Genomic DNA, 118,585 nt, shown 5'->3' with positions numbered 1-118,585 from the left:
ACGTCTACGTATCTTAGACTGGGTGTTTTCACCACAGAGTGGAAAGCAACTTTCGACTGAAAGGATTGTGCGTCACCAAATGGCTTGACGTAGAACTGCAGTTTTTTTCTTTCCGGTCCATGACATTCGGGCCAAGGAATTCGGCAAACAGCTTAATCGTGTGGTGATTTAAAGCAACCGCGAGATGGCAGCAGACATACAAAACCCCCTGTTAATTCATGATTTAGAGCAGGGGTTCCCAACCTGGGGTGCTCGCACCCCCTGGGGGTGCGAGACGATATTCCAGGGGGTGCGAGAAAAGTCCAGGTAAATAATAGGATATTGGCTATATGTTGGCATTTTTATTTATTATTTATTTCAGGGGGTGCGAGGTTCGAGTGAAATTTCTTTAGGGGTGCGGGTCGAAAAAAAGGTTGGGAACCACTGATTTAGAGAATAGAATAGAATAGAATAGAATAGAATAGAGCTGGAGGGGACCTTGGAGGTCTTCCAGTCCAGCCCCCATTTCATACAAATTATTGTCTAATCTCTTATTTAAAAACCTCCAGTGATGGAGAGCCCACAATTTCTGATGGAAAACTATTCCACTAGTTAATTGTCTTCCCTGTTAGGAAGTTTCTCCTTAATTCCAGGTTGATTCTCTCTTTGGTTAGTTTCCAATCATTGTTTCTTGTCTTGCCTTTCTGGTGCTTGACCTCCTCTTTTTTGTGGCAGACACTAATGATCCTCTGTGTGTTTGCTTGCTGTCCAGTTGTCATGTTGAGGCGATTTGCTACATCTCTCTATTTTGGATTGGGCTCTGACTAACTTTTAAACAAGTTCAGGGTCTTCCACTGTATAAAGTTAGCACCCACCCCTCTCCTAGAAGAATGAATTATTCTAGGAAATATTAAAAAGGCAGAATGTTATACTTCCCTGGATGAGAAAAGGAGAAACATGATCTTGGAAAGCAGCCCCCATCTTTGTTAATAGCCCCAGAAAGATCAAAGACATCTTATCTACAACACAAAAGACCTTCAGCTCCAGGGTAATGGGATTAGCCCTCATTCAGATCCAAACAAGGACAAAGCCATTAAGCCATAATAGGAATTGCCCAAAGCCCCTTCATTACATCACCCAGCAAGATTCAAGCAAGCTTGGGGCTCAAGACAACCTACAAAGTTATCCCTGCATGGCCCCATGGGAGTCTGACAACCAATCAGGATACATTTCTTGTCACAGGAACAGGAAGCAAGTTCAAAGCCCAACAGAGGTTATAAATCTCTCTCCCTCTCACCCATGTGCTTTTTTTGCCCAAGACCCATGTGGTCATGTCCACCATTAAACCATCTTTCCAACCAGTCACCGTGTTTCCAGTGTATTTCTTCCCACTTGGAACTGAACCCAGATGGACATTTCTTCCAACACCATCCCAACTGGCATTCCCCAATCTTCATTTTGAAGTTTGTAGCAGCCTGTTAGACAAAGAAGAGGACATGATCCACAATATCTCTTTGATTAGTTTCCAACCACAATTTCTTATCCTGCCCTCTGGACTCTTGTTTGGAGAATAATTTGGACACCTTTTCTTTGTGGCAGCCCCTCAAATATTGGAATACTGCTATCATGTCACCCCTAATTCTTATTTTCTTTAGACTAGCCAAATCCAAATCCTTTTCATATAGTTTGGTCTTCAGGTCTTTGATCATCTTAGTTGCTCTTCTCTGAACTTTTTCCAAAGTCTCAACATCTTTTTTGTAATATGGTGACCAAAATTGGTTGCAGTATTCCAGGTGTGGTCTTACTAGGGTTTTATAAAGCACTACTAATACTTCACGTGATCTTGATTCTTGGCCTCTGTTTATACAATGCAGGATTGTATTAGCTTTTTTGGCTGCTACTGCACACTGTTGTGCAATCTCCAATCAGCCTGTAACCTCAGTAGGGGGAAAGTATCATTACACTCTTACAGGCTTACAAGAACCACTCTGAACTAAAACAATACCAGTGCTGCTTTTTAGTTGTAACACTGGCCAAAAAGTACTGGCCAGGTATTTCTGAGAAAAGCAGATGTCCAGACTTTTGTGCAGCCAAGACAACATGACCCCGGAGGAAAGATGCCAGGAAGATGGAGGGGTTTGCCCAGCACAAGTTGAAATGGCCAAGAAGAGCCAGTCTGGTCCTAGCTTCTGATCACATCACCAGAGTTGATCTTGAAGGGTTGGTGTACTACAGATTCCTTTGGTTAAATCAACGTTGGCAACTCTTTTGGGCTCAGTGTGTCAAAAATTCAGAAAATGCCTCATCTGACTCCAACTCCAACTTGTGGGAAGTCGTCTCCCCCCACCCCCCGGCAAAGAATGAAATATTTTGAGAAATATTAAAAAGACAGAATATTATATTTCCCTAAATAAGAAATGGAGAAAGATGTTTCTTTTAGAGGCAGGAAGCAACCCTCAAGCAGAAACTGAGGAGGCAACTTTTAGAAAATCAGATTTGGTAATCCATCCAAGACATGATATTTTGAAACTCCCTGCAACAAAGTCTGAGTAAATGCAGAAGGATAGGATTAGAAAGCAGTGACTCACCCAAGATCCAAAACAGGAGAAAAGTCATTAAGATACAATAGGAATTGCCCAACTCCCTTTCAGAACACAAGTCCCTTCATTGCAGCTCCCCCACAGCAGTCCAAACTTCAATCAAAGTAGCTCAAACAAGCACCTAGGATTTGCATTTCTTCTTTTGCCTATAGAGCCAGCAATAACCCCTACATGACTGCATAGAAATTTCAGAACAGCCAATAGAATATTAAGAGGACATGTTCTTGCAAAAGAACAGAAAACTCAAATACAAAGCCCAAAGAAGGTATAAAAAAAAACTCCACTCTCAATTCCATTTTGTCAGCTGTCCCAAAATCACATGTGGTTGGTAGTTTTGCATCATCAATAAAGGGAACCTTTCTTTCCAATCAGCCTCCGTATTTCTAGTGTTTTTGTCCCAGCTTGAAAATGAATTAGATGGATATTTCTTCTTCCAACAAACACATACATATAGAAAGACCAAAAAAACCCAAACACCATTCTCTGGTCCTCCCCTTCCCTCCCACCCCCACAAATCTAGGCTACCCTGAAGAATAATGCTTAGTGGTAGCACCTTAGGCCCAGCCTTGGTGCTACCACCAAACATTATTCTTCAGTCTTTGGTCATAAGGTCAAAAATCACTTTTTTTGCCATGACATAAAAAAAGATACTGAGACTAGAGTGCAAAGAAGAGCAACAAATTGTGGGACTAGAGACTAAAACATATAAAGAATGGTTGCTGGAATGGAATATGCCTAGATTAATGCAAATTAATGAAAAGAAGCAGGGGTGGGATTCAACCGGTGTTACTACTGGTTCTACCGGCTCTATAGCACTGGGCAGAACCGGTAGCATCCCACCCCTGAAAAGAAGGACCAGGGATGACATGATAACAGTGTTCCAATATCTCGGGGGCTGCCACAAAGAAGAGGGAGTCAAGCTGTTCTCCAAAGCACCTGATGGACAGGACAAGAAGCCATGGGTGGAAACCAATCAAGGAGAGAAGCAACTTAGAACTAAGGAGAAATTTCCTGACAGTGAACAATTAATCAGTGGAACAACTTGCCTCCAGAAGTCGTGAATAGTCAAACACTGGAAGTTTTTAAGAAGAGGTTGGACAGCCATTTGTCTGAAATGGTGTAGGGTTTCCTGCCTAGGCAGGGGGTTGGACTAGAAGACCTCCAAGGTCCCTTCCAATCGTGTTATTGGGTTAAGCCTGGGCCTCAACTTCAACCTAGAGCCACCCTTGCCCTTAAAAAGGCCACTTCATTCCAGAATGAACACCAATGGACAATGAAAACAATACAAAGAATTTTTGGGAAAGGCAGATTTATTATAGCAATGGTTCAACACACAAGTGTTAAAAATTCAATTTCTTATGCATTTTTCTGGAGCTGCCTTTTGTTCAGCTACTCTGAGCCAATGTTTAACACTCTAGCTACTGTCATTACATTTCAGTAGCCTTTATACTCCAAACAGCCAAATGTTCAACTAATTATTTTCACCGTATAGTTTTAGTAATGAGTAAATGAACACTAATCTCAAGCAGGCTAATAAACCTACCTAAATTATAGTCTTTGACAGTGCATTTAAAGCTGACATATAACCTTATAAACACTCAAATTAATTCATGACCTTCAATTCATTATTAAAGCACTTCAAAGACAGAGGCATTCGTTGAGAAATCTTTGCACTTAAAAGAAGTTGAGTTAAGCATTGGAAGGATTGGTTTAATAATATAGATAACAAAAGGGAGTTTGATGCCCTGTAAATAGATAAATAGCATGTCACAGATCCACAAAGCAGTTTCCTGTTGAGATATAATAATTGTTTGCAAGAATTGTTTTCTTTTTTTCTTCAACAATCCCATTCTCTCATAATAAGTTTTCTGAAAGGAGGAAGTGGGAAAACATTTTAACAACAACAGATTTTTTTCCCCTTCACTTCTGTGAGAAAAGACCGTGGACTGGTATGTTACAGATATAGTATAGCTAATTGTATATATGTATTATTTTTTGTTTAAGGTTTTTAATATAAATAATAGCAACATTCTTCAGATGAGTAAAGGACTAAAAATTCTAGTTAAAGTAAAAAAATATGAGAACTGAAATGTATTTCTTTTCCAACCAAGTTACCAACTGTTATGATTCACTTAACAACTGTGGCAAGAAAAGTCATAAAAATGGGACAAAACTCACTTAATGTCTCACTTAACAACAGAATTTTTGGGCTCAGTTGTGGTCGTAAGTCAAGGATTACCTGCATTATCAGTAGACCACATCAACATTGCCAGAAATGATTTGAATTAAACCTTGGGTTCTTTTAGAGACTATTAATCCCCTACCATGCAAATTACATTCTTAGATTCATAAGATTTCAGCATCAGTGAAAAAGGAACTGACCATAATGGAACCATGATGATTGTATATCATGACAGTCTGACATTGGATCAGTCATGTGACCAACCCAATTTGACTAGCTTTTTGTGACAGACATTAAGCAAATGTACCAGTGATGGGATTCAATTTTTTTTACTACCGGTTCTGTGGGCATGGCTTGGTGGGCCTGGCAGGGGAAGGTTACTGTAAAATCTCCAGTCAAAGGTAGTATTTGCCAGTTCTATGAACTACTCAAAATTTCCACTACTGGTTCTCCAGAACTTGTCAGAACCTGCTGAATACCACTTCTGGAATTCACCAGTTGTAAAATGACCCCTGTGGCACGATTTTGCCAAAAGAGCAGAAGTTTACTTCCGGTTTTTGGCAAACCATCATAAAATGGCCATAAATATGGCTGGGTTGCCAACCCGCAGAGGTGCAGTCAAGCGACTATTGGGGGAGAGGGCAAAAGTCAGAACTCAGGAACCAGGTCATACAAATTGTCCTTGATTTACAGCAGTTCATTTAGTGGCTTTTTGAACTTACAACGAAAAAAGTCACTTATGACTGTTTTTTAAACACTTAAGACCGTTGATAGGATCTCCATGGTCATGTGCCCAAAATTCAAATGCTTGGCAACTGACTCATATTTATGCGGTGTCCCGGGGTCATCTGATCACCTTTTGCGACCTTCTGACAAGCAAATGTTAATGGAAAGCTAGATTCACCTAACAACCGTGTTCCTAATAATAACTGTAGCGATTCACTGAATAACTGTGGCAAGAAAGGTCAGAAAATGGAGCAAAACTCGCTTAACAACTTTGCAACAGAAACTTTGGGCTCCAGTATGGTTGTAAGTCAAGGACCACCTGTAATTCCCTTTTGACAGGAAGGTCGTAACTTTGACTGGTTGGTAAGCAAACAGGCCTAAGTTGAGGAGTGCCTGTATAGAAGCTATTGTAGTTCAACAGGGTGGGAAGAAAAGTATTTCTATTGTAATATAATAGTTGACTATGTTTAACAGAACGATGTATGGGTGCATGTATAAATGTGTGCTTTTATATAGTACATCACATGGATGTCTATATATAAGCACATATGTAAGTGCAGGGGCAATTAGCAATTTTTTTTTTGGAATATTTATTTATTTATTTTTGTCAATTGCTTACAAGATAATAGGTACAAGTAAAAACATAGTTATGAATACATGGATACATATAAGAAAAATAAAAAGAAACAATAGGACAGGGATGGTAGGCACGTTGGTGTGCTTATGTACGCCCCCTACAGACCTCTTAGGAAAGGGGTGAGGTCAATAGCAGACAGTCTAAGGTTAAAGTTTTTGGGGTTTGGGGAAGAAACCAGAGAATCAGGTAAAGTATTCCAGACACTGACCACTGTTGCTGAAGTAGTATTTCCTGCAATCAAGTTTGGTGCAATTAACCTTGAGTTTGTATCTATTGTTTGCTCTTGTGTTGTTATGATTGAAGCTGAAGTATTCATTGACAGGTAGGACATTGCAATGTATGATTTTATATACTATACTCAGATCAGACTGAAGGAGACGTAGTTCTAGATTTTCTAGGTCTAGAATTTCAAGTCTGGTGGTATTCTGCAACGAGTAGAGGAGTGGAGAACTCTTCTTGATAAATATTTCTGGACTTTATCAACTGTGTTAATATCAGATACATAATGTGGGTTCCAGACTGATGAGCTGTATTCGAGTATTGGTCTAGCAAATGTTTTGTATGCTGTAGTTATTAGTGTAATATTTCCAGAGAAAAAGCTACGTAAGATTAGGTTAACAACTCTTAACACCTTTTTGGCTATGTAGTTACAGTGGGCTCTAGCACTTAGGTCATTAGAGATGAGTACTCCAAGATCCTTGACAGAGTTTGGATCATCAACAAGGTCTTGACTGTTCAGCCTGTATTTTATTTTCTGGGTTTTTTTTGCCAATATGTAGGACAGAGCATTTATTTGTTGAGATTTGAAGTTGCCATTGGTTTGACCATTCTGATACATAGTCAAGGTCTTTTTGAGGGGTAGCAGTATTGTCTGTGGTGTTGAATAGCTTTAGAATTTAGAATAGACAGCTGGGAGGGCAGATGAGTGGTCTGTAATCCAGACTGAATAATTTGAAAGTTATTGTCAGAGTGTTTTAGTCTGGAAAGGATCTTAAACCACCTTAAGAGTTTAAGCCAGCCTGTACACAGGATATGAGCACAGGATAAATGACAAGCGCCCTAAAACTCATTTAATAATTGGGTAAGCAAGAAAGAATATAGGGTTATTATGCCTGAATCCTTTCCTTTATTGAACTCAGTCTCACCGATTGCCCTGGTTGCCAAAATGGTTAGTTTTGCAAACAGAATATGAAATCTCCAGCAGGAGTAAAAAAAAAAAAAATTAATCACTGGGGGTGAGCAGAAACCAATAAGCATAAATCACTTTTCTATTGTATCTTAGAAGCTCCTCTGAGAACTGTCGTGAGAAACTCTGGAGTTTTGAGAAAGGAGCACATAAGGCTGGGAAAACATTGATAAATATTTACATAACAACATTTCTCAAATTCGGAGAGCATCATTAGGTATGAATGATAAAAACACTAGGAAGCCACCTGCTAAAAACAACAAGCTAATCAGCCTGGGAAAGCCACCTGCTAAAAACAACAGGATTTTAAAAAGATACTTTCTCAGTCTTTCTGCTTGTAATCCATCATTTGTTTTCTTAATGCTTTAACGACTTCCTCCTCCTTTCAATGCAACAACCAGTCTACAGTTGGGAATTTTCATGAGAAATAATTCAGCTAAAAGTTAAATTAGGTTTGATTTGGTATGCTGGATTTCTACCAGCGGAAGTTTATGGACATCAAATTTAGCTAGTCTAGAGAAAAGAAGGTTTTGGGGGACATGATAGAAGTATTCAAATACTTGAGGGGCTGCCACAAAGAAAAAGAGGGTCAACTTATTTCCAACGCACCAGAAGGCCAAAGAAGAAACAATGGATGGAAACTAATCAAGGACAAAAGCAACCCTGGAATTGAACTTTCTAACAGTGGGAACTGTTCTCTAGTGGAAGTTGTGGGTGTTTTTAACACTGAAACTTTTCTAAGAAAAGACTACATAGCCACTTATGTAAAATGATATAGTATTTCCTGCATGACCAGGGGCCTGGACAAGAAGACCTCCAAGCCAAGTTCCCTTCCAGCTTTATTATATTCTAGCTGAGATATCCTGGAGGAATAGCTTTGTTATGTCTTTGGGACTGGTTGGAGTCCCCAACCAGGTCCGCTGTTTGAGCGGGAGCACCAGCCGCTCCCATTGGCTGGCACCGTTTGACAGCCGGCTATAAAAGGCGGCTGTCGAGCAGTGCCAGCTCCGTTGCCGCCAGCTAGCCTGCCTAGCGAGAAGGCAGACGCGGCAACCCTTTATTCATTGCAATAAAGCCTTTTACGTTTCACTCTGGTTCAGCCTCGTTCCTCTGCCGCTCTACAACACTGGCGACGAGGGCGGGATGCGATCAGAGGCTACCAGTAGTGCGATTTCGAAGAGCTGAAGCCACATAGAGCGAGCCACGGGCGCTGAAGCCGCCGATGCTCACAAAGAGCGTGAAATTCAAAAGCCTCCGGGTTTGAGCTGTAGTCACTAGAGCGAAGTCACAGGCGCTGAAGCCGCAGCCGCCGGCGCTCACAAAGGGCGCGAAATTCAAAAAAGCCTCCGTAGCCGGAGAGACAGACACCGCCTGATAAGCGCAGCCGCAAGCGCTCTTCTAAGAGCGCGAATTTTGAATCAAGACTGAAGGGACGAGCCCTGCCGTTTCCAAAATGAATGCCAATCCGACATTCCCGCCATTCAAGCCAGCCGAGGAAACGTGGGACTCATACAAAAAACGTTTCAGCTACTTCCTCGATGCCATCGGTTTAGCAGATGCTGCTGAGCACAGGAAAAATCCTATTTCCTCAGCTACTGTGGGGCTGCGGTTTTTGACACCGCTACAGCACTAGTTGCTCCTCGCGCTATCAGGAGCATTCCGTGGGATGAACTCCAAGAGATCCTCTCCAACCACTACTCACCTAAGCCATCCCAGATAGCCAGGAGATATGCTTTCCGAACCAGAAAACAGGCTGAGGGAGAGTCAATTAATGAGTATGTGGCAGCTCTGAGGACAGCTGCCTTACAGTGTGGTTTCAGAGACTACCTAGAAGACATGTTATTAGACCAGATCATCTGTGGGGTTAGAGACCTTAGGCTTCAAAGACGTTTGCTAGCAAAAAAGGACTTAAACCTAGCTTTAGCCGTGGAGGAAGCCCAAGCTGCTGAGCTCTTTGCCCAATCAGCAGCTGAAATTCAAGGAACTCCTGTAAAACCCAGCAGTTCCACCATCCATTCAGAGAAAGTTTTCCTTGAAGAAGACCCCATAGACTCAACAGACATTAACCGCCTTAAGCAACAAAAGCCTTCACAGGTAGGAGTAGGACAGAGAAACAACTTCACCCCCAAGCAACCTCCCATTTGCCTAACTTGCGGGGGCTCCCACTCTAGGGCATCCTGCAGGTTTAAGAACGCCATCTGCCTGAATTGTCAAAAGAAAGGCCACCTCACTAGAATCTGCCAAGCAGGGCGAACCTTTCCTCAAAGACCTCCACCACCTAATACTTTCCAAAGGCAAGTGGAGGACTGCTATACCTGCTACCACGCTAACCAAACTTCCCAGACTCCTAATAAAATCAGTATTTCTGTTTCTTTAGAAGGTAAGCCCTGCAGGATGGAAGTAGACACGGGATCTGCACTTTCAATCATCTCCTGGGAAACCCTAAAGAAGATTCATCCCAGATTTGCGAAGAAGAAGCTGCAGAGATGCCACCTGACACTGCGGGACTACCAGGGCAAGAACATTCCTGTCCTCGGAAAGGCAAGTTTTTAGTTCAATTCCAAGCCTTTAAAGGCCGTTTGCCTTTGGTGGTTGTTAATGGTGCCCTCCCCAGTCTGTTGGGGCTAGATTGGTTCCCCTCCCTCGGCCTTAGTGTAACTGGGATCCATGCTGTCTCAACTTCTGACGTAGACGCCCTATTCTCAGATTACTCTGATGTTTTCAGCAGCGAGCTGGGTTGTTATTCTGGCACCCTCATCTCCTTCTCTGTGGACCCCCAGGCAATTCCTCTTCACCTTAAGCCACGCAGAGTGCCTTTCGCCATCCGTCCCAAGTTAGATTTAGAATTAGATAAGTTACTAAAGCAAGGGGTGTTAGAACCAACTGACTTTGCCAAATGGGAGACCCCCATAGTCACCCCACTCAAGAAAGATGGCAGTTTAAGAATCGCGCAGACTATAAGACCACCCTCAATCGATTATCTACAGGTCAGCGCCTACCCTGTCCCTGTTATTCAACACCTGTTACACACCTTCGAACCCAGCACCATCTTTGCCAAATTAGATATGTCCCAGGCATACCAACAGTTCCCTGTGGATGATCAGACAGCTGAGTTACAAACCATAGTCACACATAGAGGGCATTCAAGTGCAAACGCCTCCAATTCGGCGTAAGTGTAGCCCGGGTATATTCCAATCCCTCATGGAAAGGATTCTCCAAGGTCTCCCAGGGGTTGTCCCTTACTTCGATGACATTTTAGTCTCAGCAATTGACCGACCTCAGCTCATACAGAGGGTCAGAGCAGTCCTAGAGAAGTTTAGGCAGCATGGCCTCAAACTTAAAAGGGAGAAGTGCGCCATCGCCACTAGGCAAGTGGACTTTCTGGGGTATAGGATAGATGCCTCTGGCATTCACCCAATCGAATCCAAAGTAAAGGCTATCCATGAGGCGCCTACACCAACTAATAAGACGGAGCTCCAAGCCTTTCTGGGGCTACTAAACTTTTACGCCTCATTTCTCCCGCACAAAGCATCTATTGCTGAACCCTTACACAGACTGTTAGACAAAGAATCCCCCTGGCATTGGGGACCCAAAGAAGCCCATGCCTTCAAGTCAGTCAAATCCTTACTCACATCTGATGCAGTCTTAATCCAATTTGATCAACGACTTCCCCTGGTCCTAGCTGCTGATGCATCCCCTTTGGGATTGGGGCTGTTCTGAGCCACAGGCTTCCCAACGGTTCCGAGGCACCAATCGCTTTCTTCTCTAGGACCTTCTCTACTGCAGAAAGGAACTACAGTCAAATTGATAAGGAGGCCTTGGCTGCAGTAGCTGCAGTAAAAAGTTTCATGAATTTTTGTTTGGGCACCATTTCGAACTTATAACCGACCATAAACCACTCCTGGGGCTGTTATCAGGGATAAGCAAACCCCACAGGTACTATCACCTAGAATGACCAGGTGGACTTTGTTCCTGGCCGCTTATTCATTCAAGTTGGTGCATCGCCCTGGAAAAACTTGAGTCACGCCGATGCCCTTAGTCGCTGCCCCTACCAGTCCCAGTCGAAGACCCAGCACCTGTTCATGCCATTTTTGAAGTTAACGAACTTAAATTGCCGGTTACAGCCGAGGACATTGCTGTGCACTCAAAAAAGACAGAATAATTGCCCAAGTTATGGACTGGGTGGGAAGGGGTGGCGGAAACACAATACACCGCTGACTTTGCTCCTTTCAAAACCCGTAAGCAGGAATTGTCGAAACTACAAGGATGTCTGTTGTGGGGGACAAGGTAGTCATCCCAGCCACTCTTCATGTACCCATCCTAAAGGTACTTCACGAGGGCCACCCGGGCATCGTAAGGATGAAGGCTCTGGCCCGCAGCTACGTTTGGTGGCCCGGCATGGATGCCCAAATCTCCAACTGGGTAAGCTCATGCCAACCTTGCCAAGAAACCAGGGCTGCCCCACCAGCAGCCACGCCTACCAAGTGGGAGAGTGCTGGTGGTCCTTGGTCTCGCCTGCACATCGACCTGGCTGGACCAGTACATGGCAGGACCTTCTTGGTTGTCGTAGACTCTTATTCCAAATGGATAGACTTGGCCCTACTACCTCGACAACCACTCAAGCAATTGTTAAGGCCCTGACCCGCTTCTTCGTTACCCATGGGCTCCCTGACACACTGGTGTCTGACAATGGCCCCCAGTTCACATCATGTGAGTTTAGCATGTACGTTGCCAACTTGGGCTTCAGACACATCCTTACAGCCCCCTTTCACCCCGCTAGTAACGGGATGGCTGAGAGGGCAGTCAGGTCAGCAAAAGAGGCACTTGCCAGGTTTGGCCAGGAAAACTGGCATTCCAAACTGTCATGTTACCTCCTGAGCCAACATACGACGCCATGCACCGCTACAAATAAATCCCCTGCCGAGCTCTTGATGGGGAGACGCCTTAGGACCACCCTGGACAGGTTGCACCCCCACTACTGCCCGGACACCCCTTTAGGATCTGACAGTTTGGTCAGGGACTTTGCCTTGCATGACCTGGTGTACGCCAGGAATTATGCAGGGGATCCTCTGTGGGTACCAGGTCAAGTTGTGTCAGTCACAGGTCCTAGATCCTACAGGGTCCTCCTGGAAGATGGACGCCTGTGGCGCAGGCACGTGGACCAGCTCAGAAGGCGATGGAGAAGCACAACTGATACCAACCCAGCCCAACCTCCTAGCACCGAGGACTCCCTGCCGGTACCAACCTACCCAGTCGGGAGCTCCCTGCAGGATCCGATCTACCCCATCGACCAGGAGAGTTTGCTGGAGGGCCCAAGCTGTCAACAAGGGACACCGAACCAACAGCCTAGCGAACCTGTCTGCCGGCCGGACCAAGCGACTCGCCAAGGTCAGCCCGAACATGGGGACTTACCTAATTCACAGAGCACCACACCTGACCGAACCCACTTCCCAACAACCTCCGAGACAATTCCCGGGGGCAAGGACTTGACGCCAGCCAGCAGCTTGCCCGGGTTGCGACGTTCTGGCCGCCAGCGCAGACAACCAACTTACCTGAAGGACTACGCATGCTCCCAGCTGGGGGAAAGGAGTGTTATGTCTTTGGGACTGGTTGGAGTCCCCAACCAGGTCCGCTGTTTGAGCGGGAGCACCAGCCGCTCCCATTGGCTGGCACCGTTTGACAGCCGGCTATAAAAGGCGGCTGTTGAGCAGTGCCAGCTCCGTTGCCGCCAGCTAGCCTGCCTAGCGAGAAGGCAGACGCGGCAACCCTTTATTCATTGCAATAAAGCCTTTTACGTTTCACTCTGGTTCAGCCTCGTTCCTCCGCCGCTCTACAACAAGCTTCAATGTCAAGAAGTTAATAAGTGATTGTACTGTTTAAAGAAAACCCCCACTTTTTTCAGTCTTAGACGTTGCTTCATTTCTAGGAATGGCACCAAAATCCTGTTATTAATAGACTCAGTCTATTACTTTACAGGCTGAAGCATCCTGAATTCAGGTCAATGAATTAAAAGCACAGTGAGTCCTCAACTTGCAACCACCAGAATTTCTGTTGCTAAGTAAGGCGTTGTTGGGTTGCATCCAATTTCATGACCTTTTTTGCCATGGGTGTTAAGTGAATCATGAATCACACAGTTGAGGGGTCCTTGGTGCTCTCTGAGCTTGGTTGTTTTCGTGCAAACGTTTCATTACCCAAGCTAGGTAACATCATCAGTGCTAGTGATGCTGTTAATAATGATGGTGTTGCCTAGTTTGGGTAATGAAACCTCTGTAAGAAAACAGCCAAGCTCAGAGAGCACCAAAGAGCCCTCTTATCAACCCTGAACTACAAACATTCTCCTTTATTGTTAAGCGAATCCAGCTTTTCCCTTTGATTTTGCTTGTTGGAAGCTGGTTAGGAAAGTCACAAATGGTGATCACATGGACCATTTGGGGTGGGGTGGTGTAACCATCATAAATACAAGCCAGTTGTCAAGCATCCTAATTTTGTTCATGTGACAATGGGGATGCTGCTACAGTTGTAAGCAAGAACTAGTGGTAAGTTATCTATCTGTGGAGATTCTCAGCCATCCAGGTTATGGTTGTCCCAAAGGTGCTTTTTCAAGATTTTCTGGTTTTTCTTTGAAGACGTTTTGCTTCTCATCCAAGAAGCTTCTTCAGCTCTGACTGGATGGTGAGGAATGGAAGGATTTATACTCCTTGCAGACAACTGGCCATTTGCATCTTTTAAGAGAGTCATTGAGGCCATATGCAGATCTGTACACTGGGGAAACAAAACAACTACTTCATAAATGAATGGCCAACATAGGAGAACAAACCCATCAGGATTAGATGCAGCAGTGCACCTGCATTTGAAAGACAAAGGCCACTCTTTTGAATCAGCAAAGTCCACATTTTGGACAGAGGACTGCTGATTTGAAAGCGGGGTCAAACAGACCGCCTATGTCAAAACTGAACGGCCCACTCTCCACAGAGGTGGGGATACGACATCATCGGTCTACAACACAGTCCCTTAAAGGACAGCTCCAAGAAAGCTCCACTCCCATTTGCATTACTCAGGTGATTCTGAGGACACAGATAAACCTCCAGGTAAGGGGTGAGATTCAACTGGTGTTACTACCAGTTCAGTTAGAATGCGTTTGGCTGTGCATGCGTGTACAGCATTTACAAAAAATGCTTAAGCTGTGCCACCCGGGCAGCTGACAAGTGCTGCGCACGGGTGTGCAGCGTTTGAAAATCCTTTTCTTTCCTGCTTTTTCAACCTCAGCTGTGCCGCACAAAGCAGCTGAGGTTGATAAAGCAAGAAATAAAGGACAGCCAAGAGCCCAGAAGGGCGGGCAGGTGGGTCAAACAGATGACCAAAAGGTCATTGCAGCAAACCGGTTTTGTGTCTGCTGCTTTTCAGAGCTACCGGTTCTATAGAACCGGGCCGAACCGGTAGCATCCCACCCTTGCTCCAGGTAGCCTCAATAACTCTCTGAAAGAAGGCAAAGGACCAGCTGCCCACAAGGATATAAATCCTTCCATTCCTCACCATCCAGTCAGAGCTGAAGAAGATTCTTGGATGAAGCGAAATGTCTTCAAAGAAAAAAACCCAGAAAGTCCAGTTGCCTTTTGGAAAAAAGCACCTTTGGATAGTTGTAAGTTACTTTTTCAAGTATTGTAATTTCAAACAGTCACTAAATGAATGGTTCTAAGTTGAGGACTGCCTGCAGTCCCAATTTACAACCTTTCATTTAGCAACAATTCAAAGTTGCAATAATGCTGAAAGACATGACTTTTGACCACTCTTCACACTTATGACAATTGCAGTCATGTGATTGTGATTAAAACACATGATCATCATTTGCAACCTTCCTAGCCAGCTTCCAATAAGCAAAGTCAGCAAAGAAAGCCACAAAGTACTATCTTGTGATGTCTTGCTTCAGAACTATGGCAAAAATTGTCATAAAGCTGGGTTCGTTCCCACGGTGGATCACATAACAACCACACTGTTTAATGACAAATTTTCCTCATAAGTCAAGGATCACATTACCCATATTTAGTTCTGTGGGGAACTATCTGCAGGAACTTCCAGGAAAGACTCTTTAGAATAACATTCTTCAACCTTGGTAATTTTAAGATGTGTGAACTTCAACTCTCAGAATTATAGTTAACCTCCATCCTATGACAGAAATACCTCAAATTCTTAGGCAACATTAACTTAGTTAAAACATGACACGTCTTGGTTACTATAGACAGCCCTCGACATATGACAGCAATTGAGCCCAAGCTTATGTTGGTAAGTGAGAATTTGTTATGTGAGTTTTGCCTCATTTTACGATATTTCTTGCCACAGTTATTAAGTGAATCACTGCATTTGTTAAGTTAGTAACCCAGATGTTAAATGAATCTTGCTTCCCCATTGATTTGGCTTGTCAAAAGATTGCAAAAGGGGCTCACATGACCCCAGTGCACTGGAAACGTCATAAATATGAGCCAGTTGCCAAGCATTTGAATTTTGATCATGTGAATACTGTAATGTGAATTGCCACGTGAAAAACAGTCATTTTTCAGTGCCCTCGTAACTTTGAACAGTCACTAAACAAATTATTGTAAGTTGAGGGTTTTCTGCAGTGGTGTGTTTCAAATATTTTTTTACCACCGGTTCAGTGGGCCCAGAAGGATAGCAGGGAAGCAGTCCCTGACGGGAGCAGCCGGGCCAACTCAACCAGCCAGGAAATTCCTGGTGGGAGCTGCATGGCCGACTCAACGTTCCAAGAAGACAGATGGGAGGAACAACAGATCCGTCCAAACAGTTCAGGAGCCAACCGGAGACTGAGTTGCGCAGGTCCAGTAGAACTCATAAAAGCCCCGCCTACCTACATGATTACATACGGTAGGCAATGTTCCGATTGGTTGAACCAGACCAGGTGGGGAGGGGTGTTATGTATTAGCATACTTACCTTTAATTGGTCAGTTTGTGATGGTGGGAAATTCAAAGAGGCATCACTGGCCACAGCCGCGAGCAGCCCGAGTATAAGAAGGGCTAACGCAGTTTCTTCAGTGCTCAGTCCTAGACAGAAGTAAAAACAAATTGGAATCATGCTGGTATCCTGAGTCTCATTCCCGTGACTTAACAGTTTTCAAACGTGGTTTGCCACTGCTTTATTCCTTAATGGGGGAGACAGGGAGTGGGGAGGGAGAGAGAGACAGAGAGAGAAAGAGAGAGACTCGCCCAAAGTCGCCCAGTTGACTTTTTATGTAAGGGAGAACTATATTTCACAGTCTCCTGGTTTCAGATACAGTGATTTTCACTGCCATTCCAAACTTGCACTCCTATCCTACTTTCTTCCAATCTATGACACTGAATATTACAACTTGGAAATTATTTCTGGATTCTCTGAAGGGATGTTTGTGGGTGGGTGGGTAGATGGGTGTGTGAGAGAGGGAGGGAGAAAGAAAGGAAGGAAGGAAGGAAAGAAAGAAAGAGAGAGAGAGAGAGAGAGAGAGAGAGAGAGAGAGAGAGAAAGAAAGAAAGAAAGAAAGAAAGAAAGAAAGAAAGAAAGAAAGAAAGAAAGAAAGAAAGAAAGAAAGAAAGAAAGAAAATAAATGAAGGCTATGTGAAGTCCTAAGTCTTGCGGTCTGTTATTTGGGATTATATTGAAGTCAAGGCCGTTCATGAGTCCTATATTGAGAAATAGACAGCATTTCAAATCCTTTATCTAGCCTTCAGGTCTAGATAATAACATGCATCATATCTTTATTTTTCTCACTCAATCCTATTTATTCTTCAACCATGACTTGTGTGCACATATGCCTCTGAAAAATGTTGTTTTAGACTTTCCTCTCTTAAGCTGATGGTAATACCTTAAAAACAACAAATTAAGGGAAATTTCTAGTGAGGCAGCCAATTCTGGGGGAGTTCAAAGAATGAAATCAATCTCCCATCTCCACTGTTGATATCAATTAATATTTGTCTTCAGTTTCAATTAGCACTGTTGAAAAAACAAAACTATCTTTAAGAGAGAAATAGAATTTGTCTGGATATTAAAAGGGCATTCATTCCAGAAAAATAATTGTCATAATTATCATAATGACAAAAAGAGATATAAAGACAAAAATGAGATTGAAATCTAAACTGGATTTGAATGCAAAATTGGAGAAAATATGAAATGTTATTTATGGAGATCAAATAAGAAATATGCAGACATCAATGATGTCTCTATAATAAACAAGTATTTTGATATCAGTCATTAACAGAGCCCCAAACTTCATGGAACAAATCCTATTATCCACTAACAAAGACTATAATTGAACATCATAGGGATTATATGATAATGGCAAATGGATATCTAAATGGAGTGCACTATGTATGCATGATTGCCTTTCCCAATCTGTTGCTTCCCAGATGTGCTGAAATTTATGGTGATTGAACACATCTGGAAGGAAAACAAGCTGTCCAAAGCTGTCCTGAAGATAGATACAGAAGGCATACCAGACAGAGATGATTAAGGAAATAAATCCCTGTTGGCTGTTGCCCAATTGAGCTGATCAGCAATTATTCATCTTACTCAGTGGTCACTTCCAAATTTTATCTATCAGGAATAGAAATAAAAAGGGAGTTAATGAAGGCAAAGGGAGTGATCTGTGTGACATGCCTCACTCCAGGTTACAGCACATGATCCAAATAAAACATATTATCTAAAATAGAAACGATGGCATCTACATCAAACAACATGGGAGTGCTTTTGATAGAATCAGGTTAATCAAATCCCTATGTTAGCTCATGATTATGAAATCATAGGATTAGCACTTATGGTGTGCAAAAATCAAGGAAGGATACCATTTATTGCCATCTTCATGGAAAGTATATGACTAATGGCTTACAATAAAAAATACTGGGAACAATATGAAAGTCTTCTACATTTCCCCATGTAGTCTAGAGAGCTATGATTGATCAATCTTTATTATGGTCACATATGGAATTAAAACAGACCACAAGTATGCCAATGGGACCCATGAACTATTTACTTTTTTAACTAGGAGTCAAAGTGAATAATATATATTTCAGGTGACCCTTATAAACTGATGCTCCTTATAAATTGATTTATTTCTGGAGAAAGGTTCTAGACCGCCATTTGACATAAATGCCAGGAATCTGAGGACACTATCACCACCTCCTGAATCAACTGGATTGACAGAATAAAGCAAAGGCCAAATCATGATGATATATGTTAATAAACAACGATTACAAGATAGTTCAAGTTGCAATAATGAGAAGATGGGGGGGAACCCCTCCATTGAACATTAAGAGGGCATCCCCACATCATCCAATACTCTTTTTCGGTAGCTGTAACCTGTCACTCCAGCTTTTTTTTTTTTTTTTTTTGCATAAGGCTTTAGCACATTTTCAAAAGAGCATTAGATCCACATTCAGATATTGCCTGATATGCCCTGGGGTAAGATGGTTGTAAGAAGCTGATTGTAAGTGGCTGCTTCCTTCTACTGTATCTTGTATCGCTCCTCTGCCCCTGTAGCCTATTTGTCAAGAAGATGTAAAGGAGACAGCAATGGTAATTAACTACCATCGATATTAATGCCATCAATAAGCACGCTCTAGCTTGTACTAGCGCTACAAGGGAGCAGCAGTGTTAGCTGCTGAAAGGCTATTGCAGATGTCCTTGGAAGTGTGATGGAATGCAATGCAGAGTATTCAGGAGGGGGGTACTTTCCCAAGGAGCAAAGAGGAAGCTCCTCATTAAATCTTCGGTATGCTGGGAAAAACCCAGACGGACCTTCCCTTAACAGTTATGCAGTTTTTTTATTTGGGTTTAGCAAAATTCCTATCTAAAGGGGAGCAACATTGAGGAAATTTTTAAAGCTGCTTCTCATGTTGTTTTGGGTTCCTCGCATCTGACAGGAAGCAATGTACCAAGCAGGCAGGATGGCAATTACTCCCATCCAAAGCAAAAAAAACAGGGCAGTTAATCCTCAACTTTTGGCCACAATGGAGCCCCAAAGTCCCTTTGCTGAGCAGGACGGTGGTTAAGGATGCTTCCCCCCCTCATTTTACAACCCTTCTTGCCACAGTTGTTGGGTGAATCACTTCAGTTGTTCACATTATGGTTGGTCAGTGGATCTGGCTTCACAATTGAGTTTGCTTGTCAGAAGGTTGCCAAAGGGGATCATACGACCTGGGAAACTGCAACTGTCATAAATACATGCCAGTTGCCTAGCATCCGAATTTTGATCTCATGATCATAGTTGCAAAGAATTATTTGTTTACTAACATTATATAGGTAGTTCTTGACTTATGATCAGTCACTTTAACAGATAATCAGAGTTGGAAGGGACCTAGTAGGTCATCTAGTCCAACCCCCCACCCAAACAGGAGACCCTACACCATTTCTGACAAATGGCAGTCCAATCTCTTCTTGAAAGTCTCAAGTGATGGCGCTCCCACAACTTCCAAGGGCAAGCTGTCCCATTGGTTGATTGTTCTCACTGTCAGAAAGTTTCTCCTGATTTCCAGGCTAAATCTCTCCTTGTTCAGTTTCCATCCATTATTCCTTGTCTGGTCTTTGGGTGCTTTAAAAAATAGCTTGACTCCTTCCTCTCTGTGGCAGTCCCTCAAATATTGGAAGACTGCAATCATGTCTCCCCTGGTCCTTCTCTTCACTAGACTAGCCAAGCCCAGTTCCTGTAACCATTCTTCATATGTTTTAGTCTCCAGTCACCTAATCACCCTGGTTGCTCTTCTTTGTGTTCTTCTAGAGTCTCAACATCTTTTTGTATAGTGTGGTGATCAAAACTGGATGCAGTACTCTAGGTGTGGTCTTACTAAGGCTCTATAGAGTAGTATTAGTACCTCACTTAGCAACCTATTGAAGTTTCTGTATACCCCACCCCAAAAGTACTTACAATCTAGATTCAAAATTGGCACACACACCCCATAGTCACATTGATAGCTTTTGGGCTGTTTGGCAATCTTCCCACATTTATTGCAATTTGCAGCAGTGCATGATCATATGACCACAATTTATGATTTTTTTTGCCAGAAACTAAATTTATGTTTCCAGCAAAAACTGCATATCGTTAACAATAGACCCAACTTAATGACTTCAACATTCAGTTAAAGATTGCAGTGTTCACTTCACAATCATGATCTTTGCTTTACAACCACAATTCAAAACATACAACAATAGATTATAGTCTACTATTGACCTCACCCCTTTCCTAAGAGGTCTGTAGGGGGCGTGCATAAGCGCACCAACGTGCCTACCGTCCCTGTCCTATTGTTTCTTTTATTTTTCTTTTATTTTTCTTATATGTACCCATTTCATGTATTCATAACTATGTATACACTTATACTTATTATCTTGTAAACAATTGACAAATAAATAAAATAAAATAAAAATAGTCCAACTCCCTGCTTAAGAAGGACACCTTATAGCAGATTCCAGACAGATGGCAGTCCAGCCTCTTCTTCTCTATCACCAAAAAAATGTCCAGCCTTTCTTCTTGAAATAATAGCCTTAAGGAGAAGGACCATACTTTCATGGTACAACACTGGCTGTGAAGGTTTATGTGAGATCCCCAAGGGTGGTAAAAACTGTGATGGAAATCGTGGAGGACACAGTAGGTACAAGAATATCTGAACAGCTGCAATTACCTCACATAATTACAATGGACAATGGTCCCGTTGAAGGTTTATTTTGCTACAGGGGCAGCAATAGGCAAGTCCCTCATGGTAGATGTGGATTGTCATACCTGGCTCATCTAGAGGGTGGCCCTGTTCATAGTACATTTGTTTAATCATCACCACAAAAACATGTCCTAAAATTGGATCGGTTAAATAGCAATCCATTTAATGATGAGCATATATTTCAACCATAATTCTGGATTTAATTATGGTCATAAATTGAGGCTGCCTGCATACTGCCTTCCAATGTACTAGGAATTCCCCAAGCAGTTTATAAATGTAATAGCTATAGGAGAAAGTATGATTTTCAGAACTGAATGATGAAACCAGATGAAGGATAAACTATATAGTATAGTCTTGGACTCACAACGGTTACGTTTAGTGATCATTCAACGTTACAATACCACTGAAAAAAATGACTTTATAACCTTTTCTTCACATTTGCAACCTTTGCTGCATCCCCAACACCATGTGATGAAAATTCAGAGGCTGGGCAACTGATTCATATTTATGACCAGCTGCTGTGTCCCAAAGTCACATTATCTCCTTTTGCAACCTTCAGAGAAGCAAAGTCAATAGGGAAGTCAGATTCACTTATCAACTGGGTTACTAACTTATCAATTTCAGTGATTCACTTAACAGTTGAGGCAAGAAAAACAGAGCCAAACTCACTTAACAAATGTCTCATTGAACAACAGAAATTTTGGGTTCAATTGTGGCTGTAAGTCGAGGACTATCTGTACAGGATAAATACATCTCCAACTTCAGAAAAAGGGAATTTGTTATATAGCGCCAAGAGCCTCGGTGGCACAGTGGTTAGAGTGCAGGACTGCAGGCTACTTCTGTTGACTACTGGCTGCCACCAATTTGGCAATTCAAACCCCACCAGGCTAAAGGTTGACTCAGCCTTCCATCCTTCCAAGGTGAGTAAAATGAGGACCCAGATTTTTTTTGGGGGGGGGGCAATATGCTGACTCTGTAAACCGCTTAGAGAGGGCTGTAAAGCAGTATATAAGTCTAAGTGCTATTGCTATGAGTTTACTGCCTTAAGGAAATCCTAACCATGCCCATCCTTTTGCTTGCCTGTCACTTCAATACCAATTCCATTGCTTCATCATGTACTCTGCTAATAAAAACAATGAGGCTCACTCCATGAATATTTTTGGTAGGAAAAGATGTCACAGGACAGCTACTATTTATGCAGATGAATGGCTTTCTATTGTGCTGTGCTTTTGCTCCAATGAAGCAGAACAAACCCTTCTTTTACTTTATTTATAGAAAATGGAGGAGGAAAGGAGGGGAGGAATATACTGGTACTGGCTTGGTAATAAAAACATAGTTAACGCAGGTCCTACTCACTTCAGGCCTGCTGGGACTTACAGAAAGAGGTCACAATTCTTCTAAATTGAAATAATTGCCCATGGAGTTCCAACTTGTTGTGGAATCATGACGACTTTAAACAAAATAAGGAAATCTGAGTTTAAGCAATAGTATAAAGCATTGGTGGTATTCAGCAGGCTCTGACCAGTTCTGAAGAACCAGTAGCGGAAATTTTGAGGAGTTCAGAGAACCAATAAATACCACCTCTGACTGGCCCCGCCCCCATCTATTCTCTGCCTCCTGAGTCCCAGCTGATTGGCTGGGTCTTCTTTAGTTGCCCTGCACAGGAGAACGGAGCTGGAAAGCAGGTTGGTGGGGTGGGGAGAGAATGGGGTTTTTGCAGTAACCTTCTCCCAGGAGTAGGAAGGGAATGGAGATTTTACAATATCCTTTGTGTTCCATAAATCAGATGTTCCTAACCCCTGGTCTGTCCCTAACTCAGACGTGGTATGCCAGAAACTGGGCCATGCAACAAGTGGAACCCCATCTGCAGGATGCAGGTAGCATGTGAAAGATTGACCCTTCTGGTCTGTGGAAACATGGTCCCTGATTCCCAGAGGGTTGGGGTCTGCTGTCATAAACCATATTTTGTAACTTAGCATTTTGTGCAAATCCAACTATACATTTTAAACCAAACTTATTTGTCAAATTTTGAAAGTCCGCATCCCCCTCACAGAGGGACAGTATGCAATACAATATTAAATATTAAAAACAATATATAAAATTTAAAACATTAAAAAAAAGAAGCCAGGATGATGAAAATTCTGTTTAAAACATAATTAAAAAGCTGAAGGGAAGGCCAGGTCCACGGTTGTGTATTACTTCAGGCTTCTCATGTAAGGCTATAGAGCAGGGCTGTCAAACTCAAGGCCTATGGGCCAAATCCAGCCCATAGGGTGCTTAGATCTGTCCAAGGGCTAGCAAAACAATCTAAACATAAAACAAAAGGAGAAACATTTCCTCTATTGCATTTGAGCATGCAAGAATGGACAGGAAAGGAGAAAAGGAAAGAGGAAAGACATAGAAAAAGAAAAAGAAGAAAAGATGGGAAGAGAGCAAGGAAGGAAAAAGAAGGAAAGAGGGGAAGAAAGAAGAAAGGAGAATGAAGAGGGAAGGAGGGAGGGAAGAAAGGAAGTGTTGCAAGTTAAAACCCACCCCCTCCTAGAAAAATGGAATGTTTTAGGACAGGGGTGGGCAAACTACGGCCCGGGGGCCACATCCGGCCCGTTGGTCTTTTTAAGCCGGCCCGTCGAAGATTGGTACAGAATTAAGGTTTGATGTGAATGATTGAATGATTGCATTCATTTCATTTTGACTTGTAATGACAGGCATTTCGACACCAGGTGGCGGCCCATCTGTCAAATTTTAAAAGTCAATGAGGCCCCTGAGCCAAAAAGTTTGCCCACCCCTGTTTTAGAATATATTAAAAAGGCAAAATATTTTCCCTAAAGGAGAACTGGGAACTGAGAGAGGCAGAAACTCAGCCTCCCCACCCCTTGGTTAATAGGCCAGTAAGGCCTGGGGCAGTCTATTCAACATAACAAAGATCTACCTCCTTCAGGCAGAACCATTTGATTGCCTTTATTGTACCACCCACCAAATTTCAACCAAACTTAGAACACAGACAACCTATAAATTTACCTCTGCATGGGAGTCTGACAACCAAGCAGGATACATTTCTTACCACAAGAACAAGAAGCAAGTTCAAAGCCCAACAGAGGGTATAAATATATCTCACTCTCTACTCCATGTGGTCAGCTACCCAGAATCACATGTGCTTGGTGGTTCTGCTTCACCATTCAATCCTCCATGTTCCCAGTGTCTTTCTTTCCACTTGGAACTGAACCCAGATGGACATTTCCTCCAACAGAAGGAAGGAAGGAAGGAAGGAAGGAAGGAAGGAAGGAAGGAAGGAAGGAAGGAAGGAAGGAAGGAAGGAAGAAAAAAAGGAAAGAAGGAAAGTTATAATGAGAGGGAGGGAGGGTCTGAAGAAAGTCCTGCCTTAACATTTGGCCACCACAGGTGCCCCCGACACGACTGATGTCAAGCTGGCCACCTCCTGGTCCCCCCAAGGTCAAACACAACCCTGATGCAGCCCTCAGTGAAATCAAGTTTGACACCTCTGTTGTAGAGCCATGTTTTCAAATCTTCCCCAAAGGTCAAGAGGGTGGATGCCTGCCTCACATCCTAGGGAGGGGGAGATTTTCCACAGGATGGGAACCACAGCAGAGAAGGCTCTTTTCTTAGATCCTGCCAGTCAGAATTATTTAACTGATTGGGTCTACAACATACCTTTCCTGCCTACCTGAGTGGGATGGGCTTATGTAATGCCATATTTATACTAAATTTTTAATTAAGTATAATGCAGGTAATTCTTGAATTATGACTGCAATGGAGCCTGCCCATCATGGTCATAACTCTTGACAATTGTAGAGTGGGTCAGTCACATGACTGACTCAATTTTATAAACCATTTTTTGACCATCATTAAGCGAATGCCATGGTTGTTGACCAAACCAATGGTCCACTATGGGCACAGTTTTGCCCCAAATCGAAAGTAAATCCCAGTTTTCAGGAAAGCCATCATAAAATGCAATCCCATGATAGTGGGATATGGCCAACAGTCATAAATGCAACCTGGTTGCTGAGCATTTGAAGTGTAGTTGTATGTCACCCAACTGTCAGAACTCTGAATATGGATCAAAAATACCCCCTTAAATAGGTCCATTGGACAACCATTTGAATGGTTGTAAAGATGCACAGCATGACACAGGCTGTATCTGCAAATGAATGTGGAGGTAATAGAAAGTCCGAAGACAATTAAGTTCACCAAAAAGGCATTTCATCAACTGATAAGATAGCTTCTCACATAACTTTTTGCAGTTGCTTAGCATGATGGTCATAAAACTTTACAAGCCAGCCCTTTGGCATGGATGTACTGTGGCAGAATGCAATATGTACTCATTGTCTGTCACAGGGAACACAGCATGTTTGTTCTTGTATGTACTGTTAATAAAGCTTATGATGATCACGCTAGCCTTCATCAATTCTTTTCTTGGAAATCTCTCATGGCTAGCGCCCCCTGGAGGACTTTACAACTTTTACCAGTAAAAGCTCACAGTTGCTCAGTTGCTCAGACTGGATGGATTTTGCTGGAAAGCCTTTAAAATGATAGTTGATTAAAAATGGAGCTTTGACAGCACAAAACAAGAAACTGCAGGTTGGAAGCACGAAAAGGAAATTCATTTGTTGTGAATTCAGATGAAGTAAACTTACATTGTGTGTCAAAACCTGGTTGATAACTGCACTTTGTTCTGGTTTTGTCCTTAACCATGAATTAGAAAACAGCATTCTAAATAAAGAAGTAAAAAAAGATGTTTTTGCTTTGTGAAATTTGAGATCTAATTCAGTGTGTGCATTTGGAACTCCTTGCAAAGGGAGTGACAGGTTGTCAAAATCCATGGAGATTCTAAGTCATCTGCATCACGGTTGTCCCCAAAGTGCTTTTTCAAGAGGCCACTGGACTTTCTTTGTTTTTCCTTGGTGATGTTTCACTTCTCATCCAAGAAGCTTCTTCAGCTCTGACTGGGCTTCTTCAAATCCTTCCATTCCCCACCATCCAGTCAGAGTTGAAGAAGCTTCTTGGATGAGAAGCGAAACATCTTCAAGGAAAAACAGAGAAGTCCAATGCCCTCTTGAAAAAGCATCTTTGGGGTTTTGTCAAAGGTATGAAATGAAAGGCTAACAATGTTTGTGGAGAGACAGTTTGATATCGTTATGAAGTACCAAGCTAGACATTGGGAAACTTAGTTTAGTCCTGCCTTTGTTATAAAGCAGACAACTGGGGACAATTGTGTACTTACTCTCTCTCAGTCCTAGGAATAAGGCACTGGCAAGTGGCTGACAATGCTAGGAATCACAACTAACTCAAAATAGAGGTTAGGGTCAGGGTTAAGATTACATTCCCACCTAATGTTTTCCAGAAAAATAAACCTTAATAATTAGTCGGTGGCACAGTAATTGGAGTGCAGTATTGCAAGCTACTTCTTCAGCCAGCTGCCTGCAATTTGGCAGTTCAAATCCCACCAGGCTCAAGGTTGACTCAGCCTTCCATCCTTCCAAGGTCAGTAAACTGAGGTTCCAGATGGTTGGGGGCAATATGCTGATTCTGTAAACCACTTAGAGAGGCATGTAAAGCACAAAGCAGTATATAAGTCTAAGTGCTACTACTATTGCTACATATCCGTGGGAAATTTAGTTCCCTGAAAACAGCAGGAAGAACAAGAACTATAAAGAAAAATTTTCAGTGTCTTAAATCTTGGAGCAGTAGGAAGAATCTGGCTTCCTTCTCTAATATAAAAGTCACTGTAATAAATGGGTTCATTACAATAATATCACAATTTTAACTGTTTCTTACACATTTCCTTTCCTACAGCTGCTACTGTTGGGAATAGGTAATTGCTCCTCTTGAGAAGAACTGGACAGTCTTAGAAAAACAGATATTTGGGTGGGGCAGGGCTTTGTGCATTTTAGCTTTTAAACTCTAACTAGGTTTTACGAAAGAAAAATATTCTGGAAGCAATGACAGTGACTGCATTTCTATGCCAATGCATACATTTCTACTTTCCAGCTTTGCAAGTTTTTATTTTGGAAAATTGGGAATTAAATGGTATTAATGTTCTTTGCAGCTAAAATGTACTTTGCTGTCTATGTAGGCATAAATGAAATGGACAATTTTAATCTTGTCTTTGGGTTGCTTGCATTCAGCATACTCTATCAGGATATGGGGACATGGTTGTTGTGATTGTTAATTTGATTATTTATCTTTACTGCAGAACGAAACATAATCTACAAATATACCTGTATACCTGACAATAGGTAAAATCAATTCTAATAAAATCCAAGGACCAGATTCTGATGTGCAATGTTTAGGAGTCTTGTGGTCACCCCCATAGTACAGCATTTTCCCCTTCTCTGAACAATGGAATTGTTGCAGTTCTTGGAAATGCTGGAATAATGGTGTTGTTTCTTCCCACAGGCACTTTGTCCCTATAAAGGTAGTCCTTGATTTATGATCACTATTGAGTCCAAAATTTCTGTTGCTAAGTCAGAAAGTTGTTATATTAGCTCTGTGACATTTACAACCTTTCTTGCCACAGTTGTTAAGTGAATATCTGCAGTTAATAACACGGTTGCTTGGTGAATCTGGCTTCCCCATTAAATGTGCTTCTCAGAAGGTTGCAAAGCAAGGCAATTAACTGAATTTTGCCCCATTTTATGACCTTCTTTGCCACAATTAAGTGGATCACTGCAGTTGATAAGTTGTTAAGTTAATCAGGGTTCCCCGTTTTCTTTGCTTGTGGGAAGTTTGCAAAAAGTGATCACATGACCCCGGGAGGCTGCAACTGTCATAAGTATGAATCAGCTACCAAGCATTTGTATTTTGATCACACAATCATGAGGATGGTCCAAAGGTAGTTAAACTGTGAAAAAAACCCAATCATAAGTCCCTTTTTTCTATGAAACTTTGGTTACTAAATGAACTGTTGTAAATCCAGGAGTACCTATTTGTGCTTATTCTATGTCCCCCCATGCTTCCATCCTGAGAAGAATTTTTAAAAATAAGGAACTGTAGGGAAATTTGTAGTGAAAAAAATCTGAAAGGGGACATTATTGTTATATGGCGTCAAACTCTTCCGAGAAATTAATGCTCCAAAGAAAGATTGGGATATTTTATTATTAGTATTATTATTGGGTTTTCAAATACACAACGACCCTGTGAGGTAAAGCGGAGTGATGGAGCGACAAGGCTTCCGTCGCTTCGCACGTTGCAGCGGCTTGGAGCGGAGTCACTCCCCCGCCCCCCCGCTTCTGGCCTCCGCTAACAACGCGTCACTAGCAACCACTCCTGGCAAACTTCTACATTACTCTTTCCCTACTACGGAAGCCGATAGGAGGACAATTTTCTTCAAAATAACAGACGCGTTGGAAAGAGGGGTAGCAGCGTGGTCCGAACTTCCCCGCCCCTTTTTCCCCCCCGCGTGCACAGAAGCGTGCAAGCAGGTCCCAAGAAAGAGCCGGTGACGTCACTCCCACTTCGATTCACGTGCTGTTCATCTTTTTAAAAAAATCATGCCGCGCCCCCTTCTTCCCTTTTCTCCTCTCTGCGCGCGCGCGCAAGAGATACGGCTTTCCTTTCCAGCCAATCACGAATCGGGCCGGTCTATATCTCCACCCCCTCGTCCACAGACTCGCGTTTTCTCCTCCGGGACGTGAGACTGAGAGGTGGGAGTAAGCAGAGAGCCGTACGCACGAATTAGAGCGAAGGAAGAGGCGAGTATCAAACTTTCAGGCATTAACCAATAATCTTCCCCGGACCGAGGCGGGACTTCCGCCGGGAGCCGGAAGAGAGGCTCGTGGGTCTCCCTGGCGTTCTCTCTCTCTCCCTTCTCTTCTATCCTCTCCCTCTCTCCCTCGTATGTGAGCGAATTGTCCCCGCTGCTTCTTGGCATCGAAACGTTCCGGGGCTCGGACCCGCTGCCGCCGCCCCTGCCCTCTCCTCCTGCCGCCACCGATCCGCGCCCGTCCCCTCCCGCTTGCCGCTTCTCCCTCTTCCTCCTCCTCCCTGCTGCTGCCGCCGCCACTTTTCCGCCTGGACGCCGCCGCCTCTGCCCCTCTCCCCGGTTTCTCTCGCTCTCTCTCTCGCTCTCTCACCCCTTCCTGGGACTCGGAGGCGGCGGCGGCGGGGGGCAGTGGCGGAGGCGGCGGCAGCGGCGGCAGCAGCAGAATTCCCGACCCGTCTTTCCAGCGAGATTCCTCCGGCCCTCCGGGGCCTCCTTAGCCTTGGGTTTGACAGGTGAGTGAGGCCCCGTTTCCCCTCCGGACGCCCGTTTCCCAGTTTCCCCCCCACACGCACCCGCCATTTTCTCACCCGAGGGCCCTCGCGGGGGCGGGGCTGGCCTGAAGCCGACGGGTCCGGATTTAAGGCCTGGTTCTGCCCGGCGGCAGCTCTGCACTGCGTCTGCCCGGGAGGCCTCCGCGAGAAGGAAACGCCGAGTTTGGGGTGGGTCGTCTTCCCAAGCTTCCCTTCCCTGGGCTTCCTTGGCCGGCTTCGTGTTTCCGCAAAGCCCTGGGGGGCAGGGAGGGAGGGAGGGAGGGGAGGAAGCTGTCTCCCCAAATTGTCATATGGCCTCCTTCCCTACTACCGCCCCCGCCCCAAGGAGGGAATCCCGGCGTTTCCACTCCTTTCTCTTTCTGTTCTGCTGCTGCTGCCGCCATTGAGAGCCTTGTGGCTTTCTAACAGCCTTTAAAGTTCACGGTGTAACCTCAAACTCCACAATAGTAAAGCTCTTGGACTGGCACACCTCTCTTGGCAATCTTGGTTCGTTGTCACTAAAGGAATAGCGAAAAAGTTACTCTCCCCCCCATGCTTAAAGTGATACCTTAAACTGAAAGGCTTGAATTCATGGGCCTCCCTAAACTCTGGTTAAATGGTGGCTTTGTTTTGTATTGCTTTAAAAGAGGAAAACGTGGGTTGCCTTGGACCTAACACCTTTTTCTTCTTGTGTCTCTTAAATTGGAAAAAGCTAATGTGGCAGGTTTATAGAGATTAATTGCTGATATAGGTATCTTGGACTCTGTTTTGGCTTTTTTAAAAAATAAAAAACGATTGCTCAAAGGAAATAAGGTTATGTGTTACAGCAGTAGTAGACTGAACACTGCCTACTAGGATTATATGTCCTCTTCAAAAGAGAAATGTATTTTACCTTGGTTGCATGTCACTCCCACAAAAACTGAATTACCATTTAGGAAACAACTTTTTCCTCCTTGTTGGGTTTGATTCTCTACTTATATCAATACCTATGTGAACATAAGCCATTTAGAGTTATAATTTGAACTGTGTCAATATTTATTTATTTTAGAAATAAAGAAGGTATGCTTACAGTGGAAATAATTCATCTCTAAGACAAGAGGAACTTTTTAAGGATATAAATGTTTAATCAATAGGTTATTCATTGAGAATGTTAGCAGCTATATCCTATATGGCAGGGGTCTCCAACCTTGGCAACTTTAAACCTAGAGGACTTCAACTCCCAGAATTCCTCAGCCAGCCTATAACTATTTTGCTGGCTGGGGAATTCTGGGAGTTGAAGACCTCCAGGCTTAAAGTTGCCAAGGTTGGACAGCCCTTCTATATGGTACTTAGTTAAATGTCATCATTGACAGTGGTGCAGTTATGGTCAGAGTTTGCAAGGTCAAATATCAATATATTTACTAACATGTCAAAGTGTTTTGGCATAAAGAGAATCTTTTTCCATCTGGAGTATTAACTGTGACTAGATAAAAATCTCTGCTCCATTTAATATGAAAATAAGTAGCTGACGTTTTCATTAATCTCAGTCAGGCATTTGTCAAGGACCAAAGTAGCACAGTTCTAGAAAAATCAAAATCAAAATTCAAGCACTGACCTCGAGATAGTCTGATCCTTGCCAGACAGTGACCTCGACAGTCTGGTCCTTAGTATATGCTCTTTACAGTCTGTAAGCAGCGGTTTTGTGTCAGTAGTGAGTTTGCAGGAGACACGTTAGGTCCTCCAGCAAGTGCTTCTAGACAACTTCTTTAAATTTTTGTTCTCCATAACCATAAGTTCCAATTGAGAGGATATATATAAGTATTTGTAGTATAAAGAGTTAAATGATACAATTATATAGCTAATTACTTTATGTTTGGAGAAAAATTTCTGACCACTCCATTTGGTTTCTATATTCTAATTCTGTTACAAATCTAGTGTAGTAAATCTTTTTAAAGAATAGAGATGAATGGCACAAGTTTTTATGAACTAATGTTTCCTTCATCAGGAGCATCCAATAGAATGGATTTTAATACCAAATTTATGCCTTAACAAATCTGTTATATTTAAGGTGCCCCAAGACACTGAGCTGGTTTTACTGCAACAAAAACTGCTACTTTTTTGTAAGTGATTATATCTGGCAAATTGCTAAATAGGTGCCATATTTGTCTTCTAATTATAATTTATATTTGAAATTGATGTCACGCATAGAAGTTGGCGTCACCATTGTAAGCATATTTATTTAGATGGGAGTTCTGATTTACTTCTATGGTATTTTCTAGTTTGTAGTTTTAAATTGATAAAATCTAACTTATTTTCCCAATTTTTTTTGTGTCCAACCACTACATTCTGATAGTATTTGTATAGTACTATAAACATTTGTGTATGTTTATATCTATAAACTTTTTTTTGGAGTAGTTTTTTAGAATTGCTAATATCACTGGGCTAAAAGTCAATCAACATATAGAGAATGTTAGTAAAAATCTTGATCATACAAGGCTTACTTGTATGGCATGATTTACTAAAGGATGCAATATTTTCTCAGTGTAAGACAGAAATAAGTTTTGTTTCAACAAGACATATTGAAGGTTATGAATTACATATTGTATTGAAAATCATAAATATTGAAAGTTTTATGTTTGTGTATCTTAATCTTGGCAACTTTTAAGCTGCATGGACTTTAATTCCCAGAATTCAAAGTTGCCAAGGTCAGAAACACTATTTTATGTAATATATAAATTGTGTGTGAAATAGTGAATTTAATTCCTTTTAAACATGAGACGCTTTTAGCAATTGTGGTTGTATCTTCAAATAATTTTTAAATGTTTTCTGAAAATCTAGCTACAAATAGCAGTGCAACTGTGTAAGGTAGGATTTAAAGTCTAGAATAGTTGACAACTAAGCTTATTCTTTTTAAATAACACTTTTAATATTTTTAATTGTAAAATATATGGTAGGTTGTAGAAACATATCGAATCATGTCTGATTTTAATAGTTCCAGGTCTTTTCCTGCTTGAAATTGGCATTCCTTATTGTCTTCTGTTGGAAGAGTTATTTCTTGCAAAATACATAAGGTACGCTTTCAGGAACAAGCACATCTTGCATTCTTCTCAATAGTTGATTCACATCTTTAAAAGGTAATATTTTTTCTCACATTTGTTACTAGTGGTTCTCCAGGGATTGGAGAGAAAATGAGGACTAATCATTTGTACTAGTGACTCAATGTTATGTAAAGTAAACTACTAGATTTAGTAGCAGTGGCAGGGAGTATAAGAAATATTTGGCACATATATAACATATATACGTGCATACATATAAAACACACACACACACATATTGTAGTAGGCCATAATAATAAAGAAGTATTGTGTACAGTATATAAGTAAGATACAATTTATTTTTAGCTTATTACAATTTTTTTGCCTCTGAGTAAGCTGCAGTTTATATTAAGTGTGGTAAATCAGCTGAAAAAGATAATTTTGTTTAACCACAAAGGTTGTCAGAAAGAAGAAATGACCAAACTGTGTATCAACATGTTAACAATTGTCAAGTTAACTAGAATCTTTTGCTACTGCCTGCAATGACTTGTATGTACATCTCTTTGACTCCCCAGACATAACAAACCAACATGAAATCACAATCTTGAACGTGAATACAATTTTTGTAGCTATAAGCTTTGTTTACTTTGATTAGCTGATACCCATAATAAAAACAGTTTATTAATATTCTAAACTTTTTGGAATATTTATGTAGTTGCTGGGAGCATTGGATCAGGGATAAACTTTTGAGAGCAGTGAATAGCAACATACATCTGTTTTGTGATATCCTTTTTAAAAACAAGCAACTTTTTAGTTTCCTATATCCCATCCTATCCCCATATTGGTAAGAGTGGTTCCAATTAGAAAAATATTCAAATTGAACTGAGAGATACAAGGTTCTTTATCCCTACCACATAACAGCTCAGTTCTTTAGTTCACTTTAGATCAGTCCTATATGAGATTTAAAATAAACTAAAGATCTGAGCTAAAGCTTTGATGATTTCTCAGCAAAGCCTTTATATCTACGTTATATTAGTACATTAAAATGAAATCCATAGTAAATAAGAAATTGTATCAGAGTAGGAATATTTTTGTTTATTTTTTTGTAATTTTGTCCTTGAACACAATGGCTATATATATTGGTTCTGCTGGACTAAAATGGCAGGCAAGTCAACATGTTTCTGAAAAGTATGCAGAAATTCTGCTTCACTTTCCAAAATGTTGATAGCCAAAAGCACAAATGTACGTGATACATGAATGGTTATTATAGTAGCAAGTTAATAGCTAGAAATACTTGATAGAGGAAACTGACTTCAAATAATAGGCTTCTAAGGTATGTATAATTAAAAAGGTCTATGTGTGTTGCCTAAACTATAGTTTAGTTTGTTTTTTTATAAATGTATGACACATGGTTATGTTATTTCCCAAAATTAAAAATACTTTTGAATTATGTTTCCTTGAAAACATCCAGTTTTAACATTATGAATTTACAAAGTTTTAGCATACTCATTTTTCATACTCAGTAATGTTACTTTACTGACTCTTCAGATTAATGTGAATTTTAAAGGAATACCCTAGAATTCCTTGTTTAAATAAAAATTGGAGTTTTTTCAAGAATTTAGGATAGATTTTTTATATCTACAGCACAACCTGCTTAAAGCTACTGTTTCTTCCTTGTGATTTTTTTTTATATTTTAAAAGTATGTTCTTTCCTTAGCTACCTCAATCTGAATTGATCAAGTACCAGAAATACATTTGAAACACTGAACCTTCCCTTGAAGTTTGCTTCAGAAACAAAAAATTGTCATGTTTCACTTGGTCCTTAGATCAATTGCATGAAAAAGTTTATACACCCTGGTCAAATTATATGTTTCAGTGAATCCCTAAGTGAACAGAAGCTGATGTAACATCTACATAGTAGAGTGTTAAACATTAAATCTTTCTGCATATTTGAATGCATTCTTACTAGGTATGTGTAGTTGTTTAAGAAAAGAAAACAATAAATATGGATAGGGTACAAGTCTGGATATCCTTTTTAGTTAGTATTTGTAACACTTCCTAAGGTGGATAATGCATCTTCCTGAAGCCATCTAAAGATGCCCTTGCAGCTCAGAAATATTCTCGGGCCTCCTTACATGCATTGTGTACTTGAAATCTCCTCTCAGATTTTCACTTCTATACCAGTCTGAGAGCCGTGAAGGATGCTCCAAAACAGGTGTCCTTTTTCCTATGCTTCATGGTTGATTTTGTAGGTATATTTTGGATGTCACCACATGCACACATCTCTTGATCTATTCACATAGTGTTATGCTGCAGCATATGCTGTTCAAGCATTTTGTACTATTTCTGATAGAATTTTGGTATGTATTAAAAAAAACCCAACATTTTGGGTTATTTTTCCCAAAATGTTTTAAAATCTTATTCCAGTTCCTGCATAATGAACTGTTAACTTTATGGGACATATACCTACATAAAGATCATTGGGCGAGTCATTTCTGTATCATTCCCCACACCATATGTCTCTTTAATTAGGATATTCCATGAATTTCCAGAGACTCTCCTAGGTACAAATAACTGGTTATTGTCTTTCAGTGTCATAGACATAGAAAGATACAGTATCTTTTTAGGAAACATTACACCAAGAATACAGTACTACTTACAACTTGGTTTTGCCATATAGTTTGTTTGAAATTATTTAAGTTTTGTGCATTTTCAGAGTTCTGTGGGAGCAGGATATGTACTTTGCCTGCTGTTAGTTCATATCTTCCAAGTTAAGATAGGACAAATACAGAAGGTATTTTTCCCTTTAAAATCTCTGTTAAAAACTAATGAACCAATTTAATTTTATGAAGTCTAGAGTGCTTTTCCCAGCTTCTAATTTTATATAATTATAAAATAATATACTATATGTACAACTATTAAATGTCTTGGTTGTTACTAGATCCCCCCCCCCATTGGTAATGAGTGCAGCAATGATTTGGTTTCATAATAAGCATAGATTTAATCTTGTTACATATATAGCAAGTGTACTGTATCATATTATTTGATAGATTTGTTTCATAGTAGGTTAAATAGAGGCTAATTGCAGTGGTGGTGGTAATTGTTATGACTCACACCTTTAACTTCTAGGACATTCTCCTGCTGACCTTGTCCTTGAGATATAGATAGGAAAATAGCACTTTGGAAATAATAATTTGCTACTCTCTCAATTTTTGCCAATTATTGAGCTTTCTTCTGGCGCCAGAATCATTTGTTTATGGTAAGGGTAAAAATTGTTGGTTGTAATTATTGTCTTTAGTGAGAAAGCCACCTCTCATCTTTTAATTTTTTTCTTGCCTTAAAACTGTCAAGAATGCTTTAAATTCCGGCAACTTTTTTTTAAAAAAAGAAGTAACCGTGGGAAAAGTATCTTTATTATTTAGTAGCTGTATTCAAACATTTGTTCAATTAGTGGCTGCATTTACACATTAATAACAATGGTTCACTTTACATATCACTCTAGATTGAAGCCAGACTAATTGCTTTATGGCTAAATATGATGTTTGAACCAGCCACTGAATTAAAATTCACTTTATTAATGCTGTGAGTAGCTGTTATTTTTACTGAGCTGCTCTATTGTAGTAAAAACAAGTTAAATGTGTTTAGCAGACATTTCAATAACATATAGATCAGCCATATTCTTGCTTGAATTGTTAATAAATGTCGATCAGATTGTTTACATATTACTTGAATATAATATATAGAAGAACCAGTATACTTAATCTAAGAATAGAAGGAGTCACAATTAGGTCTTTTTTAAAATTTATACTGGGCAATAAACATTTCTTCATGCCAGAAGCCTTGGCATAATTACCAAACTGGCAGAGCTTAATACGAATTTCTACTATCTCCTCATGCAGTCCATTTGAACAGAATGACTAAATCGGGATTTCATGACTTCAATGTTAGTTAAGTATTTACCTTGTCTTTTTTGGTTTTTGCTCCAGTCAGAGTTCGTAACCTTTCTGTTAGCCTAATAAAGTTTAACCTAAAATGAATTTTGAAATCCGAAAAAACACTGGTGATGAAAATCATGATTATAATTATTCTGTTATATTCCTTATTGTGGCACTGAAATTACATTAGAATCATTATTTTGGGTTATTCCTTTTATTCATATTTAGCATGTCCGGAATAGCTGATTATTTGAATTATTTCAACTGTGCACAGATGCCCAAGGAGTAGAACTGCTTGAGGAGATTGCAGACATTCACATTAAGCTCTGCCGGGTGCTAAGTTTGGTTGTTGTGCCAAAAAGTAGGTTTTGTGGACTTCTTGTACAGTTATTGTTTTGGCTTGTTCATTGCCTGAGTGGATTGTGCTCACTGGTTATTGGTTTTCACTTTATTTGTTCTTTTATACAGGTAGTCCTCGACTTATGATCACTCTAAATTACAACAGCCCTTCTCTACAGTACTTACAACATGGTGGCTGGGCATCCCTGCAGTCCTATGACCGCATTTTGGGCACTTGACAACCACCCCACATTTATGGCTGTTTACAGCGTGAGGTTTTGCCAGAACAGCAAAACTGGATCAGAGTTGAACAATTAATTTGTTTAACAACTGTGGTATTCACTTAATGACCACCACAAAAAAGTTATAAAACTGGGTCAGTCATATGGGTGGGTGGCCCCATTTTACAATCATGATGGTGTACAAATGTAATAAATACATGCCAGTTGCCAAGTGTCTGAATTTGGATCACATGACCATGTGGGGACGAATTGTAAGTCACTTTTTAACATTCTTAAGTCACTTGTTTCAGTTTGTAACTTCATATGGTCACTAAATGCATGGTTTTAAGTAGAGGACTGCCTGTAGTTTTTAAAGCAGCCCCGTGTAAAGTGCCTTGCTGTACTAGGTCAAGGGGTAATGAGGGCATTGTTTACTGTAGTCAGACCCTTTTGCACCGCATAAGACTATAATTGTTGCACCCGGAGGAATTGGACAAAGGTTCATCTAATCAAAACCTGCATTTACTTTTCAAGCGGAAACTGTAAATTCTGAAGTAACCCTAATCACAAGCCTGCTCCTTCACAAAGTAATACTTGATTGTCAGAAGACAACACTTGTATCAGTGGAGAACTCCACTGTACAAATAGCAATTATCCTGTTTGGGATCGCCATTTGTCAGAAATGGTGTAGGGTCTCCTGCTTGGGCAGAGAGTTGGACTAGATCAGCGGTCGCCAACCGTTGGGCCACAGCCCACTGGTGGGCCATGAGAAAATTTTGGTGGGCTGCAGAGAAATCTCATCTCCAGAGCACCCCCCAAACCAATTAATCCAGGCTGCGCAGAAACACAAGGCTGCGCCACCCACATGGCGCACAGGAACTCTCCCCGCCCACTCACTTCTTACCCGGCAAACTTGCCTGCTAAATTGCTATTTTTCCTTTTTCCGACCATCATCTGTTCTTCTGTGCCGGGAGATTTAGATTAGCTAGGAAGCAGGAAATGGTTGGATTTCTTGCTTTCTAGCTAGTCTTTAGTTCCTAGGCTCTACTTTTAAGCATAGCTGAACCTCCCTTAAGACTGAAGATTCTATTATTCAGTGCAGACTCAAGGCAAATAGTTATGTATACTATAGTTTTAAATTTAAAGTATTACAGGGAATTTGGTTATGAGTTAAGAAATACACATTAATGGAACCATAGGCATCTTAGTTGTGTTGATAATTTGTTTAGCTATGTTTCATACAATGAAGTAAAGAGAAAAAAAATAGATGACACATCCCTGACTCGCTTATTTCGTTTGTTCTGTCAAATGCATTTAAAGGAAAGGATGGCATGGTTTTAAAAAGGGTATTCTAATTTGGAACATTACAGTACACTTATTGGGACTGATTGTTACAGAAAGAGAGAAGAAAACCTTCTGAGGTCACTTCCTGTACTCTTAGCTACAGTAAAGGCAATTGGCTCCATGACAGGGTTCTGTAGCTATGTATCTAGAATGCTGAGTCGTCACTGGCAGACCTGCAAAAAAACTGTTGGATTGTTCCCCATAGCTAGCTGTCACGGTTCAGATCAGACAGTGCTCAAATAAATGCAACACTACACAAATGCAAGATGAATTACTTGAATTTGAACTACTAGATGAATTTAAATGACTAGAAGAATTATTTTCAGTTATCTGAAGCACACTCTCATCAGCTACTGTGCAGCAATCTAGCAATTTATTTTAATGCAAAGTTAGTATCCTGATAGAAAGTGTGCTTCAGAACCTACTATATTGATTACAATTAGTTGTTACGTTGCCTACTCAAGCAGTTATAGCAGCTTGCAATAATTAAGACCATCAAATCCAAAATACTTTCAAAATTACATATATTTGTATTGTAAGCCTTTATTCTTTAAATTCTCAGAATAGTTACTACATTAATTGGGTGCATTGTCTGTGTAGCTAGAATCCTTAAATGTGATGGCCCACCTTAGTTTCCAAAGTGCAACTGGCACCATCTTAATGCTAACATCATTTTCACTAGCATTGCTCTTCCTGAAAGATGCTTTAAGCAGTCAAACTAATTTGTTTTCCTATTTTCTCTCAATCAGAGAAAAGAATTTACAAGAAATGGTTACCCAGATAACTTTTCGGAACCATGTGCCTTTCAAGATTGATTGTATAGTAGGTAGTGATATAACTAATACAGAATTCCACCTTTGTGGTGGCAGTCAGCTTTTAAAACCTGTTTGCATGTTCATAGTTGAGTATTTGTCTGATTTATCATTGGAAGGATAATCACAATGCTTGCATTACAATGCTTTAAAAAATAAAACAGTAATTCCTTAATAATGAATCAAGGCAGATTAAAGTGCCACAAGAACTGTTTATAATATAACTTGTAAACTCATTCCCATCTATATAGGAAGTTGCCCAAACCATCTTAGGTTTGTGTCTTTCTGAGAAGTCTCCATTGTGGGTAGGCACAGCATGTTCAAAGTTTTTGTTGATTCACTCGGCTTATTGCAATGGGTATCCTCGTAGCAAAATTGCCTCTCTTTGAAGAGTTTGTAGAGGTTTGCAGCTATGTGAATGAAATACATAGAACATTTTTGATAGGGAAAAACTACTTTGTGAATTGAAAACTTGAAAAAATGAGTACTACATCAAATTATGATCTGGTGGCTGGATTCCTCTCACTACGCGTGACTGGTAAAAAGTCCCAGAGATATCCCTGATCATCGGTTGAGGCCTCTAATCCCAGAGGCATCAAGATGATGACGATGAAGACTCTGCAGAATGTTAGGTTTTCTTTTTCTGTTCAACTCTTAACCCAGGAAATTTAGCAAATTGTTTTTGCTATCCCTGTTTTAAACATCTGTTTGCCATTCAACCAAAAGAAAAAGAAAAAAACCCAAGATATGACTTAGCTGGATGTTCTACTGGTTAATTCTGATTAAAGTGGATTGAAAATTATTTAATGTATCTTCTTTTCTGGGTCTTTATACTGCCTTGGCATTTCTTTTCCATCCTTTTTCAGATGTTTAGTAAATCCTGGATTCATATACTGGATTTGAAAAGCTGATGCTGGGTGCCACCAGTTGTATGCTGTGGAAGATGGCTTCCCAGATGCCCTTGCAGCATGGCTGCAAACTCGCAGGGGGTTGAATTGTTTGTTGCTTTGCCCCTCCGGTGTTTGTTACATTCACTTTGTTGGGGCCAAGGAACCTGCAACAGTAGTGCAAGCTCCCCAATTGAGGTTGAGTCCTCTGATACAACAAGTAGTCCTCATTTAACAGCCACATTAGGACCAGCAGCATGGTCATCAAAGTGGCTGCTAAGTGACACTGCAACTGTGTTATATTGTCCTACTTCAGCTTCCCTTTGCTTTACAGACCTGTGAAAGTTATAGATGTGAGGATTGGTCGTAAAGTTGCTTGTTCATCATTTTTTAATTGCAAACAGTCATTGAATGAGGCAGTCACTAAACCACGACTACTTGCATTTGGAAAGGCAAATTAGTCCTATTTAAAATAAGGATAGCACTTACAATTCAGATTATTCTAATACATAGGTATTGTAATTCTCAGATTTCTTAATAATCAAGATCACTCTGGTATTTGTTTCTTTCATGCTGGTAAATAGCTAACTTCTTTAGCAGGCAGTTCACATTGGAACTGACTCCCAACTGTATTTTTATTTTCATATTACAGCATTTGCTAGGAAAGGTTTAGTTATCTGCTTGTCTAAAACTTTTGCAGATCAATAAAATAATTTATTTCACATAATAACAATAGAATCAACTCATCTGAAAAATTACCACCTCAGGCTTAGGCTTTATTATAGATATTCATACTCCTTCATCACCAATTTGCCAGTTTGAAGTTCAGATGCTTTCATATTCATAAGGCAGAAAAGCTACTATACTTGTAAAGCATTTCACCCAATTTGCACTGCTGTACATTCTGTGACCCCTGTGAACACAAAGGTTTTTATGGGTAACTAGTTGAACTGTCAAGAAGCTGGAACAAAACAACAAACAAGAAAGTACAATTATAGAATTGTAAAAAAATGAATAACAACTGATAGCAAATAAGCGGAGGGAACAGAATGCATAAACAGGGATAGAAAAAGTGAAATATTTTAAAATTATTCAGTTGTTCATTTTGGCACCGCATCTTGTTAAGCTTTTCAGTTTAGACTAATATTTAGAATTGTTTACCAATAAGAATGGCTGTGTAGGCCTTGAAAGGAACAATAATGTTGGTGGGAATTGTTTGCTTAAAGTGTTCTCAAGTGCAATCTAGAGTGATGATTCCTGGGATGCATCTGATATATAACTTATTAACCTAAAAGTAGTTTACCTTTGTATAGTGCTATGATTGTACACAACTTAGTGGAATGGAAAATGGAAGTGCCATCCATAACTAAAATGCCAGTGATACAAATGTGTATGTAATATGTAAGGTGTTGGTAGATGTGGTCAGCACCTTCAGTTTTAAGCTTTCAATGCTTGCTATTGTAATTTCTCCAGGTTTATTTAAATATATTTTGTCAGTTAAATGGTGCATCTGTAAGTGATGTGCAAAATTTTAAAAAATAATAAAATCACGGTTTATCACGATAGTATTGATAATTAGGATTACAATTTGTCAGGATTATCAAGATTTAAGATTAATAATCACATATCAAAAATCAAAAGGGTCTTTGTAATTTTATTTTGAAAGGAAGGGCATTCAGGGAATGGATGTTTCAAGCTTAAATGCTATATTCCTGGTTGATACCAAAGAAAGATTTAGAGGATTAATTGCACCTGATGTGGTTCTTAGTAGGCAAGCAGATTTATATAGGAAAAGGCATTCTGTCAGTGCTTTAATTATATAATACGAAAACTTTTAAATTGGTATAGTACCAAGTCAGCAGCTAATCTTTTAGTAAGAGTTTATGCTGCACTGACTAAGTAAATCACAGCAATCTTATTAGTGCATTTTGTGGACTACTTGTGATAGACCTACATATTACATTTAATAGAATAACACAGTTAGAAGGGACCTTGGAGGTCTTCTAATCCATCCCCCTGCTTAGGCAGGAAGCCTTACATCACTTCAGACAAATGGTTATCCAATCTTCCAAATGTAGCAAACACCCCTCCCCCCCCCCCAACATGTTATAAGAATCCCATTAGGAAGGGACTAATATATTCTAACGATTAAGCCAGGGATCTTCAAACTTGACAGCTTTAAGATTTGTGGACTTCAACTCCCAGAATTCTTCCTCCAGTCATGTTAGCTCAGGAATTCTGGGAGTTGAAGTCCACAAGTCTTAAACTTGCCAAGTTTGAAGACCCTTGGACTAAGCTATACACTTCAAGTCATTTCTACATTGCTTACTTTAAAATGGTTCTAGTTTTAAATGCCTCTAGTGATAACTGTATATTTTTGTCAGGATCTCTGCCTGCTCATTTAAAGAGGAGCACATCTGTCATCCTGAGGAGGTGAGGTGTGCAGCACTTGGATGTCAAGGGTAAAAATATGTTTGGGGGCACTTGTATAGCATCTCTGTAACTCTTAAAGTAGCTCTATCTTTAAAAAAAAATGAAGGCAGCCTCCTTAGCTGTTGCACGATCCAGGAAAAGACACTTTTTTCAGTTGCAGACGAATGCTCTTACAAGCTTCAAAATATTATTTTACTTTTAAATCCACAGCACTATGTATACCCTCTTGCTTTTTAGATTTTGGAGTCTTATTCCCATAGAACATTTCAGTATGATTTACCAATCTCATGAATCTTATACTTAAATAATCTTGTATTTCATTGAAGAGGGTTTTCCCACCCACTCATTTCTGTTCCTGTTTCTAGGTCTGTGACAGCTTTCCAAACTGAGGGATTTTCCAGAACTCAATAGATGCAGCACTGTGTTACTGCTACAGAAAAGAGCAACTGACTGACAGGTATCAGAGAAGGAGCCTACAGTTTGAATGTAAGAGGAAGAATGTATCCACTGTATTTGGGATTCCTTCCCCATCCACTACTAGATAGTGCTCTCCTTTTTAATTGTTTAGAAAGGCACAACTTTCAATTTATAGATTGCTGGATGCTGGGAATGTTGACTTTTACTCAGTGTACAGTGTAGACTCTATAATTTTTAATAGCATTGTTTTAAAGCATTTGGAATAGGGATGTCTAGAATATTCCTCAATTAATTGTACCATGCAAGGCCTATATTTTTCAAATGTCAGTATTTTAATACACGGGATTATTTAATTAATAATTAGATAGGAAGAACAGAATTCCTTAGGATAGTTTATTATATTTGAATAAGATGATCAGATGGCATGAGCCAAACAAACATCATTTTGGAGAGCTTGGATTCCCCTTTTTACTAAAATTTATTTTTTTAAGTACTTAGACAAGTTATCTGGGAGAAATACATTATTATAGTATAATAATATAATCGTTGTACTTGTCTTTCTGAATGGTAAATCAACAATAATTCATTTTTTGCCTTAGATGTAATAAGGACATTTTGTTATAATGGCTGGCTCCCAAAATTGCAAAATCTATCATATTTGCCAATTCATATTCACGCAATAGTCTATTCTTATTTTGTCAATTCATTTTCTCACAGTAATTGCTGAATTCATTTGTTTTAAGATTAAAATATTGCAAGTCTACTGATTTTTTTACACAGTAATTGGCATATTGTTAAAAAGTTAACTTGGGTGGGTGGGGGGAATAAACATTTACAAGGCAAGGATTATTTTAAAGTTTTAATGCCAGAGGGACTCAATGTGGTAATGAATTCCATGATTACTTCTATATATTGAAGTGGGTTTTTTAATATACCTGCTGCACCATATAAATAGAACATATAAAATGGCTTTAAGTATGTGCATGTGGTGCATCTGATTTACACACTAGTCTTTAGGATATATTAATGGAGCAAGTTCTACAGCACATGTGCCCACATGTTGTGTTCTACAATATAGGTAAGTACCAGTAGTATTTTCCCAGTTTGCATATATTCTAGGTCAGGGGTCTTCAAACTTGACAGCTTTAAGACTTGTGGACTTCAACTCCCAGAATTCCTCCTCCAGTCATGTTAACTCAGGAATTCTGGGAGTTGAAGTTCACAAGTCTTAAACTTGCCAAGTTTGAAGATCTTGCTCTAGATGACTACAGTGTGTTCATAAATGGATGTTTTCCCAATAGTTACACTGTCTTCTAGTGAGCATGTCATAGCAATATCTTAATATGCTGTTAGTTTCATGTCTGCATAGCTTAAGGTGCACATTAATTTGTTAAGGTCTGGTAAATGTTAAAGCAATTTATCTCTTAATGGAGGTAACTTTGCTAGAAATATTGGGGAAGATGCAGCACAACTTATTCTATTAGCAGTAGCTTACAAATTTAAACCATTATATTCTCAACTAAAATCGAATTTAGGATATTTATCCAAAACAATACTGTAGATACTCTGAATTTTAAAAATATTGCTAATTTTTCTAGCCCTTTTAATCAGGCTAGGCAGTCATCATAATTATCAAAAATTTGTGGTGAATTAATTCAATTTTAGAAATGGAAAAGTTACATTATGTAAGGAATACATTTATGGCTGAGCAGAAAGTCTGTCTCTGTCCTTAGTACAGTACAGTACTTTCAAATAAGCTGTTATTTAATGTCTGTATTATTGTCTGGCACAGGCAACAAGTTCCACACATGAGGTGTTCAAATTGAATATACCTACATTATTATATTCTATCTACGATAAGACTGCTTGCCTTCTTTAGGAAACTAACAAATAAGATTCCATGGGGAGGGTGTCAATCCCAGATGTTTTGTAGCCGTGCAGTGACGGAAGGCTAATTTCTCACTTGATTCCTCCTCCTTGTCTGGCTGATAGTTTACCAACATCATCCCTCTCCTACAAAAGCCCCCTTCCCTTTTCCATGTTGCCTTCAATGTCTGAGTTCTTATAGACAATTCGGACAGGTGGGAGCAATGCCACTTTAAAGGAATTGTTTGCCCCAAGTGTAGAATTTTCCCAGCCAAGTGGCAAGATGCTACATACTCCTTGATGTCTGCCACCATCCTGGGTCACCTAACATTTCACAATATCCTGTGTAGTGTCTTGAAGACACTTCCATGACCACTTGCCTCAATAGGATGGCAAAGCTACAGAAAGGTAATGATCCTTTATAGTGATCTTAATAATTATCTTTGTAATTGTGGACTGTGCACATCTGGATGCACTGGTTCTGAAAATTCTGTCTCTCTTTTGGAACAAAAGGGTAGGTGCTAAAGTTGGTGACTTTGAGGGTATGATATATCCTTTCAGCAAATTGGAATCCAAATAAAATCAACCATTCAATTGCTGATATGAGATATTGCTTCTTAGATGGAATTTTGGCCCAGCTTTCTATCAGTGCTGCTCTGTTCCAAACCACATCTGCCAATAACTTGAAATCGTCTATGCCTTCTTAGAGCTATTGAATATCACAGCTGGCTGTCATGATTCATACTCAGGAGTCTCTAAAATGCCCCTTGAATCTGTCCATCAAGTTCTGGTAATTGTCCATGATCTGGTTGTTTCCCTTTAGGACTGGCAGCATCCACGTAACTGCCAACCCCTTCAGCAAGTTTAGCACGAAGGATACCCCTTGTGCATTCTGTAGGGAATTCTTCAGTTCAACCTGAGTGATACAGATTCTTATCTTGTCTGCTTCTCCTCCTCCTCCCCCAAAAAAAAAATGTTTCTGGCAAACTTCTATGGCAACACAGCAAAATTAGCTGTGCAGCTGGGATGGCTGGGGATAGAGTAGCCAGATCCTCTGGTGACAATGGGATGTTCTGAACTTGCTGCTGGACTAGGTGAAGCACCATGGCTTCCAAGTTCCTCACTTCAGTCTCTGTCCCTTCCTGATGCCATAGCGAGACATCCACTATATTCTTAGCTGATTCCTTAGGTCTTGGCGGTAAACTTTCTCCTGTCCCCAGAAGTGAGAGATAGAAATCTAGAGAGAGATTAATGAGCAAGCAACCAGATCCACATGTAAAAGGTTCAAAAATACAAAAACTTCCAAGGATTCACCTTCCCAGTACCCCCTCTGTTTTTTTAATCAGTTTGAATCTGTTCTAACATGAAATCCTGTAAAATTGTCTGAAATATGTATGCATATATATTGCTTGGCATATGGTCAGCTTGTTTAGGAGGAAAAACATCTTAAGACATGGGCTGTCTCCCATGTCCCCCTAAAAGTTATAACTGCATGTAAATATTATTTAATGGTCAATATGTCTAATCACTTACAGGTAGTCCTCGATTTACAACTCATTGCTTAGTATCTATTCAAACTTACGATGGAGCTATTTTGGAACCATTTATAATCTAGTTCCTAATTTCCAATGATCTGTACTGCCAGTTTTTTTTTTTCAAAATTACCCCAATGGCAACCATGGGGTTTGCTTTATGTCTTTTGTTGTTTTTAAAAAATGAGTCAGTCCTGTGAACAATGTATTTTATAGTCCTAACAACTTTCAACTATCCATTACAATCAAATGTCAAGGACTATCTACCTCCATTTGTAAATGTCACGTTTCCATGGAGTTAGTTGGGCAGGCCATCAGTTTACAATGTCATGAAGCAACGGTGTGGGTGTTCTTTAAAATTTTGATTTTTCAGTTAACTCTTCTCTACCAATCTCTTGCCAAATCTGACAGCCAGAAATCTTGAGGCATGTCTGGAGAGTAACGTTGAAGTAATTCAACTAAATTCAGAACATAGAACAAAGCAATTGAGAGACATACTTTCTAGAAGCACAACTTTAGCTCTAGATTGAATTTGAAGTCAGTTGAATAGATCTGTGCACAGACAAGGTGAGCCCTCTACAGTCCTGCCCCAAGCTATATTTGACATGCTCTGAATTGATGCAGCATATGCTAAACGAAGTGACTTTTCAGCATGTTAAAAATTAATGTATTGGAGAAATAAGTGCTGCTACCAATGTAGTAGAAGAGGATTAAATGTTTTTTTAATAAGATATATAAATCAGATGCTTTTTTCATAAACTTTCTTTTGATATAATAACTATTAATTTACATTTACTACTTTCATCTATATAGAAAATAAATTATGGTGGGTTTTTTTGTTTTGCAGCTTAGGTGATCTATATAGTTCTCTTTGAGGAGTCAAAAAGCAGACAGCTCATGACTTCTGATCAGGACACTAAAATTGTGGCTGAACCGCAGGTGCAGCAAGTGCAAGAAGTTAAGGATAGTTCTCATCTGGTAAGTTTTGACATTATCTTGACTAGTGGGAATTTGCAAACATAATTAATTAGGCACTGTGCTGTGAGGTACATTTTTGCTTTTGGTAACTTGTCAAGTTATTTTACAAAATTTGTAGCAAATAGCAATCTTCCCATGCCACTATAACCTTTTTTCCCAGATTTTAGTTATGCCAACTAATACTAAGTTAAATGAAGATGTTACATAATTGATATTGCCAGTAACAGCAGCCAGCAGATCAGTCTTCTTATGGTTTCACCTTCATATCATATCAGTTCTGAAAGCATAGCTAGAGGCCAAGAATGGTAGGGGTTAGAGTTCAGAAAAATGTTTACTCCAGATCAATGCAATTAGTCTAGATTAAAAAATATGCAGTGATACATTATACTTACAGTTTACAGTGTGTTCACAGTTTCCTGTTGCTGCAAGCTTTTGTAGGTATGATTGTCTACTTTAAAGAAATGGCTCATTGGTTCTTCTGGGAAAGTTAGTCTCTCCAAAAAGACATATAAAAAAAGAAAATGGAAGATTTACAATAATGCAAGTATCTATTACTATCATTCGTGGGCTAGCAAGATTTCTTTTACATGTCTATATTAGCTAGTAACAGAGAAGTCAGGCACAGTTCATTTGCCAAATCCCAATGGGGAGGAGATGTTGAATGAGATATTATAAAGGCAGGATTTCAAAATTAATTTCCCTATATAGTGAGATTGTGAAAATGGCTTACACAGTATGATTCTTTTTATCAAATCCCAGTGAAAATAGAACATCTACATGAGCAAAATTACTGTGATAAAATTACTGTGATGAGCCTTTATATTTAAATCATATAATAAAGTGTGTATTTTGATCAAACAGAAGGAATAGGGTGTTAATTACATTTCTCTAAGGCATCTTTTTAATTTGAATCTTGCTTCCTTCATCCAGTTTGAAATTTTTTAGAATAAACTTGAATTATACCCTCAGGCTTCTAAATTGTTACTAAAGCCATACCAGAGATTATCTAAACCGCTGTTAACAACGGAAAGCATAATTTTCATATCAGTATACTGGTACAAGGATTGAAATTCACTGCCACAGAAATTAAAGAGGATTTAAGTTAGTCATGACTAGATTTTCATACTGATTTCAGTAGACTTAAATTTCATAAATACACCCTGAATCATTTTTATTGGTTTCTGAATTGGTGGACATTATTCATTATTTAAGGTAACTAATTGAATTGTACTATTAATTATATTTAACCAAATATGGACATGGTCCAGGTGTTAAGGGCATAGGCAAGTTTTAACATTTGGTTCAGAATTTAAAACAGATCAGTCCATTTAAAATATAGGAACATTTCATGTTTTATTTATTTGTTTATTAAATTTATGTGCTGCCCATCTTGCTGTCCAAAGCGATTCTGCTTGGAATCTACTTGCTCAAACAAACTTGAACATTTTAATGTTCCAGCATAGGAAAAAAAAAACGTTCAGAATACTTTTAGTTTATTTTAAAAAATTAAAATACCTTAGCCATTTTTTTTAAAGCTTGGGTGGTAGAAAGTTCATTTCTTAGAATATTTACCTTATTCATTCTTACGACCCCACAGAAAAACAGTGGAGTAAGAGCTCACTTTAAGTTCATATTGTTCCCTTTGGGAAACACATAGAATGGAACAATTTTTTCTCATAGATTTGTAGAAAAATTCCAGAACATTTCAGGTTCTTTCTTTAAGCTTTAAAAAATGTGTATGGCTTATCCATATCTGCTTGAAATGAAGGCCTTTAAAGTTCTCGGTTCCCTTCTTGAAGTGAGTCAAAAAAACCAGAATGTTTTCTGGCAATATACACTGTTCAAAAAAATAAAGGGAACACTTAAACAACACAATGTAACTCCAATCACACTTCTGTGAAATCAAATTGTCCACTTAGGTAGCAACACTGACTGACAATCAATTTTACACGCTGTTGTGCAAATGGAATAAACAGGTGGAAAGCCTAGGCAGTTAGCAAGACATCCCCAATAAAGGAGTGGTTCTGCAGGTGGTGACCACAGACAACTTCTCAGTTCCTATGCTTTCTGGCTGATGGTTTGGTCACTTCTGAATGCTGCCAGCTCTTTCACTCTCGTGGTAGCATGAGACGGAGTCTACAACCCACACAAGTGGCTCAGGTAGTGCAGCTCATCCAGGATGGCACATCAATGCGAGCTGTGGCAAGAAGGTTTGTTGTGTCTGTCAGCGTAGTGTCCAGAGCATGGAGGCGCTACCAGGAGACAGGCCAGTACATCAGGAGACGTGGAGGAGGGCAACAACCCAGCATCAGGACCGCTACCTCTGCCTTTGTGCAAGGAGGGACAGGAGGAGCACTGCCAGAGCCCTGCAAAATGACCTCCAGCAGGCCACAAATGTGCATGTGGCTGCTCAAATGGTCAGAAACAGATTCCGTGAGGGTGGTATGAGAGCCCGATGTCCACAGGTGTGGGTTGTGCTTACAGCCCAACACCGTGCAGGACATTTGGCGTTTGCCAGAGAACACCAAGATTGGCAAATTCGCCACTGGCGCCCTGTGCTCTTCACAAATGAAAGCAGGTTCACACTGAGCACATTGCAGCAGACATGACAGGGTCTGGAGACGCTGTGGAGAACATTCTGCTGCCTGCAACATCCTCCAGCATGACCGGTTTGGCAGTGGGTCAGTAATGCTGTGGGGTGTCATTTATTTAGGGGGGCGCATAGTGCTCCATGTGCTCACCAGAGGTAGCCTGACTGCCATTAGGTACCGAGATGAGATCCTCAGACCCCTTGTGAGACCATATGCTGGTGCGGTTGGCCCTGGGTTCCTCCTAATGCAAGACAATGCTAGACCTCATGTGGATGGAGTGTGTCAGCAGTTCCTGCAAGACGAAGGCATTGATGCCATGGACTGGCCCGCCCGTTCCCCAGACCAGAATCCAATTGAGCACATCTGGGACATCATGTCTCACTCCATCCACCAACGCCACTTTGCACCAGACTGTCCAGAAGTTGGGGCATGCTTTAGTCCAGGTGTAGGAGGAGATCCCTCAGGAGACCATCCACCACATCATCAGGAGCATGCCCAGGCATTGTAGGGAGGTCATATAGGCACGTGGAGGCCACACACACTACTGAGTCTCATTTTGACTTGTTTTAAGGACATTACATCAAAGTTGGATCAGCCTGAAGTATTTTTTTTCCACCTTAATTTTGAGTGTAAGTCCAAATCCAGACCTCCATGGGTTGCTAAATTTGATTTCCATTGATAATTTTTGTGTGATTTTGTTGTCAGCACATTCAACTATGTAATGAACAAAAGTATTTAATAAGAATATTTCATTCATTCAGATCTAGGATGTCTTATTTTTGTGTTCCCTTTATTTTTTTGAGCAGCGTATATTGGTGTTACTTTCCTGTTAGTTAATTCTGTATTGTGTTAAAATAACATGCTTATACAATGCATATATCAGTGGCTTCAGAATTCAGCAAGTATGTCTTTGGCTTTTTGACAACATTCTTGTAAGGAGAAACTATTGAAGTTCCTAACTTATTCCTTCCTGTCATAGAACACAGTGGAATCCCCCAAATAGTTAAGGGATAAAATTCTTGATGCAAAATGTCTTGCATGTATAATATACTAAGGCATTTCTCCGAAACTGAGCTTAATGTTGAGTGGCAATAGCACATGAGCCCCCTGCACTGTTTAAACAGTCCTATTTTTGGCATCTGGGTGTTGGCTTGTCTCCCCAGCACTTTTAAAGTGAAGTGGTTGTATGCAGAAAACAGCTTACAGCTCTGGGACTTGCAAAGGAGAACTTAAAATGGGCTGCTGTTTCGCTAAAGAACCAAAAAACAGCCATAATGAGAAAATGAGCCTGCTGCAGAAAAGTATAGAAGAGGAAACCTCTGAAAATAGGATAAGTAAAACTTTAACTTCAGTTTTAGAGGCTAAGGAAAAAATGGAATTGCACGTAATTCAAGAGGCAGGTTCTCTAGAACCTACCATTTATAATGACCATACAGAATCAATTAAGCATCCTTCAGCCCGTCGTGTGGGGTTTGCTGAGAATATTTCTAGGCAATTTAAGCCTCATTGGTTTAATACAGAAAGAGGTTTGAATAAGTATGATCCTTTACCAGAAACTGAATTAACAGATGGGATTAATGATAAAAAGCTAACAGAAAAAAGCAGTCATAATAATCAGTTTGTGAATAATATAGGCAACCATCATATTAATAGTGAAAGTGAATTGATTCTCTTTGAAAAGCAATGTCATTCATTTGAAAATACTTCTGCTTTGTGTGTGCCAATGGCTTTAAATCAAGAAGGTTTCTTCCTAGAAGCTCTAAATACTTATGGTATAAGGAGCAAGAGTTTCATGCCACAAGCTGAAATGGAGACTGTTGAAGATAATGATGCAGTTTCAAGTAGAATGGATAAGGAAATAGCAGCTTTGACAAACTCTGTATGTTTTGACATAGATAGACATCACAGGAATGCCAAAGATGAATTCTATAGTATTTGTATAATTGACGATGATATGAGAAATGAAGAAAGGCAAGCAATCACTAATGAAGAGTCCATTGCCATTGTACAACCAGCCACTATTAAGGAAGACTGCCATTTAGCATGCCCAGTAGAAGAGAGGGAAGAACTCTTAGTTCAGGAAGCAGGGCTTGTGCCAGTTAATATCAGCCTTCTGAAAGATGCTTATCTGATGAACAATAATGCAGTGCAAGAAAATGAAAAGAAAAAAGACCCTCCCCTTGGCTTGGTGAGTGAGGGCTATAGGTTGAATACTGAAAGCATAGCAACATGTGGTGTAGAGGCACAAGCACGTGTTGAAGGTCCTCAAAATAGAACTTGGAAAATGGATATGCTTAATAGTAGAATCATTTTGAATGAATCAGATTGTGAACACAATTCTTCAACGCCTATGCTTGTGGAGAAAGGCGTAGACATGAATTCTTTGCAATTCAGAAAGTTAGCATATGTATGCCATTCCAGCCCGGATGATGGCAAGAGTAGTAATGCAACTATTGATTCAGTTTTTGTAAGACAAACCAATATAGAAACTGTAAGGCAAGGAAATAGGCAAAAAATAGAAAACAAACAAAAGTGTTTTAGGAATGTGAATGAATTTCAGACAATTGCTGATTGCAGCGATAAGGAACTATCAGATATTTCTGAACAGAATACTTCAGAGAATCTCTTGAAATATGATACAGTTTCCCATCAAGAAGCTTCATGCAGTCCTGAAAACCCAACTAAAAATGCTATCACCATGCTTTCAGCATCAAATGCTTTAATTTTTGGAGCAGAACAAATTCATGTACCAGAGTTTAGCAATAATGAAGATTGCAACTCTATAAGAACTGCTCAGCAATTCCAATCTCAGATAAATAGTATACCTTCAGAAAATTCTGGTTTGAAAAAAAGTCTGCTGGAGAACAAGGAGACTACAGCTTTTTCAGATCTATTCAACATAAATGTTGAAGGTAAGAACATCGAAAAAGAAAATTGCTTGCAAGATCAAACCCAGCAAGATTTCTTAAAAAGCAGCAGTAAAACACATGAATATTCCAGTGCACTTAATGAAGGCAGACATTGCTCCATCTCTTTGGCATGTTCTGAATCAAATGAGTTGGATTTGGACAGGAAACAGTCAAAGGCATGGAGCAAATATACATTCTATAGGCCTGAAGATCAAATAAACGTAGTCCCTGCAGAAAACTTTATAAATGGAGCCCATGAGACACTGTTTAATGAAGTGGAATCTAAAGATTCCAATATTAGTTTTACTTGCATATTAAATACCAGTAATAATTCACCAGAGATGCATAGTGTACCTACAGAAATACAAGAAGAAATGCTTGCAAATCTGAAAGCTCCTAAAAATCTGCAGACTTGCCTATCTAGCAGCCAAAGTGAAACCATGAGGTTTCCTACATCGGATTTAATAGCAGAAATAAAATACAAAGAAACATCTAGCAGTTTAAATGAAAAATGTTCAGAAGTTTATAAAAATAGCTCTTCACTTGAACAAAGTAAAACGGCAATTATATGTCCACATGATCACTTGATTTCTAGATTTTCTGTTCATTATGAAAACTTACTAAAAGAAAACGCAGAGAATTCTACTTTTGAAGACAGCCATGATGAATTAAAAACCAAGATAGAAAATTCTTCTAAAGTACGACCTAAAGGCAATGTGAGCTGTGGTTTGGAAACTTATGAAGATGCAGGTATGAGTTTTATTGACCCCGGACAAAAAGATAAGTATGCTGCTATTCCTTCCTATGAAATACTTCTTTTCCCTGATAATGAGCAAGAATCTGAACAGGACAATTCAAACAACGTTTTAGATCTGATGGAAGATATATTGAAGGACTCTGGTCATATGCAAAAACTATATCTAAGAGATTCAGAAGATGATGATGGGTATCCGGTTTGTCAATCTGGCGAAATAAATAGATTGTTTTCAGCCACTGATTTTACATGTGGTCAGGAATGTATGAGCTATCTATGGATCGATTCTTTTAACAAAACTGAAAATGCATGTCTCTCAGCTGGCACAATGCAAAACCAAGGTGGAGATCTAAGAGTTTCTCCTTTTCATATGGGAAAATATCCTTATCATTTGTTAATGAAGGAAAAGAGTGCTATTTGGGGATGGCAAGACAGAGATGAAAAACGTGTAAGTAATTGTAATTTCATTCATGAACTATCTTAGAAAACCCAGTAGATAGTCCTCAATTTACAACAGTTCATTTAGTAACCATTTGAAGTTACAACGGCACTGAGAAAAAAAGTGTCTTTATGGCTTACAACCATTAGCAGCTTCCCCACAGTCACTGGATCAAAATTTAGATGCTTAATAACCGATTTGTATTTATGACGGTTGCAGTACCCTGGGGTCATGTGATCCACCTTTTGCAAAATTCTGACAAGCAAAGTCAATGGGGAAGCCAGATTCACTTAACAACCAAGTTACCAAGTTTCCCCATGACCTGCCCCATTCTATGAGAACATAGAGTCTGCAGTCAGCCCTATTGAAAGACTAAAGTTGTTCTCCTATTTTGTAGAATCAGTTCACTATTGTAAAGTTTTCTAACCTTCTCCCAAGGTTTAAGCCATGAACACCACTCCAACACCATTACCACCACCACAATAGAGAATTGGACAGGAAACGAGATTGTAACTGAGACACTCAGAGAAACACCATGTAATAATAATTAAATAAATAATTGATTATAATAGCATAATTTGACAGAATAGCACTATGTATTTTATAATTCTGCAAAATATACAATAAAGTATGGTGTATATAATGCCAAATACATGTACAGAAGTTAGTATAGTGTTAAGAAGTAGCACCTAGCCACCTTGTTGAAAAGTTCATTGGACAACCTGTTGCAAAACACATGGTTTTGCCTTTTTTAAAAAAGATATGAGTTTTTTTGTTAACAATATTAATGTACTCTCATTTTTCCTGACTGTCTTAAGATTTAGATGCAGGAATACCAAATCAAGAATGCATTAATATTGCCTAAACTGGATTTGTAACTAAACATGTTTTAATATGACATTTGAATATTGCCATTGTTTAAAAATGATCAGGCACTGATTTATTAATTCTGAGGGACTGAATTTTGTAGTATTAATTGTTGGCAGAGCTAACCAATTGTCTTTATAAAATATGCTGCATGTGTCTTATGCATCCCTTTGTCTTTATTTGGAAAGAAGTAGTACCTAATAATTTAAATGTAGTGTATTATTCTTTTTAAAAATGTTTCCAGGCATATCTCTTTTACAGCCAGTGCAATTAAAACTAATTCCTTAAGGGAAATATTTAATTAAAAGGCCAATTTTTATGATAAATGTTTAAATAGCTTTGTTATTTTGAATCACTATTGCTAAATTGTAAGATAATAGGTTAACATGGAAAACTATAAACGTAAAAGATTTCAACAGTTCTAGCGTAAAGTTTGCTTGAAGCTTTTAACCATGCATATTATAAATTGTTAATGAAATTGTCTTTGGCTCTTACAAACTACATAACTACTTAGGATTATATGATTCAAACATTTTCCTGAGTTGTTTAACCATAGTTATGCAACATAATGGTTGGGTTCACATATTAAATACATTAAAAACAGACATTAGTGTATTCATATTTAAACCATCTGTTTTCACTGGTTAGGTGGCTCTAAAATCATAATCATCTGTATCTCTATATAACAATGGTTTAACTTTAGAAGTTTACCATAAGAATACGGTGTTGCTTTTGATTTTTCTATTGATTATGCTTTTTGTATGGTTCCCTTGTTCTCTGCTGCCCTTATTATGAGTTGATGAAGGTATTGGCCCTAATCTTACAATATTTTCAAAGACTTAGATCTACTTTCAGATTAACAGATAATCAGAGTTGGAAGGGACCTTGTAGGTCATCTAGTTCAACCCTCCGCCCGGGTGGGAGACCCTATACCATTTCTGACAAATGGCAGTCCAATCTCTTCTTGAAAGTCTCAAGTGATGGCGCTCCCACAACTTCCGAGGGCAACTTCTGTTCCATTGGTTGATTGTTCTCACTGTCAGAAAGTTTCTCCTTATTTCCAGGCTAAATCTCTCCTTGTTCAGTTTCCATCCATTATTCCTTGTCTGGCCTAAAGGAGCTTTAGAAAATAGCTTGGCCCCTTCCTCCTCTCTGTGGCAGCCCCTCAAATATTGGAAGACTGCTATCATGTCTCCCCTGATCCTTCTCTTTCTTGTCATAAATAAGAATTATTATTGCTTTTTCTTGTTCCTCCAAGGTTTGTTCAAATGTGATGATACAAAGAATATTATGGGAATAAATAGTGCAAAGGGACAGTAGATAAGGGCAAAGTTGGTGGAAATTCATCCCTTTATGTGATATTGTAACAAATTTAAGTTAGTCAATAGAGATAAATAGCATTGTTCATAATAAAGAAATTTAAACATGAGATGCTTATGATTTAGACTTAAGAAACAAAGTGAATTCAGTTAAACACCATTCAGGATCTTTATAGGAAGTCTTTTTAAAAAGAGGGTATCTTTCATCTGGTGTAATACCTATATATGCAGCTCTTAACAGTAATGTATTTTTAATGAGATAAATGCTGCTGTGTGTATATCTGTATATGTGTATTTATGCAGTTAATGAACGTAGATGTTCTGAGTATGCGTTGTGTATTACAGGAGCCAGCCAAGGTTTCAGAATTAAACCCTAATGCAAAAGTGTGGGGAAACCACATGATACACGTGGAAGCAACTGGTACTGAAAGAGGTGTGAACAAACCTTTGGAAGAAGTAACAGATCATCCACCAGATTCCTGTAAAGAAGGTACAAGAAATGTATTTTCAAATACCACATTATTAGTAATAACTAAAGCTAACTATTTGCATTTACACAATGTTTTCCTTGTACAAATAGTTTTCCTTCAATTAACAAGATTCCTCATACTCCTCCCAGTCCACATTTTCTTCTCTGTTTTTATTATAATCTTAACGAAACCAGCATTTACTAAACAATATGCTCCTGGTAGCTAATCTCTTCCTTTCTCCCTCCCACCCTGCATCCTAACCCTGTTCTAGTTGTTCAGTTTAAAAAACAATTGCTTAAAAATTAATTAATCCACCCTTAAAACACATTATGGCTTAGCTTGAGGAAATAAGATTTTTTTTTTTTTGCCAACAGCAGTCATATGTACACAAGTAAGAAACCATTGCATATTTCTTGCAGGTTTCATTGAGAGAAACTTAACCACAAATAACAGCAAACCCTTCCAGGAGTTAGTCAGAGTATGAAACCTTTGGTGTCTAAGTCACAACAAATGAAGTATATTTTTGTGACTCTTATAGTTTTCTCCACAGCATTAGAGGCCGATGGTGATGGTGACAAAAACCACCAGAATGAATCGTTAAAAGGACATCAAGAACCATCACTATCTGTTCCATTATCAAATCAAACAGATATGAACCCTTTGGCTCTAGATCATGCAGAATACAAAACAGTACATGAAAACACTGAGTCAGGTATGGAAAAGGTCCTTGCTCATTCTTAAAGCTGTAAGAGTTTCTCTAAGAGTTTATAGAATAATCTTCAGGAAATTTTCACATTTTAGTTACTGAAGAAACATACGTGAGCAGGACTGAATAGTAAGCATCGTTATAGATGTGCCTATATGAACAATACCTGTGATTATTAAATCCATAACAGGAGGAAGTGCAGAGTAATAACTTTATCAGCACACCTGTGTATTGCGACTCATCTAATTAGAATTGCTGCTTGCCTTGTTAGGTTTGTCCTGCTTACACACATACTAAAATAATTTGCTTCCCATCATCTTCCATTTTAATATCAAGCTGAGTGCACAACTAGAATATTTTTTTAAATGTAATATTCCACACACTCTTTCAGCTTAACACAGCCTCACAGAGTCAAGAAAGGTTTTGCCTTATAGACAATGTTGGAAGGAGTTTGGATTTCTGATAGTAAATATGAATGGAGATTATGGATCTACATATTGTGTTATACTATTAATTTCAGTTCTACAGTGAATTAATACCTCCAACAGGCTTGTGCACTTCAAAAATCCAGTTCAAAGAAAAGTTGAACTCGGTGGTCTTTTCGTGGCCCAAAGACCAAGAAAGACCCCAGAGTAGACACTAAGCAGTTTTCTTTATTGTTTCTCATCCACAGATAAGAGATCTTGCCAAACTAAAGGAAACTCCTTGCATCCTTATAAGATATACTTTGAAGATTTTTAGGGAGAAGCTGTCTTCACCTTTTTCCTCCCAACCAAACTATCTAAAATTTGTTGTCCCTTATTCCTCTGGAAAGCATTCTCTGTCTCCTGGTAAACCAGATTACATTCACCACCGTTCTGTATAGCCATCCCAGAGTCAATTTGGAAAGGGAAATGGGTGGCATATAAATTTAATAAATATTATGCAGAGTTTCTTTAAATTTTAAATTTTGCATTTGATGGTCATAGGAAAAACATATTATGTAAGACATTGGTATATTCGCATTCCTCCACCAACACCTGCATATTTTCTGGCCTCTGTTTAGACACAGTGAAGATGAAGAAGAAAATAAACACAATCTTATTGTAACCCTTGAGCAAAGGTAGCTCATGCTGTCATCTTAACTCTTATACAATAGTTGGAAAATAGTTTTTGTATGCTGAAACCATTGCCTGAAGGAGAGGAGGTCCTGATTTTTTTTTGGGGGTGGATTGTTAAAAGTCATACCACCTAAGATTTCATTTGGGGAAGGAAACATTTGAGGTCAAAGCCTTAAGTCCATGTCTCCTATTTCCCAGGGGGAGGTAGACAATCTGGTGTGATGCTTGTAAACCAGTGATCAACAATAAAGAAACCTATTTGACCCATTCTCAGAGCTATTCAGCTTGCTTACACCTGGCATTTCTCAATGCTTATATAAATTTATTTTGAACTTATTTTGGAAGAGAGGTGTTCATACCAATATGCGTAATTTTTATTTGATGTGGTTAGTTTTGAACCTTCTGATTTGTTCACAAACCATGGAATGTGATTAATTGGAAGTGACTCTAGCTCTGACATTCTCTTGGTGCAGTTCTTCCTCATCACTGAGGCCTATTGAATTGGCAGAATTACTCCTTTAGCTTTGTTTTAACTATATTCTAGTTTTATTTTCTGCATGGAGGAGCTGGGAAAAGTGAATAAATAAACATGCCCAATGACTTTGCATAAACTGGAGGTCTGTATAAAAGGAATGTAAATATATGATCTTAACAGTGAGTAATAGCAACAAAATGCTTGTAGTTTGAGTTCTCATACCACAGGCATTTGCTCCACTGAAGGTTTTGGCATTCTATAAGTTGCAGCTATTCAAAGTAAGTGTTAATCATGTTTGTAAGTCATGTCAGTTGCAAAACAGACCACCCACGTGATCAATTCAAATATAGAACCTTTTTTTTTTTGCAGCCATCAAAACTTTGGAACTGGGTCATAAATACATCTCAGGAAGTCCACCATAACGTCAAACGGTCACTCAGTGATCAGTCATAAGCCAAGGACTGCCTGTAGTGTCAAATAATATGCACAATATTAGCTATGTTGCTTTAAAATTGTAATGTTTTCCTTAACCACTAGAAATAGTTAAATAGTTAAAACAAATACATTTTTCAATCATGTAAAATTTCTGCAAATTTCAGGTGCTGTTGCTACGATGTTATATATACTGTGTACTAAAAAATCCAAAACAGTGATAGCTGAGTATTGGAGGCCCTTGATTGTTTTCAGATACATAACACCAATCTTAATCCAAAAAGTTACTTATTTTTAATGTGGAAACCATTTCTTATAACTTGCTAATTTGGAAAGAAATAGTGAATAGATTGTGTATTCACTCTTAAATATATTTTTGTTCATTGACTGTTCAGTTTAGGTAATTCCTCTTTTATCAAATATTTCTAAAATTATGGAATAGTTTCATCCTTCTAAATGTAGCTTAACACCATTGAGATACTTATTTCATCTGTTTAGAATCAGATAGCTTATCTCAAAAACCTGAACCAGTTTAGATCTGGTTAATGCTTAGATAGGAATTTCCTGGCGAGTCTGTAGGAAGTTTAAAAAGAAGAAAAAAAAGAAACATATGGTAAACAATTTCTATACTGGTTATAAAAAAAACACCCTGTATGGAACCCTATGAATACCATATGCCATAGTGATAGACTATCTCAGTTAGTATTTTTCAACTATAGCACTTTAAGATGGGTAAACTTCATCTTCGAGAATTCCAGTCATTATGTACTGACTAGAGAATTCTAAGAGTTGAAGTCCCTCCAAGATAAAATTGCCAAGATTGAAAAATCCTGATCTAGCCACATCATTTGCTACTTTTATAAAGAATTATGTACCATTTTTCCCTTCATTTCTTGTTTTCAATTCTAGGAAATAAAGAAGACCTTCGGCCAGAAGGTCAAGAAGATTTAGGAGAAGTGCTTAAAAAAACACTGGAGTTCTGCTTATCAAGGTAAGCGTATAATGGATATAATATAGTCAAGCCTCATGCTATTGCTAATAAGAGGACAGATTAAATGTTAATTAGGGTGGCATAGCCAATATAATTATGAATGCCATAACAATATGTTAGTCTGTGGACTGCATAGAAATTGCAGGGATGTATTTATATGTTAATTTTATAGCTTGAATTTCAGAAAGGTTGGGAAGGAATGAAAATGTAATTGTTAAGATTTTATTTTCCTTAATTGACCATTTTCTTATCTTGATTTCTACAACTGAAACACAAAAGATAAAAGCCAATTTTACAAGTTGCCGGTCATTTGCTAGATGTCCCAGGGCTCTCCATTACAGGAAGGTTTGTTATAGCTATGCTGGCTGGAGAATTCTGGGAGTTGAAGTTCACAAGTCTTAAAGTTGCCAAGTTTGGGGATACCTGCTGTAGAGGAATTAATTATTGAGAATAGATGCAAGTCAATTGTATGCTGGCCTCTGCATTAAAAAGAAATGGTACCTTGTTTTGCTTTCTAAGACATTTAGAAATCTTGTATAGAGTGAATTATATAGTAGTAATTTTTCAAGACTCCCCACATAATCTGATTACTATTTAATCTTTAATATAAAGCTGTAGCTTTAAACAAAATTTAATGAAGCCACATGCTGCCTTCATGACTGGCTAGAAGTTTCATAACTGGCTAGAAGTATATCTTGTTTTTTTCTGTCTACCTGGATACTGTTTTTTAAAAGCATCTGAAAATGGGCTACTTTTGGCTTTCTGTGTCAAATGGTTCAAGAAAAGCAGGACATGACAATCTAAGAGGCAAGAACATCAAGTTTGGCTATAATTCTGTAATTTTGCAAGAAATGAGGCATTTTAAAGTTAAAAGGCATGATTGTATCTTAATATTTAGGAATAATATTAAAGGCCAATGCAACCATTGCAGCACTCTGGTAGAATTGCATGGAGAGTTAAATTTTATACTAATTTTTTTTCTTCTACAGAGAGAATCTTGCCAGTGACATGTATCTTACATCTCAGATGGACAGTGATCAGTATGTGCCAATAATAACAGTAGCTAATCTTGATCACGTCAAAAAGTTGAGCACCAATATGGATTTGATTGTTGAAGTGCTGCGATGTAAGTAACGGCAAATCATGTATTTTTGCACCATTCTTTAGAATAAAAGAGCTTAGTTGAGATGGGCAAAGTTGAAACTCATTTTTATTCCCTTAAGAAGCAATGTATCTTAAAATGAGAACACTTTTTTTGTAGTAAGAGAGCTTTATACGATACTAAGTTCTTTTATCTTAATCAGAATTACATCTCTTTTTGCTGGCAGTCCTTGACTTAGAGCCAAAATCAGGACTGGAAGATTTATTGTTAAACAGTATAGGCATTAAAGGGGGTATCATATGGCCACACCTGAGTTTATGATCCAGTCATTAAACAAATCACCATAGCCATTAAGTGAAACATAACATGATTGCAATTTGAGACCTTCCTTTCCATCTTCCTATTAACCTTGCTTTTTGGAAGCTGGCTAGGAAGAATTAGTGATTATGTGACCCCAGGATTCTGCAGTCATCACAAAGCCAAGCTCATGTCACATAAGTGTGAGGATCAATCATAAGTCATTTATTTCAGTGTCATAACTTCAAACAGTCACTAAATGAATGATCATAAGTCAAGAACTACCTGTATTTATTCACTAGCTCTGAGTCAGGCTTCAGGAATATACATGTGCCTGCTGGCTTCTTCTAGTGAACTACGAGTTTGCAAACAGCTATCCTGAATAATGGCAGTTTTCCTGAATACTGTGTGCATTGAGTGCCTTACTTTAAGCTTATTTGCACTCTCAAGAATATCTGTGTTGGAGTTAGAAAGCCTTTAAGGACTCAGAAACAGGATAAAATGACTTTCTTTCTAAAATGACTCTCCCAGCACCTCTTAACATCAAGCACATATTTTTCTGAGAATGCATAGTTGAAACCAAAGACGGCATAGCTTTAGAAGGTTTCCTCAGCTCGATCCCATCCCAGCTGTGTGTTGCTGTTTAAAGTTTAGACGTGGTAGATAGAACAGTAAAGATAATTTCTACTTTAAGTATTGGGTGTGTTTGATGGTATATTGTCAGGTGAGCCCGTAGCATGAAAAGTTAAATATATCTATCTTCCTTCCCCAGAAGCCCTCTAGCCTTCCTTGTTGTTAGATGATGGCAGAAGTAACAACAGTCTTCCAGAGAGATGTCTTTCTCCCATATTCTCTCACTTAACCCAAGTGTATCACAGAGCCTCCCAACCTATAGTCAACAAGTAAAACTTTCAGTGGCAAAAGAAATAAAAATATGTTTCTCAATTCACAACATCATCTTAAGGAATCTCCTATAAAATGTTTCAAAGGAGAATTTCAGTTTGAGGCAGATCTCAGGAGATAAGACATTTATGAACAACATAAGAGGCACTATTGGACAGAGATCTCAACATTCATTAAACATAGAATAGCTGAGCTTCCCTAGTATGAAATATATATCAGAACCAATAATGTTCTGCTTTGTCCACAGGAAATAAAGAATAACCTTAGCTCACCGCTAAATAGACATTTATGTTCGTTGCTCAAGTAACACGCCTTTTGAATTGTGTGGGGTTTTTAGCTGTGTTTGTTTTTTTTGGTTTTCTGGAAAGTCCAACTTTAATTTGGAGCTAAAGAAGGTTTTTCCTTCTATCCTGATTCTGATGTGCTTTTTTGCATTTATTAATGATCACTTTGTACTTTATAGGAGAATAAAGGACGTTATACTCCTCGGTCATGTTTCAGTTAGATTGAATACAGATTTAGGCTCTGACTTTATCTGGAAAGGGTTATAACAGGAGGAAATTATAAATTTTAATTGGTTCCCCTGTTAATTTTTTATTTTTAATAACAATTAAGCTAATGCAATTATAGTTTAATAATGAGTGGTCCTCAACCTGTGGTCTGCGAACTGCTGTGGGGGAGTTGATATCATCAGATGGGGTCTATGAAGGCTTGAAGAAATGTTATGATTTAAATCGGGGGTCTCCAACCTTAGCAACTTTAAGTCCTGGTGAACTTTAACTTCCAGAATTCTCCAGCCAGCAAAGGGAATTCTGGGAGTTGAAGTCTGCCAAGGCATAAAGTTGCCAAGGTTGGAGACCACTGATTTAAATCTTGATTTAAGTCTTGGAGGTCCATGGCCATAAAAGGTATTTAAAGGGGATCCATGATAAAGAAAAGTTTGAGAATCACTGTGATAGATATTAAAAGTAATAAATACAAAATAGAATTCTATCTGTTGACTCCAAAGCAATAACATTGGGTTTTTTTTTTCCAGCATTGCCTTTAGTCCAGGTAGATGAAAAAGGTGAAAAAGTCAGACCAAACCAAAATCGCTGTATTGTAATTTTGCGTGAAGTACCTGAATCCACTCCAATTGAAGTAAGTATATTATTTCATCAACTGAGTTTTTAGAGTCTTATTTTTTAAATTTATAAAGATAGTAAAACACTAATAAGAGAGAAGATACCTGGAGCATTAGCTTTACTATTTCATGACCTGTCTTGAAATTAAGCAGAACTATATTAGTTCCTGGGTACTCTTTATAGTAATATGGCTTCAGTTAGGGCTGAATCAGTCTTTGGCTATAGTTCTCAATGAACCCTTCTTCTCTGCAGCCCTGACAAACCAGCATTCCAGTCCATCCATCTCATTTATTTATTTATTGTAGGAGGTTCAAGCACTCTTCAAAGGCGAGAATCTGCCTAAATTCATCAACTGTGAGTTTGCGTATAATGACAACTGGTTTATTACATTTGAGTCTGAAGCGGATGCACAACAGGTAAGCTATCTTTTTTGTGTATGGGTATGTGTGCACTTCTGCATGCATTATATTGAATTGCCTATGTCAGAGACTGTATCATCTTCTTTTAATAATCCCTTGTGGAGTGGAGTCTGGGCAACTGAATGGAGCTGAGTGTTTACTGGCCGGATGCCCTTGCTGTTGCCAACGCAGTTATATTCAGCAGATATATTCTCAGCGTGCCCAGAGAGAAAATGTCTGCCTCTACCTGGGATCGAATTCACTGCCTCTTGAATGTGAGGCGAGAGCTCCACCTCTAGGCCATCGCACCACATGTCAGAGATTGCATGATTTAGATTAATCATGGCTCAAATACTATGATGAGAACACAATCAAAGAAGACCTCAGCTACTAAGTGACAATAAGAGATCATTGTCCCATGTTTAGAACAAAACACTGACTGTTATGCAAATAAGGATCCCATAATTAAATATACTTATTATTTCCCACAGTTAATTTGGCAATTGGCAAATAATTAAAGGTAGTCAGAGCAAATAGTTAAAGTAGCCACAGGCAGTGTTGTCATATTATTGCAAGTTCTCCAGTTAGGAAGGTATTCATAATGTTAATAGGTATGTTAACTCCATTGGATGCATAGCGTATAGTTTATTTTTTCCCTCATCTTATTAGCATGGTCTTGGTAGATTTTGGAAGTCTATGAAAAGGAGCCTGAAGTTAACAGTTCCTCAACTACTGTAAGATGTTAATAGTATCACTTGGATTCAAATCCCAATAAAATTAGTTATATAACTTGTTCCTGTTGGCTTTAATAAATCTAAAATGCATATTTTGTGATTATCAAATTTGCCTGGATTTCTCTCAAAACATTCTTCAACGCCATAACTGCAAAAATTTCTAGTGCTTTCTCTAGCTGGTTCTTTCCCACAATAAGGTTATTGCCAGATCAAAATAAACACACAAAAAATTATGTGTTCCCAAACATGGAGCCTATAATATGTTATTTGTTAATTTGAATTGCATATGTAAATTCTACATTAGGTAGAAAGGTATTCATGCTTTTGTTCCCATTAATTCAATTGCACCATTTCAAATAAGTGTAACTTTCTTTTAAAGGCTTACAGATACCTTAGAGAAGATGTGAAAACTTTCCAAGGAAAACCAATTAAGGTAAATGTATGATTTTGGAATTTGATTTTATAATTAGGATAATTCCAAACAACATCTTCTAAGAATATAATCTTCTATCATTTGCAGGCGCGAATAAAAGCAAAAGCTATAGCTATAAATTCATTTTTGCCAAAAAATGGATACAGACCAGCGGACATGAATATCTACACACAACAGCGTTATACAACATCATTTGCATACTTACCTCCAGTATACGGACCCCAACAGCAATTTCCACTATATAGTTTAATTACACCACAAGCCTGGTCTACAACACATAGCTATATTGATCCATCATTGGTAAGCAAATTGGGGAACCATTTTGTTTGTTTGTTTGTTCATGCTGATGAGAGGAATTAAGGAAACTGTCCAGGGAGAGAAAACTTACACAATTGTATTTTAAAACCATTGTATGTATTATTCCTCTGTACCTAAAGCTCTCTGTATCTATACCTAGAAGAGGGGGTTATGCTCAACTTTTCTTCAGTGGTATTCAGTAAGACACAAAGAACTTTTAATGAGGAAAATAAAAATCCTTTGAAACCTGACAGTATAGTCTTGAAGCCTTTAGTATGTTTGCACTGTTTGCAAAGTGTAATTTTGAAACCTTTGCTTCCCCTTTTTGAGTTGGACATCAAGGCATTTCCTGAAGTAGCTTGTTTTAGAGTTAAATCTACATTACTTGATTCATTACTACATTACTATGATTCAAACTCAGAACAGTCTTGTTTAATAAAATCTGGGATGGAAAAAAAATCAAACAGGTTAAAATTCCAGACAACTTTCTGTGATATAACATGCTTTTTTATATTTTAAAACTTTCAGCATGTCGGATTGATAATGTTGATGTGTATTGATTTTTATAAATTCATTATACTAAGCTTACTAAATCAAATCTCACAGGATATAAAATTGCATACGAAGATATTTTATCATATCTCTCCCTTTTATGCTTACTTTCTTCATGTACATTTTTGTCCAGAAGAACTAAGGTTTTAGAAATATAAATGTACAGATAGTCTTCAACTTACAACAGTTCATTTAGTGACCGTGCAAAGTTACAATAGCACTAGAAAAAGTGTCTTATAACCATTTCCACAGTTATGACCTTTGCAGCATCCCCATGGTCATGTGAGCAAAATTCAGATGCTTGGCAGTTGGTTCATATTTATGACCATTGCTATGTCGCAAGGTCATGTGATCAGTTTTTGTAACCTGACAAGCAAAGTCGATAGGGAAACCAGATTCACTTAACGATTAGCTTTGTTGTAGCATAAGTGATTCACTTTAACAACTATAGCAAGAAAGATCATAAAATGGGGCAAAATTAACTTAATAAATGTTTACTTATCAACAGAAATTTGGGCCCATATTGTATTTATATTGTACCTGTGTTTATATTGTGTTGTATTATGAGTGTATTTTATTCTAAAACCAAGGTTTGGTATGTAATGAGAATATTGTATTAATGAGAATAGTAATAAGCACACGTGTGATGCTTATGCAGAAAGGTAAAATGAACTAATGTGCTATTGTGCCATTGTGCTATTTTCAGAATTTTATGGATATATTGAAAGTTTCAAATCTATATCTGAAATTTTCTGTTCTATAGGTCACCCCATTTCCAAATACTGGATTTATCAATGGATTTACAGCTCCTACTTTCAAGCCAACTGTTACTCCACTTGCTACTCTTAGGCAGTATACACCAAGAACCAGGCAAGTTCTGTTAATACACTTTGTTTACCTGGACAATATTCCTGGTGCAAATAAACTCATAAATATCTCAGGGGTTTCGATTACAAAATGTCACAATTTCTCTCTCTTCCTTGATCTCTTAAAAAAGCATACACAACAAGTAAGGCAGGTAAAATGGAATAGGGAAATATTTGTATAGAAGACAATGAACCAAAGAAAATTGTGAATTAGTTGCAAATGTTTTATACCAAATTATGAATTCCATTACTAAATGACCATTGAGTCATAACTCTTGTCTTTGTGCAGAGAAATATGTTAAGCTTTGGACTGTAGACATCTATCTACCCTATTCTAAAGATGCCTGTAGGATTTGTGTTTGGCCCAGAGGCATTCTTGGAAATATGGACTGTGATTGAGAATAGTGCCAAACACTGTGATCAGTTGACCTTAGACTCCAGTAAAAGCTGTGCATGTTGGTGCAGTTCTAAACATCTCCTGAAGATGTTATATGACAGCTCTGAAAGGTTTTTATTTTTCCCTGTCCAGAAATCCCAGCAAATCATATCTACGGCATACAATTCCTACTGTAGACAGAGGGACTGGATTACTAGAGAGCCCTACAATATTCAATCTTTCTGCTGACCGATTAATCAACGGTGTCAGGAACCCACAAACCAGGCATCCAGGACAAAACAGGACACGGATGCAAAGTACTACAAGCTATATAAAGCGAGATGTAGGGAGCGGGCGAGTAGAATCCACGGCTTCAGATTCATCCCCCAGCTTAGGCAGAGGAAGGTGGGTATTGAAATTTAGGGTAAAGCACTAGCCCCTGAGGTTTGGGAATGTTGTATGTTTCCATGTTAGAGATTTCAAAAAGAATAATTCTATGGAAATGAGGCAAGAAAAAACTTCTCAGTTGAAAAGAGAAAGATTTAAACAGAAGCAGAACTATTTGAAGTGAATTATTTGATAGTATAATCGGTGACAAAACACTAAGGAGATTCTCAGGTCACATTAAGCCGTGATGATTCAGTTATGTGAGCCAACCGTTGTTTATAATTTCACTGTCCAGCTAAGAAGTTTGTCTGTCTGTCTGTCTATTGATAATCTGAGTAAAAACATAACAGTATATGGAAAGTACTGGTTCAGATGTCACATTTATGTGATGACCTGAGGGCAGGAGAAGAAACAATGGGTGGAAACTAATCAAGGAGAGAAGCAACTTAGAACTAAGACAAAATTTCCTGACAGCTAGAACAATTAATCAGTGGAATAACTTGCCTACAGAAGTTGTGAATGCTCCAACACTGGAAGTTTTTAAGAAGATGTTGGATAAACATTTGTCTGAAGTGATGTAAGGTTTTCTGCCTAGACAGGGGGTTGGACTAGAAGACCTCCAAGCTCCCTTCCAACTCTGTTATTCTATTCTGTATTATGTGCAATAATAATTTGTGCATAATTTACAACTGCTTACCAAAAAAGCTGATTGCTATTATATTGAATGGTTTATTAAAGTGGATCTAATTAGTGCAGCTTAGAAAATAAATGGCAAAGGAATTACTTCCAGAAACTTGAGGAAAAAGGTTTTTTTTAAGAAAAAGAAGTTATTTAATGAGCATCATACTTTGGATTTTTAATATTTAAAGTAAAACAATGTACACCTAGACTTACAAAGTTCTTGCATAAGTGATCTTCACTGAAAGTTATAACATTTCTAGATTCAGGATATTGGACATTTCTGATATTCCAGAAACGCTAGCTGATGTGGTACAAATAAATGGAAAGCATAGGTTTGACAATTGGTAGCAAGGCCATTCAGACATGTATAACTCTTCCTCTTGCGAATTCAGCATAGCATACCAAGTCCTCCATTTTCTACATCCTTTCAAAAAATTTCACATGACCCTGGGAGGTAGGTTACACTAGGTTGAATAATAGTGATTTGCCCAAGATCACAGTTCACATACCTGACAAAAATAATCTTGAGCCTGCTTCTTTGACCTAATTGAAAGTTCTGATAGCTACACCCCAAGGGTTTTCTCAGTGTAAGAGTATAATCACATTTAAAATGATATGTTAAGAATGAATAAATTCTAATAATGATGATGTCTGTCCTTCCAGAAAAAACTCTTACGGCTATCGAAAAAAGAGAGACGACAAATTTGTGGTGAGTATGCAATGTCTAGATATTCACTTGAGACTAGAAGATTCTTGACTAGAAGATTCTTGACTAAAGAGTAGCGCAGCCTCAGTGAGGAATGGTTTGACATAATGTTAAATGGTGACTTAAACTGTAAAAATATCTATTCTAATTATCTATTCTAAATTACCTCCAAATCGTCATGAGGTACATGGCAAAGTTGATGGTGACTCATATTTGTGTTAGATTTTTCAAGTTGTTGAAGCAATTTTACAAAGCATCCCCCTTCTTGTTCCAGTTCTGTTTGAATTCCTTTTCTAACTAATCTGTTCTACCAAACATAGGAAAAAATTCTTCCATAACAAAATAACTGATTCTTGTTTTAGTCACAATGGTTTCCTGCAAACTCCTTGATGTTTTAGTTGATGGTGTTCTTTTCTCCTTATCTATAATTTCCATATTTTTTCCCTATGCTTCTACGTGGATTTTGTCTTAAAATTTGAATCTCCCTTTCCATTTCCTCCACAAAACAGAGATACGTTCACATTACTTGTTTCATATTTTGGTCATATTACTAAGAACAAGAAACATTTAATTTTCCCAAATTACAATGGATATAGTTTCCAGCTTCCTGTAGAGAGCCAACTAGAATTGTAATTAAGGGAAGCTGTGTGTTGTGGTAGCTGTTCTTTTAATGACTTTAATTGAAACTTTAAAAAAAATAAGATTGAACCTATAGGATAATATAATGAAAGAAATCAATGAGAAAGAAAGTGAAAGAAAACAAAATTTGAAGAAAAATATATATAAAAAAGAAGTGGCTTCTGATATTCTTGCTGATATAAGTACAATTACATTTTAATCTCTCTCTAAAGTTATGTATCCTAATAAAGCCATAAATCTCAAGTTCATTTTTATCATTTTTACACAAAAAGTCCCCAAGAGCTTTCTCTACCAATAAATGTAAATAGAATCATTTATTTTTTTTGGTAATCAAAGAAATTAATTTATCCATGTTTGCAAGATGTGTCAATTTTACCAAACATTCCTCCATAATGGATAGTGTTGAATCTTACCTTCTGTCTGCGTGATTGTTTTTCATGCATAAAATTGTCAAGTTGCGCCCAGAAAATCTGCGTCAACTCCGTAAAGTAAGAGCTGATTTTTTGTTTTTATTCACCTGGGTTTCTTGAAATAAAGATGATGGTAAAAGGGCTTTCTTTGTTGCATTACCTTTCGTTTGGGACAGCATCCCTTGAAGAATCACTCCCCTCCTAGCATTCCTGCCTTCAAGATAACCTTAAAATATGGCTGTTTTCTCCATGGTTTCCTCAGGGTGGTGGTTCTTCTTTTATAGCATGTTAATTCCTCTGTTGTTAATTTTTGCTAAGAATCATTTTTTATGTTAGTCAGTCTAGAAATGGATGGATGGCAATATTAATCCACTACTCGTGGATAATGCTTAAATGCATTGTGTTTCATTCTAACTTCTGAATGATAAATTTAAAACTATAACACCTACTTAGACATAGCTTGTTGGCAGGAAAGAAAAGTATTTAATAAATAGAAAGTCAACTGATGTAACTACTTTATGACTGTTTAAGTGTGAGGTATGCATATTTTGATTGTTTCCTACACGTTTGTGCCCTTTTTCTTTAAGGTTGCTGTTGCCTTTCTTTCTTATTCTACACTTCTCTTGCAGAGAGGACAAACGCAGTCTCCACCGCCTATAAAACCGCCATCTCCAAGTTTTGAGCTGGGGTTGTCCAGTTTTCCTCCCTTGCCTGGAGCTGCTGGGAATCTAAAGACTGAAGACTTGTTTGAAAAACAGTTGTCAAATGTGAATGTGTCATCAAAAGAAAAAGTAAAAATCCACAGATGTTGGGCAAGGGTGCATTTAGGGACACATACTTGTTCACTCTGAGGATCATCATTCTTTAATGGGCCTTTGTGATGGTTTTGAGAAAAGAGGCTTAGAAACACCCATCTTACAAAGTATTGCTTTCTGCAGCAGGCTATTTTCTGTAGTGCTGTTGTACTTGATAGTAGCTTTGCCAATATCATTTGGCTAGAAGCCTGCTTGGCATGGCTCTTTATATCCTACTCCTTTATATCCTACTCAGATTTTTCTCAGAATGGTATATAATAGGGTAACCTTCAGCCTGGAAAAGGGTCACACTTCAAACACTAGGTGGAAATGCTTACTGTTACATGTGTTGTTAAGCTCCTCAGATACCAAACTATGTAACAGCAAATATTAACTCTACCGTTTATTTCTTGTGGTGGACAATTTCTGAAATAGTCTGTATTTGGATAAAATCAAAGCAATGTATCATATTCAGCACTGACTTTGATGCAGATTGAAATTATTTTAAAAAGTTATCTACAGCTATTGTACCATGTTTAATTTCTGAAGTAAACATGGCTTAATCTTTTAAGATTTTAGTAATTCTACACAGGGGTTGGGCAGGGCTGCTACAGGTAGTCTTTGACTTGCAAACACAGTTGAACTCCAGATTTCTGTTGCTAAGCATGGTTAAGGGAGTTTTGCCCAATGTTACTGCCTTTTCCCCCCCGCCAAATTTGTTAAGCAAATCACTGCAGTTGTTAAGCGAGTCATTCATTCATTAAATAAATCTGGCTTCTCCCATTGACTTTACTTGTTGGAAATCAGCAAAGAAGGTTTACAAATGGCAATTGCAAATGATGTTGAAATGCTGCAACTGTCATAAATATATGCAAGTTGCCAAGCATCCAGATTTTGATCATGGGAAACTGCAGTGGCCATAAGTATGAAAAATGATTATAAATCATTTTTTTCAGTGGCTATAACTTCAAACAATCACTAAATGAATCATTTTAAGTCAAGAACGACCTGCACTACCTTCTTTCTGCCTCCCTCTGATGACAACAATTTGGTTATAAATATATTCTGCATTTGAATGGAAATGTAGTTTAAATGACTTGAATTTTGTTTTTCTCAGGGCATCAGTGTAGGTACAAACACAGTACCATCTGGGATTCCTCGTGAGATTTATTTGCCGGTTTCTTCTGCTCTGCCAAGGACATCCGAAACACCTCCTTCCCCATCCCAGGCTCCTGAGTAAGGACCTCATAATACAGATCTTTGAACACATTGTTTTGAATCCACATTTTCCATTGTTCATCTTCAAAAGGCTGGATATTCTGTCAATAGATTTTGAACCATTTCATAAATAACATTTCTTAACAGCAGCAGCATAGAATTTTCATCTGAATTGTGCAAAAGCACATACTGACTTATGGCTTGATTGTCAGTGTTGAAAAAATTATCTGTGTGTCTGCAACATAAACAGGTTTCTTACAATAAAAATAGACAGTAGGGATTTGCTACTATGGACGTCACTATGCAGAAGGTAGAATTGAGGCATTTTCATTATTCTCAGCTGTTCTTTCTATTATTTTACAGTGATCCCAAAGCTATGGACAAGCAGAAAGAAACTCAAAATACTCAAAGACGTTGGTACATTGTTACTACTGCTTCTAAATCAGTACAGGTCAATGGGGACCTTCTAGCAGTAAGTGCATTTTGGTTTTTATAAGAAGTTGATGAGAATTTTTTGGCTTTTATATTTTTATTTATACTAGAGGAGAGATTTGTCACAAAAACACATCGTGCTAAGCAATAATGTGATACATTTTGTTTTGACTTAGTATATTATGCAAATCCAATTCCTCTGATGCTTTTTAAAGAAACCATGTTTTCAAAGTTCTCTCTAACCTCAGAATCCCAGTTGTCTTACAGATGGCAAGCGCGTAAGTCTTGCAATTATGACATGTTCAATCAAAAACTTACTATTAAACTCCAGCAACAAAGTAGTCAGAATGTGGTGTATGGGCAGTAAATCCACTCTGTCAAAACAGATATGTTCATATCTATCTTGCATGCTGAGAATCAAGAATTAAACCATAATGAACCATTGCTTGTTGTACAAATCCAGCCATTTTAATTTAAAAGCCCTAGATTGTGGTGCACTCTGTTGTTTGAACTAAGTCCGTTGAAGTTTTTTTTTTTACCAACCATGACATAATGCTGCAATTCATGCCTGTTCCTGACTGCTTCAGCCATCCTCCTGATAATTTGCTCATATAGGTAGTCCTTAACTTACAACCATTCATTTGAAGTTACAGTGACCAATCCCCAAAGTTACGGCTGTTTCAGTATCCCCATGGTCAGATGATCAGAATTCAGGGATTTAACAGCTCACTGAAAACTGCTGGGGCACTTCAATTACCTTCACCCACCTATCTCCCTCCCTCTGTGCCTTTTTGGGCACTGAGCACTGCACCTTCCCCGCTGTCCTAGTTGACCTTGCCATCTTTTTGCTCCCACTGCTAACCAAGCATGCCTACCTAGCCTGGCGCTCCATGAGGCAACTACTGCCTGCGCAAAACTTTTTTTTTCCTGGTTGTGCACAGTGGTTTTCCTCACATCTTCCTACAGCCCCAGAGCTGCGTCATGCCAAGAAAGCTCCTAAGATCCTGAACTGAAGCCTGGCAAGCAGCCCCAGAGTTACACAATTAGTAGGGTGCAGGGGGACTAAAAGCAAGGATTGGGGAGAGATAGGTAAACGGGGAGACATTGGAGGCAATCTGTTACATTACCAAGGGTCAGGGCTGGGAAGGACCAAACTCAGAATGGTTTAGGTCAGGTCCTCTTAGCTAAGAGCAAATATACCTCTTCATATTTATATATATTTATATTCCGCTTCATAGCACAGCACTCTGTGTTGACGAGGTCAGTGTATTGCCCCCAACAATTCTTATTTTACCAGCCTCAGAAGGATGGAAGAATGAACTTTCAGCTGGTCAGGATTGAACTCCTGGCAGTGAACAGGGAGTTGGCCTGCAATACTGCAGCCTAACTACTGTGCTATCGCAGCTCTTAATGACTGGTGAAAATTCTCTTAAGGAGTGCTAGGAGTGCCATCCCTAAGTGATGCAGTCATTAAGGAAAAGTCATTGACCACAGGATATCATGTTTTATGGCAGCACTGCTTAATGATGGGATTTCACTCCCAGTTGTTGTCCTAAGACAAAGATTACCTCTATTCCTTACATTATTTTCCCAAAAAATCTCCAGAGAGATTGGAACTGCAGCATGTTTTTTATCACTCTGATGTCCATCAGGGGTTCAAGATTCCAGTACACAATTGAATGTCTTAGCTCTATTTATGATTCAATTCTTCAGAACAATAAAAATTTCTAAGGAGTAACATTTTTTGTTGGAAGAATCGCAAAACTATGCAAGACCTTCATCTTATTTTGTGTAGAATTCATACTTCTGGTGGTGACGAGATTACTCAGTTTTATTCAATTTTATTTTTGTGTGTGTTTTTTTTAATAAAGCAGGAACGGCGAAAACCTAGTTATGCAGAAATCTGTCAGAGGATTAGTAAGGATGCAGCTCCATTGCAGTCTCAAAAAGAACAGAAGCCAAACACTGTTGCTTGTGGGAAAGAGGAAAGGAAATCCACAGAAACACTAGAAAGAAGCAAAGAATTGAAGTCTAAAGACCAGTGGAGACCATCAGGACACAGGCCTCCTCTTCCTCCATCCGTTGGAAAACGTCTGACTAAAGAACAGAGCACTCCTCCCAAATCTTCTCAGTGAAAGTAGCACTTAGGTTGAATTTCAAGAAGTTTTCACTATGAAGTTACCCTATGTTGACACTCAGAGTACAAAGAAGGAGTTGCTGGTTAAAAGCTTGCAGGGGTTATGAAGTATATGAAATGCCTGCTAGAGGTTTTTTTTTGTTGTTTGTTATTGTTTATTTCTTTGTAAAATAGTTTATTATTATTCTTTTCTTACATCCTTATCAAATTCCCCTTGAGCAACCAGTCAATTCCGTCGGTTTAATTAAATTTTATATTAGGTTGGTGCTGAACATAAGACAATGCCTAAAATCTTTTTTTTTTTTATATTATTAGAAGGAAGATGCATTAATCTGAAATCCATTTTTATGAAGCCTCCATGTATGGATGAATACAAGCTCATTCTAATGAGGTTTTTTTTCCTAATTTACTAGACAGAACTGTGCTGCTGTATATCTTTGAATAATTGGTTTGTAAGTAAGAATCTTCAAAAAAAAGTCCTGAATACTAATAATAGCTAATACATAAAGTATAAAGCAGAACAGATGATTTACAAATCAGTAAGACAAGTTAACTTTTTTTTTTGAAATTCCAGTTGCTGTAGCAAATCAGCAGAGTATTTTTTTTTTAAGTTTAAAAAAATAAAACTGGTTCTAATATTTTTGTTTTTGGCCAAAGGAGAACATCATAAAGATCAACTGAGTTCTCTAGATTATTTGCATTGATAGATTGTAAGCAAGTAACCAGTTTCTCAGTCCAAGATGAAATGATCTCATGACCTTCTGGAAAAGAAAAAAAAGCACATTATAAATTAATTAAATGTGCCCTTGTGTATGGTGGATGCAAGCTAATGGCAGTTTTTCACAAGATAGCACAATAGCACTCTTGTGATGAAGATTTCAGTTTTTTGTCCTTCTCTCAACTGGGAAGATAATTTTGAACCCTTTTCTGATTGAAACCCATGCTCTGTGTAAGTTTTCAAAACTGTGTTCCAAATGCTCTTTGAAAGAGTTTATATCTTAAATCAGCCTGAGTGCTGACACTTTCTATACCTACCAACATTGGCACATGGATTTAATTTCTTTCTTTTAGTCCATGAATTGATGGTGTTTTAGTATGTGTGTGCAAGTATGCACAAGAAAGACATTGCCCTGTACCCTGCCTGGATGACATTTACTTTAGAAGCAATATGCTTTCTGAAGGACAAAGCTGCACTTAATACATTTCTAATAAAGTTGCTGATATATTTTTTTTTAAATACCTAAAGCTTTTCTTTTTGGGTGTTTAAGCAGCAGATGGTTCGGATCAAAAGGTGTTCCTACTAAGTAGTTTATTCCACCTACACACACACACATGCATACACACCAAAAGATTTAAACAACTGATTTTTTTAAAAGAATTATTTCCATCCAATTTTTAAAGACTTGAATTTTATTTAAACTTGAAAATGACTTTGCCTTAACTTTTGTATAAGACAGCTTAGAATTATTGAAGTCTGACCCCATTAAGGGTTAGCACGGGGTGGCATATACAGAATTACTCAGTTACAGTATCTATGTACTGTCACTGGCCCTACTGGGTAAACATACTCTAGTACAGGTCATAGTGGCAGTTTTTGTAATATACCTTAAAAAGATCTTAAGCAGTTGATCTTTTTCAAAATGTTGAAAAAAAAATCTGTAAATGGAAATAGTCAATACTGTATTAAAATGTGCACTTGGAAGTGTGTGCTTTTGCTTGTACAGGTGTAAATAATCAGAACATATAAAAAGGTACCATTAAAAAACCTGATAAAAATTATTGATATATTATAAATGTTGCTGTTGAACTGGATGTAGATAACTAAGTGTTGTGGTTTGGATATTACTTTAATTTGTTTTTCCCTTGTTTCTTTTTCTTTACTCTGATAAGTTGAGCTAAGTCTGCCTCTTCACTGCTAAGGGGAATGGAAGAAAGCCTGTCTTTAAAAGTCCTGACATTGTAAATACTTTCTGGAAGTTTTGCATTTTGTTTATATGGAACACAGGTGTGCAGTATAAATTTCAATTCCTAGGACCTGAAATTAGTATTACTTTAATGAATTAGGAAGAAACAACATTGCCACCAGAAGCTCCCACCCCAAGTATATTCAACTACTTGTAGGCCAACACATTAGTAAAACTGGATTTAAAATTTCCACATAGCTATTTAAAAAGCAAACAAATAAAAATCCTAGAGCAGTTGATCTTCTAACATAAGTTGCTGCTATTTATAATTATCCTTACCAAAAGAAAAACAAACAGATCATCTTGCTCCTTGCACTGCAGACTTTAAAATGGCAAGTTGAGTCTTGTTTGTTATTTCCTGAGAAGATACACAAGAAGAGAGTCAAAATCATCTTATATAACCTTGGTTTATCATTGATCCTTTCCCCCCCACTCCCATGAGCAGTGAAAGGGGCAGTGAGACAGGAGGTATAATTTTGGCCAGCGATGAGTTGTCTTCATTTGCCTGCTGAGAGCATGAATACAACAGCTGCAAACAAAGAGAAGAGGCCACAAGTATAGAGCTAATCATTGGAGATAGCTTACAATAACTTTTGCAGGTCAGTAGATAGGCTGTATTATTTTTAATGCATTTGCTGCTGCTCTTTATACTAGGCTAATACACTGTAATTCTCACTCAAATAACAGTCTGTTTACTGTGATGACTTTTTTTTTCTTTAAAAGAAAGTGTCATGCCAAATAATTCCAGTAATTTTTAATATTCTTGTATTCAAACAGTTCAGGACTATTTAACAACACAGGCTATTTATGTTTAGCTATTCAGATCTGCCTTTTTTTTTAAAGTCTTCTTAAATTATTGAGTTGCAGGTTAAAACAACCCATTGGCAAGGGTGGACAGGAAGGGGTAAGACTACTTTGGTGCTCCTTGAAATAGAATTATATAGGTTCTTCTGAGTCTGTTTATTCAAAGGATGCATTCAAATATGAATTTTGTTTCTGCATATTTAATATGTACAGTATTTTTTTGCCTTCGGATGTCCTATCTACCATTACTACCCTTGCTCCAATTTTGAATCTAGTCAGAAAAATCAATAAATTGTCACACTCTTAATTTTGGTTCCTATTTTTTTTTCTGCCTCTCTTCTGGAATTAAAACTTGTTTTCAGAGAGGTGTCATTCCTTGGATGCAGTGTTTTGTCACAGCCACTGATTGACCAAGGTTTCCACTTGTTTCTATATCCCTTTCAACATGCTGTAGTTTTTAGGGGTTATGGGCCCAAATCAGACTGCTAGCAGCGGACAATCAAAGGTGATAGCTGCCAAGTCACTAAAGTGATAGCTGCCAAGTCACTAAAGCAAAGATGTCATAGGGAGGCCATATTTTTCCTGAAGGTGGGTTTTTAGTTCTTCTGTTTAAGACTGGAATCAAGCTTACATGTGAACTATTTGATAATTTAAGTTTCCTTTTATGTCATAAAATGTACAACTTTCTAAAAATGTAGAATATGAAAAATAAAAAGATTTAGCACTGCTGAGTTTCTCTCTTTTTTAAAAAAATAAGTCATTAAAAAACCTTTGTCTTTGCATTCACTTAGATCTAGGCTTGTTGCAAAGAGACCAATACCAGAAGTTCCTTTGCTCCTTTCTTGGGCCTGTCCTGGTGCTCTGAGACTGACCCAGTGTGCCCATTTATTAAGCAGTTTGCTCTTTGGTAATATTTGCCTCATGTTATCATTTTCCCTCCAACATACATCTATTTAACTTGTTCCTGGCCCACTGTCTGTATAGTTTGCTCACTTACTTGCTTTAAAACTACTTTGGGCATGAATTGAAGTAATATATGTTTTGAGTGTGCCATATGAGCCTCCGTGGCGCAGTAGTTAGAGTGCAGTACCGCAGGCTGTTTCTTCTGACTGCTGGCTGCCTGCAATTTGGCAGTTCAAATCTCACCAGGCTCAAGGTTGACTCAGCCTTCCATGCTTCCAAGGACCCAAATTGTTGGGGACAATACGCTGACTCTGTAAACCACTTAGGGCTGTAAAACACTGTAAAGTGATATACAAGTGTTATTGCTATCCTTTCCGCAACTGGTTCAGAGCATTTGTTATTTGAGTTAAAAGTGGTCTTAAAACTGAAGGATAATATCCCATCTATGAGGGCATGACACTAAAGTGTTGTATATATAGTATGAAAGGGATCAACAGTTAAAGCCACTGAGCTTGTCAGGTGGGAAGCTGACAGCCCGGGTTTGAGACCCGAGCACCACGCAATGGAATGAGTTTCAGTTACTTGCCATTCCTGCCAATCTAGCACTGCGAACGCATGTAAAATGTGACTAGATAAATAGGTATCACTTTGGTGGGAAGGTAACAGAGTTCCTTGTTTATCAGCCTATACAGCCTTGCTTGCTACATGACACAGAAGCTTCTGACAATGCTGACTCCCTCAGCTAAGAATCTTGAGATGAATCAGACAAAACTATACAGAGAAAGTCTTTATCTTTTTTATATACAGTACAGTTTTTGAAAGTCAAAGCTTTATCTTAAAATTATTGAAATCAATTACATTTAGATGTGACTACCTCCAATGATTTTGATTGGTCTATTTCTCATACATGAATAACAAAGTATGAGTTGCTACAGTAGATTTCATACAGTCACTTAATTACTGGTTTGTTTTTCGCAAATGCTTAATTTTGTTCCAATGGAGATATTCCAAAAACCAAATGAGAGAACAAAAAATATATCAAAATTGCAGCTTAACAATATGCATAGGATAAAGTTTTTAGAAAACTCAAGGAATTATTCTGCAAAGCTGGAAATCTTAAGTGAGAAGAAATCTTATTAAACAAATTGTGCATATTGACTATGTACTAAACATTTTGATAGATCCCTGCTGACAGCTCAGAAATAAGTCTGCTTTTGAATGTTGTGCCACATTAAGCTTCATCATGGAGGCATATTTCCATACATGCCTTGTCATCAAAACAAACTATTAAATCCTTTATCATTGTTCCTTTCAAATATCAGTGATGAAACTGGCTTGTTATGAAATGTGACTTCTCTAGACAAGTAGGCTTCATACTTGTCTTCCAGATGCAGTTTTCAGTAATGCTCCAAGAATGGAGCCTATTTGAATTCCTGCTCATTATTCTAGGTAGAAAGATGCAGAAATCTGTGAATAGAATAGAACAGAATAGAATGGAACAGGTTTATTGGCCAAGTGATTGGACACACACGGACTAAATAAGCAATGAACATAAATCATACTAGAAAATTAAATAAAACAATATAAATCATAAAGATACAAGCAACAAAACTGGTGGGCACACATGTCTTCACAAAAACTAACATGATGTTACAATATCTGTGATTTCATCAAGTCTACAGAGGTATCTTTGAAAATGTTCCAATCAGTGCAATCAAGGCAAGCCTGTAGATTTAGTTTTGTCTCCTCAGTCCAAGATTTCACTGATTTAATTGTTGGTTCAATGGTTTTAAGCCTTTGTCTATAAACAGATACACGTGAATCATGCAATGATCAGAGCGTCCCACAGCTGCTTGTGGAAAAGACCAACAACCATCTTTTAATGTTCTGTAGCAGTGGTCTAAAGTACTCCTGTCTCTAGTGAGACAGTGGATGTGCTGAAAATATTTTGGTAGCTCTTGGCTTAAGTTAGCATTGTTGAAATCTAACACAGTGAGCTGTGCTTTATAATAATTAGATGGGTGACTTAAAGTATTTGAATAAAGGCCTAACATCTGAGACCTCATTCGTGACAGCTGTGGACAAGTTCCTTGATGCCCATCAAGTTTCCCATTATTCTGGTTTTTTATTTTGTGGCTAGGCATAGCTATTGCTGATAGATGGGAGAGACTTACCCAGCAACTTGCAACCTTCCTTGCTTTCCCCATTGACTTTGCTTGTAGGAAGCTGACAAAGAATGATGATCACATGACCATGGGGCACTGCAATCATAAGTGCATGCCAGTTGCCAAATGCCCAGATCAGGCGTACCGAACTCCCAGGCTACAGCCCATTCAGAATCAGGCCTGTGGGCGAGTGCGCACATATGCTCAGCTCCACTTCCACACACACAAAACTTGAGTTGTGCAAGCAAGTGCTCGTGCACAGTGTTCACACAGAACCACTTACTATTATTACCTTTATTGTCCGAGTACAGCATGTGTACAATGAGATTGGCTGAGCCTCCTTTCGTGCACACACCCCCAACACAATTCACAATGAGGACAGAAATCCCTAACCTAGTCCCAATCTTATTACACTATATAGACATGACTTTGTTGCATAACGCGCCGGCCCCACAAGTCTTATTATATAGACATGAAGTTATTTTCCATTCAGAAGTCTGACTGCCCATGGGTAGAAACTCTTCTTCAGCCTGTTGGTGCGGTTAGCTATGCTTCTATATCTCCTACCCAATGGTAGGAGAGTGAAGAACCAACCCCTCTACCCACCCACTCGCACTGATCTGTAAACCCGGAAAGGTTGGGGAACACTCTTCTGGATTGATTGCAGGAGTGGTTCAATGGCTGTCATTTCAAGGCCAGCCATAAGTATCACACCTTCAGCATCTATAGTTTAATGACACAGCCAGGAACATCAATCTCTGTATCTATGTTTACTTGGAAAATATCTTGAGGTCACCGTTCTCAGAAATGAGCAGTTGGTGACAAGAGAAAGCAACTTAGAAAATGGGGAGCGGGGGGTTGCCTTTGATTTAATGATAGATGCTAGCTGGTTAGTTGGTTTTGTTTTGCACGGTCTTGTGTTCTGATGATAGGAATAGGCTGTCTTTCTGCATGGGAATGTGTGTATTTTACTAAGCATCACTGGTATTTCTTTTTAGAAATAAATGATTTTAATTTTCCTTTGTATTTAGTTTCATGGTCACATTCAATGCCTCCTAGGGAGCACAGAATTTTGAACTGAGCAAAATGATTTTGCATTGTGTCACCTCTTCCCATTTGGTCTTTTGTTTTAGCTTTATCTCCGTATTGGCCTGGAAACAGGTCCATTGATTAACCAAGGTAGCCATTTTGGGCCCAGAGTACTTTTCACCAATATGTCCCTAGCTTTTCAAGAAGATAGGAGATCCCTACGCTGAAAAATATCTCAGGTTAGGGCTACTCAAACATATTTCTTATAATAATGTTTCCATGTTAAATAGCCTGACAGCCCACAAACTATTACAATGCCTTCTGTGTATCTATAGAAGATGTGATACAGGTATCCTTGACTTATATCCAAATTTAGACTCAAATTTCTATTGCTGAGATAGTTGTTTACCTATTTTTGCCCCATTTTAGGACCTTTCTTGTCACAGTTGTTAAGTGAATCACTGCAAATGTTAAGTGAATTTGACTTCTCCATTGACTTGTCAGAAGGTCACAAAAGATAATCCCATGTCCCTGCCACTATCATAAATATGTCAGTTGCCAAGCATCTGAATTTTGATCAAATGATCATGGAGATGCTGTAATAATCATTAAGAGTGAAAAACAGTCATAGGTCACTTTTTTCAGTGCCATTGTAACTTTGGTCACTAAATGAGCTGTTGTAAATCAATGATTACCTGTAATGTAATTTTCTCATATAGCTTGCAGGTTTCTTAGGAAGGTTTCTGCCTTTTTCTAATGAAAGTAAATAGTCTAACTTCATAATTAGACCTGTGATGATGAAACATCAAATGCTCGCACATTGTCAACGAAATTTGTCGACCTAAAAAAAAAGTTCAAAAACTTTAATACAATGAATGAAAGAGGTAGGATCAAAGAGTAGGTTTGATTGACAAGAAAAAAGGCTCTTGATGTATGAGCCATCCTCACATTTTAGTCACAATTGCTCTTAGTATGAACAATTAGGATGACATAATCTCTGCTCTGTCAATCCAACAACTTCACAAAGTGAAATATTCTTGCAGCTGGCTTGGATAGGAAAACGGACTAGGCAGATACCTGAAGTACCATGTCTTCAGGTATCTGCCTAGGTATCATAAATATCAAAAACACCATGTCTAAGGAGGTTGGGAATTCAGCCTTGCTCTGAATGGATGGACTCAGCCTGAATGGAGGTGTCTGAGTGCTGTTTGAATGTGGGAAAGTTACACTTGGATTAATTAGCCTGATTAAGCAGGGTTTTGGCCATGGATTCTCTTTGCTCCAACTTATTGCAAACAAAAGTGAGACCACATCATTCAGACCCATTGTAAAGATAAAATATTTTCGCACCATAACCAACCCTTGTTGGTTAACTGTGCATAGGCCACTTGAGAAATTATGGGGCACCTCAGCACTTATCATTAAGATGTATAGAGTTATCTTCTGATTCCCATCTCCACTGAATGAGATACCAGATATATCAATATTGTAATGTTAACTTGTACAAATACAGATACGTTTTCTAAAGTGAATAGATGGCACTTTGAAATACAGGTAATACAACAGTTCATTTAATGACTGTTCAAAGTTACAACAGCACTTCAAAAAGTTATGACTGTTTTTCACAGTTATGACTTTGCATCCCTCTGGTCATGTGATAAAAATTCAGATGCTTGGCAATTGGTTCATATTCATGGCTGTTTCAATGTACCCTGGGGTCATGTGATCAAACTTTTGCGACTTTCTGACAAAGTCAATGAGAAAGCCAGATTCACTTAACAACCATGTTACTAACTTAACAGCTAGCAGTGAATCGCTTAACTGGCAAAAAGGTCATAAAATGGGACAAAGCTCACAGCAAATGTCTCATTTAACCACAGAAATTTAGAGCTCAGTTGTGGTCGTAAGTCGAGGACTACCTGTATAGTTAATCCTTGACCATTCATTTAGCTACTGAAGTTACAACACAGCTGTATTGAAAAAAGTGACTTATAGTCAGTCCTTGCATTTATGACCATTGCAACATTCCCCACATGATCACAGATCAGGCACTTGGCATGTATTTACAAGGGTTGAAGTTTCCTGGGGTCGTGTGATCAACATTTGCAACCTTCCCAGCTGCTTCTCAACAAGCAAAGTCAATGGGGAAGATGTATTGCTTAATTGCACGATTCACTTAACAATTGCAGTGGTTCACTTAACAACCATGGCAAAAAAATAAAAAGTTGGGTGCGACTCACTTAAAAACCACTTTGTTAAGCAATAGAAATTCTAATCCCAATTATGGTAATCCATCAAGGACTGCTTGTTTTGCCTTACAGATAAAGGCGGCTTGAGACATAACGGATGGCGAAGCTAATAGTAAAAATAATTTAACCTGCTAACATGGGCCCACAGCAACCTGCAAAGAGTTGGTCTCTGTAGGGAAAAAAATACTGTTCTCACCCTTGATATCTTGAACCTCCTTTTTTTGCATCCTTGACAAACACATGGTCACCAAGACAAACCAGCTATCTTGGGAAGTTCTCAAAGTCATGGTTAGGACACCAGTCAAGGCTTATTAAGGTAACTCATGAACTTTCATGGATTTTTAGCCCTATGAGCCAATACCTTCTCTAGGATATTACATATACTTGTGTCATTTTAGAGAAGGACAATTGGCATGAACATGCCATGTAGACGTTAGAAAAGGCTGCTTTGGATTCATTCATTTGATAATCCATTGAGTACTCAGAGTGAGAAAAGAGTTAATACCAGGGTATTAATTGTTTCTTAGATGTTCATTTTGCAGATCGGAGGTAGACTTTATACCCTAGGGAATAGTTGGTTAATTGTTTCATCTACATTACCCTCAGCTAAGTTCTTTCTAATGCCATTTCCAGATATTTTTATTGAACTGAATCTAGAAAATCAAATCTATTTGGTCAATTTCAGTTTAAAGTCCAATTGTCCTGCTTTAGTCAGCGGAAGGGGAAGACTCAAAGAACTTCTGGCCTTCATAAGAATGGTGAGATGGCATCTGGAATTATGACTTCTTGTGATTCAGACCTTGAATTGGAGTCTTGTTTGCCCAACCCATGAGAACATTACAAACTCTTTGAAGAGCCAGCAACAGGGAAGCAAATTAATTTTTGGTTGCATAACGAAGCATGCTAGCTTGGTGCTGGAAATCAGGTTTTTACAGTGCTGGCTTCACTCAGCTGGAACTTGAGAGCTTCCTATGTTTAAGTTCCCACTTGAGGGCCCTCTGGCATTACAACAACTCCCCATGACAATGAGATCTTGTATGTCTGATGCAATGCTCTAGCCTTGACTTGGACTACAAAACTCTCTTGCTCATTTTAGTTTATTTTTATTTATTTTTTATTTTATTTGGTTTGTCAATTGCTTACAAGATAATAGGTATAAGTAAAAACATAGTTATGAATACATATAAGAAAAATAAAAGAAACAATAGGACAGGGACAGTAGGCACATTGGTGTGCTTATGCATGCCCCCTACAGACCTCTTAGGAAAGGGGTGAGGTCAACAGTAGAAACTCTAAGGTTGAAGTTTTGGTGGTTTGGGGAAGAAACCACAGAGTCAGATTGAGTATTCCAGACATTGACCACTCTGTTGCTGAAGTCGTATTTCCTGCAATCAAGTTTGGTGCGATTAACCTTGAGTTTGTATCTATTGTATCTATTGTTGTTATGGTTGAAGCTGAAGTATTCATTGACAGGTAGGACATTGCAATGTATGATTTTATATACTATACTCAGATCAGATTGAAGGTGACGTAGTTCTAGATTTTCTAGGTCTAGAATTTCAAGTCTGGCGGCATAAGGTATTCTGCAATGAGTAGAGGAGTGTGAAATATTTCTGGACTTTCTCAACTGTGTTAATATCTTACTCAATGTGGGTTCCAGACTGATGAGCTGTATTTGGGTGTTGGTCTAGCAAATGTTTTGTATGCTCTAGTTATTAGTGTAATATTACCAGAGAAAAAGCTACATAAGATTAGGTTAACATCTCTTAATGCCTTTTCAGCTATGTAGTTATAGTGGGCTCTAGCACTTAGATCATTAGAGATGAGTACTCAAGGTCCTTGACAGAGTTTGCATCATCAACAAGGTCTTGACTATTCAGCCTGTATTTTATTTTCTGATTTTTTTTGCCAATATGTAAGACAGAGCATTTGTTTGTTGCGATTTGAAGTTGCCATTTGTTTGACCATTCTGATACATAGTCGAGGTCTTTTTGAAGGTAGCAGTATTGCCTGTGGTGTTGAAAAGCTTTACATCGTCAGCGAAGAGGACGCAGTTGCTCTTAATACGATCACAGAGGTCATTTATGTAGAGTATGAAGAGAGTTGGTCCTAGAACACTGCCTTGGGGGACACCACTGTTGATAGGTAGAGAATCTGATAGGACACTCCCAATTTTGACCATTGGTTGTCTGTTTGACAGGAATGCTTCTATCCAGTTATATAGGTGTCCAGGAGTAGTTTGTCGTGTACCACTGAATCAAAGACTTTACAGAAGTTGCCAGTAGCAAGCTTCTATTGATCTCAGTTTGTTAGATTAATGACTTTTCAATTGCTAATGAACTGGCTCTACCTAGAGCAGCGGTATGCATGTAGCAGGGGGACTTTTTTGCTCGACTCCTTACATTTTTAAACATCATAAAGGCTTTCTTTCGCTTGACTGAACGTTAAAAGGCCCAACACATGATATCAAATCTAGCCAAACATCTAATAGCCAATGTACAGTACCTGGTTTATAGTTTATTCCAAATTTACAATGGATAAACGTGTCAAAGAAATACAGCCATATAATCACTAATTAATTGCTTAAAAACGTCCAATATTTGATGGTATGTAACCAGTTCTGTTCCAGTTAACTAAGACAGAAAGCATGGTGCCTCTCTTATTTCTTTGGTTTGCCAGCCTGGTTAAACAAAAACAGGAAGATCCTGAGGTAAAAATTTCTAGAATTTCTAGACAACTTCAAACTCTTGATGCTCTTTGAAGTGAGATATGAAGGAGCTGATTGTCTACTCTTTTCTTCTGCTGCCTTTCTTTCCCTTCCCATCTTTGGGGTATTGCAAGTACCTTTGGCATCATTTTTCCCTATTAACTACAATTCCCTGTCATAGCCAATGTGGAACATTGCAACTAGCAGATTTAGAACAATCCAAGATTTCAAGCCCTTGTGAAATAATTGTTCCAAACTTGGTAGTACAATTTTCCAGCTTAGTATCCCATCCTATTTTACTAACAACTTGGCAAAGATGTGGAAAGAGAAAATATGTATATAACATACAATATAATAAAACCAACATATACCCTACAAACTAGACTATTAAGTTGCATTCAACTGAGTCACAACATTTCTTCATATAGACCAATGTTTCTGGGGTCCTTGGTGCTTGCTGAGCTTGGTGGTTTCCTTGCAGATGTTTCATTCCAAACTAGGTAATGACGATGTTACCTATTTTGAAATAAAATGTCAGTAGAAAAACCTCATCAAGCTCAGAGAGAACCTCACAGTTCAATCCTGACCAACACATGTTCTCTTCTGTTGAGACCAGTGTTTTTCAATTTGGCAGCTTTAAGATGGATGGGCTTTAAATGCCAGAATTCCCCAACTACCATGCTAAAAAGCTCAATGTTAAGTGAAAAAATTAAGTGACTAAATGCTAGGATGTTCTATTTGCACAACACTTTCTTCCAAGTTCTACATCCAAACCCCTGTCAATGTTTTAGCATAGTGGTTCCATTTCTCTAGCAGTTGGCTGTATGTACCCTGCTGTATTCCCACCGCCTTCAATTTATATCAGAGGAAAGATACATAGAGTTATAGAGGTGACATTACTTTTTTTACAAAAATAAATTTAAGACAATGGAAATGGGAGTTCCAACAATGACATGGATTAACTTTCTCATTTTCAGATTAACTTTCAGTTCTTGATTATCCTTTAAAATCCACTTCTTAATTACATTGCTAATTGCAGCATAATTAAGTTCTTAAGGTTCTTATTAATGCTGCTTCTGAAAAACCTAGTAAAAGAGAGGTTGAATGTAAAACAATATTCCAATGGGTAGAATTTCTATGAAGTTAGTTATATCTACAAGACAAATGTCTAGAAAAAAAAATCAATAAAACAATCATGGAATATAGCCACACTAACAAGCATTTACACATAATTATTTTAAAATTTTATTTGCTTGACAGTTGGGGAAAATGCATGTTGTATGTCACATTTTCAGTGACAATACAATTTCAAACATTACAGTAAAATCATTGTTTGTCTCAATGCTTCAGAATTAAGTGATATTCTGATATTCATTTTCTTGGCCAAATCCCTTTCCTTGAAATTCCATTTCAATAGCCTGTGACATGGATGATGGCATGAAAAAAGCTAGACCTTACAGTTAAGACTTATGGGAAATTTATTGCTCATTTTAGCTCCATCACCAGTCTGCTTTTGAGGGAAATAGTTTTGTGACTGGACTTTCTTACCACAACAATGATTTAATGAGCAGAAAAGATTCCCCCTTTATAGAGCCAACATGAGACGTTCGCTTTGTGTCCCATAAAAGTGAAAACTCTCTTCTCCTTGTTCTTTCTGTCCATCCAAAACAATTTGCATGAATATCCGTAGAAGGGCTGGAAGCTGAAGAGTTCGGAGGCTCATTTAAAATTTCTTTTCAGTTGTCATCCTTGAAAAGCTATTGTTAATTTCAATGCTGGCACTCATCCTCAATTAGATCACGTTTTCTATTACCTGCCTACAGGGAACAATAGCTATGCAAAAGAGCAAATATATCACATTACAGCATCTGGAAATTTATCTTCTTTGAAGTGATGAGGACAATAAACAAAGAACTAATTTGTTATTGCTTATGGGAGACTGATCACAAAGGAACACTGGGCAGTAGGGTATTTCAATAAGATCTTGAGCCCCATCATACAATCTATCATATTTTTAAAAATAACATGCTGTCTCTTCTGCTTTATACCACCTAAAGCAAGGGTGAAAAACTCAAGGCCGGATCCGGCCCACTTAGATCTGGCCTGTGGAGCCACCTTAGAAACAGTGAAGGACCGGCCTGTGGTGCCTCTGCCAGAGAAAACAATGGCCTCCTTCAGCCCTCTTCCAACAAAATGGAGCCTGGGGGAGGCCATATGCAGGACCCCTGGGCTCCATTTTCAGCTGTAATGGCTTCCTGCAGCAAAAACAGAGCGCAGGGAGGTTGCATGTGTCCCACCTGGGCTCTATTTTCAGCTGCAATGGCCTCTTGCAGCCTTCTGCCAGAGAAAACGGAGCCCCCTGAGTGTGGCCCTGTTGAGCTCTGATTTTGCTGGCAGAGGGCTGCAGGAGGCCTTCATGGAGCCTCGATGAGTGATGTTGAGCTGTCCATGTTCCCCTCTCCCCCAAGATCAAACACAATCTGATGCGGCCCTCAATGAAATTGCATTTGATAACCCTGACAATGTAAACTATGCTGTTATTTTATGGCTGAGTAGAATATCCTAAAAGATCAGACCTTTCATATTTGGACATTATGCTCCTAAAGATGAAGTTAAGGACCTTTAAATTCAGCTCAGCTTCATCCATGAAGATTGTTATGTACCAGCGTGTATGTATTCTTATGTATCTTCTTTCCAGTCTGAGGTTCAGGCAGGAGTTTGAAGCCACTGTTTATTGGCTAGCCGGTCTGACAGCTGCAATATAAAAGAGGCTGTCAGAACGCGTCAGCTGTTGCCCACCACCACACGTGAACTCGTTAACTAGTGGCAGCTGCGGGTAACCAGTAATAAACATTTGTTAACTGTTAAAAGGTTGGCTTCAATTTACTGTCACTGCCAATTTAACACTGGCGATGAAGGTGGGATCGCTCTAAGTGTGGTCCAATCAACAGAGACGTGGTTGCTCAAAGAAAAAAATTTCTCTTCACAAACGCCTCAGGATGACGTCCACGCCATTTTTTCCATGTTTTCATCCGACTTCTGAAACTTGGGAGTCTTATATTAACCGATTTGACTGTTTTCTCGATGCTGCTGACTTATCAGAAATACCCAGCCCCCCCCAAAAAAAGCTTATTTTTTGAGCTTTTGCGGCGCAATAGTTTTTGACACTGCAACCGCTCTACTAGCCCCTCAAACTGTAAAGGCTTTATCTTGGGAAAACCTACAAGACATTTTGAGCAACCATTTCTCCCCAAAACCATTGCGCATAGCAATATGTCTGGCTTTCAGAAGGAGAGCCCAAGCTGAAGGAGAGACCATTAGTTCTTACATGGCTGCTCTTCGAACCACCGCTTTACATTGTGGGTTCAGAAACCTTGATGACATGTTACTTGATCAATTAGTTTATGGCATACACGATCTATGATTGCAGCATCGTCTCCTAGATAGATCAGATCTCACATTAAAACTAGCCATTGAAGAATCACTAACTGCTGAGCAATCCACACTCTCAGCTGCTAAGATTCAAAACTTTAATCCTCATACCATAAATCCTGCTGCTGCTAAAGCATCCACCCATTCTGAGGACATTGTATCCCAGAGTATCATAAACGAAGAAGATATTCATAGACTCAAGGGTCAGCAGACTCAACAAAAAAAGGATTGGGTTCCAACCAACAAACCAACACAGTCACAGCTATCCTGTTTAAGTTGTGGCGGTAATCATTTGAGGGCAAATTGCTGATTTAGGAACATTATTTGTTTGAAATGTCAACGTAAGGGATATTTGGCTAGGTTTGCAAAGCTGGAAGAAATCAAACTCAAACTCCTCCTTATCAATCACAGCAGTGAATACATACTCAATCAGAAGAACGTTTTACCATCACCAGGGCTTATCATGCCTCTAAATCATTTCTCTGTTATTCTTGCCAACTTTGTTCTAACAAAATTTATGTTACTGTTTTTGTAGAAGGAAAACCATGTTCCATGGAGGTAGACACTGGATCGTCCCTCTCCATTGTATCCTGGAGCACCGTAAAATGCCTGGTTCCTGCTATCGCTAAAAAACAATTGAAACCCTGCCAAATATCATTCAAGGACTATCAAGGTAATTCCATTCCTGTCATAGGGTCTGGCAGGTTTTCTGCTAAGTTGAAGGACTTTAGGGGCCTCGTTTCCCTTATAGCCATGGAAGGCAACCCTGCCCAGCCTTCTGGGTTTAGATTGGTTCTCTGCCCTGGGCCTGCAAGTAACTGGTATTCATTCCATACAAAGCCAAGACATAGGACATAGGAAATGTGTTAAATGAGTTTGCTGACGTATTTAGCGAACAATTGGGCAAATACAATGGCACCCCAATTTCTTCAGTTTGGACCCGCCAGTGGCACCTATTTATCTCAAGCCTCGAAGGGCTTCTTTCGCCTTGCGAGCAAAAGTGGATGCAGAGTTAGATAAATTAATTTTGCAAGGGATTTTATAGCCTACATGAAGGGCATCCCAGGGTGGCCAAGATGAAAGCTATAGCAAGATGCTATGTATGGTGGCCTGGTTTAGACATGGAAATAACAGAAGCAGTTGGGGCTTGCCAGGCTTGTCAATTATCAAGACCTGCACCACCCATAGCCACTCCTTTTGAATGGGAATTGGCTAGAGCCTCTGGTTGAGAGTGCATATCAATTTGGCTGGCCCCTTTAAGAGGCATACATATTTAATAATTGTGGATTTGTATTCTAAATGGTGGAACTCACACTTATGCACTCTGTAACATCAGAGGCTGTAATAAAATCATTGACCAGGTTATTCACAACACATGGGCTACTCGATATGTCGGTGTCTGATAATGGGCCCTAATTTACGTCCAATACATTTGAAATATTCTTAGCAAAAATGGGCATCCAACATGCCTTGGTTGCACCATATCACCTGGTGTCGAATGGCCAGGCTGAGAGAGAAATTAGGTCTGCCAAAGAGACCCTAGGGAGGATGGAGGGGGACAATTGGCATGCAAAACTAGTCAAGTACCTTTTAATTCAGCAATCAACACCAAGCGCAGCCACTAACCGTTCCCCGGCAGAACTTCTGATGGGTCAGCATTTGCAGACAAGCCTTGACAGGCTGCACCCGAGTTTCACCCCGACCTGTTCATTAGATTCCTCCAGCAAGTTTAGAGTTTTCAAATTGTACAACGCAGTTTATGCAAGGAATTTTGCAGGGGACCCTTTATGGGTACCAGGGGAAATAATTGCTGTCACGGGCCCAAAGTCCTATAGGTAGGCTATCGGATGGCCGAATATGGTGGCGTCACATCAATCAATTACGAGGTCGATGGAGTTCATCCACAGATCACCGACCCAATGATAACCGACAAGATGGCAACCAACCATTGAACTTGGAAACTGACAATTCTGAACCCAAACCGATGACTGCTGATCCTCAGCACAAGGAGAACCTACCTTCTGATGCTTCTCCAATACAGCAAGAGTATCCTGCGTCCACATGTCCCGAGACACCCCTGCAGGAGACAGCCGGTTTTACAACTGATCCTCTTCCATTGACTTTACCAACCGAACCGTGTAGGTCAGGGTGACTCAGGCGATGCCCCGCCTACTTATGTTTTTAGCTGGGAGGAAGGGGCGTTATGTACCAGCTTGGTCCTCTTTCCAGTCTGAGGTTCAGGAGGGAGTTTGAAGCCACTGTTCATTGGCTGGCCAGTCTGACAGCTGCAATATAAAAGGGGCTGTCAGAATGCGTCAGCTGTTGCCCACCACCATGCGCAAACTTGTTAATTAGTGGCAGCCACGGGTAACCAGTTATACTCAACAAATGTTTGTTAACTGTTAAAAGGTTGCCTTCAATTTACTGATGCTACCAATTTAACAAAGATGGTCATGTAGATGTGATCTTCATTGTTTCCTTCTAGACAGTTTTGTGCAATGGGTTTTTAGAAAGTCTCCATCCACCATGAGTAAATCTTGATGGCCATGATGTTACAATGAAGGATCCTCCCACTTTTCATGTATATCACATCTTTGGAGTATTCATGTGCTAAGTATAATTCTTATACTTAGATCCTAATGTTGTTACATTTTCCAAGTTTATGTTAGTAATCCCTTGCTTGAGGCTACTTCAGGAACTGTCTCACCTGACTGGGACTGACCTGGCCCCAACTGCACAAACAGAAGAAGCATGCTCGAGTACCATTGGTCAAAGGATACTGGCTGGCATGGTGCACTGGAAGGGGTCTATATATCATATCTCCTACCCCATGGAACATCTTACTGCCTGAAGGAGATTGGCTCCCACCCTTCTGTGCTTCCTCAGGAGCCTGAAGTCCTGACTCTGCCAGATGGCCTAATGTGGGAGCATCTCATTGGAGATGGTTGATGAATTAAAAGGGAATAGCATTAGCACTTAGACTTATGTAGCACCTCATAATGCTTTACAGCCCTCTCTAAGGGGATTACACAGGGGTGGGCTTCAAAAATATTAGCAAAGGGTTCTCTGCCCAGTTGCTGGGTGGTCGTGGCTGTGGGGGCTTGACCTAGTTGGCCTCCTGAACCATGGTACAGGGGGACATTTTTGCCCTCCCTGGGCTCCAGAAGTTTCCTCAAGCCTCTGCGTAAAACAGCCTCCCTGGGCTCCAGAAGCTCTCTGGAAGCTGGAAATGGGCCCATTTCTGGCCTTCTCAAACTTCTAGGAGGCCTGTTTTTTGCCCTCCCCAAGCCTCCGTGCATGCCCTGCACTTACCTGCATCCAAAATGGGCCACGTGGGGCTCCTGGGAGGGGTGGAGTGGGGTGGGTGGGGCCAGCCAGGAGTGGGATGTGGGGGTTCTCCAAACTACACAGAATCTTAGCTAGGGGCTCTCCCAAATCCCTGTGAACCCCCTGCAGTCCATCCCTGAATTACAGAGTCAGCCTATTGCCCTCAACAATTTGAGTCCTCCTTGAGTCCTCCTCCTTTTTCAGAAGGATGCAGGACTGAATCAATCTTGAGCTAGTCAGAATCGAACTGCTGGTAGTGAGCAGAGTCAGCCTGCGATAATGCATTGTAACCACCATGACAATCCTATCTCCCCGCTCCCATATTTTGATTGAGATTTCTATTTTTATTCTTTTAAAGATATTTATTTGTTAAGTTTTTTTGAATGTTTTAATGTTGGAACACAGAATTTTTGCAATGAGATGGGTAGCAAATAAATTAAGAAAACAAACAAATAAAATTATTGGTGGGTTAGTCTATACCTTAAATTCTTTTTCCTGGAATGGTTATAATTATATTTTTTTTTTAACTGGTCTATATTCAAAATAAAATTTGATTGACTGACTGTGTGATCGTTGGATGGAATTAGAGCGGAATATTGAAGAAACGATTGCTGGCTATAAAGCAAGGAAGGAGGTGCTTTGTACCAAGACAGTTTGCCCCCTTCTTTTGGCTTATTCATAGTTTAGCTGAAGAAGCCTGATGGATGCCTGAGGATAGGCATTATGAACGTGAATAGCGATTGGTGAAGCAGGGGACCAGTAAGTACTTTCCTCTCCTTTCTTGTTCATGGTACCTTTGAAGCAGTTGCAAATACTCATTTACTCCTCTGACATAGAAATCTCAGAAAAGAGATATGAAAACTTGCTTTGCTTCTGCTTGCTAAGTTTGTATTTCGATGGATCCAAAATTCTTCCAGCTGAAACATGCTACCCACCCAACTCCTGGATAGATATTTCAATACTTCTCCAGATTTGACATCACAATAAATCTGAGGACAACGATGTTACATTGCCTCCAACAGAAGTCTGAAGAGTGAGCTGGCAATATCTTGGGTATAAGAGGAAGTTGGACATATTTGGAAGTTCTTCTTAATTTGTTTATTATATAATGTGTTAAAAATAATAATGTAATGTTCAGGGGTGGGATTCAATTTTTTTTAACAACCAGTTCTGTGGGCGTGGCTTAGTTGGTGGCCGTGGCTTGGTGGTCATGCGACTGGGTGGATGCGGCTTGGTGGTCATGTTATTGGCTGGGCGTGGCCAACTCACATTGAGGCATGTATCTCCTCGCCTGGCCCCTCATGACTGTGGGGATGCTGCAACAGTTGTAAGTGTGAAAAATGATATAAGTCACTTTTTTCAGTGCCATTGTAACTTTGAATGGTCACTCCACACAAGCAAAGTACCAGCAAAAGAGGGGGGAAAAACTCCAGAGACGTTCCTGAGACAGGAAGTCTAGTCCTGCCAAGAATGTAATAAGAGTTAACGGAGAGGAAGTTTCTGTAAGCCACACCAGAATGTTTCCTTCCTGCCTTCCTTACAGGATTAGGCCAGTAATTTCTTCTAGCAACCGGTTCTCCAAACTGCTTAGAATGTTAACAACCGGTTCTAGCGAATAGGTGTGAACTGGTAGAATCCCACCCGGTGTTACAGTTAACCAACGGATTTGATGCTACAGTTAACCTCTTGATTTTAGAAGCAGTAGCCCTTGACCTATCCCTGTAACCGTGGTCATAATTTCAGTTGTAAAGTGTACCATTACTGGTTTTATCACCCTTTTTTTTAGTGGCCATTAAGTAGGCCCTTTGTTGACTGAGATATTTTTTGTTGGAAACTGGAAGTAGCCCTTATTTCCCCACAAAACATAAATTCGAACCACATGAACACATGATGTTGTAAACAGCTGTAAATGTGAGCCAGTTGCCAAGTGTCCAACATGGGTACACATGGTTATGTTTGGGGGGAGGGGTAGACATTAGAAGTTTAAATCCAGGTTTTAAGTCACTTTTTTGATGTCTGACTTCAAATTGATGCTAAGAGACTGGTCGTAAATCAAGGACTACCTATATTATTAAGTCTGTTTCCAATGAAAATGGAAGGACCTGTGGCCTTCCAGACATTGCTGAATGAGGGTTCTCACCTTCCCTTATCCTTGGCCACATATCTTGGGTTTTCTAAGAATGGTCACCCAGCAATATCTGGAGGACTACAAGCTGTCCCATCTGTGCCATAACACACCTTCCCAAAGTCTGATCTTTTGAGATCTGCATAGGAGGAGGAGATCTTAATAAAGGAGGAGGAATCTTTAATAAATCAATCCATAGGAGGAGGAGATCTTAATAAAGGAGGAGGAATCTTAATAAATCAATCCATTTGTTAAAGACACCAAATGCCTTTCCAGGCCAAGCATCTATGGGGATTCTCAATCATCTGGATCATGGTTGTCCCAAGGGTCTTTTTCAAGCAGCAACTGGACATTCAGGGTTTTCTTTGAAGATGTTTCACTTCTCATCCAAGAAGCTTCTTCAGCTCTGACTGGATGGTGGGGAATGGAAGGATTTATACTCCTTGCAGACAGCTGGTCATTTGCATCCTTTTAGAGAATCGTTAAGGTCACTTGGAAGTTTATTTGTGTCTTCAGAATCATCTGTGTGGTGCAAATGAGTATGGGGCCTTCTTGGAACTGTTGAAATAAGTGTTGTAGACTGGAGATAGATGATGTTGTTTCCCTCCCTTCATATTGAGAGGGGGCTGTTCAATTTTGACATAAATGGCCTCTTTAACCCGTTTTTCAAATCAGCAATCCTCTCTGTCCTAAATGTGGACTTTGCTTCTTCAAAAGGTGACCTTTGTCTTTTAAATGCAGGTGGACTGCTGAATCTCATCCTGATGGGTGTGTTCTCCTATGTTGAGCCATGTGCTTATGAAATGGTGGTTTTGTTTAGCCAATATACAGATCTTTCTAGGCAAAGACAACATAATAATGGATCAACCCCAAAATAAATGCATTTGAATGCTTTGGTTCAATTCTAAACAAAGGCCTCAGTATTCCTGCCTCTGTTTTATTTTTACAGACTTGAAGAAAAAAGAGTTAGTCAATTAATCCTAATACCTAGTTGTAAATTGCATTTCAGATCCAATCAAAGTCTACAGAGAAGAAATTAGCACCATTTCCTCACCAAATTCAGCTGGACAATTTAGTCGATGTCACTTTCTTCCAATCTCCAAAAACTCTGTGGCTTTCTCTCCAGTTAATTGAATGCTGATTAGATTGGGTTTTTTCGATCCCTGTTTGTTTAGCCCTGGTTGGAAATTAAGAGCAGAAATGCATACAGAGGGAGTGACCTGGCCTCCTCAATTGGTTTGTCTTTGTGGAGGGAAAAAGCAACTTCTCTTATTGCTTAGTTTCATTAAAAAGGATGCTCATCTACTGACAATTCATCTCAAGAATTGCTCAAAGGCATTCTAGTAATATTCTAGCATTTGGGGCCCAAGGCATCTGCAGAATTCAATGCTTTTGTCAAAATGACAAAAGTGGCATTCCCAAAATATTTTGACCCTTGAAACAACCAACAAATGGCTTTCTCCATCCCTTCTCACCCCACACCCCATGAACCATTCATTTCTGCATTAGCTGTTTGTATACACAAAGGTTATATGGTGATGCTTTCATTTTAGATTGTTGTGGTTGTGTTACATGTGTATAATGGAGAACTCTCACAAGCATCTTCTTCCTTTTCTGGTGGTGAAAAAGAGCAATAAGAAAAAATCATTTTCCACTTTTCTCACAATATTCGAAACCAGCCCTCTCTGCAATAATAGTAGAGGTGTACATAAGATATGGCCACAAAGGACTTCATAGTCAGTCCAACTGTAATTTTTCTGAAGATTGGGTGCTGTTGTAGTGGATTTTGACAATTGTTGAAGGCAAGCTGCAATTATAATCAATCTGCATATTGGTAAATCAAAGCAAGTCTTCTGAAACCCTAAGCCATGAATTCATTTCCTAGCCAATTCAACATTTTAAAAATGTATTTATTTATGGTCATCAACCAAAATAATATTTATTTTATTTTATTTATTTATTTAATTTGTCAATCGCTTACAAGATAATAGGTATAAGTATAAACAGGAGTAAGAATACAGAAAATAGGTATGAATAATTGGGGACAATAGGACAGGGACGGTAATGATGCACTTATGCAAGCCCTTACAGACCTCTTAGGAATGGGGTGAGGTTAATAGTGGATAGTTTGAGGTTAAAGGAATGGGGGGTTAAAGGATGTAACAACAGAGTCACAAAGTGCATTCCAGGCATTGACCATTCTGTTGCTGAAGTCATACTTTCTGCAATCAAGTTTGAAGCAGTTTACATTGAGTTTGTATCTGTTGTGTGCTCTAGTATTGTTGTGGTTGAAGCTGAAGTAGTCATTGACTGGTAGGACATTGTAGCAGGTAATTTTGTGTGCTTAAGTCTAACTGTAGGTGGCATAGCTCAAGGTGGTTCAAGCCCAAAGTCTCAAGCCTGGTGATATAGGGTATTCTGTTGCGAGCAGAGGAGTGTAGTATTCTTCTCGTGAAATACTTCTGGACTTGCTCAATTATATTAATGTCGGATATGCAGTGCGGATTCCAGACTGATGGAATTCGAGTATTGGTCTGGCAAAAGTTTTGTGTGCTCTAGTTAGCAATTCGATATTTCTGGAGGAGAAGCTTCGTAAGATTAGATTTACAACTCTTAATGCCTTTTTGACAATGCTGTGAGCTCTGGTGCTTACAGTGAGCTCTGGCGCTTAGGTCATTTGATATGAGAACTCCAAGGTCCTTGACAGAGTGAGGATCATCAATGAGGTCATATCCTCCTAGTTTGTATTTGGTGTATTTATTTTTTTTAACAATGTGTAGGACAGAGCTTTTGTTGGTCGAGATTTGGAGTTGCCAATTGTTTGACCATTTAGACACATAATCAAGGTCGCTTTGAAGGATAGTATCATTGTCGGTGGTATTGAATAGTTTTTTGTCATCCTCAAAGAGGACGCAATTGCTTATAAGGTGATCACAAAGGTCATTTATACAGAGTATAAAGTGTGTCGGTTCTAGAACGCTGCCTTAACTGGAGCAGGGTTTGATATAATGCTCTTTATTTTTACTATTTGTTGCCTGTTTGACAGGAACGCAGTAATCCATTTATGAAGGGATCTGGAAATGCCATAAGAGTTTAGTTTTAACAGTAGTTTGTCATGTACCATTGAATCAAAGGCTTTGCAGAAGTCTATGTAAATTGTGTCTATAGCTTTACCCTGGTCAAGTAGAGTAGTCCATATGTTTTTGCAGTGCAGGAGTTGAAGATTGCAGGACATTTTTTTTCCTGAAACCAAATTGTTTTTTGGAGAGTAGGTTGTTTGACTCTAAGTGGAGGATGATGGATTGGTTAATGATTGATTCTTCCATGACTTTGCATGTGACACAATACAGTGAGATTGGTCTGTAGTTTTCAACCAGGCTGGGGTCACCTTTTTTGAAGAGAGGGATGACCGTAGCTAAGGACCATAGGTTTGGTAAGGAGCTGGTTCTGAATGACATCTCATACATAATGCTTAGGGGTTCTGCTATGGCACAGGAGAGTTTTTTAAGAAGTATGCACATAATCCATCGCGGCCAATAGATAGGGATGGTTTTAGGTTATGTAGTGCCTTTTCTACGTTATCTTCTGTAAAGTCAATATGTAGTAGGTTATTACAGTTAGTTGTGGTACGACTAGGAAATGTGGGGCATGAACCATTGATGTTTACAAAGACTGAACTGAAGAATGTGTTGAAGAGATTGGCCCTAATGGCTTCATTGTTGCAGTCTCTCCCATTTGGTCCTTTTAGTGGTGGGATGGTTCTTGAGTCTTTAAGTTTGGTGTTTACAATGCTGTAAAAGGCATGGTTGGATTTTGTATGTAAGAGGTTTTCCTCTTGCTTGTGGTGGTAATTTGTGCATTCTGCCTTTATCTGTCGGCATAGGGTATTGTATTGGTTTTTAAAGTTTGTTACGTAGCTAGTTTTGTTTTTATGCCATAGTGATCTTTTTTTATTGAAGTTTCCTTATTGTTAAGGGTAATTTGCTTTTTTGGGGGGAGTTACTAAGCGTACATATAGTTTAATGACTCTTTCAAGTTCAAACAAGAATGCATTATAATGATCTTCTGTAGTATTACAGCTAGAGAACTGCCCTTGTGTTTAGTTGTTCTGGTGTGCAGTGTTCTATAGCGTCATTTTGAGGGTAGGAGTTGAAACCAGTGAGTCTAGCTGACCAATGTCTCCCACCTTGCACCAACTTATTACATCCTGGTGGTGGTGGACACCAAGCCACCCCCCATCCCGAGGTGGCCCTGCTAGGTTGCTTAATGACCCATGTGGTCACCAGTTACATAATGATCACAGCAACGCAGTTACATAATGATCACAATGACTTACATCCAAAATTCCAGGCTCAATTGTTGTCGTAAGTCAAGGACTACCCATAATTTATTTGATCACTGATAAAATTTATACCATATGGAAAAGGATACTGGCTCTGTTTTATGGATGAAGAAGGTTTGGATAGTACAACTAGGCTGACTATATCAATTACTGTGAAGTTTTGTCTATTTGACTGCCATTGAAAACTATGTGGAAATTTTACTTATCATTTCCATATTCTTGTAATTTTCCTCTCAAAAGCCCACTTGTACCGCATGATGTAGACAGAAAATGGACATATGGACTACACAACTTAATCAGGGCAAAGCAATAAATGCAATCTACATAGACTTCTGTAAAGCCTTTGATTCAGTGGTACATGACAAACTACTCCTAAAACAAAAATCTTATAGTATCTCTGGACACCTGCATAACTGGATAGAAGCATTCCTGTCAAACAGACAACAAATAGTCAAAATTGGCAGCGTCCTATCAAATTCTGTACTTGTCAATAGTGGTGTCCCCCAAAGCAGTGTTCTAGGACCAACTCTTTTCATACTCTACATAAATGACCTCTGTGATCATATCAAGAGCAACTGCGTTCTCTTCGCTGATGATATAAAGCTATTCAACACCACGGACAATACTGCTATCTTCAAAAAGACCTTGACTATGTATCAGAATGGTCAAACCAATGGCAACTTCAAATCTCAAAAAATAAATGCTCTGTCTTACATATTGGTAAAAAAAAAAATCAGAAAATAAAATACAGGCTGAATAGTCAAGACCTTGTTGATGATCCAAACTCTCTCAAATGACTTAAGGGCTAGAGCCCACTACATAGCCAAAAAGGCATTAAGAGTTGTTAACCTAATCTTACGTAGCTTTTTCTCTGGTAATATTACACTAATAACTAGAGCATACAAAACATTTGCTAGATTAATACTCTAATACAGCTCATCAGTCTGGAACCCACATTGAGTATCTGATATTAACACAGTTGAAAAAGTCCAGAAATATTTATCAAGAAGAGTTCTCCACTCCCTTACTTGTTGCAGAATACCTTATGCCACCAGACTCGAAATTCTAGACCTAGAAAATTTAGAACTACGCCGCCTTCGGTCCAATCTAAGTATAGTATATAAAATCATACACTGCAATGTCCTACCTGTCAATGAATACTTCAGCTTCAACCATAACAACAATAGATACAATAGATACAAACTCAAGGTTAATCGCACCAAACTTGATTGCAGGAAATACGACTTCAGCAACAGAGTGGTCAATGTCTGGAATACTCAACCTGGCTCTGTGGTTTCTTCCCCAAACTCCAAAAACTTTAACCTTAGACTGTCTACTATTGACCTCACCCCTTTCCTAAGAGGCCTGTAAGGGGCATGCATAAGTGCACCAATGTGCCTACCATCCCTGTCCTATTGTTTCTTTTATATATTTTTTATTTTTCTTATATGTATCCATGTATTCATAACTATGTTTTTACTTATAGCTACTATTTTGTAAGCAATTGACAAATAAAAATAGAATTGGAAGATGAAAAGTTCTACATTTCTGCAACAATCAAACATTTAGCAGCCCCTGTCACTTAACAGTATCATCCATTAATCTCATGCCTTGGGATGTTTTGAGAAGGTAATCTCAAAATTCCTATCTGGAGATTTTGGGACCTGTCAAGCAAGCTTAAAACTAGGGAAATGCAAATAACTTGCTTCTTTTGCTGCACCAGTTGGTTAAGAACAGGATAGTTGGATTACAAAAATTGCCATTCCTTCGAACCTTCACTACGGTTCAAAAATTGTCCATAACCTCCAGTCAGTTTTTTAAAGTGCTGTTATCAGCCTAATATACTACACTTTGTAGGCCTTCATGTCTGATATTTGTAGGACAAACCAGCATTGTTCCAGGCTAGCATACTGTTTGTTCTCTACATGAAAGTAGTTAGGAATAAGGTACTATGTAATTCAACACATCTGTAAGACAACAAGCATTTTACATGGAGAATCCCTCCTCCTTTCCAGTCCCAAGGACCACTTTAATGAAGCATATACACGTGATGTGTATTTGTATAATAGAATAACAGAGTTGGAAAGGACCTTGGAGGTCTTCTAATTCAATCCCTCGCTCAGGCAGGAAACTTTATACCAAGGTTGTCCACAGGAGAGGGATCTGATAGATGCAACTACCAATTCGGTGATTTACGATTTGTGTGCGCGTGTGAATCATCATCCGCTTGCTGCCTGGACAGCTCAGCAGCATGTTTGGAAAAGCACTTTTTTCCTGTTTTTTCAACTGCAGCTGTGCCTCGCAAAGCAGCTGAGGTTGCAAAACCAGGAAACAAGGGTCAGGTAAGAGCCTGGGCAGGCGGGTGGCCCAAAACAGCAGCAGACCAGTTCTATGTCTGCTGCTCTTCAGAGCTACCAGTTCTACAGAGCTGGACAGAACCAGTAGAATCCCACCCCTGTTGTCCAATCTCTTCATAAAAACCTCCAGCAGCACCTATAACTTCTGAAAGTAAACCATTCCACTGATTAATTGTTCTAGCTGTCAGGAGATTTCTTCTTAGTTCTGGGTTGCTTCTCTCCTTGATTAATTTCCATCCATTGCTTTTTGTCCTGCCCTCAGGTGCTTCTGAAAATAGGTTGAACCAGGGGTGGGATTCAAAAAAAAAATACTGCCGGTTCTGTGGGTGTGGCTTGATGGGCGTGGAGTGGCTTGGTAGGCGTGGCTTGGTGGGCATGGCAAGGGAAGGATACTGTAAAATCCCCATTCCTTCCCCACTCCTGGGAGAAGTTTATTGCAAAATCCCATTTCCTCCCCATCCTACTAACCTGCTTTCCAGCTCCGTTCTCCTGTGCAGGGAAACAAAAGAAGGCCCAGCCAATCAGCTGGAACTCAGGAGGCAGAGAATAGATGGTGGCGGGGCCAGTCAGAGGTGGTATTTATTGGTTCTCTGAACTATTCAAAATTTCCACTATCAGTTCTCCAGAACTGGTCAGAACCTGCTGAATACCACCTCTGGGTCAAACCCTTCTTCTCTATGGCAGCCCCTCAAATATTGAAACACTACTACATGTTACTCCAGTCCGTCTTTTCATTAAAGTGGGCATACACAATTTCTGCAAATGTTCTTTGTTGTAATGACGAGGCAGCCGAGGTGTTCGATCATGATCAACTGAATCATGATGCCTTTATTGGAGCCTAGTCTTGCATTTATACACATTTTTAGTAATCCTCCAACATTGGTTAACTTCGGTTTCTGCTTAACTTTCGTTACTGTTTAGCATAGTGATTAACACAATTAATTATCTCTAGTTAAAGTCTAACATATGTTTACTTCCTCTCTCTAATCCTCCTTTACATTAGTGACTTGGTTTGCCTGAGTTGTATTTGCTTTGTAAACATTCATTACCTGAGGTTTGCCATCCAAGATAAGAATATTCCTGCAATTACAACTCTACAGTTCTTCATATGCTTAGCTTCCAGTCCCCTAATCATTTGCACCCTTTCATATATATACCTATATACATATGGTGTAAGGACTGTAACAACCACTTGTAAGACAGAAAGGCAGAAGACTAGCTGATTTCCGGTTTGAGCTTCTTCAGTGACAAATCAAAACCTCATCTCTGCGAGGCTTTGATCCATGCTCGCTGCTGGAGCTCCCCGAACTGGCTGGTTTCAGGGCTAAGCCACCCCGTAGAGGCGGTGAAGAAGAGGAAGACTGCCAGCAGGGTTGAGGAGAGCCACATCTCTCCTCCCCAGCTGGCCATTACTCCCTTTCCCGAAGGTGGTTGCAGCGGTGGTCAGAAATGGCCACCACAAAGAACTCAACCAGAAAAGAATGTGCAGGAGGAAGATAAGAAGAGAAAGTTTTGGTTGACCGGGTCAAACAGCAAAAGCAACAAATAAGGTACCCTGGAATTGAAACTGTAAAAAAACAATAACATTGTTCGCTAAGAAGATTTTTAAGCTGCGAAGGAGAGAGAAAAGGGAAAAGATTTGGTTTTCTCTTTTTCCTATACTCACAGCTAAGAGACTTAAGCAAGAAATTGGAAAAAAAATCCACTTTGACATCAATAGGTATTTAATCCTGAAAATAAAAAGTCAAAGGGATAATAAAGATTCCTGGATAATTAAAAGCTTTTGAAAACAGGAAAGGAGAGAAAAAGAATAAAAGGGTAGGATCTGGAAGGGAGGAGACTGCCTGGAATTAAAAAAGAACTTACAGCAAAATCTCAACAAGACTTCCAAAAGATACATTCTATCTGAAATATCGCAACAAAAACCCCAGGAAGAGAAAGTTGAGAAAGAAATAAGAAGATATAACTCAGGACTTGATGATTTCTGGATTCTTGGTTATTGTTTTGAATGACTAAAATCAATCGGGTGGTTGTTTAAAACTGTTTGAAATGGCTCCACTTTTAGAAGAACTGAAAATGGAACTTAAAAAGTACAAAGAAGATGCACAAGAAGGGAGAGGTTCTTTTGGCTTCGTATTTCAATTTTTAGAAATGGAGATTTGGAATTATGAGAAACAACAAGAAATGCCTGCAGAACAAGAAGATTGCGACAAAGAAGAAGCTATCTTTAACGAACAAGTAATCTTAGATGGGGGTGGGAAGGAAAGGGGGGAAAGAGAATGGAAAGTTTAAGATTGGGAAAAACAACTCCCAACAAAAATAGAGTGAAAAATAAGGATAAAATCAGAAAGCAACAGAAGAAGGAAATGCAGGAGAGAATTAGAACTAGAGAGACAAGGGGGTAAAAGGGGGAGAGAGAAGATGAGAGGGAAGAAAAGTTATAAAGGACAGAAGCAAAATATAGAGAAACAGGGCCTATTTAAAGATAATGGGTGAAAACTTAATGGAAAAGGGGATTCTGCAAAGGTACATAAGATACTATGGTTATATTAGAAGCAGAAATAATTTTAGAAAATATGAAACAATGTATGATTAAAATGTCTGATAAAATAGCTATCATAATTCAGTGGAATGCTTGTCAATAAATAAATATAACAAAATGAATATTTAATGATTTATAAAACATATGTGAAAAGAAATAAGGGAAAAATAATTATGGAGATTATATGTGTTTTTAAGGAAGTATGGTATTTAATTGAAAAGAAGTGTTAAAGATGTTAAGATTTTAATGATTATCAATTGTAGAACTGAACTGGAATGGAATGAGGGTTTATAATTACATATATTTACAATCTTTCTTTTCTTTTTTTAAAGAATATAGTGTGTATTATAAGAATGTACCAAGCAGAATTTGATTGGAAGTTATGTATTATGTATTATATTGAAGGTCATAAATTTAAGGTATATATTGAAGTTTAAATAAGAGTTGAATGGATGTAATTAAAAGATATAAAGGTGTCATACTCCAATTAGTAACTACAGGAGAAAATTTCTTTAATGGGAAAAGATAATATGAAATTGAAACAGAACAGACAAAAGTATAAATATAATGATTTGAATTGAGATGAGATAATCAAAATAAAATTGAGAAAATTAAAAGAGGAGAAAAATTATATAGAAAATGTAAAATAGTATAAGATATGGAATAGAATACAAAAAGGGGCATGAAATTGAGTTTTGTGTCTGTATAAAGAAGTTCAACCCGGGACCATGCTATTTTCAAAAAAGATGTTTTACTTGTATTTTGTATGTGTGAAAACCCAAATAAAACTTTATTTTTTAAAAAAAGAAAGGCAGAAGACTAGCAGAGCCTATCCACAAACACCAACTAGTAGTCAAGGAGACACAATGAAATCTCCTTAATCTCACAACATGTGGACAGACTCAACCACAGTTTCATTGTGAATAAGCCAGAAATTCCTGGGAACTTGGCATTTAGCCAAATCAGCCAACAAAGACCAGAACATGTTATCCCCAGCAGCTAACACCCAGATAAGCAGGGATTAACAGTAGATAAAATAATCAAGTAGAAAATATATATATATATATACATACATATATATATGGTATAAGGACTAGTCAAAAAACTATCCACACAATGGCAGGGAAGCTATTCTATATAAACATGGAGTAAAATCCATCCTATTTACAACTGATGACATTACTTAGTTGGATAATAAAACATCTGAAAGCCAGCAATCAAGCTCAGAAAGCACCCAGCTCTGTACACATACAAACACACATCCGTTCCTAGATCAACATGCCTAACCCAGGGCACAAGGAAAGAATGATTGGTCATAGTGGTTATTTCTCTCCCCCTCCCCACAAGTATATAATCTTGTTGCTTTCTTGCTAAGAAAAAAAAGATACTCATTTGTCATGTAAAAGATTTGTAAACGGTGCCCTGTCATTCAGTGGTGGGATTCAAAAAATTTTACTACCAGTTCTGTGGGCACGGCTTGGTGGGCGTGGCTTGGTGGGCATGGCAGGGGAAGGATACTGCAAAATCCCCATTCCCTCCCCACCCCACTAACCTGCTTTCCACCTCCATTCTCCTGTTCAGGGCAGCAAAAGAAGACCCAAGCGGGACTCGGGAGTCAGAGAATATGTTATGTCCCTGGAACTTGCCAAAGTTCCCAACCAGGTCCGCTCATACTGCGCGGGCATTTGCTACTCCTCATTGGCTGGCTCCCCTCGACAGCCGGCTATAAAAGCCAGCCGCAGGGGCAGGTCAGTCGCTGTTCGTTGGAAGCCTGCTCCCAGCAGAGCTGACACGTTCAGTCCTTTATTCCTTGAATAAAGTCTTGTTGCATTTATGCCCTGGTCTAGCCTCTCATTGCTCAATCCAAAACACTGGCGACGAGGATGGGATGGCTACCAGAGGCAATCTGCAGCAACTGAAGTCACTCTATTGCTGAGCCGCAGCCGCGCCGCCGGAGAGCTCGGTCAGCAAAAGCGAAAGTAAGAGCGTCTGTAGCCGCTCAGTTAGCAAGCTACATGGGAAAGTGAAACGCTGCGAGCCGCAGCCGCTCAGCACAAAAGAGCGCGAAATTCAAACGGCTGTCGTTTGAATTCAAGTCAGAATACAGCGTGGTGCTGTCATTCCATGAGTCACTGACGCCTATGCAGGGCGCGAGATTTGAATCACTGTCAGAGGCGGCCAGCCATTACCGCCTACGCTCTCCAGGAGCGCGTAATTCAAAATGCTGCCAACAGCCGTTGCAGCCTGAGCCACAAACGTTAACCCAGAGAGAGAGCAGGGAGGTTCTGTGGAGCCTCCCCAGAGCTGAAATCACTAGCCTGGCAAAACGCTGTAGCAGCAGCTGCCACAATCACCTAGAGCACACAGGGTCGTTTTTTCCCAGAGAGATTTTACAGTCTTGTAACCATCTGAAGTTCACAACATGAACTCCAACCCAGCCTTCCCACCGTTCAAGCCTGATGAAGAGAAGTGGAACTCGTACAAAAATTGTTTTAACCACTACATCGATGCCATTGGTCTGGCTGATGCAGGAGAGCACAGGAAGAAGTCATACTTCCTCAGTTATTGTGGGGCCACCGTTTTTGATACCGCCACAGCACTCGTCGCACCATGTGAGTTAAAGAATGTTCCCTGGACAGAATTTCTGGAGATCCTCACCAATCATTACTCCCCCAAGCCTTCGCAGATCGCGAGACGTTTCGCCTTCCGGATGAGGAAGCAAGCTGAAGGGGAAACCATCAACCAGTACATGGCCGCCTTGAGGACTGCAGCTCTCCAATGCGAGTTCAAAAACTACTTAGATGACATGCTTCTCGACCAACTCGTCCTGCGGGGTCAAGGACCTTCATCTCCAAAGGCGTCTGCTAGCCAGGAAGGATCTCAACCTCTCCCAGGCCGTCGAGGAAGCCTTGGCTGCAGAACTAGCAACCCAGTTAGCCACCGAGATTCAAGGCTCCGTTTCAAAGCCAAGCTGTGCCACCATCCACTCGGAAGTGGTGATCAACGAAGATGATCCCAACGATCAAACAGACATCCACCGTCTCGCCCATGCCAAGCAACCACAGGTAGGAACCAGGCAAGAAAGCAGCAGTGCACCCAAACACATCATCCTGTGCCTATCCTGTGGCGGACCTCACTCGAGGGCTTCGTGCAGATTCAAGGGTGCCACCTGCAACAATTGCCACAAGAAAGGCCACATCGCCAGAGTCTGCCAGGCTGCACACAACTCAGCACAAAGGGTTCCTTCCTTTTCCCATTCTGGCTCCCAAAGGCAAGTACTAAATTGTCACACTTGCTACCATGCTAACCACACCTGTCATTCTATTAGTAAAATCACACTTTCCATTTTATTAGAAGGTAAACCTTGTCGTATGGAGGTTGACACAGGGTCAGCGCTCTCAATCATCTCTTGGAGCACACTCAAGAAGATCCAGCCCAGACTACCCAGAAACCAACTCCAGAAGTGCCAGCTCACCTTGAGGGACTATCAAGGGAAGGACATTCCAGTACTCGGCAAAGGCAAGTTCCTTGTTAATTTTAAAGCTTTCAAAGGCCATCTGCCTCTAGTGGTAGCTAACGGCAACCTCCCTAGTCTCCTGGGGCTTGATTGGTTCCCCTATCTCGGCCTTGGGGTAACAGGAGTCCATGCTGTCTCAGCTTCTGACACTGACTCCCTATTCGCTGACTACTCTGACGTATTCAGCAATGAGTTGGGGTGTTATAACGGTACCCCCATCTCATTTGCAGTTGACCCCCAAGCAGTTCCCATCCGGCTGAAACCACATAGGGTACCATTCGCCATTCGGCCTAAACTGGACGCGGAACTTGACAAACTATTAAAGCAAGGGGTCATTGAACCCACAGACTTTGCCAAATGGGAGACACCAATTGTCACACCCCTTAAGAAGGACGGCAGTCTGAGAATTTGTTCTGATTACAAGACAACAATTAACCGCTTTCTACAAGTTAGCGCTTACCCAGTCCCGGTCATTCAACATTTACTGCATACTTTTGAGCCTGGCACCATTTTTGCCAAATTGGACATGTCACAAGCTTATCAACAGTTCCCTGTTGACAACCAAACAGCCGATTTACAAACTATTGTGACTCACAGGGGTGCCTTCAGGTGCAAGCGTCTCCAATTTGGCGTAAGTGTTGCCCCTGGCATTTTTCAGTCCCTAATGGAACGTATACTACAGGGCCTCCCTGGAGTAGTACCCTACTTCGATGATATATTGGTCTCGGCCAGGGACAGACCCCAACTCTTCCAGAGAGTCAGAGCAGTGTTAGACAGGTTCAGACAGCATGGCCTCAAATTAAAAAGGGAGAAATGTGCCATTGCCACTAGAGAGGTGGACTTTCTAGGCTATAGAATTGACGCATCAGGCATCCACCCCCTAGAATCCAAAGTCAAGGCAATCCATGAGGCACCCACTCCAACCACTAAAGCCGAGCTACAAGCCTTTTTGGGATTATTAAACTTCTATGCATCATTCCTACCTCACAAAGCGTCAGTAGCTGAGCCTTTACACAGACTCTTAGATAAAAAATCACCTTGGCACTGGGGACACGAGGAAGACACCGCCTTTCACGCAGTCAAATCACTGCTCACATCAGACGCTGTCCTCATACAATTTGACCCACGTCTTCCATTAGTACTAGCAGCAGATGCATCCCCTTTTGGGATTGGAGCTGTGTTAAGCCACAGACTACCCAACGGCTCCGAGGCACCAATCGCTTTCTTTTCCAGAACACTCTCAGCCACAGAGCGTAATTACAGCCAAATTGATAAGGAGGCTTTAGCCGCAGTTGCAGCAGTAAAGAAATTTCATGAATTCCTTTTTGGCCACAACTTCGAACTTATCACAGACCATAAACCTCTCCTGGGTCTTCTATCCGGAGACAAGCAGACCCCCCAAGTGTTGTCTCCCAGGATGACGAGATGGACCTTGTTCCTGGAGGCATACTCGTACAAACTCATCCACCGCCCTGGGAAAACTTTAAGCCACGCAGATGCCCTCAGCCGCTGCCCCCTGCCAGCTCCAGCTGAGGATCCGGCCCCTGTCCATGCCATCTTCGATGTCACCGAGCTCAACCTTCCTGTCACCGCTCTCGACATCGCCACCAAATCTAAGACCGACAGAACAATCGCCCAGGTACTGGACTGGGTGAGGAGGGGGTGGCCGGGCACTAACCTTGCAACCGAATTCACACCTTTTAAGACCCGTCAACAGGAACTATCTAGCTTGCAGGGTTGTTTGTTGTGGGGCACCAGAGTCGTTATCCCGGCCTCACTTCGCACGCCAGTCTTAGAGGCACTGAACGAGGGCCACCCGGGCATCGTCCGGATGAAGGCGTTAGCTCGAAGTTACGTCTGGTGGCCTGGCATGGACGACGACATCATCAAGTGGGTAAGCTCTTGCCAACCCTGTCAAGAATCCAGACCATCCCCTCCAGTCACCACCCCCACAAAGTGGGAGAGCGCCAACGCACCTTGGTCAAGACTTCACATTGACTTAGCCGGCCCAATGCACGGCAAAACCTTCTTGGTGGTCGTGGATTCATACTCCAAATGGATCGATGTGGCCCAACTATCCACAACCACCACGCTAGCGATTACCAAGGCCTTGACCCGTCTATTCGTGACACACGGTCTACCTGATACTATAGTCTCGGACAATGGCCCCCAGTTTGCCTCGACAGAATTCAGCCGCTTTGCCACCAATCTTGGCATTCGGCACATCTTCACGGCTCCTTTTCATCCTGCCAGCAACGGATTGGCAGAGAGAGCCGTCAGGTCCACAAAAGAAGCGTTAGCCAGATTCAGCAAAGAGGACTGGCATCACAGACTCTCCCGTTTCTTACTAAGCCAACACTCAACCCCATGCACAGTCACCAACAAATCACCGGCTGAACTCCTGATGGGTAGACGCCTAAGAACTGTGTTGGATAGGCTCCACCCTCACTATTGCCCTGACACCCCTCTTGGTTCAATGACGGGGGTCAGAGATTTTGTCTTGCAGGAACATGTCTTTGCAAGGAACTACGCCGGAGACCCACTGTGGATTCCAGGGGAGATTGTAGCCATCACCGGTCCCAGGTCGTACCGAGTCCAGCTGGAAGACGGCCGCATCTGGAGAAGGCACCTGGACCAGCTAAGGAAGCGCCAGGGTACCCTCGCCAGTGCTGGAATGTGGGCACAGGTCAGCCCCCAGGTGCCACACCAAACTCTCATCGGAGACCATCCCAGAGGCTCTTCGCCACCATCACCTGAGCCGAGAGAGCAGGCAGTAGACCGAGACTGCCCGATGGGTCCTCCACCTGAACCATCTGATGGAGCCACGGCATCGCCGGCCAGAAGCACTTCACCGGTACCAGCTCAGACCTCCGAGCAAGACCGCACTCCATCACCAACCCTACCTGCTTCTTCGAACTCTGAGTCACTTGGTAACTCGCCTGAGTTACGACGCTCTGGGTGCCAGCACAGACCGCCCGCTTATTTAAATGACTATACGTGTTCGCATCTGGGGGGAAGGGGTGTTAAGTCCCTGGAACTTGCAAAAGTTCCCAACCAGGTCCGCTCATACTACGGGGGCGTTTGCTACTCCTCATTGGCTGGCTCCCCTCGACAGCCGGCTATAAAAGCCAGCCGCAGGGGCAGGTCAGTCGCTGTTCGTTGGAAGCCTGCTCCCAGCAGAGCTGACACGCTCAGTCCTTTATTCCTTGAATAAAGTCTTGTTGCATTTATGCCCTGGTCTAGCCTCTCATTGCTCAATCCACAACAGAATAGATGGGGGTGGGGCCAGTCAGAAGTGGTATTTGCCAGTTCTCCAAACTACTCAAAATTTCAACTACTGGTTCTCCAGAACTGGTCAGAACTTGCTGAATACCACCTCTGCTGTCATTGTTTATAAAACTTATCCAGTCCTATCCAGGAACATACTGAGCTGTTCCATTTCTGCACTTTCAAACCTCCAGAGATTTCTCTTCTTCAGATTCCAGCACTGATATTTTTGGTTGGGCAATGGGGTTTTACAAGTATGTCAGTAAATGGGCTTTCTGGATCCTCTCTGCATTTCTTTGGCCTCAATTTTGAAGCCTTGTTTGCCCAAGAAAATAGAAGTGCCTGAAGGCTTGCTCATTACTATGGACACTGTCTAGGCAGGGAGAGGCCTTTTTCAGTCCTATCTAGACTTGAATTTAAGACCTTCTGCCAGAAATGGATCCCCTCTGCCCTGGGAGCTACAGCAATTCCTGAATCTCCTCTCCCACAACTTCCTCAGGATCTGCTGTGTTGCATTTGTGCTAAGAAGAAAATTTGGGCCGGCTTTTGTGGCTCTCAGTTTTGAGAAGTTTCGATTCTACCTTTTGTGTCATGAACAGCATCTTCTTATCCTAAATCTCAGCGCTTCTGTCTGAAGGTGCACATCTTCGTTACTACAAGCTGATTTCAAAGCAGAAATTCCAGTTCGGAAGGTTATTGTAGCAAAATCACCCTAAATTTCCTTCGTGTAGTACAATGATGATGATGGGAGGAACTGAGTGTTTCTCATGTGCAAACCTCATGTGAAGAAATTCTTTCAAACCATTTTTGTTTAGTGACATATCAGCCAGGGGATCAAAGTCATGCTGAAAATATCTGAGGCTCAAAGAGACGTTCTTGAATGCTGCTTCCTCAGTTTTCTCCAGATGGTTTTCAAGGCCATTTGCACAGGTCAACTAAAAAGCAAACTAAATGGTGACAAAATGAGATGAATATTATAAAGTGAGTACAAATCAGGGGCAGGGAGACATATCACTTGCAGTGCGTGGCCATTCTTTTTGATGCTCATGGGCCTTTATTTTAACTCTATTCAAATGAGGATTTGAAGATCCCAGCACCTTATGAATCCTTCCTTAATGAAGGTTTGTCACAGAGCTGAGAAAATTCTGGGCAACTGTTATCTTTGCTATTAAGGAATCATCTTTTTTTTTCCTTTAAGTTTTTTTTTAATTTTAATTTTATTCTAGAAAAAAAATTTTTTTCACATACATTTAAAATATATATATTGATTTGTCTTACATACATATATATATATATATATTGATTTGTCATACATACATATATGTATGACAAATATATGTACATGTATGTATGTATGTATGTATACGTATACATATACGTATACGTATATGTATGGTATTCAGCTTTGTTTGGATATTTTCCCACATCATTATAGTTGTGCTTTTAAAATTGTAGCAACGTTTCGGCAGAATCACATCTGCCATCATCAGGCTTCTATATAGTGTTCGTCTGTGAGTCACAGAACAAAGCTGAATACCATACATATAAATACCCGCAAAAACCTAAGAAAACATATCTGTCTGTCTGTCTATCTATCTATCTATCTATCTATCTATCTATCTATCTATCTATCTATCTCTATCTATCTATCTATCTATCTATCTATCTATCTATCTATCTATCTATCTATGGATCTATCTGTATATAGATATAGATGTATAGTATAGGTATAGATATAGATATAGATATAGATATAGATATAGATGTATTGTGTTCATCTGTGAATCAGATTTTCACAGCTGTTTCTGTTTTAAATTTGGTGCTAGTCATCTACTGTGCCAGAATGGTTTTTTCTTCATCCTGATTGGTTGGGAGTCTTGGTCTATGTTTATTGGTCTTGGAGTTTGCTGTGTTCTGCTTGGTTGGTGTTTCTAATATGAACAGACCTATGGAACAGCTGTCCTGCCCTACATAAGAGGTACTACAGACAAAATCAGTAAGATACTACACAGGCACCACATCAAGACTGCCTTCAAAACAGACAGAAAAATAGCAGCCATCCTAAGAAACCCCAAAGATAAAATTGACCTGGAAAACCAAGGCATATATGAAATCGTGCCCTCCCACATACATTGGACAGACCAATAGAAGAATAAGTACCCGCCTAGATGAAAACAAAAATGCAGTAAAAAGGCTGGAACACATTTCCTCACTAGTCCAACACATGAAAGCCACAGGTCATAACATCAACTTCAATGGCACCAAAACCCTAGCCACTATAGAAAACCCCAGCTACAGAATTATCAGAGAAGGCACAGAGATTGAAAAAAGACCTGAAAGCATGAATAGAAGAGATGACTCCACCAGACTGTCAATTATCTGGAAGCCTGCACTCTCAAACAAAAGAATCTCCACACCACAAGCCAAGCACACACCTGGGCACAAACAGACCCTCCCTGAAACCTCCAGCCCAAACACACACCAACCAGCACCCAGATGAAACCTAGCTTCCTAATAAATGATAGCCGTCCATTTACTCGGAGCCAAGCCGCACTAAAAGCCTCCAATACAGGAAATACAATGTTGCCAGCCAATCAAGACCAAAAAAAGCCACAAAACAGACAGAAGATATTAGAAACACCAATCAAGCAGAACACAGCAAACTCCAAGACCAAAAAACACAGACCAACTCCCAACCAATCAGGATGAAGAAAAAAACATTCTGGCACAGCAGATGGCTAGCACCAAATTTAAAACAGAAATGGCTGTGAAAGTCTGACTCACAGACGAACACTATACAGAAGCCTGATGATGGCAGATGAGATTCTGCCGAAACGTTGCTACAACTTTAAAAGCACAACTACAATGGCGTGGGAAAATACCCGAACAAAGCTGAATGCCATTTATATATATATATATATATATATATATATATATATATATATATATATATATATATATATATATATATATATTTGTTTTCTGAGGTTCTCACGGGTATTTGTATGTATGTGGATCTTTGGTTATTCGGGTTTTCTCCCACGTAAGATTGGCAGTATCTAAGCAACGTTTCGATGAAGTCTCATTCATCATCTTCAGGCTTGTGTCTTTGGCTCTGTGCTTCTCAGAGTGAAGAAGCACTCTAAGAAGCACTCTGAGAAGAAGCACTCTGAGAAGCACAGAGCCGAAGACATAAGCCTGAAGATGATGAATGAGACTTCATCGAAACGTTGCCTAGATACTGCCAATCTTATGTGGGAGAAAACCCGAATAACCAAAGATAGATAGATAGATAGATAGATAGATAGATAGATAGATAGATAGATACATACACACACACACAATTTCTAATATTTCTCCAAAATTTCTGAGCACGTGGGCAAGTCCACCACATGTGAAAAGGGGCGTTGGTCCTACCTGAACGCTTCTTCTCGGGGAGCCGAAGGGAGAATCCAGGATGGGTAGTCTCTTGTCTCCTAGCTCTACAGACCGAGTTGAAAAACTGATAAACTGGTAACAGTCCCCAGTTCTGAATGACGTTGAAGCAAATTCAGCTGCTCCTTGACTTCAAACAGATAGTTCAGCAAACAGATAGTTTTTTTGCTGTATCATTGATACAGCAAAAAAAAAAGGGGGGGACATTTCCTCCCTATTCCGACCAGACAGAATACAGGGTGGGACTGAATTCTCCCTTCGGCTCCCTGAGAAGAAGCGTTTAGGTAGGACCAATGCCCCTTCTCCACTGAGCCAAAGGGAGAATCCAGGATGGGACATAGCAAAGCTGGCTGATGGCTGTCCTAGGGGTGGGAGCTGGATTGATCAGAGGTCCCTATCTCTACATGCACACCCTGCAGGACTCGTCTTCCAAAGGACGCCTCCACTGAGGCAAAGGAGTCAATTTTGTAATGTCTTATGAATGGGGTCACTGATGACCAGGTCGCAGCTCTACAAAAGTCCAGAATCGATGCCTGCGTTGCCCAGACTGTGGTGGTCGCTGCAATTCTGATTGAGTGCGCTGTGATCCTCCTGGGCACAGGAAGGCTCTGTAACTCATAGGCCTTTGCAATGCAGGCTCTGAGCCAGCAACCTACTGTGGAAGGTATCACCCTGCGACCTAAAGTTGATGGCTGAAAGGAAACAAACAAGGCTTCTGTCCTCCTAAAAGAAGAAGTTCTTTTAATGTAAATATGGAGGACCCTCCTAATGTCCAAGGTGTGCTATTTTTTCTCTAGTGCATGGGTAGGTTCAGGGCAGAAATTAGGCAAAATCAACTCCTGTGAACAATGGAATAAGGAGTTCACCTTGGGCAGGAAGGTAGGGTCCAACCGCAGAACCACCCTGTCTGCATGGAATACGCACAGATCCTTCATGATGGATAAGGCCACCAACTCCGAAATACACCTGGCCGGGGTAATGGCCACCAAGAATGACACCTTGCACGTGAGAAGGCGAAGGCAGACATCACATAAGGGTTCAAATGGGGAGAAGTTGGGTGCCTGCAGGACCTTAAGCAAATCCCAGGTGGGGTAGCGGTGGACCACCAGTGGCCTCAGATTCGTGGCTCCCCTAAGGAGGCTTTCACCCTAGGGTGTTGGGCCAGAGTAGTAGAGCCCTTGACTGAAATCACCGATGCCAAGGCAGCCACCTGTCTCTTCAAGGATTGGGGGCAAGACCTTTATCCAACCCATCCTGCAGGAACTCTAATACCTTTGCAACAGAAACCCCAGTGGGTTCCAATTGGTGACAAGTGCACCAACTGCAGAAAATCTTCCACGTTGTGTTATATATCCTGGTCATGGAAAGTCTTCTGGCCGCCTAGATGGTCTGAATGACCTTTGTGGAAAACTTCTCCCATTTCAGAGTCCCCAGCACCAGATGGTCAACCAAAACCAGGCTGGATCTGGGTGCTCGATCGGGCCCTGGCTGAGGGAGATCTTGTGCAGGGGAATTCTCCAGGGTCTGGCAACTGACAGGCCCATCAGTCAGTGAACCAAGGACGCCTGGGCCAGTAAGGGGCTACCAACAGATCTTCCGCCCTTTCTATCAGTACTTTCCTGATTGCCCCCAGAATCAAGGGAAGGGGGGAAGGCATACAATAGTCCCTGGGGCCACCTGCATTGGAGCACGTTGACCCCTTCTGCTCGTCAGGAAGGGAATCGAGCAAAGACCCTCGGGAGGTGCATGTTCTCTGGTGATGCAAAGAGATCCAGAATCGGGCAGCCGAAGCATTCCGTCATCTCCTGGAATAGACAGGAGATACAATCACCCTTCTGACTGGTCAACTGTGGCCCTGCTCAACCAGTCTGCTTGCATGTTGGATACTCCCAAGATATGTTCTGCTTGTAAGGACAACAGGTTTCTCTCCGCCACCTGCACAGTTGCTTCCTGCATTAGAGATCTGGAGCGTGTACCCCCCTGCCGGTTTATGTGGGCCTTGGTAGCCAGATTGTCCGTGAGGAGAAGCACATGTCTCCCCACCACCTCTTGCCTTAGATCCTTGAGCGCTAAGCAGGCAGCCCTGAGCTCTAGCCAATTTATGTTGTGGGCGAGCTCCTCTCATGACCATCTCCTCTGGGTGACCTGGGCTCCCAAGTGACCCCCCCAACCATAGAGACTGACATCGGTGGTGATAGTAATCCTCTGGGGTTCCCTGTACAAGCATCCCTGATCCATGGCTCGGGACTGCCACCAATGGAGGGAATGAAGAACGGGCAAGGGGACGTGAACCCTCCTTGGAGAGTCGCTCCTGCTTGCCCTCTGGTAAGGGAGCAGGAACCACTGAAGGGTTTGGGCGTGGAAGTGGGGCCAAGGGACAATCCTGATGCACAATATTATTTTGCCGAGAAGTTGAGACGGCAAGATGATAGGCGCCTCTCTGGAAGACAGGATCAGTGATGTGACTTCCTGGATACTGTCTCGATGCTCCTGTGAGAGAAAAACCTGTCCAGCCAAGGTGTCTAAAATGGCCCCCAAATGCAAGATCTGAGTCAATGGTACTAGGTGGCATTTGTCCAGGTTTATCGAGAACCCATGCTCTCAAAGAATCCTGATAGTCGACATCAGATCCTCCTCCGCCTGGGGTCTGTTAGAGGATGCTATCAGGATGTCGCCCAAATAGCATTGGATCCTTTTGAGTTAGGTTCTGAGATGTGCCGCTACCACTGCCAAGAGCTTGGTAAAAGTCCAAGGGGCTGATGACAGGCCAAATGGGAGAGCCCTGTATTGAAAATGGCAGCCACCATAGCAAAACCTCATGAACTGATGGTGGTTGGAGTGTATGGGCACATGGAGGTAGGCCTCCGTCAAATCTACCGAGGCCAAAAAAATCTCGCAGTCCCTCTAGAATGGAGTGGAGGGAGTGCATCTTTAACCTTCAGTAGATTAGATGTCTGTTGAGCCCTTTCAGGTTGAGGATTGCTCACCCCGCCCCGCCCGAGGCCTTTGGAATCACAAACAACATTGAATAGAAACTCTGTCTCTCCTGGTCCACGGGGACCGGCTGGATGGCCCGAATGTCCAGCAGATGGTGGATTGCTCTTTGAGAGGTCCCTGGAGATGGGGCAGCACACAAAGGCTCTTGAGGGGAGAGAGAAACTCTAGGGAGAGACCTGACTGTAAGGTTGACAGGATCCAAACATCCGTTGTGGTCTGTTCCCGCCTCTGCCAGAACAGTCCCAGATGGCCCCCTATGGGGGATGAGGCTTGGCGTCACTTGTTGCTCCTGAAGGGTCTTATGGAACCCCCAAAGGACTTTCTGCCCTCTTTTGCCTCTGTCGCCCTCTGGTGGCAAAGGACTGTCTATCAGCCTGAGAGGAGGATCTCTGGAAAAAGGGCCTACTTTGATGAGGAAAGCCTGCCCCAGCTTCCCCCTGTTTAAAGGAGGGCTTCCTGTAGTAGGGATGAGATCTGTAATCAAAGCGCCTCCCCTGGGAGGGCAGGATCTTTCGCTTGTCCCTGGTTTCCGTCAAAAAGGGATCCAGGGCTTCCCCCAAAAGCTTCTCTCCCTTAAAGGGAGCCGATGCCAGCTTCCATTTGGTTCTGATGTCAATTTCTTAGCCCGAGAAGCCTGCGTGCTGTTATGGAAGAGGCCATGGCTCTGGAAGAAAATTTGGCTGACGTAAGGGTGGCATCAGCAGTCAATTGAGCCTCAGCTATAATCTTATTCGGGTCCTGATGCACCCTGAGATCTTCAGGTAGGATTCTGTCCTGTAGCTGCCTCAGCCACTGCAAAGAGGCCCGAGTAAAAAAATATGTGGTTGTTGATTCTCTGATGGCCCAGGAGTCTGCTTGAT

At 39.8% G+C, this 118,585-nt stretch overlaps 1 protein-coding gene across 20 annotated transcripts; it reads left to right on the top strand.

Moving 5' to 3' along the window:
• Window positions 1–28,559: 28,559 nt before the first annotated feature.
• On the top strand, window positions 28,560–78,060 carry LARP4B (La ribonucleoprotein 4B). Of its 20 annotated transcripts, XM_087916576.1 has the most exons (19): window positions 29,094–29,228; window positions 31,294–31,345; window positions 32,218–32,359; window positions 42,597–42,688; window positions 46,894–47,024; window positions 56,249–56,393; window positions 59,996–60,077; window positions 61,067–61,203; window positions 63,416–63,519; window positions 63,809–63,919; window positions 65,015–65,068; window positions 65,156–65,368; window positions 66,681–66,787; window positions 67,313–67,564; window positions 68,891–68,936; window positions 70,612–70,773; window positions 71,894–72,012; window positions 72,358–72,466; window positions 74,301–78,060. In XM_087916576.1, exons 5-19 carry the CDS (start codon window positions 46,944–46,946, stop codon window positions 74,559–74,561), a joined length of 1,983 nt encoding a protein of 660 aa, XP_087772702.1. In that variant the 5' UTR covers window positions 29,094–29,228; window positions 31,294–31,345; window positions 32,218–32,359; window positions 42,597–42,688; window positions 46,894–46,943; the 3' UTR covers window positions 74,562–78,060. The 20 variants fall into 20 exon arrangements, with proteins under 20 accessions (XP_087772709.1, XP_087772700.1, XP_087772698.1 ...); XM_087916570.1 differs by lacking the exon at window positions 31,294–31,345 and having other exon boundaries at window positions 28,766–29,228; window positions 32,218–32,296; window positions 42,597–42,717; window positions 74,298–78,060; XM_087916580.1 differs by lacking the exon at window positions 67,313–67,564 and having other exon boundaries at window positions 32,218–32,296; window positions 42,597–42,717; window positions 74,298–78,060.
• The last annotated feature ends 40,525 nt before the right edge of the window (window positions 78,061–118,585 follow it).

This window comes from Pseudonaja textilis, chromosome Z (assembly GCF_049901715.1).
Source record: "Pseudonaja textilis isolate UNSWEBS1 chromosome Z, rPseTex1.2, whole genome shotgun sequence".
In the NCBI taxonomy this organism is placed as follows: Eukaryota; Metazoa; Chordata; class Lepidosauria; order Squamata; family Elapidae; genus Pseudonaja; species Pseudonaja textilis.
This window is presented reverse-complemented; position numbering and strand designations above follow the sequence as displayed.

What these genes read in the sequence shown, in the direction of transcription:
- LARP4B (XM_026710125.2), top strand. Translation starts at nt 46,944, where the DNA reads ATGACTTCTGATCAGGACACTAAAATTGTGGCTGAACCGCAGGTGCAG. An exon ending in CAGTATACACCAAGAACCAG is followed by an intron (nt 66,788 to 67,312) that starts GCAAGTTCTGTT and finishes TTCCCTGTCCAG; the next exon opens with AAATCCCAGCAAATCATATC. An exon ending in TCAATGGGGACCTTCTAGCA is followed by an intron (nt 72,467 to 74,297) that starts GTAAGTGCATTT and finishes TTTTTAATAAAG; the next exon opens with CAGGAACGGCGAAAACCTAG.